This window comes from Anas acuta, chromosome 3 (genome assembly GCF_963932015.1).
Source record: "Anas acuta chromosome 3, bAnaAcu1.1, whole genome shotgun sequence".
NCBI lineage: Eukaryota > Metazoa > Chordata > Aves > Anseriformes > Anatidae > Anas > Anas acuta.
Window position 1 is genome coordinate 62,645,157 of NC_088981.1, and position 144,179 is coordinate 62,789,335.

General features: G+C 41.0%; 4 protein-coding genes across 12 annotated transcripts in view; 3 read left to right on the forward strand and 1 right to left on the reverse strand.

Annotated features, from left to right (window-relative positions):
- THEMIS (thymocyte selection associated) overlaps window positions 1-12,961 on the forward strand; it is a 90,742-nt gene extending 77,781 nt beyond the window's left edge. For 2 of the 3 annotated variants that reach the window (XM_068677491.1, XM_068677490.1), the window contains 2 exons: window positions 5,908-6,064; window positions 10,860-12,961. In XM_068677491.1, the coding sequence (XP_068533592.1) occupies window positions 5,908-6,064; window positions 10,860-10,869 (167 nt within the window). In that variant the 3' untranslated portion in view covers window positions 10,870-12,961. Of the gene's footprint in view, window positions 1-5,907; window positions 6,065-10,859 lie in introns of those variants that run through there. The other variant, XM_068677492.1, reaches the window with a different exon arrangement.
- Window positions 12,962-19,725: 6,764 nt separating this feature from the next.
- On the reverse strand, window positions 19,726-35,033 carry C3H6orf58 (chromosome 3 C6orf58 homolog). The gene is made up of 6 exons (XM_068675111.1): window positions 34,669-35,033; window positions 30,296-30,379; window positions 25,505-25,689; window positions 24,238-24,371; window positions 23,411-23,649; window positions 19,726-20,146 (listed from the first exon to the last, which is right to left on the reverse strand). The coding sequence occupies exons 1-6, from the start codon at window positions 34,994-34,996 to the stop codon at window positions 19,959-19,961; spliced, it is 1,158 nt and encodes a 385-aa protein (XP_068531212.1). The 5' UTR covers window positions 34,997-35,033; the 3' UTR covers window positions 19,726-19,958.
- Window positions 35,034-55,862: 20,829 nt separating this feature from the next.
- On the forward strand, window positions 55,863-95,817 carry MTCL3 (MTCL family member 3). Of its 7 annotated transcripts, XM_068677496.1 has the most exons (10): window positions 55,866-56,501; window positions 58,096-59,084; window positions 59,369-59,593; window positions 63,064-63,222; window positions 83,850-83,921; window positions 84,540-85,715; window positions 87,081-87,416; window positions 91,157-91,251; window positions 94,391-94,506; window positions 95,711-95,817. In XM_068677496.1, the coding sequence occupies exons 2-7, from the start codon at window positions 58,161-58,163 to the stop codon at window positions 87,189-87,191; spliced, it is 2,667 nt and encodes an 888-aa protein (XP_068533597.1). In that variant the 5' UTR covers window positions 55,866-56,501; window positions 58,096-58,160; the 3' UTR covers window positions 87,192-87,416; window positions 91,157-91,251; window positions 94,391-94,506; window positions 95,711-95,817. The 7 variants fall into 7 exon arrangements, with proteins under 7 accessions (XP_068533601.1, XP_068533600.1, XP_068533597.1 ...); XM_068677495.1 differs by lacking the exon at window positions 94,391-94,506; XM_068677497.1 differs by lacking the exon at window positions 91,157-91,251.
- KIAA0408 (KIAA0408 ortholog) lies at window positions 95,679-110,600 on the forward strand. The gene is made up of 6 exons (XM_068677501.1): window positions 95,679-95,817; window positions 99,989-100,186; window positions 102,466-102,807; window positions 103,154-103,233; window positions 104,367-105,726; window positions 107,676-110,600. Exons 2-6 carry the CDS (start codon window positions 100,052-100,054, stop codon window positions 107,847-107,849), a joined length of 2,091 nt encoding a protein of 696 aa, XP_068533602.1. The 5' UTR covers window positions 95,679-95,817; window positions 99,989-100,051; the 3' UTR covers window positions 107,850-110,600.
- The last annotated feature ends 33,579 nt before the right edge of the window (window positions 110,601-144,179 follow it).

Here is a 144,179-nt window from a genome sequence, read left to right on the forward strand (position 1 = left end):
TTTTGCTTTAACCTTGAAATTTATTCTAAGTGGCGTCTTGAAAACATCACCTAATCTTCTTGCATATGCCTTAGGTTTCTGGAGTTGTTACATTCTGCAATAAAAAAAAATAATATTTATGTTGATTTTGTTTATTGATGCCAAGATATTTTAGGGAAGCTATTTATGCTTTTCTGACTTTAGGCACTTGATTTTGGAAGCGAGTGGGCTGGAAAAAAAAAAAGAAAAAGGAATGGGGCTTCTGATTGCAGTTCAGAGTACACATAAAATGTATACTAGCTTTGGCATGAAGATGGTTTAAGAAATTTCTGCCCCTGTGCTGTAGCTTGCTGTTCTATCATTTAGGGCAATACATTTGGTTATGTGGCTATACTTTAAACTGAATAATACAATGAATTGAACTTAATATTTTCAAAAGCTTTAAGCAAAACATAGAATTCTGAATTATTTTGAAAACAAAACAAAATAAAAAACAAAACCTCTTCTTTCTTTCACATTGTCTCAGGAAATCTACAGTAGTGTTCTGAATTGATGTATAAAGATAAGCAATATGAATTAGGAGTTCTATACTGTGTACATGTGTACATGTATGACAATTCCCTCCAGCTTCTGTACTTTAATTCTATATTTGATTAGGGCAAAACTGTTATTACATCCTTTGGCTCCACTATCTTTAGAAAAATAATTGTACTCTTTTCCCTGTTTTTTGAGCCATTATCAAAAAACATATTCATTGCTGATGCATCTTCTGAGATAAGCCAAAAAAAAAAAAAAAAAAAAAGTAAGAAAACGACTTAAAATAAAGAGATTGAATCATTTAATAGGATGGTGAGTACACTTTGGTAGATTATGTATAAAGATTTTCAATCTGTTTTGTTCTTCACTAAAATCTAACATACAACAGGGACAGAAAGTGCTCTGCATCCTTTTGTATTTCCCTCATTTATTAGATCTGACTGATTTTAATTGCAGTAATATGCAGAGGCTCCAGAAGCATGTAGAAGCAGTTAAAAGGAGCTGTTGCAAGATTATATGCCAGGTGACCGGGGGGGGACTTTGCATGAATCACTTCTCCCACTTTCTGCATGTGCCATCCAGTTTTGTGGCATTTCTCCAGCTGCACCAGCCCTGGGAGAAAGCGGCTGTGCAGAGCAGCAGCTGAGAGCGGGTGGGGTGCATGGTGGGGCACTGAGACCTTCTCTGTACCCTCCTGTGCTGAGGTACAATGACACCCAAAACATGCTATTCATTAAAACCTGTGGTAAACATTTCTCATCTGTGAGAGTTCACAGAATCACAGAATTGAAGGGGTTGGAAGGGACCTCGAAAGATCGTCGGGTCCAACCCCCCTGCCAAAGTAGTGTCATTAGAGCAGGCTGCCCAGGTAGGTGTCCAGACAGGTCTTAAATATCTCCAGAGAAGGAGTCTCCCCAATCTCCCTGGGCAGCCTGTCCCATTGCTCCATCACCCTCACCATGAAGAAATGTTTTGCAGGTTGGTGTGGAACTTCCTGTGCTCTATCTTGTGACCATTGCCCCTTGTCCTGTCCCTGCAAACCACTGACAAGAGGTTGGCCAAATCCCTCTGTCTCCCACAACTCAGGTATTTATTGGTAAGATCCCCTCTCAGTCTTTTCTCCAGGCTGAACAGACCCAGGTCTCTCAGCATTTCCTCATAAGAAAGATGCTCCAGGCCCCGTATCATCTTTGTGGCCTTCTGCTGGACTATTTCCAAAAGATCCCTGTCTTTTTTTGTACCAGGGATTCCAGAACTGGACACAGTACTCCAGGTGAGGCCTGACCAGGGCAGAGTAGAGGGGGAGCTTGACCTGCTGGCCACACTCCTTTTAATGCATGCCAGGATCCCATTGGCCCTCTTGGCCACAAGGGCACAGTGCTGGCTCATGGTCAACCTATTGTCCACCAGGACCCCCAGGTCCTTCTCCTCAGAGCTCCTCTCCAGCAGGTTGTCCCCCAGCCTGTACTGATACATGTGGCTGTTCCTTCCCAGGTGCAGGACTCTACACTTGCTCTTATTAAACCTCATTTGGTTTCTTCCTATTCATCTCTCTAGCCTGTCCAGGTCTTATCTATTTATTTATTGATATATTGAGTTATTGATATACTGAGTGTTTATTTTACAAGAAAGAAGCAGTAATGGAATAGTGGACATCAGTGACTGTAAAGACTCAATAAATTCATCAGGGTAGACTAGAGAAGCAGTGGCAAAGAAGAATACTTGGAAATAAAGGACAGTGAAAGAAGTCAACATTTGTATCTTTCTGGAAGTCTATTTTTTATTAAGAAACAAACTTTAAGATTTGTCTTTTCCAAACAATGGCCTATTAAGTTCCAGGCACAGATAAATATTAAATAATAAATATTAAATATAAATTAAATTTTAACCTTACAGTGCATATGAAATATTTTGATTCTTAACAGCTTTTAAAGACATCCTAAATCACCAAATGAAAGAATGACTGATGGATACCAGCCCAGGGAACAGTTCATTACTTTTATTGGCTCTGATTCTGCTATCACTCAATGGCTTTCAGTAGCACTCCCTAAGGAATTAGCTCTCATTAACATCGAGGACCATCGGAACCAGGCCCACAGCAAATAAAGAACTACTGTTCATAAAAACACTTTGGCTTATGCATATGCTCTTCACTTCTGAGCTTTTTCACTTAAGTGATGCTCAGAAATAAGGACATAGCTCCACCTTGTTTAATTCACAGTATTATTGTGTATAATTATTCAGAACTATTGTTTTCAGGTTAGGCATATCTATAAGCATTACATGTTATTAATGTGGCTGAATGTTAATTTATGCAGCATAAATCATGGGCTGAGATATTTACCACAGCTATAAAACTGTGTTATGGTCATAGCAAGGCATATTTAGTTGTGCAGCCTTGTATGAACTTACGTTTTTAGCACTGATTGCATTCTAGCAGTAGGACTGATAGGTTAAGTTACTTCTGTTGCTTGCATTTTGGAAAAGGCCAGAATGGAGAGTTATAACAAATATTTGTGATCTTGAAGTCTGTGAAAGAATTATAATTATATTCAGAGGGGGGTAAAAAAAAATAAAATAAAGAGAGAGAGAGAGAGAGAGAGAAAGAGAAAAAAGAAAAATCAACAAAACAAAACAACTACCCACTTGAAGATATGAGTGAGATAAATGGAAATTATTTGTCTGCAGAGTACTCCCTTTCCACTATAAAGCCAAACATAATTATACAAATTGTTCCAGGAAGAGCAGAGTTAATGAAATTTGCTTTAATAAGGGTTCAGGTCTGTTGTCCCCCACTGCTCCTTTCCCTCATTCCCTGATAATAACCAAAACTCTCCTTATGGCACTCCTATCAAATGAAAAAGAGCAGGTCTGGAGCTATGTCTGTGTTGAGTGGCCAACCAATACGAACATGCTGATTTATCCTGCTGTCTGCTGCCAAGTGGAGTGTGTAACAGATGTGTTCTGCATGCCTTTCTTTCAATAGAGGAACTAATTCAACTCTCTTTGTTATAACCACGTTGTGACTTATGCCCCCTTTTCAAATTTGACTGAAATTGGCAAAAAAAAAAAAAAAAAAAAAAAAAAATTTAAAGTACTGAAAAGATTGATGGATGGATAGACAGCATGATGACATAAACCTTGTTTTCTTAGCAGGCTAAGATGGCGTATCTGATTCAGTAATTCAGTGTTGAGGCTAATAGATTTTTTTCAAGCAGGGAAGCAAATTGCATTGATTTCACTGTTCAGAATCCCGTTGGGATCATTCAGCTTGTTCCATTCATTGCTTAATGCTTTATTGAAGTGTAAATATATACATTTCAGAAGGCATCCTACACTGATTTGGACTGGGGACAGCTGTGATTTAGTCTGGCCTGATGACATTAATTTCCTTTCTCCTTGAGATGTCTTGCTTAGAAGCATATCATTTTGATTGTGTATGTTTGGGAAAGAAGAAAGTCTAGCTATGCCATCCGTGTGCAACCTGTACTTTATATCCGTATTAGCAAGTCTAAGTGCACAAACAATATTTCCCTTGCTGAATCACAAGGATTAGCTTATTCCTTCGGTGCCTGTTTTATTCATTAGTTTACTTTTACTGATATCAAACACAGCCAACCTGCAAATGAACGGCAAACCTGGAAATGTTTATTTATAAGAGAGTGGCCACATGTTTGAGTGAGATCTTCATTAAATTTGCATCACAGGGTGGTGGTTGTTGGTTTTGTTTTTTTCTTCTCCCCCTTTTGATATCAAGATCTGGTAGCAGGGGTTCTTGTGAGTAAACTGGTCCATGGTAAATTGTGTACTTGATGAACTTAATGGTTATTGCTAGACTTCAAATTTCTAAAAGGGAGTGGATCACAACTTCAGAAAGAGGAGTCATCACTCCTGCCCAGTTTTTCAGGGAGAGACACGTCGGCAATGGAGAGTTTTAGGACAAACACAAGTGGGGGCTGGAGATTGCTGAGAGAATGAATATGCAGGTATTTTCTTGGTGAAGGGGAGCACCATAGTCCCAAGAACAAGCTTGGGAGAATTCTTGTTTGAGAAACTCAGTGCCATACAGAAGGATATATTTGATAAACATGGCCTTGCTAAGACGTCAGATAGGCTGTGAGGGCTTGACGCATTTGCAGGTTGTTTCAGGTTATGTTGTAGCAAATTAACCAGACAGAAACAGCTGTTCCAGAAGCAGCCTTTCACATTGTTTTGCCACTTCACACGAAACTTCTTCCTTTTGAAAGAGTGTCCTCCCAGTTCCATTAAATGTGGACAAACCCAAAGTGCGGTCTGTTCTTGTCCTGCCCATCTCTTGTCTTGACCATGTTCTTGTCCATGTTCTTGTCTTGACCCATCTCTTCCCCACCACAGCAAATGCCAAGAGACATGATGGGTCCAGAGAGGGGACATGGGGCACTCAATGACTGATCCTTGTAAGGTCTTCCTCTGTGTGATGAACAGTCCCACATGTCCCGTGCCATTACCTTAAGTTTCAAGGGTGCAATAAGAGCACATGGGCAAGGCAGGAGACCACGGGGCCTTTTGGCAGCAGACTGTCAATCAATGTGAATGATAGCATCAAGCTGCTGCGATGCCACGAATCAGAGCAGAGCACACTCAGGAGCTGGAGCTGCAAACAGGCCTTCTGTGAGGGTCTCCGCCCTAGTGGGAAAAGACCACCACTTTCTGAAAGGTTTGTCCTCAGTATTGCTGTAGGTTGGTCTCAGTGGACACAAAGAAATGTACTTCAAATCTTTTCACTTCAACCTCACACCACTTCCAAGCCTTCATCTCTCTTTGTTTTATTGCCTTCTGAATAAGAAGAAATTAGGGATTTTAGTTCTAGAAAATCCCAAAATAACATCACAGTTTCCTAGCTACAGATTCTTCTCTTCAGGCAAAGAAACACATGAGCACAGAAGCAAGTCTGCAATAGGGTTGGTAGGTGCTGCATGAGATAGGTGGACTACTCATCTCTTTATATGATAAGACAGTTTTATATGTCTGCTTTTACACTCAGTGACTGCGCTTTATAACCATTTTATTAAACCTTAGATTTGTCTGTGGACAGATAGCTATCAGGGAGTGGACAACAGATTATCTGTTTTGTCCACAGATTTTTCAAGCACAAGTATTTTGCAAAATCTGAAAGAGGAATTCTTAGAAGAGTGAAGACAATTTTCTAAAATGCTCATCTGGGTTTCATTCTTGATCTGGTACAAATGTTTGGGAATCTGAGCAAGTCTCTAGATCTCTGTGAAAATGTGAAAAGTGAACACTGCTTCCTTTGTTTTTGACTTTTGTGGTTGAGTGTGTGAATTGTACATTTTTCTGGGCAAGGGCAGTATCTTCCATTTCCTTACAGTTATTTATTTGTTGATTACTCAGGTCTAACAAATAACCCACTTGGAAAGTGGGAGAGTGAAAAGGAACAGGAAGAAGAGCACAACTATGAGTATGTGGATGAAAACGTAATTGAAAACATAAGAAAAGTATTTCAAGACACCACCACTAGGAATAAGGACATACTCTCTGAAGATAGAAGGTGAGTGAGCCTTATGATCATATATGGATGCAAACAAATGCATTCAGAGTGATTTTCAGACTTACCAGTAGCCATCATACTTCACAATGAGGAAACGTTTTCCATGGGAGCCACCACCATTGCCACATATATTCTGTAAACAGTGTGCACCTCGGAGGTAGACACAACTATTGGTGACCCACTGTTGCTCTTAGCAATGTCGCCTTTTGTCAAAGTTAGACCTGTGGTTGTTCTGGTGATATAAGTGCACAGGCATGATCAGGTTTGCAGGTGGAGAAAAAACCTTAATTAGATCAACGTTTATAGTTGGAAAAAAAAAAAAAAAAAAAAAAAAAAAAAAAAAAAAAAAAAAAAAAAAAGCTTGTCATTTTTTCTGATTTGTGTCAGTTTGGTGCAGCAAATACTGATACAAATACAATCTTTCAAAACTTCCAGGAAATTATTTCTGTTTCCACTAAGTTCTTGTTTTTCTGCTCTGTCAGTTTGCAGAAGACTTAAAGTGCTAGTGAAGAGGACTTTGTCTTCTAAAAAACTTCCAGAATCATTTCCAGCCAAACACAATTCCCCCAAAAAGTTTGAAATTTGTTTTAATGATTTAGAAAAACATTTTATTATCTTTTGGTTTTGTTTTATTTCAAAATATACTTCATTTTTATTTTAAAATGGCCTGCAACATTTCTATTGCATTTGAGTTGGGCAGTATACTGAATCTGAAATAAGATTTTATTTTATTTTATTTTATTTTGTTTTGTTTTGTTTTATTTTATTTTATGGGAAGTTCAAAACCCCCAGAGCATGACAGAAAGCATATATAATCAAGTGGAATTGTCTTGAAATATGACACAAAAGCAAATAGAAACCCTCAATTTCCCCATCCAGTATTTCCCAAAGAAGGTTTCTTACATTTTTTCTCAGTTATCCCACTGGTTCCTCACCCTCCCCCACAAAGATTGTCCTCTAAACTCGGCACAAAGAGTGGCTTTTAATGAGGACTTGAGGCAGTGGAGGTTCTCCCAGGCTCTGCATGCATCAGTAGGAAGGAGGGTGAGCAGGAGATGTCTGCCCCCTCCTCCAGCACTGGCAGTGGTACATTGCAGCTTCTTGTGATTTACCCAGTAACTTTCATGCCTTCCAGGGCAATTACCTTATTTGTGTGGCCAATTCTTCTCCTGCTCACGGCCAAAGAAGTTGAAAAGTTACAGGAAAGACTGAAAAATGAAACAAAGTAGGGTGCTTCACGTACTTCCTCAGTCCACATACCACTGAGCATGTGAGCTTTGTCTGTAGTACAGAGAAAGAGAGAATGAAAGTTTTTGTCTAAAATAGTCCTATTGACTATAGAATGTCAGGACTTTTGCATGAAAGCAGAAGTACAGTTTCAAGAAGCAATGCCAGCCTATAAAATCAGCCTGTAATTATTCTACTTACTCTTGTTAAATCAGCTCCTTTAAGTCTTTATCCATCTGCCCTTTAAACTCACTATCAAGAGAGATGAGGCTTCACTTTATTAGTTGCTTTATTTGAGGGCTCTAGCAAAACATGAAAGAAAGGACCTTTGCTGCCTACGGGAGAGATCACTATCTGTCTTAAATTATGAAGCAGTCCCTTAAATTGTCGTCCTCAGTGGATGACAGAACTATCTACCTTCTGAAATCATTAGCTAGCCAAGAAGCACATAGCATCTCCAGCCTGCTGGTCTCCCACTGACCATCAGAAATCTTCCATTATGGCTTCCTCACCTGCACTTGTGAGCATTTTAAGAAATATGGATTTAACATAGGCATGTGAAATTAACATTTAGTGTGGGCAAAAGACTATAAAACTTCTAGCCAGGTAAAATGATTGATGGACATTAAAAATCAGCTTTTGAGCTGTGTGCTACACAGCTCTAAGTAGGGTGTAATTAAAAAGATTACTATGGGACTCACAGACAAATAATACAAAAAACTTAGTTGTGTCTGGCATCTCTGCCAAATGCCTAATATTTGAGCATGTTAGTTCTACTTCAAGAACTGAGCAGTAAGCCATTTCCCACCCATGGTTTCATTCTCTATCAGGACATTTATGCTATTTATTAATATCTTCTTTTAATGATTTGGATATATGAGGTAACAAAATGAAATCTAGTGATCCAAATTACTACAGTATATAGTTATTAAGAAACAAACAAACAAACAAACAAAAAAGTGTTTTAATGAAATTCAAAAGCAATCTTCAACAGTCGGTAATTCTGTGAGAAAATCAGTATTTTTTATTTGTAGTGTTTCATCAGTGCCAGAAAAAAATTCTTCCACAGTCAGGGCCAAAGAATGCCAGAGTGGTACTAGTTAGAGCTAGTCCTCACCCTAAGCAAGAAGGAGGAAGAAAGAACAAGGATTTGCCTTGGGTCATTTCTATGTTAATTTTGATAGAATAAATGTGCCCAGAGGGTCAATGATGTTAACATGACCTCATCACTCCAGAGCAATTAGCAATTAAGCAAGAGACTTGAGTACAGATGCCTTAGCTTGCTATAGCAACAGCCACCATTAACATATTTTGCCCTCTCATTAAAGATACAAGAGAAAGTAGGAAAACCCCAAAAAGAATTTTAAATGTGTGGCTTTATTTTTAAGGACACAACAAGTTTTTTCCTTTTACTGCCATGGGTTTTTTGTTTGTTTGTTTGGTTTGGTTTTAATAAGGAAACTCCTTGGTTTGGCAGTCTTTTAGAAGGCATTAAAAATGTTAATAGCTGTTTTTGTTGGGTGTGAGAAAAAGAGAGAGAGAAGGTTCATTGAACTGAGCTGGAATAGCGCTGATGCTGCTATAATGTCTCATCCCATGTTCTTGGAAACAAAATCAGATGGAGGCATGGAGTAATGTAAAAGAATAGCAAAAAAAAGTGAAGGGAGCTTCTGCCTCCAGTGCTGATAGCTGCATGTAGTCTCGTGGCTGGGAAAGGAGAGAAACAACACAGTCCAGCCACCTGGAGAGCTGAAAATGTACACTGGCATCGGGCTATTTTGGGATGTTGCTTTCTGGACTTGAACATCACACGAGTGCTGCAAAAGGAATAGTCTCAGTTGACTAAGCCTGGGTGCATTTTAAATGGGAGACAAAAAGTAGAAAAGAGAGAAATGCAGCAGGGAATGAAAAATCTACACAGCTGTGTTTTTCTTCTGCCACAAGCTGAACATTTAGGTGGCTTTGTTTAAACAAAGCTTCTTTATTATTATTTTAAATTTGGACTTACTTTATTTTTAAGCAGTTGTATGAAACAGATTGAGGTGGAACTTTTTTCTGCACTGATTATGATAAGATGAAGGTTCCTGTATGGCAGAAGGTTAGAGTCAGTGCTAGAAATTAAAACCAACCTTTCTGACCCACTGCATCTTCATTAATCCTTTGGTACTGACTTTCTCTGACATGTATTTGGACTTTTCAAACCAGTGTTCCGCCAAGATAGCTGTTCCTTTCCTAGCATCCCTTGCTCTTAGCTGAGTGGCTGAGGCAAACTTTGCAGCACTGGGGACATTGAAATTTTAGGATGACAAATCCATAACTGGAGTAGTATGTTCTCAACACTTTTGAAAGTACTCCTACTCCTAAGTGATTTTCAATGCAGATTTAGGAGCATCACCTACTTTGACAGTTTTTGTTTTTTGGTAATTTCTCTCTGCTTGGTGTTTTCAGTTTTTCTTAATGTGTGAACCAAAGATTATTTTCCATGGCACAATCAATGCTGATTGCAGAAGAAAGAAGGAGTTGACAGGGAACAAACAGGGTGCTGCTCTGAGAGCTGCAATTCAAAGACAGCAGGACTTCAAGAAGCCCATCTCAAAGCAGTTGTAGGTTTAAAGACCCTAAGGGCAGGGGAGACCTAGCCACCTACCATGATTATCTAGATGTTTATCTAACACACACTGACCTTGCTATTCCTCCAGAGGACAGATTAAAATGTGCATTTTTGTGGTGTGGGAGAGCTGGGAATGCAGCCCACTGATGAAGCCTTAGCCCATTGGCATATTGCTGTTAAATGTTAACAATGGGTGTTAAATATTAACAGCAAAGTGATGAGGCCCTTGCACAGGTTGCCCAGAGAAGCTGTGGATGCCCCGTCCTTGGAGGTGTTCAAGGCCAGGCTGGATGGGGCTTTGGGCAACCTGGTCTGCTGGAAGGTGTCCCTGCCCATGGCAGGCGGTTGCAATTAGATGGTCTTTTAAGGTCCATTCCAACCCAAACCATTCTGTGATTCTGTGATTATACATGTATGATTCTGTGATGAAGTTTTTAATTAACTTCCCTCCAGAGCTGTGGCTATGTTACCCCAGCCCAGAGCACAGCCTCTGGAGTCCTCACCAAGATGGTGGTGTCTCTACTCCAATGTCTCTTAAACCAGCAACACCACATGGACACATTGAACATAGTCACATTGGAGACACACTGAAAAAAAATCTTTGCTGGAGTCCCAGCTTGTATTGACTAAATGAGCTATTTTACCCATATAGGTCAAATATTTCCCTAAATTGCATAAACTATGCTAGTAAAAGAAAAATTTACTGGTTTGAGTTTTGCACACTTAGGCTAAGTTGCTGGCATAGCTGTGTTAGAGTCATATATTAACTTTATTTTTGCTGCAGTCTTGGGATTACTGGTATAATTGCACTGACAAACCATTTTATGGCACAGATGAGCCCTAACTCACAGCCACTAATTTGACTCAAGAGCTCATTCACCTGCACTCCCTGTGTAATTTTTAAACCCAAATGTAAAGGTTTCCTGTTTCACCCTGTCATTTTGTTTTGTTTTTCAGAGACATCTGAAGTAAAATAATTCTGAAATTATCTGGAGACAAATAGGAAGCTGCATCCTTCACATAATAAAATCAACCGTGACTGTATGAAAAAGCTGCTCATGAAAGCGTCCTTGTCTCATGAAGAGCATATGAGGCTATAATTTAACTATAATAATCCCCTGAGAAACTAAACTGCTTACTCATCCTAAATAAGAAGTCAAACCAGATAATGTCTCATGACCCTTTGAAGGGACAAAGTTCTTCTTGTACATATTTATTCATGAATTTGGGTAATGATGCCAAGTCCAATCCTTCATTCTTATTGCACCTGAAATACCAGTTGATTTTCTGAACTACTGTAGGGCATATGCAAAAGGAAAATTCCTTATTGAAACAGCTGCACAGTTGTTTCGTTGTTTCCTTTTTAGGTAGAAAAGGGAATGAAGGGTTGTCTAAGGTGAATTTAAATTTCTTTAGGTGGTCACATATGCTGCATGTTAAGGCTCAAAACTACAAAAGGCAAGATTCTTCCACTCTTTCAGATGATGAGCAATCCTTTATTGCACAAGTAGTAATGTAACACAAGTAATTCGCCCTGGAAAGCAACGCCAATCCTCCCAGGGGGGAAATGTTACTCAGTAGGACTGGTACTCCCTAAACTAGGCAATACCACCATCTCCATGGCTCCTTGCACAGCCATAGTTCTCTAGAATCACACTAGATCTGTAGATTTTGCTATTATGTTCAGCAATTTGCTGAAAACCTGGCCAGGAAGGAAGAACAGAAGCTGACACTGAAGGAGTAGTGTCCATGCCAGTGCTTGTAACCAAGAAAAAGGAAGACTCTACCCTCTGAGAGGTCAGGGAAAAGCAATGCTGAAGAGCTTCTCCTGCTCCTTCTGGAATCTTGCATTCCCACAGAAGTACCTGGAAGCACCTGGAAGAAGAGGCTTTGCTTTCAGGAAAGCATTTTCTTTCAGCTTATACTTCTGAAAATAAAAACAAGAGCCAAATGCTTACATGGTATCTGTAAAAAAACTCTTGAGCCCATAAGGAGGGAGCTTCCTGTGAGCCCCTTCCCCTCCCTGCGAATGCTGAGCAGCAGCAGTGAGTCTGCTTACATGGATGAGTATCTCTGTGCACTTGGCAGAGAGCACATAACCAGTGCTAGTATTAGAGATGTCATATTCCTGTCTGAGATCCCTGTGTGCAATCACCCCAAAGCTGCATGGGTACAGCATTAACATTTTTGTGTGGCATTGGACCTAATCCTCATGTTCTGGCAGAGAACAGGAGTGTAGTTGCCTGTAGACTGAATCTGATGCCCACCACCTATGGCATATAAAAGAAGAACAGGGCAGCACATGCATAGTGAGTGCTGTGTATCCGGATGTGTTAGATCTGGGGCAAACATATACACCTCTGGCAACGCTTTAACTCTCAAGGGAAAAAATTACTGAGAACTGATGTGTAAATACACAGTTGATGTGCCAAGAATTTCCAGACTCACAGCAGCTTAATCAGAGTGGCATATCCAGAAATGCCAGACAGCTGCACAGAATAGTCAAACTTCCCAGACAGTTTTAGGGTGGAGATTGGGAACATGTTTAGAAAGCCTAGACATACCATATTTTTCATCCCACTGATAAGTTAAAAAGCAAATGCTCACAAAAAAAAAGCCTTAATATGCTTTAAAGAAGTCTTTTCAAGCAGAGAGTACGGTATCTTCAGAATTTCCTATTAAAATTCTACTGAATGAATCATTTTCACTAATGCAAATTAATTTAGGATTTCTCAATATTGTCTTACATTAATTTATTCAAGATAAATGCTTGTGCTCATTAAAATCTGTTGCAATTTAAGTATTAATATCTCAGAGTGCTTTGATTCTATGCATATGTAGCATACAGCATTTTGAATATCACTTGCTATTATGGGGGCTTGCAGTTTTGTACAGATCTTGTAACTGGCTGACATATCAGTTGTGGGTTTTTGAAATACTTTTGAAGAATTTTGCACAAAAATCCATATTTCTTATTGTAGCAGCTCAAAACAGCCATTTTTTATATTTAATACCAGCAAACATAGTCTGGTATGTGAATAAAAAGCATTTATTGTGTACTTTACTGTGTTTTTTTTCTTTTTTTTTTTTTCTTTCTTTCTTTTTTCTCTTCTGAATGTGATGTCTTCTGTTGGATTTCTGAAAGATGTAATATATTACCATCACAATTTTCTTTCCCTTAAATATCAGAAGCCTGAGTTTTGTAGCTAGAAATGAAGAGGGAAAAGCCAACAGCCCCCTGGGCTGTACTAGGCATTGTGTCACCAACAAGTTGAAGAAGGTGATCCTTCCCCTCTGTTGAGCACCGGTGAGACACCTGGAGTACTGGGTCCACTTCTGAGCTTCCCAGCACAAGAGAGACATGGGCACACAGGAGGGAGTCCAGCAAAAGACCATGAGTGTGATCAGGGGCTTGGATCACCTGACATACAAGAAAAGGCTGAGAGAGCCTAGGGAAAACAAACAAAAAACCTCTCATTAGTTTTCCTAGGTGTTGGGATGGGTATGAATAAGGGGAGATGCAGGTACTTTACTGACGAACCGAAGATCTTTCAGACATTCTTTAACAGCATTTGGGACGTAGTTTGTGAAAACAAACCAACAACAAACCAAACCAAACCACAAACCAACAAAACGAAACCCACAACTAATACATATCAGCCCTTTTTTTGCAGCTTCTTTCTTTTAAAATGCTTCCAAATAAATGATTTCTTTTCTTTGCATAGATTCTGTCACATAAGGAGTCTCATCCTGCCACCCCTGTCACGTGCAACAATCCTGTCTTGCACATTCAACCTCATTGAGCTCAACGAGTATTGTTCATGTGAGTTAAGGCGGTGGATTTCATGAACCTTGTAAATACGTTAGTAGCAGAGATGTATCCAGTATCTCTTCCTCAGGCATATCAGTCAACTTCGTATCTTATCACAGGAAAGAGAACAGGCCTGGCTGTTCCGTTCCCATAACACAGAGGGGCAGTGGCACTTGCATGAAGTTAGTGGTGTGGAAGAGAGGCTGTGGTGCTGTGCTGCGGGTAGAGGACACACTGTCTTGCTGGGCAAAATGCAGGGGAGGGAGGAGGCACAAGGCAAGACTGTCGTAGAAGGCTTGCATTCAATGCAACTTGGTAAGTGTTGAGATTCCCTTATGCTGTACAGATGACCGCAGTGATTTCATGTTGTTTGCTATTACGTGTTTGACAAAGCTGTAATGTCACCGTGATCCTTGAGGGACCTGGTTATCACTCCCAGACATTGCTGCTCAGGAAGACTGCGTTGAAGAGGGAAAAGCCATTTTCAGCTGAACACAGACCGTGTTCGCTATACCTGAAGAGAATACAAGTATATTTAAATAATAAGATATTTGCTTTGCAAAAGATTGGCATAAGCTTCTGCACAGACCTGTTAGCTTAAGGGCTTATCTCTTTTAATACTAAGGAGTATTTCCACTGTGCTCTCACTGAAGGCCTACTCAGGAACAGCTGCTTCTGCAGCACTCCGTGTGTTCATAAGCCCTTAGTGAGATGGTATTTTCTGTTTGGATGATCAACATGCACACTTTTTATGTATCCAGCCTTTGTGTCTGTTAAGATAAGAAGAATCTTCCCTCAGCATTCTCCTTTAAATGCCAAAAACCCTTTTGTTTAAATACAATGTGTCAAACAAATGCTTATCTACGACACTCTTCCCAATAAGCCGCTATATATTGTTGCTATCTCTTCACTTAACATATCTGGTACTTTTCCTACCTCTCCTAAGTCTACTCAAGTGTTTTCCTAACATTTTTCACCTTGGTGCCCCTGTACTGTGCTAATTTACAGCTTCTTGATGCCATATTAAAACTAGTAGTTCCAGAAGAGAAAAGAGTTTTCTCTTTTCTGCTTCACCTATTTGTGGCAGGTGGTTGCTTTCCTTGGGTTTCTGTATGCCCTAGGACACCCTTTGCAGATCAAGCTGAGGAATCAGGAGGGGCTGATGCTCATGCTGGCTGGCAGCTGCTGGAGGCTGCACAGGAGGGAGGATTGCTCATGATTTCCCTTTCTTTATCACTCTGCTCCAAATCCACTGTTACCATACCAGATAGGCCTTAGGTCTGTTACTACCTGGGGACCTAATGTTGCACAAAATGAGAGGTAGAAGCAGAATTTCTTTCTGAAATGAAGCTTTTCTCCAGTTGCCAAGACTGGCTTATACAGCCATTATCTGTCCAGCTGTACCTGATGCAGTCTTTTCCTGCAAACATTCACACAAATAGCTCCTGCAATTCTTCCACAGTCACAAATGGTTTGCAGATGGAAGGAGGAGACATCAAAGTTTTGCTTTCCTTGCAGTTTCAACCTGAAGACATTGGCTAGTGATGAATTACAGAAAAAAAAAAAAAAAGAAAAAAAAAGTTTTATTTTTTCTAGGTGAACATATTACAGAAATTCAGTCATTTTAAGTAGGTATAAATACCTTATGACCTTATGACTAATTTTGACATGGTTCTACCTTCTCTCCTTGCCCTCTGCACCCCATTTTGAGTGGCTGCCTGTGCTTCCCAGCTGGAGCATCCCCCTTTGCCAGTGCAGTGGGACAGCTCTGCAGCCCTTAGACTCTCCCAGGCATCCTCACCAGCCCAGCCCTCACACACAGAGTGAGTCATTCTCCAAACACCTCATGGCCCATTTCGTCTCCTCTGTAGTACGGAAGAAAAGATTCATGAGTCCAGGTTCAGATCTACAAGCATATTCACACTGTGAAATCATATTGAAAACATCCTGTTGAGTAAGAGGAGCCAGTCCATGCCTTTGTGGATATGGACTGTAAGCACTGCAGACTTAAATAGAACAAAGCCCAGCAAGTGCTCTGATGGCGAGCATTACTGCAAAAATGAAATGGCAGTGGGAGAGGTGGTATCAAGCCAGGATTTTTCTTTGTAAATTAAACTGAAGTAGATTTCAGAACTTTTACAGGTACCTGCACTTTGCACTTCATATATGAAAGCTCAACATGAGATCAAAAAAAGGCAACATGTCATTCCTGGAGCCGGTGAGGCTAAGGTGAGAGAAATGTTGTAAAAATAGTGTATCGCCTTCAATTTCACCCCCTTTGGCAGCAGGAACTGAAGGTCCACAGCTGGCAATACCTTTGTAATGGGAGGAGTCAACACATCCTTGTTTGAAAAAGTAACTGAACAGTTTGCTTTGGGGAAATGCAGATCTTTATGTTGTGCACCAGCAGTCAGAGTATTTATACTAGGGTTCAGTTCTGTATTCTGTATGTCCGGGTCCAAATCGACCTCCTCTGCCTCCCAGCAGAGCCCAGTAGCCGCCAGGTTAAAGGCTGCTCTGAGCAAGAACATTTTTGCTCTCACCACTCCATACCTAGCAAACAGAGGAGAGAGATTTCTCCCACTAGCAAAAAGCACTTAATTATGCATTAGCAAGCATAGGCTGGAAAGGAAGAGAGCCCAAATCATTCTGCACAGATTAGGGATCACAGGGAAAGGCAAAATCAAGAATCCAGTTCCTGCTTGAAAGAAAAAATGTTTTTCTACATTTTTGCTTATGACTTCTTTGCACGTGAGCCCTGTAAGCTCTATGCCCTAATGACTAAGAAAGCTAAAGTGCCTGCTGGTGCCTGCTCACAGCTCTGTGAAGACAGAAGTACCTATCCTAAATAATGAGAAGAGCCTTTCCCTTCATGAAATAAAAAAGGAGATCGTTGAAGAGGTCATCTCTTATATATGTCCATTATGTGATGACTCGGGACACTATTTCTTAAAGCTCAGGTCTATTACGTGGCTGGATTAATTGCACCAGCTGTATTCCCAATTGCAACCACCTAGGTAAGGACAACAGCCTCATCTCTGACCTTCCCTCAGACATGCGGTCAGCCCTGTAAGAAAGGCAGTGGAAATGTCACGTACCTGGGAAATACAGAACTGATCTGCCTAATGTGAGCCTGCATAGTGCAAGTGAGCAAAGCAGACTCCAGAGGAAAGTTTCCCACTAGCCCCGTGCAGCTGTGGGAGGGCAGGAGGGTTCAGCACCACTGACCAGGCTTTGAGAATGACAAGGCTCTTTCCTGGTGGATTTTTTTTCCCTAAGTTCTTTCTTTAGCAGATATCCATTTCTAGCCTTTCCCTCCCTGCCTCCCAAACATTTTTTGTTTCAGTCCCCCGAGGCTCGTTATTTGCAAGTGTGTAAAGGAGCTGAACTTCCTGGCTTTCTGGAGCTGCAGCCAGATGTGTTTGCAGTTTTTTCTATTAGCACCTCTCTGAAACAGGGACTGGCCCTGCTTAATGCCAAGCAGCCCTCAGCAAATAGATTACATATGTGAAAAGCATGAGAATAGGGCTGAAAATGCCAGGCTAATGCTGAGCAAGAACACCTAAGCTTTGCTAGTCTGCCTTGCTGGGCAAACCCCTGTTTGTTTGTTTGTTTGTTTGTTTTCTTTTTCTTTTTTTCTTGTTATTATTATTATTTTGGCAAACCCTGTCAGCCTTTGCCAGCCATAAAGAGTGAGCAGACTCTTCCAGTCCTCTCCTGTCCTCTTCCAGAGACATCCTACCACATCTGTACTTCCTTCTCTTGTTTTTCTCTCTCCCTACTTTCTGACACCTGTATGTTTTCTTGCTAGGGTGCATCTGTTCTGTTTCAAGCTATCTGGATCTGCTCTCCTTGTAGAAACCCACTAACCTGTGCTTTGTCTAAACTTTTATGTGTGCTTCCATCTCTGAAACCCAGTTGCTGCCCAATTCCTAAGGACTTTACCTGACTGGTAGGCACAAAGTGTTTGAAATACATAAATGCCTGATGTTTCATTAAGTTGGTTCTTTTTCAAAACACTAAAATATTTCCCAGTGTTGTCATGAATTTAGGTAGTAAAATATTAGCTCTTTAAACACGTGTTTTACCAATATCCCCTCAAGTGCAGCAGTTAGCAAGTTTGCAAGTTTGTGAGTTTCTTTTCTCTATTTGTATTAATGGCTATTTTTGTTTTCTTAACAGTCACCTGAGGTTAAATCTAAGTTAACCACAGAAAAGATTGAAAATTGTTTTCAAACTTTTCTGGAGCACAATTAACCTAATATTTTAACAGCTGGCAGCTGCAGTAATTACTTTAAGATTATACCTAAAGTCTGTTGAAATCTAATTACTCTGATCTATGAACCAGGTAATTAAGGTAAAAACTCCTGCATTTTCTTAGACCTCATTAATTTATTTCCTTTGAAAATTGTTAGCTAATGATGGTACATTAAGAGTTTATCCATAAAATGACAATGAATAATTGAAACCTTTATCCTGGGACATTAAAGGACAGAACAGTGTTTAACCACTCAATGTCTTGATGATTATTTCTTAATTTACAGTGCAAATATCATGCAAGTTTGGGGAGAAAGAACTGATCAAACTGGGAAAGTGGCCTAGAAAGACACAAATATTTTCTTTCTCATTGACCCGGTATCCAGCAAATAATCCAGGACTGCCACTGTGGTGCAGAGACTCCCAGGAAATACCACAACCTGCTGTTTCTCAGGTGTTCTGGAGCTGCAGCGCAGGTGCAAAGAGACACTCGGGCTTGTGCCTGGAGGGAGCAGGGCGGGTGCCCATTTGGTATGGAAATGCTGCGGTTTTAGTGTTGCTTCCAGGCTGCCTGGCACAGCTCCTGCAGCATGGGGACACGCTGCAGCAGGAGCCCTGGGGGCTGCTTCCCCATCCCAGAGATGCTTGCAAGCTCTGAGATGTCGTGTGCTGTGGCTCCACCTGCAGCATCCTCCTCTCTCCCCAGCGTACAGCTTGCGTCTCAGGTAAAGGATGAGCTTTTCTCTTTCCTGAGATCCGTGGAAAACTTCTGATTGCTGTGCCTGTGTCAGGAAGCTAAAGAGAGGGTGCTACGTGCATTTCTCACCCCAAGTCAGGGTGTATTGAGAGGCCAGTGGGACACAGTTACTAACCAAGATGCTAGGTACTACCAAAAGAGTAAGGGCAGACCTAAATGGTGGCAAAGCAAAGCTGCTTTCCATTATTTTGACATGATTCTAAGGCTCGTGTTATTTTGAACTATAATATAGTTCAAGCTGTAATCTGAAAGGATGCAGCTGGCAGTGGCTGTGCCACCATCCTGTGCCCTCCGTCATTGAAAGGGATCTCCAGCTATGCCTGTTCTTCTGATGAAGTTTCCTCAACCTCTGACACTAAGTTTTTATAATTATTTTTTCTTATTCTGTTATCACCCAGAAGACTGGGAAAGCATCTGGGTCTGAGTGTGCTAGATATCAGGACAATGCATACTGCAAACTCAGTCCTTTTTTCTCAATAATCGCATCTAATGTACAAATGGAAAAGCAACCTGTGGCTATAGAAAGACTACATAATTACATAAATTGGTAGATAGATTGATGTTTTCTCGTGGTAAGTGTAACAAATCTAATAACAGAAATCTTTATTGGTCATGTAAGAACTTCTGCAGAATAAGCTATTGAATTCAGGACTTCTCAGGACTGGCTACTGAGTACCAGGTAAGGCACTTATTTGTTACATAGCATCATAGCAAGGAAATCCACTTGCATTCAAGTGTTTAATCTGAAAAGCCTGATAGGTTCGAAGTTATTTGCAGCTGGTCTGTAAAATAACTTTGGTGAGAAACTGTCAAGGCATTGATCATAACTTCGAAGAAAAGTTTTGGGTGATCATCTGTTAGACCACAAAGGGCTTGAGTAATTACATATCTGGTGAGATCCCTGTATATGGGGAAAAATAATACTGCTAATAATAATAATAAAAAATAAAAAAATAAAAACAACAGTCAAACAGAAAGTAATTTGCCTTTATTTATTCTTTTTCTCCAATAATGATACATTATTTCCGAAGTCAAAAAAAGTAATAAAGTCAGTTATTCTGTGAGGCATTTTATTTATAAGGAAACAAGTTAAGCAAATGAGCAAATTAGGAAAATTAAGGATAAAAATATTGATTCAATATGAGAGAGATCAGCACATGGCTACTCAGGAAATCCTGCTTTAAGAATATCAAGACCAGTTTACCAGATACATAGCTGCTAAAAGATTAAATCAATCAATGTTGAAACTGCTTTTTCTCAGGAAACTGCGTGCTGTCAAATCAACTCTTTTCAAATCATTATATATTCCCACTGGGTCATAATTCTGGCCAGAAGCCAAGTCTTCAATCAGTTTTCGGCCTATTTTTCTTCCTGCTTCAGTAGACATAGCCTTTTTCCAGAACTTCAACAGCAGTCCTCCTTGGAAAGAAACACGACATTGTCAAATTAACATGGAGCACACGCAGCTCACGGCACACAAGGGATGACGTGCCTGTCTGGCAACAAACACCTACCACTCTCCTGTGGATAGTGAAATGTAGACAAAGCTGGAACACGCCAATGGGGTAATAATTGCCTACAGCTATGTAGGGAGACACAGGCCATTCATTCAGCTCAGGTTCCTTTGTATTGATAGACAACTTGTCTTGTTCCCTTGTCACCAGTGTTGCAAGTCAAAATGATTGAAGATGCATGTTAGGGTCTTGTTCTGCAATTGCACATAGCTTCATAGCTTACGAAACAATGGCCTGGTGGTTACAACCATGCTCATCACTGTTTTCACTCTAAATCTACCAAGATTTTGCCCTTCTGCCCAGCTAAGCCTCAAGCTAAAGAAGCAAATGACCCCAATATTTTCGTCCAGGGAACAACCAGTTGTTCTCCATGAAGTGTGCCTGACCCATCCAGCATTAGCAGCAGTATCTTTATGATGGAAACAGGGGCCAGAGGGGAAATCTAAGAGAAGGAAGAAAAAAAAAAAGTCTACAAGAAAACCATGAGGAGTTTAATTATTCTCCTTATTCACCTGCAAAACATGAAGAATTGGATTCCCACCATATTTTATCAGGGAAGTGGTGAAGTAAGAAGAGAAGGAAGCAACCTGTCTGTCCTCTTGCCTGTCCTGGCAGCCATGGAGATCCTGCCATACTCCAGGTAGTCTTGTGAGGAGAGCAGGAGAGGTCTCAGCTAACATGGCTGCTGCCCATCTGTCTTCAGATACCCGTGAGGGGCAGAGCACGAACGGTAAAGCTTCTTCTGACTGTCTATTAGTGGATAAACTTAACAGGCAGTTGTTCTGGGTTTACATGGCAAGGCTGGGGGGGGGGGGATGGAGCAGAAGGGTTGTCCTCTGAGAGCAGAGCCCAGCAGCTACCCCATGTTAGCTCAGAGCCAGCTCCAGACAGCTTGAAAAGGGACCTGCTGCTGTCCAGGCAGTGACACTTGTTGCATGTCAAGTAGAGCAGATTTAAGAAAGTGGAAACCTGCTGTGTAACAGCAGCTGGGAGAGAGGAGTTGGAAAATGTGAGAGAGTCAGCCCTGCAGACACCAAATGAGGAAGGAGGGCAGGAGGAGCTCCAGGCACCACATCAGCAGTTCCCCTGCCGTCCGTGGGGGACCCATGCTAGAGCAGTTTGCTCCAGCAGAGAGTGACTGTGAAGGAGCAGAGGAGACGAAGTGTCAGGGACTGACCGCAGCCCCCATTACCTTGTGCTGTTTGGGAGGAAGTAACAGAAGAGGGAGGTGGATGGAGATGGAAGTATTTTTAGTTTGCTTTTGGTTTGTCACTGCTCTAGTCTGTTATCAGTAGTCAATAAATTCCATTAATCTTCCTACTCTGAGTCTGTTTTACCTGTGACAATAATTGTTGAGTGATCTGCCTGTCCTTATCTCAACTTATGAGCTTTTTTTTTCATCATATTTTCTCCTCCTATCCTTTTGAGGAGGTGGAATGAGAAAGCAGCATGGTGGTGCTGAGCTGCCAATTCATATGAAATCACCATAGCAGCGTCACACTGTTTCCATATGGCTCCCTGCTAAACTGGGAGAGGCAGCTAAAGGGAAATAAAGGGTAACCAGACTGAATCAAGAAATCAAAACTCACTGTGTGCTGGACAGGGTCCTATCCTATGAATTACTGAAACCTTCTCTCTTGTGCTGAAGTTTGCAGCACCACAAAAGTACTCCACTTCTCACAGAACATATTTAAAAGTTTGAAGAATCTGTCTCTACAAAAACAACAGTATGTCACTTTTTGTCATCTGGGTGCTGTAGCAACAAGGTCTAGCTTTTCAGATCCCCTCTGAGACTGTGGATCCAGACCCACGTATAGTTAAATATAGTTTAGAGCTCCACTTCTGATCTGCAAAGCTATCACCAGGTTGAGATAGCTTGCATTTAACTCTCAGATGAATCCAAAGCCCATTCCTTCAAGACAGTCAGGGAAATCTCCAGCCTGCACAGCCAGTAACTCCAGATACTTTCCAGTTTATAGCTGCACCCACATAAAATGTCTTCATCCCTCTCTTTCCTTCTCCCTACTGCCTTCAGCATCCATGCTTTTTATCCTCTCTCCCTCCAGTTCTGCCCTCATCTGCTCCACTGCCCTGGTTCTCTGCTCCCTGCTTCCTGCCCTGTTGGTCCTGCTTTTACTTTCTGTGCTTTCCTCCCCTCCCACTGCGGGGACATGACCTAGAGATAGGTAAAGAAACCCCGAACTGACATAAGCTACGAGGCACAGGACAGAGCTGTAAAGTTCCTTATTCAAACTACGAGGCAACCCTCACATTAAATGCAAGGCAAAACTCTGGCATGCTCTTTTGTAACACTGAATAGCTTCATCAAACAGCCTTTTCCAGCTAAAAATACAGAGAGAGAGAAAATTTTCACTGAAGTGTGTAGACAAAAGATCTCAAAAAAGTGCTATGGCTCTGGATACAAGCTTTACATAATATTTTTATATGCCGTTTTCCTTTAAAGATTCAAAATAGCTTTCCTTCATAAAGGCCAAAAACCAAAACCAACCAACCAAACAACAAAACAAAACGAAACCGTTCAGCCCAGCCGTCTCTACGAATGAATTGAAACCTCGGAAGAGTGTAATTCTATGTCTCACCGCTGGATGGTGATGCAGAATTTATTTTAGATGAAGCGATTGTCTAAGAATAACTGTTTTACTGGGGGAGGTATCTTCTGTTAGACAAAAGATTGAGAGGAAAAGCAAAATAAAACAAATAACAACAACAAAACAACAGAACGCTTGCTGACACAAAACGTTGTTTGTGCTATTTTCTCCATTTTTTGTAATGACTTCAACTGATCTAGTAAGTTCATTTACATTTTTAATGGTTCCAAATTTAAATGATGAAATGCAAGCTAGTGTTTGTTTGTAAACTTCATGTGCAAATTAGAGAGAAAAAAAAGTAAGGTCATCTGCTCCAATATATGATGCCTTTGTCTCATGTGAAATCCTTACCACATACCATCAGTGTTATCCCATTGATGCATTTATTCTCTGGTGCATTGTTTACTTGTGGCTGTATTTTTAGCTGTACTGCTTTATCTCCAGGAAGTGACTATATTATACAGAAAATCACTGCATTCATGTGGAGGAAACTATTGAAACAAAGAATAAGACAAAGTGCATATGGACTACAGACACCGTGCGAGAGGTGGGGCTCTTACCTGTTAATTGATTTGATTTGTGGAGTGCTCTCATTGAGAGCAGGACTCTGTTTTGCTGTGGACTGAAGCCACTGATGGATGGCAAGACATCCCCTTCAACAAGCATCCTCTGAGGCAAGAAAAGCTGGAAGTTGTTTGTGGTTTGTAAATCTGTACAGAAATGTGTGGCTGCAATGAAATCTACAGCATTAGCCCAGTCTTCACCAAAATTTGCTTCTGGATCAGGGAGATATCTTAAGCTGAAATAAATCAAAATAAAAATGTAACAGATAATTGAAATCCACCATAGAACACTGTTGTTTATCATTTATCCCAAATGTGTTTTGTTCATTATAAAATCCTGAGTGGTCTTGGTGTCACAGTGACTTAAAGTCTCTTTCAGAACTTTACACCTAATTTCTCTTGGCATCACTGCCTCTGGTCAGGTTAGACACTGCTTCTGGCTCAGGTCCTGGCTCCCAGAGAGGAATCACCACCTTTTTGTTAGCCCATAGCCTGCCTGCCCTTTGCAGCTTGAGGCACAGGGGCTTCATGTCTCACTGGATATCCCATACTCCTACAGAGTGGATGAGCAGAGCCTAAAGGGCATCATCTCTCACCCATTATCTTGCACACCAAGGGCATGGAAGGGTAGAGCCTAAAGAGTGTAGTGTTAGGTTAGAGGTTGGACTCGATGATCTTGAGGTCTCTTCCAACCTAGAAATTCTGTGATTCTGTGATTCTGTGAGTGGAAGCCCAAAACCTCATACAGTCTTTGTTCAGACATTATCCTTACAAATAATCATGGGGGTGGGAAGGTCCCCTGGCCAGCTCTCTGATTCCCATACCTGTCCTGGAACTTGGGCAGCGCGTAGGCAATGGAGGCAACGTGCGCCTTCCACATGTAATGGAGAGCGTCATCCAGTATGAAAGAGGAGAACGTTTCAGGGCCCATGGCTTTTTGCTCTGTAAACTGAAGATACTACAACAGCAGGGAGGGAAAAAGGCAGAGAAATGAGAAGGTGATTCAAACCCAATAAATTTTTCAGATTTATGTACAGATCACACAAAAGAGTAAGTTTGCAACATAAAGAAAACTGTTTTTGAGTAGTTAGCATGTGTTGTTTTTACTTTGTATGTAACTGTAATATCTGACCTAGGAAAAAAAGGATGATTAATATAGATTTATAAAGTGAATTAATGTTCCCACTGAAGTTAAAGGGATTTGCCATTCTTCAACTTCAATAGAGCGTTTTTCCCACATAATATAGGCATTCTGTCAGAATTCAGTGGACTTGTGTATCTGAGTCTATCTGACTTGTGTATCTGAAGCTTCCATGCTAAAATACTGGATTCCTTGAAAAATTGTTTGTACTCTTTCAGCTGCAACTGCTGCAGGTTTTCAAAAAAATAAGAAGATGAGTATTAATGGTTATCATTATGGCTATTTGAGAAGTAGATTGTTTATAACGACCTCATAAACATACTGTTTACAATAAAGAATCTGAAGAAAACAAATCCAGTCTTGCTCTGAAAACCTCTCCCTCTGCTCACAGCTGTCAAGAGGAACTTACAGTTCTAATTTTCTGATTGTTATCTACTACTTGACTACTAACAAAGACATTGAATAAAGAAGTCTATCTTTAAAAATAATTATTAAATCTATGAAATAAGAAATACTGATATCTTTGGGATTAGAGAGCAACTGAATAAGGAGGAAAGAGAGTATGTACTTGCATAAATAAATACCCTTCTCAGTGAAGTTTCAGAACTTCAAGTTGTTTAGTTGTTCAGAAGAATAAATGATCCTTACAAAACCAACACGAGGCCATTTCTCAAGGGTAATGTTCTATCTTGAATGCTAATGTTAGCAATTTAACATGCTAATATTAAGACTACAAGTATAACTGTTAATGAAACAGTCTCTGAGGACAGACACCAAAATAATTGTGTCACTCTATGTCATGCTTTTCCACTTTTCTATTTCTTACTTTTTTATCAAGCTGTTATTGAAAGCAAATCAAGCTCCCTAAATCTTAATAATAATACTTTTAAAGTAATATTCTGATATCATCTCTTACAAAACATGAAAAGTAAAAAAGTAAAATTGTTTACTTCAAAATAGGCCTTCCACTTATCCATTAGTTCAGGAATGCGAGAACGGCAGTCGGCAACACTATAGCAGAAATCATCTCTTCGCTCCTCTGGTGGCAGTAATTCTATCTCATATGGCACCTCTCGAAAGAGGCCAGCTTCCACTGCCCCCAGAAAGGGTATGACGGCCAAGTAGTAATTCATACCTGTAATGATAATTAAAAATGCAGAGGCACTACCCACTAGCAATGAAAAGTTCCCACACAGAGAAATGGAATCTCTCCAACACCAAATGTGGTCATTTCAAATTGCCATTGCTATGTTCAGCAGTGAGATAGAAGTTTGTGCTGAAATGCACTAGTGATAATATCTGTATTGATTCTGATATGATTTGCAATATTGATTTATATATTGCCCATTTATAGTCTTGCATGAGCTGACAGTGTGCTATACTTTGCAGAAATTGAAAAACTAAAGGTAAAATTAGATCTTTATAGGTTACCATGGATAGAACATTAAAAGCCTTTGAAATGCTAGTTGCAAACTGAGCAGAGAAAATGATGATCAGGGTGAAAGATGAAGAGATCCTCCAACATGGCATCACAAGTATTGCTTTCATAAAAAAAAAAACTCTGTATACATCCTAAGAATATAAGAAAGGAAAAGGCAAGTCCTAGTAATATTTTCCTGGAAACTGATTTTATTTTTAAAAGAGACATTTCATTCATTGAAAACTTATTAGAAATGACCTCAGTTGATTTGATATGATTTATTTTAGGATGATGGCTTCCTGTGGTCTGATCTATAAGTTAGAGCAGTCAGTTCCAGTATGTAGAAAACCCAGATTCAGTTCCTTCCTGTGCTGGACCACATCTCCTGTGAGAGTGCCCATACAGATATTTGATGTCCTTCATTTAGGAAGAAATTTTTAAATTCTTGCCTTAATTGCGTCCTTCTCTGTAGAAATAAATTTTAATGACTTTCAGTGAAGAACAGGCTAAAGCCTGGATATCTTCCCTCCTGGGTGGGTAGCTCTGAGCCATTGAGCTGAGAAGTCATTTGCTCATGCTTAAGTAGCAGTGTGACAAGGACAGTCTCACACACCTTGGGGCATATTAAATATAAATTTCTGGTTTAAGCTCATTCCTGGCTTGGTATGACTATGCATGCCAGACAGGGTCACCCTGAAGGCCTACCAAAAACACGTACATCCTCAGAGCAGTAAGAGGCATTTCTGTGCAGTCTGAAACACTTATTGTGTGTTGCTGATGCAATATGGTAAATCAAGACTAAGTTTATACATTTTCTGGAGGCAAAAAAAGTGGTATCATGCAGAATTGCAGTGTTTAGAAGTAAGTTAAGCGCAGGAATGTGATTTTTGTTCCAGGAAGGTCCTCCACTTGTACAGGGCTATACCATGACCCTTCATACTTGTCACTGTGTGGGACACCTTCCACCAGAGTACCTAGTCTGCCTCAGAGATGAGAAATTGAACTTAGCAGTTGGATTGAGTATCACAGTGAGCTTTGATTTTAGTCTAAATTTATGTTTTACATTTACTCTGTGCTCATACTTTTGATCACATGAAGATATGTACATTTAATTGCTGGTTCACCAACAGAAGCTTCATTCAAAGAGCCTCTACAATAAAGCACTGGCATGGAGGGAAGGGACAGAGCCCTTCACTGCAGCTTGCCTGCAGGTTTTGTGGAAAGGGGGACTTGTGGCAGGACAGCAGGAAAGCAGAGGGAGCAATGGACAGAAGTGATGGAGAGAAAATGTGTGAGATGAAAAGGAGGGGACAGCCTTCCCTTTCTAATGAAGGGAAAGAATATTCAAACTAGAAGCCTTTTTTTTTTACATATTTTTTTTTTTACATAATTTTATTACATTTATTTATAAGTACTGATTGTAAGCTATAGGTCAGGCTTTTTCTTTTTTTCCTTCTGTCCTACCTGCCAGTTCCATTTCTGAAAAAAAAAAAAAAAAAAAAAAAAAAAAAAGTAGGTAATCTTTCCAAGAGTCAGAGTTCCAGTCTTAGAAAAACAGAAACAAAAAAAAACAACACATGAACAAAAAAAAAAAAAGAGAGAGATTTTAAAATTATTGTCTTTGACTCAGATCAGATAAAAAGGAAATTTTATTATTTAAAATTATTAAAGAATGTGTTAATTCAGCTTTTCTATAATGGAAATAAAACCATCATTCTATTCAGACCATTTGGAATATATTAGATTGGATGCAGGCAAGTTATTTAAATATTTCTGTTTTATCAAATGAGAAAATGTAATTGTTATTTATGTTGTTTTTTGTTTTTTTATGGGCTCATAAAAAACTACCTTTTAAGTCCAACTCTGTGAAAATCTGTGAATGCATTTTTTGAGAACTCTATTTCCACATAGCACACTGGCTGTAAATAGAGCAGAGTGGAATAATAACACATGCGGCCTCTTCTTGCAGATAACCAGTGATAGAACAAAAGAGAATGGCCTCGAGTTGTACCAGGGGAGATTTAGGTTGGAAATTAGGAGAAATTTCTTCTCAGAAAGAGTAGTCAGGCATTGAAATGGGTTGCCCAAGGAGGTGGTGGAGTCACCGTCCCTGAGGTTGTTTTAAGGAAAGGTTGAACGTGATACTTAGGGACATGGTGTAGTGGGTGATGTTGGTAATAAGAGGATGGTTGGACCACATGATCTCGAAGGTGTTTTCCAACGTTAATGATTCTATGTGTACTTAGAATCATAGAATGTTTTGCATTGGAAAAGACCTTAAACATGATCTAGCTCCAACCCCGCTAGCATGGGGCAGGAACACCTCCCACCAGACCAGGTTGCTCAGAGTCTCATCCAATCTGGCCTTGAACATTTCCAGGGATGGGGCATCCACAGCTTCTCTGGGCAACCTGTTCCAGTGCCTCACCACCCTCTGAGGGAAGAATATCTACCTAATATCTAAGCTAAATCTTCCCTCTTTTGCTTTAAAACCTTTACTCCTTGTCTTATCACCATGCTCAGTGACAAAGAGTCCCTCCCCAGCTTTCCTGTAGGCCCCCTTTAGGCACAGGAAGGCCACCATAAGGTCTTCCTGGAACCTTTTCTTCTCCAAGACAAACAACCCCAACTCCCTCAGCCTGTTTTCATTAAAGAGATGCTCCAGCCCCTTGATCATCTTCACGGCCCTCCTCTGAACTTGCCCTAATAAGTCCATTTCCTTCTTGTGCTGGGGGACCCAGGGCTGAATGTACTGCTCCAGGCAGGGTCTCACAAGAGCAGAGTAGAGGGGGAGAATCACCTCCCTTGGCCTGCTGGCCATGCTTCAGTTGACACAGCCCAGGGAATGGTTGGCTTTCTGGGCTGTAAGCACACATTACTGGCTCATACTGAGCTTCTCATCCACCAACACACCCAGATCCTTTTCCTCAGGGCTGCTCTCAATACTTGCACTTGAGACAAAGAGCATTGTAGTATTGGAGTCTTTTCTATTGATGCTTAAAGTGTTACTCATTGGGCTGTCCTACAGAACAATAAATGGTTACCTTTGACTTACATGACACATTCCAGATCACATTCTTTTCTGTTCTGCAAAGTTCTTAGCTAGACATGAATACAACTATTCTTTCATTTCTATTTAAATACCTGGTTACAGTTTGCTGTGCCACACATCATAATTTCTCCCATGATGCTTTCAGAGGATGCAGTATACCTACCTTTACATCCCACATAAAAGTAAGGTGCTCTGCCACAACTACCAATAGAGGTGCCAATACCACTGATTTAGTGAGCACTTTGGCTGAGTTAGCTCACAGCTATTCCTTCAGTAACATTTGTTGCTTTGTTTTTTTATTGGCATTGCCTTACGCAAAGGTGTTTCCAAATATAATTTGATCTCACCATCACTGCTTCCTACTATGTCCAATATTTTCTTAGGTGCAATGGAAAGACCCATTTTTAGTTACACCTATGACAGATATTTTTACAAATCAAATTCTTGTGTGTCTCATGCTAAGAAAAAACCCTCAGACTATCAAAAACAATTACTTGATCTCCTCAGTTCAACCTATGAATTGACAGGGGCAACTTATGAATTAACAGAATTATCAGAACAACCCTGGGATTTTGGATGTTTTTTTTTTTTTTAATCTAGATGTGCATTTTCAGACATGTTGAGGAAAACATTGAGAGTGTCAGTGACATTGATGTTGGAAATTCAGATCTTTACATTTTCTCTCTCTGTCTTCAATTTGTTTCTACTTACTGGAATAACAAAATAATAATAATAATAATAATAATAATAATAATACAATTTCAGCCTACTAGAAGTCCAAAGCCAATATTAAAGTGAATAGAAATTATCCTGCAGCTTATGTATGCCACATCAAAGTGATAACTGGTTTTGCTGGATATTTGAGGGTCCACTGGAAAAAATGTTGTCACTGTGATGAAGATAGCAAAGTTATCTGGACACTGTGGACAAAAAATCTCCCTTTCTTTTATTCTCTGTAGGCTACCGAACCACAAAGATTCCTGGTTGGAATTCTCACACTAAGATTTAGTTTGAAGAATTAGCATTTAAACTGAATAAATCTGCTCAGGATTGATTGAAAAAGGTAATTTCTACAAGTGCCTACAAATACAGATACCCATCATGGTGTTTCCCACATTTTCACTCATATTTTGCTGCAAGTTTTCATTGAAGAACTGTGTAACACTGCAATCACTTTGTAGTAGAGAAGTCCAAGAGGAAGAAAGACTCTGAATTGCCTTCTAGGACACTAATCATATTTTGAGTAACAGTGTAATAGCATATACTTACAGGACCACCAGCTTCTTACAGATATGCACAGGTCTCCATCTTCATGGCCACAGGAAGTCACACTGGAAGGATCTGCTAGTCTGCCTGAATAAAATGAAAGAATGCACCAAATATTTCTCATCCTTTTTTACATGAGAAATCCCACTGAGAGGGAAAAAAAATGTACCAGTAAAGCGTGCAAAATTTTGCTCAGAGAGGCAGAACAATTACTGTTGTTCTGCTTTTTAAAATACTGTTGGTACAGTATTTGAATTTCTCAGTCAATATTTCACAGAATGCCTAGTAATTTGACTATGTTTTACATTTCACATTGTAAAATTCACTGTAAATGTATTCTGAGAGTTTATGGAGCTGTCTGAAACTAGGACATCACAATGATTTTTTATAGAGATATAAATATGAATGTGCATACGGACATAAACACACGCATAGCTGATGCATCATTTTCAGTAGCTGCAAGGCTGCTAGTGCAGAAGAGCTGTTTAATGAGGAGAATAGCACAAATTAAAAGTGCTAGTAATTGTGTCACCTAATTGGGTTGTGTGATACAGAATTCCTTCCAGTTTAATGATGCATACAAACATTGCCTTCCTGTTAAGCTAAGCATGCATTGTTGTGTCTGATTAGCAGAGTTTTCAAGCATCTGTGCTATAACAAACATGCAAGACATTTCACAATTTTCTGTGACAGCACGTAAGGTGTATTTTACTTTGAGCACATGACATAGAGGAATTCCTTAAAACACTTGGATATGTACTTCATGTGCTGAGTAGTCAGATAGGGAGTCAGGAAAATTGCTTTAAGTACATGATGTGAACTTGCCATGGTCAGCCTCAATGACATGAGCAATTCCAGAAACTCTCAACCCCTATTCTGCAAAGCACTTACTTTCTGACAAGTCAGCTGAATACAGACATTGTCACTTCTGTCAGATCAGAAGTGAAGTTCATCGTATTCTTTAAAAGACAAAACAAATTTTCTTTTAGGTACCTGATGTATTTTGCTCAAAGAGAAAATGGAATCATGAACCAGCTGTATTAAGATTATCCTAATTATCCTTTCCATCTGACTGGACAGAGGATGTGTGTTGGGGCACACTAGCAACTGAAGCCCATGCCTTTCAGTAGCAGAACATCAAGAGCAAGCAGGAACTTGCAATGGAGAAGAATGCAGTTCAATGTGATTTTTTTTTTTTTTTTAAGAGTTACAGAAAGACTTGATCTTTTGTTTCTTTATTTCTTTTGGGTGGGGCCATATTTCCACACAGGCAATCACTAGGCATCAGTAGTTCACTAGTGTGCAAAGAAGTTGAATGGAGAAAGACAAAGGTAAAGGAAAAAAATGTTTCAGAAGAATTATACATGAAATTTACCAAAGATCATTAATTAACCTGGGTATTTTGGGACAAAAATCCTGGAAAGTCCTGGAAAGTATTGGTGATAATTATGGGATATGTCTGAATTGTTTGCATCTTGAAGCACTAACTACACTTCCAGGTCTATACTCCAGGTTTGTCCTCTCCGTTCCCCCTTATTTCTTGTGTTTAACATGATTATTTCAGTCTTCATGTATATCCAAGCTATCCCAATCTTTTTTTGTATATTGACAGTGCCTCCCAGCTGTACATCATTAGCAAGTTTGTGCATGATTTCTCATTAGCAAGATTTCCTTGCTATTTTTTTGTAACAAGATTGTTAACAGAAAAAAATAAAGGAGAAGTTGTTCTCAAGAACGATAACTGAAGAACTCTGAATGTATCCTTCACTTTGCTGTAAACGTCCCTTAGCAACACTCATCATTAAACTCTCCTTTAGGTGTTCCATTGTCAGATTTACAATTTCCTTTTTCTGTTTTATTTTGGAGAGTGTTACGAACAACTTTCATTCAATGTTTTGATTCTATAGAGGAAGGAAATGCATTTCTAGACTTGGGTGAAACATCAATTATATCATAAAAGAAAATACCCTGTTAGTCTAGAAGAATCCATTTTAGATTAGCATAAACTAATCTATCCATTTTTATATTTAGCTCCATGTCTTTTTAAAATTATTTTCTCTATGCTTATTCCAATGTCTTACCTACTGTTAAGGTAAGAATAAGAATATTTGTGCTGTTTTTCCTTCTTCTTCAGTACAGGTAGTATTTTTCCCGCTCTTCAGACATTTTAGAACCTGAAACTTTCTTAAAATCCTTGCTCCTGGATTTGTACTTCAGTATGACAATTCGTTCAAGTGGGAGTACCCAATTTCCTCAGTTTGTGTAGGCAGGACTCTTTCAGTTTATCTCCATCTCCAAAGTAATGATTTCTGTCTCCATAGTCTCATTCTTATCAGCTATTTTGGCTTGCCCATCAAGACATCCTGCCTTGCCAACACTGCGTCTCCCATAAACTTGGGCAAATTAACGATTTCATTTTATGCCCATGTATGGTCATTACAAATATTTGTACCACTCTTACTAAAGTAGTAGCTTCACTTGTTCTTTATGGATTATATAGAACCATATCCATAAAAAATGTTTTCTCAGCCATATAACCTTCATGACCAGGCAGAATTGTTAATGCAACATATTTTAGTGGCTCTTGCGGAAATCTGTTCTCCCGCACCATGAATTTATTTCCTCCTTTTGATTGCCCAAGCTTGTTATGTTGATATACAAATCCTTCAGTCATTCTTCACTAATCTCACCCAGCTGCCTATCTGGATTAGGCTTAAATATTTGGTAACTTTACTACTACACACACCAAAATTTAAACCTTTAATCTCCCCTAATCCATCTATACTTCTTACATTTCTTTCCATAAACCACTTTCTAGTTGTGTAATATTTCTCCTACTATTTTTTCCCTCCTTTTGTTCATGTAATTTCAAAAATTTATCTCCTTGTCTATGGACCAATTGTATGACAGCAAGTCTTTACCTGTCTGTGTAACCAGGTGCAAATCTTCCTCTCTCCCACCCTGTCCCTCATCTCTATTTGGGAACTGTCACTGCAACCAGGCACAGCTTCACTTTGCAGATGAGGCCACACTACATAACTAGATTGTTTCCAGCAGTTCCCCATTCAAGTGTCGCTTCTGCATCCAGGCACCTTTGTCTCTGCCACTCATTGGATCAACTCTCCTGCTGCATCAGCCATCCTCTTCATCTTCTCTCTTTCTTTTTCTGCTTAAAATCCAACCAAATTCTCCTTGCTGCTCTCTGTTTTCCAGCTAGTTACCTGCTCAGATTTTGCTTGCTCTACCTCTTTTTCCTCATTTTGACTTAGTAGATAATTTTCCATTAAGTGCAATTAAATGCTGGCAGCCTTTCTTCACCACCAGCTACAATGCCTCTGTTTTCTTCCAGGTGAACATACACCTTCAGTAAAACCAAGACCTCAAGAAACTATAGAGCACAACCCATAAAACAAAAAAAAAAGTCAGGCATTTGCTTACACATGGCAAGAAAGAATTTACCACCAGGCACCAGTTTCTACAAACAACACTGCCTAGTATTCCCTTCTTCCTGCCTTTCCTAGTTGCTAGAACAAAACAAGCCAACATCGGCTTTGTGTGGAAGGTTTCGGTGCATGCTGACTGCCTGTGAAGCAACGTGGGAGAACAAGTTCATTAACAAAGCCTTTGATAATATATTGCAGCTTAAGCCTCAAAGGACCTTTTACACATGTTTCTATCTCTGCTTTCCCAGCATGGACAACTAGAGAACAAGAATGACTGCCCCAAAAATCAACCTGCTTAAAATAAATAAATAAATAAATAAATAAATAAATAAATTACTTTTTGTAAAAAATATTTATTTTAAAATGTATCAAGGCTACTTCTAATCTGATCGAATAAGGCAAAGAGGGAGAAAAAATCTTGGTGGGAGAGGCAGGCTTTCAACAGTATGTATTAGATATTAAACTCAAACCACCAGCAAAAGATCATAACATTAGCAGCCAAAGAAAGCCTATCAGTTAACAATGTATGAAGAGTACTGCAGAGCACGGACCTGAATATCTACCTGAAACAAGCTTGAAAGACTAGGAATATGTTTTCAAAGATTTCTGGATACCTGAGGTACTGCCCTCTTCATTTGAGATATTAGTGTTTCTAAACCACAGTCCCTCTGGATTCTGATCAGTTCTATGTTTAATAATATCTTTTCTTATTAGAAAATCCAATAGATATTACTCAAGAAAGAAAAGGGTTGCTTTCTTTGAGAATTTCTCCTTCAAACCACCAGATTAGCACTGTAGTAAGTATGTAAAAATTTACAGTATGATGCTACAGGAGGCTTGCAAGGTAGAAACCTTGGGAAAAAACAACCCCCTCCCCAAAGTGGGTCTGGTAAATAGTTAGCTGTTCTAGCCACTTAAGGACACAGTTCATACCTGTACGGAATTGCCACCCATGCTGCAATGGTAGTCCCCAGAGAATATTGCCAAAATTTTGGGATCCAAAGTTGGTAAAATATTTGGCTGAAGAATTTAGCAAGCTCTTATACACTCCCAGTCGTTCCCGATAGTTCCAAGGATCAATGACAATTTTGTTGCCCTTAACTTGGAAATTCAGCAAGTTTTCAGGGACAATGTCCCACAGCGGGGGATAGACCTGTTCTCCAGTGGCATCTTTGTCATTCTGTGCTGCTGCAGCAGTTGCTGGATTCAGGGTAACAGTTGCTATGAGAAGAAGAGCACATATGCCACCATAGGTCCGCATTGTGGAGGTTTGTGACCCAGGTGTTTGTGGCCGCAGGGCTTTTATCATGAAAGGTGAGGGCTGGGCAAAAAGGATGACTCAGACTGCAGAGGTCTCCTGTCTCCCTTCCTTCTTTCCTGTGACCCTGACCTGGCATTTCCAGGTGAGCAAGCTGTGAGAAATGCTTCTGCCTCTGTCCTCTTGCTGAGGTGTGGGGTGCAAGAGCAGACGTTTAAGGGGGATCAGCCTGACAAGAAATGTATGCCCACAATTTATACCCACCCTTCTGAAAGACAGCCATGCTGCAGTACTGCTTTGCACAGTAGTATTATGAAACTTTCTGTCCCTGTGATTTTTGCTAATTGCCATCTTCCCCTTTCTCTGCCTAGTTCCTCCAGATGAAGATCAGGCAGCAGTATCAAAGAGCTCACCCCTAAATCAGACATAGGGTTGAGTGACTCCAAATGAGGTGCTTTGAGGAGGGTCTGGGTGCCCACCAAGGAGCAGCAGTGGCATAAGCCAGATGCTGCCTTTGATATCTTTATATTTTGGTCTTGGGACAACTTTCCACGGCCGATGTGAAATGTTGTAATTTCCTAGCTGATGTCTAGCAACTGGCTACCTGTATTTTTAGTGTCAGTTCGTTTTGTGTGAAAACGATCACCATAAAGACCTGAAGTCTCCTGTTAAATCTCTATGGTCTTGCAGACTCCAAATGCAATACAAAGGCTACCCCTCCACCGATAAAATTGGTATTTGAATTAGTTACACTTCAACATAAATGAAATTGTCAAGCTACCTTCACCTCATCTACTTCTAGGATTGTATAATATTCAGCTGCTTTTTCTCAGATAAGGAACTGTTGCAAAACAGTAGTCAGCAAACAAATGTATTTCTTATCTCTGTAGCCATACTTTCACATGAGAAAAATCGCAAATGCTTACTTTCTTTGAAGCAGTTCTGTGATTTGGTCAGTCATTGTGTGCTTAAAGTACCCTAAACACACAACATGGATGAGAGCAAGATAAAATTGTCTGCAAATTTGAACAGTAGACTTGAAAGAAATGTATAAGTTCAGTTCAAACATTTTCCATCTTTTCTATGTATTAAGGAGACTTCCTAGAAAACAGGGTAATTTTTTTCAATGGTCGATTTTTATTTGTGGCTCTACTAATGAAAAAAAACAACAACAACAAATGAAAAATGACGTGTTCAACCAAACAGAGATCAGCATAAACTTGAGAACACTTTGCCTAATCATGGTCCCTTATAGAGATTTTAAATAACCAACTTTTCCTTTCATTAAATTCAAATGAATTGAATTTATCTCAGCTAATTGTGAACATTTCAGGATTAATCTAACTATGCAGACTTCTTTGATGGCCAAAGCAGAGAATCAGGCATGTCCAGAACATTACTCATTTAAAATACATCACCGAGAGATGTATTATTCTTGGCTGACTGTAGAAGGAGTTGAAATTTAGGCTTAGCTTCAGACATAAACAAATATATTAAATTAAATTGATACTGTTGTTACTTAATTTTCTGTAATAATTTCAGAATTGTTTTCAAATTTAGTTGTTTTTCTTGAAAAAAAGGCATTCTATAAAATAATCTTGAAGGTAAATGCCAAGAACTGCACTATATATATATATGTATGGCTTTGACTGAGGTAATGAGCAGTGAATCTCACCTGAAAAGCAAGGATGCTGAAAGGCATTATCTGAAGTGCAAGATATATAAAGGAAACCTATGATTCTATGAAATAAAGGGTGTAAAGGCTATAATCATGCTAGGATAGAAATTTTGATTGGGAATATGAAAGGCTGGTTAATGGTGGGGATTATTTTTACCATCACTACAAAAGTGCCTTATTTGGGAGTCTAAATTCTTTATGCCTTTATACAATCAAAGTAGAGAATTTGAGTTCTCCTAGTGAGAACTACACAAGTGATTTCAGTTTCATTGCTTATGGTAAAGAGATGTGAAAAAATGCCTTCAGTTTTCACAGAAATTCCATATATATATATATCCTGATGGCAGATTTGCATGTAGCAAATTGACTTGTTCCATATTTGTATGGACATTTACTGTGGCACAAAGCCTGTCCTCCACTCTGTTATCTAGAAAGGCAGTCCCTGTTAACAGTATTCAGGGCAGAAATACAAATATGAATTAATCTGGATGCAAAGACTTTAAGTTCTCAAAAGACTTAATATAGTAATGAAGAATTATATAAATAATAAATAATTAAGGTAAATCAATGACGTAAATGCCTGCCTTATGGCAATTTTAGAACTAACATATAAAGATTTGTGTTATAGACTACATGATATAAGTTGTAAAATACAAATATGTCTAGTAACTTCTGCTGAATTCCTTCATCTTTTAAAGTCCGAACCTTTTGTCTTTTGCTAACAGGACTTCAACAATCCAATTGACCTTTAATGAGTTCAATTTAAAGAAAAAAAAATCCTGCAAAATATTACAATTAATTTTATAGATCTTGCACTATTTTCCCACTTACTATCATGGGCAAATAAGTTGCAATGGTTTTTGTAATACCTTAAGGGCAACCGCTTGCCTTTGAGAAGTCTCCACACCGGCATTTCAAGCTTGGAATCCAGTCATGTTTGTTTACTGCCTTGAGCAGAGGAGAGGATTCACGTGGTGTCAACAGGACCTGAGTGGTGCCAGTGGCAGGTCTTGAGTCATAACCATTACTTTGGGTATGTCAGCATTTTAAATGAGTGGAATATTAAGGAAGACTATTGGTAATGTCGGCATCACTGTTTTATTCACCATTGTTTTAATAACCACTCCACTAGTTACTCGGTATGGCTGTGCCCTTACAGACACTGCAATAGGAGAAAGACCTGGAAAATCTTGTGGATAGTGGTATGCTGAACTGATGTGTAGTTGTTAGCAGATTTTCAAGAGAAAACAACATACTTTTCAGCTGGAATGAAGAGTTTTCTTCAAGATAACTGCAGAACTGCTGATAAGCATCAATACTAAAATAGATTACTTGAGGTGATGTATTTACTGCACTATTTCTGTGTCAATGGAGAAAACCAAGCTGTTGAAAAGAAGCTTATAAAACAAGATACCATCATTTATGGTGGTATTTATCTTATCCTAATGTTAGTCACATAACAGCTAAGCATCATGTCTAAGTTGTATAGGTTCCTTGTATAGTCAATGCAGAGAGACAAACACTTCCAGTAGGTAATGTATCCCATTTTGTTAAAGGTTCCTGAGATGTAACAAGAATCTCTTTCTGGATATGTCAACCTCTTTGCATTCACTGCAGATAAAGTTTAAACAGTTACGTCTTTTTTTTTTTTATAATTATTTTATTTTATTTTTACAAACAGTTAAAGTTAAGCAAATTGTCTCTTACTCTTAAAGAGTATGCTATTTGGACTATAACAGTACTTGGTGTGTGTATGTATGTTTGTGTTTGTGTGTCAAACAGAAAAAAAACATGCATATGAAGGCTGTAAAATATCAAAATATCTTCAGTAAGTGCAAAGTAGAACAGTCAGCAGGATTTTTGTCCAGCAGCCTTTCTTCTGGGTATCTTCCAATGAAGTGGACTATAAGAAGAAATTATGGTCCATGTTTGGTCCCAATCCTTACTCCTGATGGGACACTGGGAAAGAAACTTGCAAGCCAGTAAAGAAGAGGCATCATTACCCTCATTCAAATGAACTCAGAACTGATGCAGAGCTTTGCAGGTGAGAAAATCTTCAGGTGAGCTGGGGATGTCACCATTCTTTAGTCACAGAAATAAGCACTGAAAGGTAGGGTTAACTTACTCTCATTTAGGGCAAATATCCTAAGGGGAAGATGAATGAGTTTTATTCTAGGTGGAATATCAGTAGGGAAAAGGCTTGCAGTCACCTGGCACACTTTGCCATGGCACTTACACTAGCACCAGTGGTTATGAGTGCTTCCAAGGAAAAGAAGACCACACTTTAGTTGAAGTTATTCTTCATATATTTTATCGGGTAAACCTGTAGCAGTAAATATATTTAGTCTGTTTACCAGTCTCACCAGTCTCTGTTGCTATAGTCTGCAGTTACAGCTTTGAACAGATATTCTATTTCCTTTTGTCACACACTTTTAATATTTAGCAAGGAGGATGTCTCTAGCTTCAGTGTCCTCCAGCAAAACCCCATGACAGGGCTAAAAAAAAGGGATTTTTAAATTGCTACTTCACTTCTCTTGGGTGTGGCTGCCAGGAAAGATTATCAGCCAAAGCCCATGGCCACATGGGTGGACTCCACCACTAATGCAGCAATACAAGTTGTGCTAAGAGTACCAGGAATCCCAGGGGAAGCTGCATCGTATGTGTGGTGGAGCAAACAGTAGGTGCTGTGCCTTCATATCATGGCTCCTCCATAAATCCTCCTTTGGAAAACATCATTCTTATGTTATCTATTTCTCCTGTTCTACCATCTGCAAAAGTCTTTTCATCTTACCTGCTGATCCTAGTTCAACAGAAGAATTAACCTGTACTGCAGATCCTGACAATTCAGGCTTTAAGTTGCGCTGATAATCTCTGCTGACGAAGTACTGGCATAATAAAATAATCACTTTTTTTTTTTTTTAAAAGGAGATATCTACTGAATTGATCACACAGTAACACACAAATACACAAATTAAAATTAAGTGAAAATAAACTTATAATGAATAATGTTCCCAATCTAAGCCAAACACTTCAATTCTGAAAATATATATACGTACCAGATTCATAGCTATGGTGGGATATGTGCCATACATAGTTCGTCTTTTCCTGATGAAACTGTCATTTTTCCATGAGGCTGGCTAGGTAAACAGCTGGCTGGGTAGGTGTTTGCAAAAAATAGTGTAAATGAAACATTTCCAGAGTTCTAATTGCTAATTTTAAAAGAAAGCGTAGTTCCAGCAAAGTAAAAATAACGATATGGGATCAAGCCTACATACAAGGCCTGCTTTCAGGACCAATGTTAATATACATACATACATACATACATATATACATACACATATAACAACAAACAAACAGGAAAAGAGGAAATTTTGAATTAAGCTTCCTACTAACTTCAGGGTGAATTTAAAGGCAATATAATATATATCTACGTTGTCCAGAGAGAGTTACTCAAATGCAGAGCTAAATCTGCTTATAAACTCAAGGAAATCTTTTGGCTGTTTGTTTGTATATCACTAGGGAAAAAGCAAACTGCAGAAAAAGTAACAGAATTACATTCTGAATTGGCTTTATTTCAATCTTTCATTAATTATGCATCCATTTATAAGACAAATTAACTGAATCCTCACTTATATTTTTAGTATGGCATTTTAATTAGATGAAAATGAGAATAAGTGGGAATAACTAATTAGAAAAAATCAGCATAATGGCAAAGATTCATTAAAAGAAAGGCACAAACATCCAAAGCAGTAAATCTTTAGCTAAATGTTAGCACCCAGACTATCTGATGTGAAGTATGCAAAATGACAGAATCAATTAGAAACTTGGACCAAAGCCGGTTTTTATCTTTTTGCCAGTTGGAAGGAGTAAACAATTAATTCAGAAATTTAAATCAGGAGATATTTTCACCTCTTGAAACTCAAAGACTGCAGAGAAAATTCACAGAGGACTGTGATTCATCTTCTTCCAGCTGCAGCCATTTTCCTTAGGAAAAAAAAAATGGAGGGGGAGGGGAGAAGCTTTCTTGCAAGAAAGGAAAGTAGAGCTAGCAAAAACATTTCTCAAAGAAATAAATTAGGTTTTACTGTGTAAGCAGGAAAAATAAATTTTGGTACAAGACAATTCTAAAGAAATGTAGTAAAATAACAGACATGATGTATAAATCATCCTTACTTTATTGCCTAATTCTACTTGTCTCATGTGAAAGAATAACGCTCTTGTTGTTTCTAATTGATATTCTGTGTTGGTATAGAACACAGTAATTTGGCTCTGCTGTTTCATTTGCAATGACAGAGGAAATAAGGGTGATTTTCAAGAAAAATAGATTTTAGACTTGTTCAGAGAAGCGTGAATAACTCACTAGAAACAAATTTGAAATCTGTTTAAATTAAGATGTGTATTTAATATAAACTTCCTACATCAAATCAGTAATTTCTGAAACATTCTCATGTTATTATAATACCTAGAAAAGATGTGTAAAGAGCAAACATATACATGGACAGATATTAAAAGTGAGAAATTATAGGGTATGGAAAGATATTTGCACAACAGTACTAGTATTATCCTGAGATGAGACAAAATGGTAGTATATAGAGTGATGTCACATCACCTAGTTGAAAGATGAGAGAACACACAATTTTAGAACCAGATGTTTTTCTGGAAAATATTATAATTATTTCTTTTCTCCATTCTTTTCATGCTTTTTTTTTCACTTAAGTTCACTTTCATTTCTTTTTCGATCACTTCCCAAACTCCAATACCTGGATGCTCCCAAGAACTCTGCTTCTGAGATTCTACATATGTCATGATTTCATATACACTGATATCAATTCCATAAAGCAGGTGTCTAGTGCTTAAAGATTCCTGTGAAATATAGGTAATATACTCATGTCTATGCTAGGTACCTGATACACATACCGCCCTGTGAGAACTAATGCCATGATATTTACTGTAGCTGGCTAGTACTGTTTATATTACACGGGAAACATAAATGTAAGTGCCACAGAAGTCCCCATGCTTGGAACAATAATGAAAATGAATAAAAACACTGTGGAACACACATGGGCAACTGTTGTAGGACATGACTTTCTAATCCGCTGGCCCATATTTTGCCCAAGACCCCAAAATTGGGCCTTGGATTTTCTAAGCAACACAAGAGGAACAGATGTTGTGTTTTAAATTGATTTGAAAAGAATTAATTTTAGTCTCCAGAAAGTGCTATCAAACTAGAACCTCTGCAGACTTGCTCACTTCACAGGGAAAAGTGCCGAGCTTCCAAAATATCCTTGGCGTCCCCTTAGAGCCATTTCCTGAAACAAGCGTGACACATGAACTTATTCAACTGGAGTCATATTTAATTGTCATGTTTAGTTGTCATAATCTTTGTTAAAATAAAAGATTTGGCTCTCCTTCAGCCTTGCATACAGCTCTCTGTCCTCCTGCCACTGTGACTTGTGGTCCCAGCTGAGTTTGTCCTCTCCCTGCCTGCACCGTGGCCTTTGTGAGGAGCTACATGGAGCTTCCCCACAGTGAGTACCAGGCTGAGGGAAACCATCCGGCAGCATCATACAGGAAGCCATGAGCCAAATTCCTCATTCCATCCAGGTGGTGAAGGGAGCTGCTGATCTCCTCAGCGACAGAGGCTGTGGCTCCTGGGGAATGACAATACCAGGCAGAGATGGCAAGGAGTGTCACTGACATAGCCATCAGGCCCAACGTGACCTCAATAGCCTAACTATCCTGCACCCTGGTGTATGTCTCACATCGTACCAAGATTTAAATGACAGACCAGGGCACTAGTTTTGGCCTTGGTATTTACCTCACTACAGACTAACATGGATGGACATACTAACATAGCACACAGAAGACAGTTGCAGAGCAGTGAATATAAAAAGTCTGCAACTCTTTCCTGGATTTATGTGGCTTTTTCTTCTAATTAATCTAATTGCAAAATCTCAGCCTTGGAGCCAGAAAACTTTCATTCCTCTCCTGGTTCTGTACCTTTAAACAAATAATTCAATAATATTTTATATTATGTTGTCAAAGCCAAGTGAGTACATTAGAATGAATATAGGCCCTGATCATGGGCTTTTACCATCCTTACACTAAAACCCCACACCAAAATTCTTTGGCTTAAGCTCATTTGCCAAACAAACAAAAAATTTGTTGCACCCCCTTGCAACAAGGTGTTTGATATCCTTGTTCTACAACTGTGAATGGTAACAATGTGAGCATGACACAGCTTCTAGCCTAATACTATATTTTTTTTCTTACAGGCTGACAGCTGCAAATAATGAATTTAACTTACGTTTTCCTTTGTAGTTAGTATTGATGCCAGATATTTTGAGTGAGTGATAGTGGAATTGCAAGCTCCTGTACATTTACACATGTCCACTAGATGATGCTATATAACTTTTCCATCTCCATTACTTTCAGAAGTAACTGGAAAAAAAAAAAAAAAAAAAAAAAAAAAAAAAAGACTGAAATAGAACTTGGTTTTAATACACGGGTAAACATGCACATAAGCAAAATCTTAGCATTTGAGTAAAAAATATCCTCATTCCACTCCCAGTTAGCATTTGTTAACAGATGGATGCGATGAGAGGGTGCATCTGATTTTAGGGATCCTTGTGCCAGATCAGAAATATTGTAGCAATGTGATACATAACAATTTCTAACAAACATTTGACAGCAAAAGTTCTTTCAAAAATGTTAAAAAATTAAGTTTTCTCAGCATTTTTTTTTCCCCCCTCTGGATCAGGTGTGTTATTTGCTCCTGCAGTCAGGAAAAAAAAAATCCTTAAACTGGCATAAACATCGCATGCTTCAACTAAGTCAGCTTGCTTTAGTCCAGATGAAAATTATACTAGCAGGGGTAATATGGTGGTGTACAGGATCGGTATTAATAAATATTCTATTATTGCCAGAAAGGGACTAATGGCCAAATTCACGCTGCAACTTTTCTGTACTCTTGTCCTAAAGTGTGTCCCAAAGGCTCTATGCAACCACTGGTCTACAGCATTATTTGCACTTCCAGTTGAGCGCAGCAGTGTATGTAAAATATACAAATTTAAATATAAATATATTATAATATATATATAATATGCATTATATAATATATATTATATACATTATATACATTGTATATAGTATATTTATAAAATATTATATATAAAATATATATTTTTATGTAATATATAGACAGAAATATAAATGTAAATATACATTTCTTTATAAATCAAGATAGGAGGATTTTGGCTACAGGAGAAGAGGACAGAGAAACACTGCAGGGTAGACGGTATGTGTGGTGTCTTTCACACATTCCACATCTTTGCATCACCATTTAAGCACTATCCAGCTACTGAATCTGAGTCTCAGGATGGTTATAGATAGAGATACAGACAAGTTCCTCTCCACCTGAGTCTTTCAGCATTTTCAGAAATGCTGAAAGGAACAATCCCCAATTTTGCTGTCTGGGAACTGGACTAGCAGCTGTCCCTGCCTCAGGGAGGTATTGATCTATGCAATTTCCAGAAATCCCTGCTCAGGGGACATTGCCTGTGTACTAATGTGTTCATCAGGCAGTCATAAAAATTACTCTGCCGTCATAGATGGACTCATTTCACATGACTGGTGAAGGTCTCCATTATCTGAATGTCCTGAATCAGACTAACTGAAAGGTTAATTGATGAGGGCACATGGACTTGAGCTATGATTTAGACTTGCTGGAAAAATATTTTGATTATTCTCCGATGCTTTGGTAGTTATTACAAGACATAGCTTTAAAAGGTTCTTCACCAAGATTTGCAAAATGCTTCCAAAAGACTTGGTGTCTGACCACATTATTTATTTATTTATTTGTTTGTTTGTTTGTTTGTGTGAGCGCTACAGAAAGACAGTCTCATTTGCCTTCTAGACTTTTACAAGCCACTGCTCAAAAAAACTCTTTCCACTACATGGATGTACAACAAATTCATCATTTTCAGGAATGTGACTGAGCCAAACTTTATAAAGAACTTACTGAGTATTAGAGGTCTTGGGTGACCTTATTTGAGGTGACCTGCTCCATCATGTGTAAATATTTTTAGCCAATCTGCTCATTTGCTTAAGGTTGAAAAACACTAATGCACTTGGATTACAGTTCCTTTGCTTGCATAATTTACCCAGTGACTGTTCTCAAATGACACCAAAAAACATGTCAAGGATAGCAGCATCCTTACACCCTGCTTGTCATGTGCTGTTTCCAGGATTACCTGCTCCATCTTCCTTCTCCTGCTCCTTGCAGACCACTCCTCAAAGGAGACAGGAGTGAGTCTGCTCCTGCCCAGATCCCTCTGCCTCTGTTCAGTGCTGCCCCTTTGTGACAAAGATGACAATCTCCATAATACCTCCTTTTTCCTTTGCTGTTTTTACCCCAGCCAGGAACAGAGGGAGGTTGAAGAAGAATTCAGCTTCTAAATCCCCCAGCAAGAACTGAAGAAAACACACCTGGAGCAGGCAAGAGCTGTGCTGGGCTTTGCCAGCCCTTCTGCAAGGCTTGCATTTCTTTTCCTGTGCTCAGGCAGGCTCATCACCATGGCTCCAACATTGCTGTGTAAGGTTTGTCCACCAAGGTGTTGGAGAGCTGGGTGACAATGGCTAGCCCTTGATTGGCAGAGCAAGGATGGATGGAGCAAATAACACAAGAGCCCTCCACTTCTAAATAAAAATGGCATCCGACAGATGGCTTCATTCTTCTCTTGCTGTACCAAAGAAAACAATCATGCATTAATACTAATAACTAAAATATAATATTAATAAAAGTATTTGTTAACATAACTGATATTTTACAGTTAAATGACAGAAAGTGTTTCCAATGTTTAGTCATTAAAACAGCAATATCTATATGCATTTTTCTGTTGCTTTACACGTAAGAAAATAGTTGTGCCAGTACAAGAAATACTTTGCATATGATGAAAGTCTTATGGTATGTCATTAATTCAAGACCTAGTAATCACAGTGTTCTTTCACAGTTTTATGTTAGGTCTGATATGAGGAAATCAAAATATTCCGTATTTTTAACCAGACTCTAGCACCCTGTTCTGTCACACAAGCATCAGCCTATGGTGAATAGCTGCTGCTGTACATTCGTTACAAGAGCCCACAGAAATTCTTTTATCGTCCTCATACAAAGAGTGTGCTTGTTCTTCCAGGATATCCAGGGAGAAAAGAGGAATTGTATGAGCTACTGATCTCTTTGGAAGTGGATTTGATATTGATTTAAGATGGTACTTGCTTGATTGTACACCAGACAGAACTTCTCATAGGCACTGCTGCTGTCAAATTTTTCGCAAACATGAAAACATATATTTTGTTCTCATCAACTTTCCAACTCTGCTGGTTCTTGCTGTCTATCTTCCTTTTCCACATCATGAATCTACAAATGCTGGCTCTGCTGTTTCCTCTTTTTGTTTGGGCCAGAGGAAGGTTTCTCTGTGGGGCTCCTTGCTCAGGTTTTCCACGATCACCTGGATACCTGCTCAGCTTTTTTTTTTTTTTTTTTTTTTTGTGTGTGTGTGAACTTCTTGACTTTTAACAACTTTTGAGAAATTTCTCTTTTGCTTACCTGAGGTCATCATGGTTGCTAACTACTTCTAATGTGTTTAGTCACAAAATATGTAATGTATTTAATTCAGGTGTGCATGTTTTTTGTATGTATAGAAGTGAAAAATAAATAAATAAATAAAGGAAAGTGAACAAATGAGTTGTAAGCCTTAATCCTGAACTAAAATCAAGACAGAGATGAAATAAAGTAAATATTTTTAGTGTCTAAAAACCAATACGGGGTAGAGTTCAGCAGAACATAATGGAGCAATCTTGTTTGAGGCAATCACTTCAAAAGAAAAGATGCACGTTCTGAGATTAGATACAGCAGAGCAGCTGGGAAGGATGCTGCTGTTGTTGTAAAGAGAAGAGGGATCTGTAGCAATAAGAGTACTTGAATTTTAGCTTTATCACTCCTAAAGCACAGGGTTTTGTAATGCTCTCCTTGAGCATGAGAGCAATACTGATCTCTGTCAATTGAACCTGATCATAAATAAGATTATAAGAGTGTAGCAGAGGAACAGAAGCTGTTACCTGTTGTGCATAGTGGAGAAGTTCTGATGTACGATGCCCTCGCTGTCAGCAAGACTTTTTTACCTGTGGTGTATTAAACTCACATTCTCATCAAGACTATTTTAATATACAGATGAACTTTTGCACTTAATCCCTCTACGCACCTTCAGCTTCCCATGACAGGAAATACAGCTTCCCTGAACTTATGGCCATCATATTCTCTTTCTTCAGCATTACTTCAATAGCAGTACACACCTGCCTTAGAGTTTTCTTTGTGTGCATTGAAGTGCTTTATGGAGAGATCAACACCCTCCTTTGTGCATGTGGGGAAACTATTAGATTTTGCCAGTATGCCAAGAATGATGCTAGCAGGAACTTTCCTTACTCTGTGAAGTCATAAAATGAGACTGCTCCATAACTCCTCAATTTCTCTTTTTTTAACCGGAGTGCAACATTGTTTTTGATATATCTCTGTTGCCTTAGACAGAGAGTACCCTATGTGCAAACAAATATAACTGCTTTATTATAGTTATGAAATGCTCACATATGCCCTAGAAAATGCAGACGAAAGTCTATAAAAATAAATGTAATCAAATTAGATTCATGCTTCAGTGCTCAGACTCCCAATGGCTCACAAAACATCCTACAATGAGAGAGACCATCGCTGTAGTGGTAGCTGAAGAAGCCAATTATCCTTGCTGAAAGAGGGAGATTCTGGGTTCAAGAGAAGTTTCCATGTGTCTTTTTTTTTTTTTTTTTTTTTTGGGGGGGGAGGGGTCTTTAATTATAGTGAAGCTTTCAGCACTAGAGTTTTCAGTATTTCAAGCTATTAAAAGTATGATAAACCGAAAGACAGTATTGTGCTTTGACTCAGGTGGCTTTTTTTTGTTGTTGGTATTATGGATTGGTGGGAAGTATATGTAAAAGAAAAGTATGTAAAAATACTTTTAAAAACTTAAACAAACAAGCAAAAAACTCAATTTAGTCTGAGAGCAAGGAATTAACTTCCCTAAATTAACCTGTTTTTCATAGCTCTTTCAAGGATTAGATCTCAAGGGTAGGAAAGGAAGGGATGGTAACAAATATTATGATGACTTTAGGAGCCTGTGACACTCAAAGTTGTGTCGCACACCCAGCAGGAGAGTAGAAGGCCTTTCTCTGCTCTGTGCAAAAGCCTCAGCAGTCCCAAGTGAGTATGGAGGCCTCTTGTATCCAGTAGCTATAGTATTTCATCTCTAAAGAAAAGCTTCATAATAAAATTTGGAACATCTGCTTTACCATGTTAAGTGAGTTTTATTTTGCTTTTTTTTTTTTCTTTTACTGTCATACAAAAATTTGTTACATGCAAATATAGCAAAGACAATTGCTGCTTTAATAAAGTTTGTTTCTAAACATATTTTGGGAATTTATAGTACAATTAATTACTATGATTTGTAGAGTTTCCTAGGTTATATGAAGCATTTCAAGTAAACAGAATATTGTTTGTGTTTTTTTTTTAGTCATGGGAGAAATAATCAGTGACATGAAAAGATGTATTAACTTTATGGCAGCTTATTTAGAAAAAAAATATATATATATATAAATAAAATCTTTTAATATTCAAATCATTGTGAACAAACCTGTGCCAGCTAACCAGAGACCTTAAGTAAAATGGCCAATGAAACCTAATGTCTTGGCCTGGCCTTTTTAATGACAGTGTGAGATTTGCTATTGACCTCAGTGGACCCAGAATTTAATCCCAGAGGATTTTAAGGGAACGTCGAAGATCCTTGTAATACAAGGTTTGGTTGCTTCCTACACATGCCTCTTTTACAATTACAAGGTAAACTGGAACATGGGGCTAGAGGGTGTGTTTGGAAAGAGCGCATTATAGGATCTGAGCAAGCATGAGTTTGCAGAAGTGTAGGTTTCTGTGCTTTCCTTGGACATCAGCAATGGACCTTGGAGTTATTAACAGCTAAATTAATAATAAAACAAAATAAATTAATATTAATTAATTAATAACTTGTAGTTATTACTGGCTTTGTTAAGACAGATACCAACCTAAACCCCCCAGTTAAGGCTTGGAGATGGGGAGAGAAAGGTCCCCTCAGCATCCTTTTCAACCCATTGCCCAAGCATTGCCTTATCCTTAAGGGTATACATGTACTTTAATCATGGTCTCCAGTACCTTGGATCAATAAACGATTATCTCAGATCTGTCCCACAGTGCTGTGACTCCCTGTGGGCAGCTGTGCAGATTTAGGCACCGCTGTGCCAATGTGACACAGAGCCTCGTGGCTAGGCGCCGATCTCAGCTGCCCTTCCCCTATGCCACTGAACCGGGTTGCTAATTCTCCACTAAAAGAATTACACCAGAGTAAATGCGCTGCATTGAGTAACATCACCCTCTTGGGACTCAGAATAATAAATATCAGGCTACCGGTGCCTTGTCTCTCTGCACTTCTGCTACAGGGGGTAAAAGTGGAGAAGAAAAGCAGACCCCTGCAGCTTGTCCCATAGTGACAAGCTCCCTCATTCCCATTTCCAGATCATCTGAGACTATCAAAGCACCTGCAAAGGTAATGCACTGACTGTGATTTCCCTGGCTGCTCTTTGGAAAGGCTCCTTCCTCGCTTCCTCCTCCTCTCCCTACCCCCACATGGGCGCGATCGCACTGAAAACACGCCAAAGGCTGTGGAAGAGGGGCTGCTGGATGGGTGACAAGCGGGTGAAGTCACCATAGAAACCGTGACTCTGGCCTCATTCACACACGAAACTGCTCTCTGGCAGCCCAGAGAGAGAGCAGAAGCCATTGTAGGCATGATCTATCCCTAGTTCAAAGCCTTGTGAAGCAATATTAGTGTACACAAGGAAGGATATTTGGGTCAAATTGTTTTCTCAATAGCCATTCTCACATGCAGTCCTTGAATCAAAAGTCATGCACCAATCTTCTTATATGTGCTTGTCGAAACACCCGCAGAGCTTTTCCTATGCAGGCAGTGTTTATGTGTACCAGGTGGAGAACCTGATATCCTGATTTTACTGTTTTGATGTGTGCCAGCAGTTGTTCCATTTCTCAACAACCAACAGGGCATTATGTAAGAAGCTTGGATATGATCCAGGATGTAAATAACAACATAATACTCATGATAGAAGGTCCAATAAATTGGTAAACAAAGGAACTGATTCACTATTGACTTATTAATTTTTAGCTTGTGTAAGTACAGTGATTTTTCCCTAGTCTTTGCAAGTATAATTTAACTAATAAACTCTCCAGCTCTATTCATCATATTCCAAAGCCGTTAAGACATAGGAATCAAAAACTTATTTTCAAAACAACTTATGCTAAACTCTTAAAGGCATTTAGGAGCATAAAGAACACAAATAAATTTGCCAACATTTTTCAAAAGTTCTAGTCCAAGAGTTATCTCCAAAAATGGCATTAAGCTCAAAAATGTCTTAGATACATGCAAAAAGCTATTGATCCTGAAATACAAGTTATAGTGAATAATTACCAGAGAGAATAAAGATGAAAGAAAAGACAGATTATCAGTCATAAGATGACAATAAGGCAGAGAGCAATTCGGGAGGCACCAAAGGTGGAAGGGAAACAATCGTCTAAGACCAGATCTTGGTAAAACTGTGTCCAGTTTTGCACCTGGAAGCTTACATGTGTAGTAATGCTATGCCACCTGGAAGTCAAAATACCAAGATACAATTCCAGCTTGAATAATTATACACAATCATATGTAATCAAAATGAGCATTCTGAATAAACAAAATGGAGATAAAAAATAGATTAACATTAAGTGAGGAATAAATACAAAACAAAGCACAAACAAAATAACAAAATGCAGGCTGTTTCATCACCTGTTCCCTCACTTCAGCCTCTGTCTTCTCAAGGTCGGGGTCTAAGTCCCCTCATACTCGTAGGGAATTGGGCACCACAGCACCTTTAAGGTTGTGCAGCTTCATTTTACACCTACTTGACTGATGCAATGACTAACTACTGGAACGTAACAAAATGATGAAGAAAAATCACCCACCCACAGCACAATCCTGCTTCTTCCAAACTCTCTTTAGGCATAGAAGAAGGAGCCTGTAAATGCTCCTGGGTGCAGTAACTGTTGTGGTTACTTTAAGCTGTAGAGCGTGATGGGGTAAGAAGCTGTGCAACCTGTTGGAGCACGTCATGATGAGGACCTTAGGCATTAGGATGAGTAACAAAACCCCAACACTGAACATGGACCAGCTCTACACGATGCACCCATTGTGGCTGGGTGTGCACAAGCAGGCAGACAGGTCCACACTGCCTCCCTCAGGGGATGAAGTGGGCAGACCCCAGAGAACAGTCTGCTCATGAGTTACTACTCTGTAACTGTAAACAGATGAGTACTCATCTGTTTAGCTCTAGAGAACAGCTCTGAGGTTGTCTTCAGTCATTTGCCTTTATATTTGAAAGCTCTCTCTAGAAATGGCTACTTGAGCCTACAGGTAATATGTTTTAAAAAAAAAAGTTTTTCTCTCTAGCAGTCACTGAGCATTTTATATATAATGCAATAAGACAAGGTACAAGACTGATTAACTCAAAGAAATTCCATATTTTGTCTTTCATTCCTACAGTTTTAGCTATAACATCTTCTGTACAGTTCCTCTCCTAGTAGCCTCATTAAGTAATCATTGAGTTATAGATAGGAATGTAATATATAGCCTATACAGATGCATGCATACATGGTAGGATTTATGTAAGTTTGGGATAATCCTAGCCTCTGAATGTGAAAAAAACAAACAAACAAACAAACAAACAAACAAAAGACTCATAGGAAAGTAACAGGAAACAGTGATACAGAAAGACAGTTATGTGTTTTGTTGTTGTTTGTTTGTTTTTTTTCCAGTATAAATAATATCTTAAGTTCCAAATTCACAAATTATTTTTCAAAAAAAAATCATTCTGGTAGTAGAAAGTATAGCAAGTCCAGGAAAGGCAGAGGGAGCCTGCAAGAGGTCATTTTTTCATTAGGAATGGTTGAGATGCCCTGGCCTTTTTCAAGGCATGCTCAGTTCTGTCATTATTTCCGAACAATAGGCACAATTGATTTCTGTAAGAATAAAGGGCAGGACATAAGATTTCCTGTGGCCTTCAGAAAGCCTGAATGAAATGTTGGAGAACAAAAATAGAACCGAGCCTTTATTTTATGACTACAACTATTGAGTTCTAATAAGCAACAGACCTAATTTTACCCAGTTTTATTCCCCAGTGGCAAAGCCAAAGAATCCTCTAATCTTAATTTCATTTTTTGTACCCGGTCACCCCTATGAGGCTAAGAAACTGCCCAGGTGTTCTGAAGAATCCTCTAATCTTAATTTCCTTTTCTGTACCTGGTCACCCCTGTGAGGCTGAGAAACTGCCCAGGTGTTTAAAGGCAAGGACTGAACAGACCAAGACCTCTATGACACAGCACATGACAAGCAGACTCCCTGACCTGGGAAATTAGACATCCATTAGAATTGTGAAGGCTGAAGGCAGTGGATCAGATCCAAGAGTTTCCTTTACATAGTGGCAAAAGCAGAACAACCTCCTTTTCTCATTGTGGTGAAGTGTTGGGGAGGTGCAGATGGCATCACTGTCCCCGTGTTGGGCTCTGTGGGTATGAGGATGTCAACGAACAGAAGGTACAGCCTCAATGTGCCATGCTGTAGCAGCCTCTGGCTGAGCAGCGGTCACTACAGAGGAGGAAAAAAGAAGAGAGATGTAAAAACCAGGATCACCATTATCTTACAGAATAATATAACCAATAGTGTATGCCAAAATAAATAACCCAGTTCAAACAAACTAGTTGGTGCTGCCATCACATTCCTATTTCATGAGAAGTATGAAGTAGTATGAACTTAAATGTTATTTGTTTTTTAGTTTTACTTTTTTTCCCCAGTGTTATTCCTCTTTAACACAAAGCTTTTTATTATTTTTTTCCAGTATCATGATTTTATGCTGTGCAATTCTGCTATGCAATATATCTGGAAAGCTTTTCCATTTCCAAATAAATAGGAAAAGAGACCAGTGATAAAGTATTAATTGTTTATTCTCAAATTACTACTCGATACAATAGACATCAGGGCCATTTAGTCAACATATTAGACATTGGTGAATTGAAGTCTCAAACCTTCAATTTTCCATGGAAAGAGAAAAAAGACTGTGGTCTGATGTATAATTAGTCATGTCCAGCACATCTCCTTGGGCAGGGAGACAAGCTGACAGCTGGGGCAGTGCCAGCACCATGCAGCTTGCACAGCACACTCCAGTAGCTCCTCTTTCTGCCCCCACATAGCCCAGGAGCTTCCCAAGAGAGCAGATGAGGTGAGTAAGTGATGTGGCCATAGTACAGCAGCCGAGTGCCACCCAGGGAGCCTCCTGGAAAAACATCCTCTCCAGTCAGCTTCTGAAATCTGCTGGTAAAGTATTCTTTACTGAAAGATTGGAGGTCACGCTTTTAGGGTGTTATGTAAGGTGATTCTCATCTTCACCTTAGAAAAAAAAAAAAAACAAAACACTTATATTGCTTAGATTGAAACTCTGCTTGGAGGAGAAATTCTGCGTCTCCTTTCTCCCTCTTCCCTTTTCAATCCAGTGCCTCTCTGTATGTGAACAAGCAGTAATGAAAACTAGAAAATAAGGTATTCACAGCTTTAATTTGGGGTCAAAATACTTTTAGCCATTAAAGGCAAAAAAAAAAAAAAAGTATTTAAAAAGTCATACATTTGTTCTACAAGGGTGCAGCAGATTACCAATGCTCTGCATGACAAGAAATCTGAGGCAGAATAGTGAAAAATAAATGAAGAAAATAACAGAAGAATGAAAAGAGAGAAGCAAAAGTAGAGAGTGATATATCTATACATAACAGTTTAATAATTTTCTTATGGAGTCAAACCAAAGACCTATTTAGCTCACTGATAGGTGTCTGTCTGCGGCTGACAGTGAATGCTAGAGATGAACACAAAACAAGATAATGTTATCACTCCCAGACAGTTTCCCAAATCAGAAAAGTGGCATTGCAGAGGTTTTATTGAACTGTGTTTTGCCTTAGTTGCCTTCAGTTGATTTTCCTTCCTTGCCTTTGTTCGATCACTTTCCAAAGCCATGTAGACCATTAAATTCACATCACACCAGGGCAGGGAGTTCCAGAGCTTAACCACAAGAACCATCTTCTTTATTATTTTGGAACTCATCATCTGCTTGTTTCTTTCATTTGGATTTGCGTCTCATCCTTTATGGGAAGAGACTGTGAATAGCACAAAAAATAACACAAAATGAAGTAACGCTTTTTAGCCTCCTTACTAAGGGTTGCAGGGACCTGAGTCATATTTCTCCTCAGTCACCCCTCTTCTAGCCTGAAGTCATTCATTGCACAGAGCCACTTCAGAACCTGGTTGCCACTCTCTGCACCTTCTACCATGGCTGTGATGAGCTGGGGGACCAGAACGACACTTGAAAATCAGAATGTATCTGTATCCTGGAATTATGACAGAGCAATAAAGATGCTTCCTGTTTTGTTCTGTCTCTTCCTAAACAATTTCTAATATTTGACTTTCAGTGTTTTGCCTGACACTGACATTTGTACTAATGTATTTCACCTCATGACACTGTTTCATTTCTGAAAGGTAGTAGTCACCTGAAAGCCTCTTGTTTTCTATGTAAAATTTAGATCTTTCTTTCTGTGTATTATTTCCATCCACAAGTCTTTAGAGAACCTGAAAAAAAATATATATATAAATTTAATTTTTATTGTATTAGCGTTTCTGTAATAGTTTTTTCCAAGCTAGACTTATCCTTGAAAAGGACCTGCTGGTCATGTAAAAGGCCTACAGGATCTAGCAGCAAATTTTCTAATGGAAATACAGCTTTTATAAGCAAAAGTGTGTATTGCATGGATTACACCTGTGCTCCCCTTTCCCTTCCTCTCCCACCCAAATAAATTATATGAACAGAATCATTTTTGTACCCATGTCAATTTTGATAACTGTGTCAGCACTGAGGTTTCAGCTAGAATAGAAATTTTGAGAAGAAAGTCAACAATCCCAAATGAAACAGAGATAGGCAAGTTTTTTTCTACCATAAGTAGTAGTACTTTATCTTTACTATCAGATGTATGGCCTGACAATACAGGTGAAGATAACCTGATGACCTGCTTTTCAATTGGACACTAACATGAGACAATAAGGATCTCTATCTTTCCAACAGCACAATGCAACTTGTAGTAGGCAGCATGGGATGTTATAACCCCCCATTTTTGTTTTAATACAGAAAGTCTATCCAGACAATACAGAGGGAACAGAAAGGATGCTAAAGGATGTTCAGTGCTTAAAGGTAGGAATTGCTATGCTTTCCCTTATTGTGATGGCTTTATTGCCTTAATTCTGTATATTCGGGAGACAAGGAGTCCACAACCAATCTTCTACCAGAATCTATCCACCACTTCCTTAGGAAAACTACAACACATTGGGTGTATTTCTCAGTTCCAATTACAGAAATATTTTGTATTTTTATTCCTCATGTTTCAACCAATCACTCTGTTTAGTTGGTATGACTGCAGTCAATATTTAGAATGAGTTTCAAAACCCATATCCTTCAGCATTAATCTTTCATTTCTCATTTTCTGATTGTCCTCAACTCATCACATTTTCCTATGTCCACTTCATGCAGCTCAGGACTGGAGGACATGCAGACAGGGGCAGTATCTTCCCTCATCCATACATATGTACATATATATACATATATATACACACAGGCATATATTTATATTGAGACACATGTGCCATACATGTGCATATGCACAAACATTTATGTACATATGTATGTGTAATGTCGTTGTGTATATATACTGTGCATCACGACATATGGATATATGAAAAAGCACACGGGTGGGGCCGTGGGGTGGAAACACGCCCTGAGCGCCCGCGCTGCCCTGCTCGGAGGCAGGGGAAAGGAGGGAAAACCCCTTTGAAAGCCCCTTTTTGTCATCGGGAAAGGTTTTCAGCTCGACAAGCCACCTAAGGTGCCCCAGAGCCAAGCCAAATTCAGCTGACGGTGCACCAAGCAGGTGGAGCTCCCCCAGGGTAATCAGGTGGCTGCCTCCGGGTTTTGCCCACGCCATGAATAAAGAGTCACTGGTAGGTTAGTCCAATATTCACGCGAAGAAATAACGCCCGGGGGTTATCTTCAATAGACCACCGTGCTCTGCCTTTGTTTCCACCTTTCCCGGCTCGTAGCAGGCTTTTGTCAAAGGGACGCGGTGCGGATCCGCTGCCCTGCGAGCGCAGATAAAGGCGGCGAACAAAGGAAAGCCTCTGTCTTATCGCCCTGCTGCTGATGCACAAGGCACCCGGCATCCCGCCCGCTCGAAGCCGGCTCCCCTGGAGGAGCCGCTAAATAATTGATCAGGATCGATCGCCGGGGTGGATCGGGAAGGGAAGCCGGGCGCATCCTTCCCCCATTTGCGCCGTAATCCGGTGGCACCATGTGCAGATAGATAAGGAAGGGGACGCAACTCAGCCTTCAGGCCTGGGCGGGGTCCTCGCCGTCTCATCTTTTCTTTTCTCTTCCCTCCGCTGCTCTCCTCCCTCTCCCCGGCCCTGGTGAGGTCAGCTCATGAATATTGCTTCATTTTCCTGAGCGGCTCCGGCAGCGCTGGGGACCTCGTGTGTGGTGCCCGGTTCCCCGTGCATGCATTTCGCCAGCCGGGCAGCAGGCAGGGCGGTGGTGAGTAACCCAGCTGCTTTACCCTCAAGCCTTTCTTCCTTTTTCTTTTTTTTTTCTTCTTTTTTTTTTTTTTTCTTATTAAAGGTGGGGGTGGAGGGGGATGTTACTCCAGATTCAGATTCAACAAAAGCGCCGGGCGTGGAGGGGGAGCTGCGAGAAGCCTCCCACGCCTCTAAAACCCGGACAAAAGGCAGGCGTGCCGCGCCAGCTGCCACCCCCGGGAGGGACAGGGGTCGGGGGACAAGGGCCAGGGGCTGGGGACATCCCCACGCTGCCGGGTGGAGCCGCTGGACTCTCCCCTTTTGTTGCCGGCGGGTGTTCCTGCGCTTTTTCCACCTGCAGAGACGCAGCGTCCTGGCGCCACGTGGGCTTGCCACTGGAGGGGAGATGGGGTCGCGGAGTTTTGTGAGGGTTTTCGGAGGTTTCGGACCCGGGCTCAAATGAGGCTTGCTTTGTGGGGAACAAAATAAATCAGAAAAACAGTAGGGAAGAGTCGGAGTTAAGAGGAAGATGCAAGATCTAGGCTGAGCCCTGACTTCCTGCAGGTTTTTTTTTTAGGTTTGGGTTTAAAGAGTGGTATTTTGGACCTGTCCAGCTCTGAAAAGCAGCAGTTTGGGAATTGTATTTATGATTGCGAGAGAAGCAAAGCAAATCGGTGTTGTGGTGCAAGTATAAGTTTTGGTAGGCTTACACTCCCTTACATACTCCCTTTTTGCTTATTAATGCCTGGGAAAATCCTGCCAAATTATGTTCTTTTGAGCATTAATTTTCAATGGATTGGTTAAAATCAGGGTGATAATGACAGTGCATTTGAGAGGAAACCTTGTACCCCTGCCAGTGAGTGCAGAGTAAACACAGTGTCATTGTCTGGTGTGTTGCAAGGAATAAACCAATTGTCAGGGCAGGGCATAATGTCTACATTGACTTTGACCAGTTGGCTTTCTTACTCTGTACTTTGCGGTGGGACAGTTGGGAATCACAAGGCCACGTTAGGAATGCTGTCATTTCAATTTTGGCCCACATTTTCCCTTTAAGGGTGGCTGAATAAAGGCTATGCGAAAACAGTTTATGGATCATAGCTATTATTTTTAGAATGCCTTACGGCACATCTTTGCAGCACGGTATGGCACCTAGCAGCCTATTTCAGTCATCTGCTGTGACCACAAAAACTCTACTAGGGTCAGGCCCTAGGGGGAAAATCGCCACCTGAGCACCCGCAGGTGAGTGCAGTGCCACATCTAGTGCTGGGCCAGGCTCCTGCCTTAATCCCTACGTTTTGGAAATGCGCTGGAGGGATTTTGCCCCGGTGCTGCTTCAGTGTAACGGGTAACAAGCCTGAATCGCTCCTTAGGTCTTGACAATGCTTCTGGGAGACAAACTGATGCAAAGATGGGTGTAGAAGTTGTTTCAGTGTCCCTTTTGCTCTTGATTTGTGCCTTGGAGGCCTCCCTTGACGAGGCCCTGTCAAGCCTGAAGGGGGAGGCCCCGGGGGAGGCAGGTGCAGCAGCAGCGGGCACACGGCGGGGCAGGGCCGGGGCCTCCTCCCGGTCTCCCCCTGCCCCCCCGACCGTCCTCCCCGCTTCTCCTCCCGCAGCCGGCCGGCCGGAGGAGGCGGAGGACGCCGCCGGCGATGGACTCTGCCCGCAGATAGCCGCCGCCATGAGCCAGCCGCCCGCAGGGGGCGCCGCCGCCGAGCCTCGCCTGCACCCGGAGGGCAGCAGCGGCAGGAAGCAGCCGCGAGCCTCCTCCCCGGCCAGGGCCCGCGACGCCCCTCCACGACCCCCGCCCGCCGCCGCCCGCGCCCCGCCAGCCGCCGCCGCCGCCGCCGCGGCCGCCGCCTCCTCCTCCAAGGCCGGCTCCGGGGCCCCGCGGCCGCCGCCGGGACAGGCGCCGAGGGGCGGCCGGGGCCGCGCCGCCGAGCGGCCGGGGCGAGGCGCGGCGCCGCCGGGCGCTGTCCAGCCCGGAGCCGGTGCTGAAGCGCCGCCCGCCGCCGAGCCCGGCGAGGAGGCGCCCCCTGCGGGCGGCGGCGGGGGGGAGCGGGAGCGGGAGCGGGAGCGGGAGGGGGCGGCGGCGCCGCAGCCGCAGCCGCCGCCGCCGCCGCCGCCCAGGCAGTGGCGGGGGAAAGCGGGGCGGTCCCCGCTGAAGGGCGCGGGGGAGGCGGCCCCGGCGCCTCCATCTTCGTCGGGCGCCGCCAAGGGCCGCGGGGCGGCGGGCGGCGGCGGCGGGTTCTGGAGGGAGGGATGCCTGCAAAGTGAGCTCATCCAGTTCCACCTCAGGAAGGGGCTGGCGGCGGCCGCCCAGATGCAAACCAAGGGCAGCAACCACGGCAGCGGCGGCCCCGGCCCCGGCGCCGCCTCCGCCTCCGCCTCCCCGGCGGCCGCCGCCTCGGCCGAGCCTCCCCCGGCATCCTCCGCCTCCTCGCCCTCTGCCATGGCGGCGGCGGCCGGGGCCGAGGGGCTGCGGCAGGGCGAGGCGGGCGGCGGCGGCCGGAGCGGCACCCCCGAGGGCTCCCTGAGCCCGCAGCTGCAGGACGAGATGCAGGAGGAGATGGAGAAGCTGCGGGAGGAGAACGAGAGCCTCAAGGTGAGGGGCCGGGGGCTGCGGGCTGGGAGGTGGCGGGGGGTGGGAGGTGGGAGCTTCCCTGCCGCCCTGCTCCTGGTGGGGTCGCTGAGACCCCGGTGGGCTCGCAGCCGCGCTTCCCTGCTTCGTTGTGGTGCTCCTGATGAGCTCGGCAGCACTTAGGCGGTGTCCCCGCAGGGATGAAGGCCGGTCCCCACGCTCCGTGTTGGCCGGCTCCCCCGTGCTTGCTGGCATTTGTGTTTTTGACCCACTTGTTGCGTCCCCACCCCTTCTTGCCCCGGTGCCAGAACGAGATAGATGAGCTGAGGACCGAGATGGACGAGATGAGGGACAGCTTCTTCGAGGAGGACGCTTGTCAGCTTCAAGAGATGCGCCACGAGCTGGAGCGAGCCAACAAGAACTGCCGGATCCTCCAGTACCGGCTGCGCAAGGCCGAGCGCAAGAGGCTCCGCTACGCGCAGACCGGCGAGATCGATGGCGAGCTCCTGCGCAGCATGGAGCAGGACCTCAAGGTACGGGCGTGAGCAGGTGTCGAGGAGAGGGAGCGCCAGGGACGGAGACACGGACGTGCTCTCAGTCCTCATGACTCAGGCGTTTCCATCCCTTCTGTTGTACAACGCGCACCCTACACGGCACGTAGGATTGCAGCGGCCAAGCCTCCTGTAGTAATGTAAGCCCTTCAGTGAGTGGCCCAGTGGTGAGGCTTTGTGGGTAGGCTGTTCGCAGCTTTGGTCCAATCGTTTTTCGTGAAGGTAATGTGCCTCAAATACAAATTGGGATCTAGACTTTTGGATCTTTTTATGATGAACATAAACTGTGTCCTACCACTGCAGAATTAAACCAACCTCACTGGACGGTCCCACTGACTTTTAGGGGATTGCAGTACTCCTTAAAGATTTCAGAGGACTGTTATATCAAATACATGAAATCCTGACAGTGGGTGTCAGTGGGTGTCAGTGGAAAAACTCTTTATCTTCAGCAAAGCCTGGATTTTCCACATCCACCTGAAACCGTAGATGCAGCCCATCAAATTTCAGTGTGTCATCAGCTGTATTTAATCCATAGCATCTGAATGAACCACAGCCCATTGCAGAGGACAAGTTTCAGCCTTTGTTTAAAGACTGACATTAGTAAATAATGCATCATCTCCATTCTAGATTTCTCCAATTACAGGGAAAAAAAGTGTCTTGTGCTAGTTGGAATTTGTTTTATATTTGCTTCCATACTGTAGATTTTGTTAAGGCTATTACTGAATCATACTTCTAAACCTTCTTCAGTTGATGGGTCTCTCAGTTATTTCTCATGGAAATGCAGACCTCTGCTATAGCAAATTGGACCTTGTTGACCACACTGCTGCCTGGGACTAGTCACCTATGTTGAATTCTGTGGACTGCAGTTGGAAATAATAATTTAATACATGGTCATGAACAGGTCAATTTCAAACTTCTTTCTGATAAACACAATGGATTGAGAGTCTGTTATTCCCAGCCCTGTTTTTAGGAGTTGGATCATCTTTTCTGAAAAGTTTCCAGCTTATCATCATTCTTACTAAAACGTAGATACCAGGCCAAGGCACGTTCCAGTAATTTTCTTGCTCATGCCATTAATAATGCTAATATCCTTCTTGGTATTTCTATTTAATAATCCTTTTCCGTGCACATTAAAAAAATGCATCTGCTGTTTTGGCCATGACAGTTCTGTAAGTAGCTGCTCACGTGGCTATATACAAACTTCTGCCTTCCTGGTCAGAAACAAAACTAGTGAAATGTTTTTTTGATGCACCCTACTCAGGGCTTAGGTAGAACAAAACAAGGGGCATTTTGCATGCTCAAAATGATGTGAACAGTTGTGCTACACACCTTGCAGGCAGAATTTGAATGGGAACCTTCCTGCCCCTAGTGAACGTTGTGATTCCAGCTTCTAGAGTTGATTTATTTGTTGGCTCAATGCTACTTTGTATTAGCAAAGTAGCTTTGTTATAGCAAGTGATTTAAACAGAGGGTTGGGAGGGAAGTTGACTCTGTAGTTAGGTGCTCACCTGCCACATGGGAGGTACCAGCTAAGGCCTCAGGTTGAAGAAAGGACTCTCTTCAGTTACGACTTCTCTTGTGTCTTTCCTAATAACCATGCAACTTACTACTTGGGAAAGAATAATGATTTTATGGAGCCTTCCCACATGATTGTGTCCTGCTTTGGGGTAGGGATGTTTGTCAAGTTCCATATTTCTGCCAAACTGAATTTCTGGTTCTTGCTAGCCATAGTTGTAACTCCTGTGAAGTTCTTTGTAGTGATCCCAAATCTGCTTCTGAAGAATTTCTATCCAAAATAACGTTCTCCATTTTACAAGGGTGATACAAGAGGGGACATGGTTCTTCACAGGTATGGTCTTGCATACAGCTGTGTTAAAATGCATCTTGAATAAGTAAGCCCCTATTCCCAGGTGATCTTGAATACTCTGTAGGATTTACCTGCATTAATTACCTCTCCACTAAATTTTGTTACAAAACATCACTACCAGTAAGGATTTTGTTATTTCATTGTATTTACTGATTCAGAGTGTAACTGCGGGCTGCAGACAGATTCTGATAGGTTGCTGTTAAAAATATGTCCCCAATGATTTTCCATTTACTTTGGTTGGACAACTAGATGAGCAGTTTAATACTGACTATGGGAAAATCTATCAAAATACAGCCCTTTGGTGTGATTCTCAGCTCATTCTGCAGTCTCTTTGGAGTATGCTTATAATTGAAATTCCCCTCCACCCTCTCTTTCTGTTGGGCATTATGTGTCTTGAGTGTGTGTGCAGTGGGGGAGGTTATTGAATAGTCTTGTGCTACACTGCAGTGTTGTATCAGTAATTCACACACACTGTGTTTCTTGTCAGGGGAGGCTGACTCACTAGCTGCTGCTGTTTTCTGGTAGATCGGATTCTTCTAGACTGCTTGCTTACAATTATTATTTTTTCTTTAGAGCTTTAGTATGTCAAATAGAGTTCTTTGACATACCGTAGTGAATAACCCTGACGCGAGCTCTCTGAGCTCCCCTAAATAGTGTTAGGAAAGGTAAATTTTACTTTCTGATGTTTTAAAAAAGCTTGAATTTGCTTTTTCAAATTATATGTCTAAATCACCATCATAGCAGGAATTAGTGTACATTTAAATATTTTTCGTGTATGGTTATAATTTCTTCTGGTTTCATCAAATACAATGCAAATAGCTTGAATGGCAACATTCTTTTTACCTTACCTGAGGAAAAGGAATTAGATATTGTCATATTCCTTTTAGCTCTTCCTGTGAAAATGCAGTTTAGAAACAAACAAAAACAACTACAAAAAAACACCTCATGTTTATTTCAATTTAAAAATATTGGATTACATTTGGATAAATACAAGGTCAGTAAGAATGATGCTTTTTCATATTTTACTCTTTAAATTAACCAGTAGCGCTAAATGCCAAATAGTTAGATTATCTGTCCGTGAAGGAGAGAGAAACTAAAAGGGTAGAAATAAAGGTTCATCCATTTGTGGTTCTATGCAATGGACAGGTACAGTAGGCCTGGAGAAGGTGGGCTCTGCTTTTAAACTGATGCTTCCACATGTCAAGTGTTTGAAGGGCATATCCCTTAGTGCATTGAAAAGCAGGGGGCTGGCAGTGGTAGAAAGAAAACAGATACCGAGCTATCCAGGAATAATGAAGATACTGTTTCGTTTTGATGTAACAGAACCTAAGAAATAGTTACCAGTGGCTCCAGTGAAGTCCATAGGAAGAACATGCCAGTTTTTTGTAGGAATTGTCTTGAATTTTGAATCGTTTAAAATTCTATCTGTGTATGCCGTTGTCTACACGTTTCCTTACATGCTGTTTCCATAAAAGCATCAGAACTGACCTGTAAATGGTTGCTTAGACACTAAGCACTTCAGCACTAATTCTTTTGTAATTCTAATTTTTTTTTCTTCTTCTTTTTGAAATACCACTTCATTTAGGTTGCAAAAGATGTATCAGTGAGACTTCATCATGAGTTAGAAAATGTGGAAGAAAAACGTACAATAACAGAAGATGAAAATGAAAAATTAAGGCAGCAGCTTATAGAAGTTGAAACTGCAAAACAAGCACTACAGAATGAACTGGAAAAAATGAAAGAGGTTAGTGTTGCTATTTACTTCTACACAATGTACTTGAAGTTCTCAAATTCTTACTGTTAAACTTATTTTTCTTCCTGTAACTTGTTTTGGGGGCAAAAAATATGACAGATAAAAGTTGGAAGTAGCAAAGAGTGCTGAGATACAGATTGGTGACTGGCAAGCAGAGAATGAACTAAAATATTCAGTGATTTCTAGAAGAAATGGAAAGCAAACTGTGGCTTTGTTTTTCCCAGACTGGGAGGGAAATGTAGAACATAGCTGTAACTATGTAGATATAATAAATGTAGAACATAGATGTAACAGAGTTCAGAAGCTTTGAGACTTTGTACTTAAGTTAAGACGTGTGGATAGAATGTTGAAAGGAGTCAGAGGCATCTGACTTTGCGAATGATGTTCCCCCCACATTGTTACAAAGACCAGTATTTTCCCTTTGCAAGGGACTGGCAGGCACCCTAAGACAGGGAATCGAGACACATCTCCATGTTGTTCAGGCATGCTCTTCTGGAGTTCTGGAGAGTGGGGGACTCCACCTGGCCTTTCAGTCTTAGCATAATTTTATTTTACATATAATTCATCTACAAAATTACTCCATTTGCCATTATATAGATGCAAGATACCATCCCATTAAGTAAGCAGAAAATTGTATTACAGCGGTAATAGCCTGGCTGACAGAGATAATAAAGCATGTGGTAAAAGGAGAAACTGTTGAATAAGAATGAATTCTTGGAACAGATTTTAGAAACAATTCTCATGTTCAATGTTTAAAATTCAATGAATGACACCGATTTTCACATTTAGTAATATTCCCTAACAGAAATGCCAATATCTACTTTGATCTTACATGAAGCAGAAGAGAGATGTATTTAAGTTGTTAAGAAAGACAGGAGATTCTCAGTTATATGATAAGTTACAGTATTTTTAAGAATTGCAAATGCTTACTCTAAGTGATGTAGTATTAAAAATATTCATATGTTTCCTTTACAGGAACTGAATTTCAACCATGTTAGTAGAGGATAAACAGGTGGTTATTTTTTGTCACCTTCTGCTGCTTTTCCAGATAATTGCAGATTTGAAAAGGGCATGAAATCTGAGCCTTATTTAGCTTCCTCTCCTCTCTGAGATTTCCTTTTTCTGTTTTCACTCTGGTCTATGCCGTCAAATACCACTCAGTTTCTGGGACCATCTTCTTTATGACAGCGTGGACTTTCTGTAATTGTCCTTACAACTTGTTGTTAAGCTTGACTTTACTCCAAGTTTTCGATGTTTGTTGTCCTTCAGACTCTACTTTCCTGTATATTCCTATTGCTGAATCCTTTCCTCCTGCCCTGTGATGGGTTGTTCCACAGGTGGCTAGTTTGCTTTTTCCTTGTTTCTACTTATGGGTCTTTGCACTACAGTGAAACGTAGTGGCAATTTAATACCTTGCATTCTTTGGGAGCTGTGTAGCTGCAGGATATTAACCCAATAATTAGGCTTTCTCATCTCTTTCATCAGTGGTCTTTTTCTCCTTATCCTGTCTCTTCCCTCTGGCCCACTAGGCTGAACTGTGGCTCTTCTGTTCTCATATTCCACTTCTTTTTTAGCTTAGGTATTTGCGTCTTTATGTCTTTGCCCTTGGAAGCCTTCAATGGAAGGATACTTCAGGCTCTAGAACAAAAAATGTATTTAAGTTAGGGGCTCTTCTACATGATACTATTTTCCTGAAGCTGAAGCAGATGAATGATTCCCTTTGGCACAGAATGGGGGCACTGAGCCAGAGCTGAGAAATCCATTAAGACTCTACACCAGAGTAGAGATGGGGCTGATGAAGAGTCAGAAATACATCCTTATACTGAGCTGGGGAGAGCTGCCATGCCCAGTTATTATGTGTGTCATCAGAATTAGGCAGGAGTTTTCATTTATGTATTTCACACAGACTGCTGAGTTTCAGTGAGCAGAGGAGGCTACTTGTCGGGCTAAGACTTCCAGCACAGGGTGGGAGATACTGGAGAACGGTTGAGGAGATGCAAGTCAGAGAAAAGCAAGTTTGAAGCAAAGGCAAATTATTATGCACTTTGCAAATATGCCATGTCTTTGGGAGCCAACGGAAGAAGGCTGATGAAGAACACTAATGCTTACAAATTTGAAATTTAGAATCTGTGAAAAAACTATGAAAATGTTAACATGAAACAACTGTGAGGACAGTCCATAGTAGTCCAAAGTGAATTAGATTTTTTTCTGTGACAAAAGCTTTTTCTTATTAGATTTTTTTCTGTGACAAAAGCTTTTTCTTATTCTTCAGCAACTGGAGCTTTTGTATGTCACTGTCAGATAGTCATAACATTAATCTGTTTGCATGTGAGTTACTTCCTGTGGTTTCACAGTATTACAACCCACTCTTATTTCAGTACACCTATTATAACCAATGGAAGCTCGTCAAGTAAGTTCTAATCAGCATAAATAGGAATGCAGAGTCAAGGCCTTTTGTCTGGATTGTGTTCTTCACTTTACTGTGCTTTGAATTAATGACAGAAGTAACTCTAAAGTCAATGAAGCTTTTTGATTTTACAGCATAGTAGTAGTGCTCAGAGTAAATATATCTGATTTCTATACTTTTATGTTACCTAGTGTACAGCAGAAACACAGACCTAATTTTGTGCACTAGCTGATAAAGCTTCCCAGTCTTCTCAAAATCTATTTATTTATAACTGCCATGGGAAATTTGTTCTCCTTTTATGATGAATGGTGTGAGGTAGCAAAGAAAGGTTAAAAGACTTAATAGAAAATGTTGGAGGCAGAAACAGCGTTTTTTGTCGGTTGGTCTCCAGAGTGTGACCAGAGCCAAAGCTTCCTGTGTAGATTCTATATTGTTTTAATACACAAGACTTGACCACAAACATGTCTATAATATAAATGCTAGCAGATGTGTTTGTGTAGACAAAGCTAGAGTGTAGAGACAGATCCAGAGTTCTCCACTGAACATTTTGGGGTGAATATAGACTTGTGAATGTATTTGTACAGAGAGATAGGAAATAGTTGCAATTTCCTTTCCTGGTTTGGAGCTTCTGGAAATATATATATATATATATGCATATAATATATATATATCATGAAAAACAGAAGTTGTTTATGATTGCAGCAGAAGCTTGCAAGCATCCAAGGTTTGGAAGGTGCTCCAGCAAGGCATATGTTTTCTATCAGTTACTCTTACTTGCAGTCCCCCAGCCTGCAGGTATTTCATTTTGCAGCGTTATTCCTGCATGCATCCACATGGAAACACAAGATTTTTAATCTAGGTTGTCAATTTTCATAATTTATTTCTGGGAACTGCTGTTGATTTCCTCTTTGTTGTTTGATATTAATAATTCTAATGCTTTTTTTTTTTTTTTTTTTTTGAAGCTAAGAACAAACTAGAGACATAAAATGTTTCCTGAAATAAAGAGAAAGCAACTGTAGCTAGATGCAATTTTTAAACGTAAAAAAAAAAAAAAAAAAAAGCTAATGACTTGCATTCCTTAGCATATTCATTAATTTGTTTTTAATTCTTACACTCATTTTAGATATGCAGTAAGAAAAGTAAGTAGTATTCAAATTGGCAACGATACTCCTACTGACAGAAGCTTAATAATTCAAATTATGGTAAGCATTTGTTGAAGCCTAATTAACACTTACAGACCTTTTAATGATGAAATATGAACACAAAATAAGAATTCGTTCCTTTGCTATAGCTTTATAGGAAATGCCCAGTTAGCCATGTTTTAGAAGGTTTGTCATGAGAGAAACGAAGTAGGGGGAGAGTATGACAGATGTACTGGACCCTGGGCTTCATAAATCCTCATTGCAATGCAGATATGTAATTGCAGAAGGCACAGTGTTTTTTTCAGAGACATATGTCTTTATGGATAGAAATAGATTGTTCTGCTAATGCTCCAAGCTGGGCAGATGCAAGATAGCTCAGTTCTTACAGCCACGTTACAGTAATGTCATCAAGCTGACATTTTCTTCTTCTGAGCTCTGGTTATTAGCTCAGGTAGCAAGCTTGTGATAACCATTGCTACGTGGCATGAACCAGAGACATCTTGTGCCCAGTCAATTCAGAATGCAGGCAGAGGAGTTTGCATCTCTCTGCATGGATCTGTGTTTTCCTGGAGCGGTGCCTGTCTTGTCAGTCTGTTTCGTATGTTGCATGAAGATGGAAGACAGCAGCATGATCTAGGGAGCTGGGTACAGGGCTTGCAAGGAGGAATTTGAATTCTGTTCCTGATTTTGATACAAACCGGCTGTGGGACCACAGGAAAGTAGTTATACCTTTCTGCTTACTCTTGCAACATTTGTTCTGCCCTGTTTATGTAACCTGTGGGCACAGATTAGATCTCCATACATCACTGAGTGCTCAGGCTGAGCAGAAATCAGGACAGTAGCTGGAAATTTCACAACAAAAGCTGCTGTCAATGAAAGAAAGAAGGGAAAAACAAACAAATAAACAAACAAACAACAACCCACCACTACAAAAAAAAACAAAAACAAACAAACAAACAAAAAAAAACCCACAAAACTGGAGAGCTGTGAATAGAACTGGTAAGGGATATTCTCGTCCCAGTACCCTTGATCACTAATTTCAGCCACTATGTCTCCTTGATAAAAATCTCATTTTTTTTCTCTAAGTCTCTTCTTCTGTCATCTAACCACAACCACGGATTTCTCTTAACTCTTCACTTTTGCATCTGGATTGAGGGCAGCAGAAGATCATTCACTCTACTGTGAAACACAACTATATCAATTATATCAGCAACTATGAGCACAAGAGAAAATGTTTCTGGTTGTAATGCCTGACTTCAGCCTTTCTTAGACCAATATGGAGCAATAGTAGCAGGAGTAACAGGCATTGTCTTCTGGAGTTGGAACATAATCTGTCAGTTTGAGTAAATTTACAGATTGACAGCTGGGGGGGAGAGTATGTGATAGTTTATAAATACAGATTTTTCTGCAGTTTAAACTGGTAAACTCCAAGAAATAATTACCTAGTGATCTATGGGAATGGAATATTTTAGAAGGGATACTATTGGGTCAGTCATGATTGGATGAATTGCAAAAGCACAAAGTATATATTATATATTGACACAAAAACATTCCAGAACAGAGGCATACAGGAACCCCTCAAAAGAACAGTTGCTAGAATAATTTAATACAAGCAAACCAGGATATTCTGTTCTTGGAGAGAGAATCACTTTGCTGAAGTGTTCTAAAATATTACCAGTGTTAATGTCTTCAACACATTGCAGGAATCTCGTCTTCTAGTTTTGTAAAAAAAGCTTTCATCTATTTCATCTTATTCATCAGATGGTCTGTAGGAGATACGCAAAAAGATGTTACCCATGCTTCTCTGTCCTTTGATCCTTACCCATAGCTTGTAGCTAGCCCATCACCCATAACAGTGCAATGCATTTGAACTTTGCATAAAGTAGAACCTTTTTCCCTCACCATTCAAGATCATGTCAATCTATGGCAGCACTCCAGGCATGTGAGCTATCCTGTCCTGTCTCCCATGTTATCTGAGCAAGGTCATAGCTCTGTAACCGGGTGTGGATTTCTAGCTTGTGTTTCTTTCCCATGCTGCATGCATACAAGTCACAGGAGATAGTAACCTGGTTGTGCTGCTTTGACAGGGAATGATTGAGTATTCTGTATCATGTTGCCCTCCAGTAACTTCCTAATTGCACCCCCCATGCTTCCATTTCAAGTTTGATGTCTTTTCAAGCTACAATGGAGGGAGCAGGGACAAGGTAGAGAGAGAGAGATGAGATGAGATGTTATTACACCTGCTGACGGAGCTGATCAGCTGCATAGGATCAGCGTAGTAAGCCAGTATTCTTCAAAGAGTAATTTACTTGCTCCTGGCACCAGATGGCAGCAGGGTAGGATTTAATAAGTCTTTCACAAGCCCAGTTCCTCCCTAGGTTTTTTGGAGGACCCAAATGTCAGGTCTCGGCAGCACTGCTACTAGAGGTCCCTTTAAAGCAGAGTGCTTTAGTGATCTGGAATCTGTTTGTTGCCTCATGAAAATTCAAGTTGCTTTGGTGAACAGCAGCACAATTGTGAGACTTCTTTAAAAAAAAAATAAATAAATAAATAAAAGATTAGAAACAAATCTCTGCCTTGGTTTATGCATGAAAAAGCAAACAAAATCCCATGTCTCCAAACCTGGCTCAGTTATTCTCTTAAGTGTCACAATCCCTGCAGATGCAGAATCCCTGTCTACTTTTGTCAGACTTGCTTATGTGGAATTCTATTACATTTGGTATCCTGCCTAAATATTTGTTCCTTTACAAACTGTACTCAGCAGGGAATGCTATTCATAATCTGTGAGGGTGTGATTCTGACTTCTTTGCTCAGAGCACACTGTAATCAGTTCCACTGATTTCACAGTGAGCAGGATAAGCAGAGTTTACTTCAGTTTAGTTTTCTGAGCATGTGAAAAGAATAATAATGAAGAAATACATTAATTTCTGTTACAAAATCTGTATTAATAATTCTCTGAAAATGTCATGCCATAAGGGGAAAAAAAATATATTTGCAAAGCAGTTTACACTAAGACCTCATAAAATTACATTTTAATTATGTGCTAGCCATCAGCAATTCATGAGATGTGTGCTTCAAGCAGAGTTTATCAGAACTGAAAATAAGCAGCCTGATTGTCAATAATAATAAACTTCAAAACATATATAATAAATAGTGGAAGATTTCAAAAGAATAAAGCTGGAAAGATATCTCATTGTGAAGAGGTTTTGTGAGGAAAGATGCCTAGAAGGGTGTTTTTTTTGGAGAGTCATTGAAGCTAATGTGCTGCTTTATGGATTCTTATTAAATCAGCATAAAGCTTGCAAGGACATGCAAAAGGAGTGGGTGATTTGCTTGCTAATGGGAAAACATTAATAAAAGTGGCATCTGTAGTCAAAAAGAATATATATGGCATATGTATAAAACAGAAAAGAATTTAGCCATCACAAAATGAAGTTAAGTTTGAGCAACATTTTTGAATCTGTAAACATGCTACTATTGCTCTGCCTTCATGGAGGCAAGGGAGTTCCATCCTTTTGGCAAGATATTACTTCATTTGCCTTTTTTCCCTGTGATGGATATGAGCAGCCTTAGATTTGCAAGTTCTCCAGTCAAAAATGCTATTATTGATGTTACAGGTAAAATCAGTGTCCCTCTTTATTAAGCTCTAAAATAAAATAAAATAAAATAAAATAAAATAAAATAGGTAATAAATGCGTGGTGACTGTGGCTTGGGTAACTGGTTATCAGAGAAAATGGTTTGTGAGCGTGAACTCACAAAGGTGAAGGCTGGAAAAGATACATCTCTGTTACTTACAGACCTTAGGGCACGACTTTCTTGAGATCTGAAGGGGAGGAAAGGGCTTTTTTTATCTCTACCTCAGTAGGCAATGTTGCTAATGACTTTAGAAAGGTCCTCAAAGTACCATACTATGTTAACAAATGAAGGAAGGTTTGGGAAATCCAGTATTACTTGGTTTACCTTCAGTCATCTTGTAATCTCATGCTGGCACTGTGCTGCTTGTAAGCTTGAGAAGTTTACTTATTTTCTAGGAAAAGACATAAAGTTTTATGGGACTTTGCAATGGTCCTCAATTACAAATGACAAGTTTTTAGTTTTGCATTTCCCAGTTTATTTTTTTTCTTTATTTTTTTTTTTTACTCAGATGGACAATTAAATGTCCAAATATATAATTTAAACATAGAGGTAGCAACTTGACTGCTCGAATGAAAGATGCTAGATAACTTAAAGTCCAAGTGTAAAAATGAGCTCCCTGCTCTAGCTGGCATGTCAATAACTGTCATACTACCTTCCACAGTTGTATCCATAGTTGTGTGCACAGACAGTACATAATTCATGCTGGTTCTTTTGTTGTTAATTGCTTATTTTTTAAAAAGGTTATTATGCTTTTTAAATTCCAAATGCAATTTTTATTTTTATCTATTGTCTTTTTGGCAGGTGTCTGGATTTATTTATTTATTTTTAATTGTAAGACACTATGTGTGATTTGCTCAGTTTATTAAGGAAAGAGATTGGGTAATAGAGAGGCCAAATTCAACCTCTTTATAATGCTACAGAAGCATGTAGGGGACTATAGAGGTAGACCAGGATTCTCTAGATTAGGAGGAAATCCAGATGACTTTGCAAAAGTACTTTCTATCAGCTGGAATGGAAGCAGAACAGAGACATTTTTGAGTGCCAAACCAGAGGTCTAGAGGCATGTTATAGTACAGAATCAATATACACCAAGTATCATAGTCTTACTGGAAGTCTCACCAAAGCTTTGATGAATAACAGTAATAAATAATTTCTGCCTTTTATACCACTGTGTTCAGTCCACTGCTTAAGTGCACTAGTTCCTTCAAGAAACACCTGGTAAAACAGAGCATTTGCACTGTGTTAATAAAGGCCAAAGCTGAGGTTGCTTCAGACTGAAGGGAATATTACAATGTCTCTGTTTTTGTTCAACACATGTACTCGCTGCTGTCTTCAGGACTTTTTTTCCTCATGGTCTTAAATTGAGTTCTTCAGCCACCCCACATTAAACAATTTTTCGTGTTACTTTTTTTGGTGCCAATGGCAAGTCATTTCTCCCTGCCTTAGGAAAGTAAGCAGAAAGTAGCACTGTGGAGGTAAGCACTGCTCTGTGTTTTGGCTGAACTGAGCTGCCAGAGTGAGGAATAAGAACCTTGTCATGTCATAATACAGATGGCTGTTGTGAAGCATGTCATGGGCCCTCAGGGGGTAATATCAGTGCAGTTTCCAGTGTAAAAACAGGTGAAGGAGACTGGCAAGCCCTCAAATGGGAAAATGGACAAAAGAGCCATATGCAGCAAAACTCTCACAGGTACTGCAGAATTTACTATTCAATATGTTGCTCATTACTTTTTCAGAATGGTGGTTCTGTGGTGGTTCAAATGTCACTTCTGTCTTCTAGAAGGACAAGAAGTCCTTCTAGTCCTTTCCCATGTGGGGAAATACAGTCTGACCAGCCTCACACGGATCCCTGGGAAAGCAATGGAGAAATAATTCTGGAAGCTATTTCCAGACATACTAAATGCAAGAAGGTGACTGGGAATAGTCAGCATGGATTTACAAAGAGGGAATCATGCTTGACAAAACTGATAGCTATCTATGAAGAGATGACTGGCTCAGTGGATGAGGGTAGAGCACTGAATGCTGTTTATCTGAAATTCAGTAAGGCTTTCAACAATCTTTCATTATGTTCTAGACAAGCTGATGAAGCATGAGCTAGATAACTGGACAGTGAGGTTGATTGCAAACTGGCTGATGAACTACTAGGCTCAAACAGTTGTAATCAGCACCTCAAAGTCCATCTGGAAGCTGGTGCATAGTGGCATACCTCTAACAGCAAGGGCCAACTGCTCTCAATGACTGGGAGCCAGGAAACAAATGCAATAACACAGCTGGCAGGGCAGGAGCCCCACCGCCCAGTGACCTCTTCAACAGTGCCTGAGCATGGAGAGCAGAACAGGCCTGAGGAAAGCAGCTGTCATCAGCTGAGGCCAGAACATCTGTCAAGTTTGTGGTGACAAGGAAAGTCAGAAATTAGTTGGGGAAGTCAATCCACACGTTGGCATCAGGTCCAGTGATGAAGAAGGAGCAAGGTCAACCTAGAAATTCAGGCCACAGGTCAGGGTTAAGATCGACAGGGTCTGTAACTGAGCAGAGTGACAAAGCTGCAGATGAGTACAGCTATCATATAGCTCAGGCAGGGTTGTGAGGCACAGGTCTGAGCTTAGGTGGAGCTCCTGGACCCATGCGGTGTGGATGGAAGCCCCATGTGAAGCTCATCAGGGTAATCAAGGGTTATTAACATGCTCAGGCCTCTTAGCAGTACCCCAGGGGACTGGATCAATAGGATCCGTGGCTGGGCACAACTGTGGTGAGCTGGAAGCCAGTGCTCCTCTGACACTGCTCAAGAAGGGACTGAAGCCCCTGGGCTGAACTGAAATGAAATGGGGCCCATGGGCAGAGGGCATGAGTGAAGGTGGCCAGAGCCACTAAGGCAGACCTTTGGGTGCCATGAGGGCCCTGGATGGAGAAGAATAATGGGGTGTGTGCATGCATATGAATCATATCAATATATATAAATATCTAACGGGAGGGTAGGAAAAAAGTGGAGTCAGATTCATTTCTTTGGTGCCCAGTGACAGGCAATAGGCACAAATTGCAGTGCTGGCAATTCTGTTTAAGCATAAGAAAACATTTTTGCTGTGAAGGTGATCAAACACTAGAACATGTTGGTTGCAGAGGAAGGAGTCTTCATTCTTCAAGATATGCAAGACCCCACAGGACATGGCATTGGGACGCCTGCTTTATTTGACTCTGCTCTGAGCACGGGGATTAGATTAGATCTCCAGAAGTTGATTTCAACCTTAACTATTTTGTGATTCTTTGATTTTTTTTCTCACTTCTGTTGTCTGTAATTGGCAATAACAAGCATAATCTAACATCTCATTTTGCAGCAGAGCATACAGGGGTAGAAAAGGTCAGTTCTGGAAGAGAGGAGAGGAAATGGTTTCCAGGTTACTTCTGTTAAACAGGGAGACTTGGGAGTCTGTAAAATTGTTTTCTCAGGCAGAACACAGCCAGTGAACAGGAGATCAGATGCAGGTACATCAAGCAGGGCATTTTCCCTGCTGCTCTGATGTGCACACAGAGCAACTAGTTTGTTCTGTGCAATATAGCACTGTGTGTGTGTTTGCAGAGTATTAAACCTTCCGTCAGACAGATACCTCACATGCATTAAGGGGAGTGATGTATGACAAATGAAGTATAACAAAGAAAGTACCTGCTACAGTAGTGGGGAATACTGCCCAATGAATAGCTTCTGTGGCTGGGCTGTACAACAGTAAAGACTGTGATTGTGCAATGTGATTCTTCATTGATTACCAGTGTGCTAGTTGTGCTCTGTCTCTTAACAGTCCTGTAAATGTACTACAGTTAGAAGAGCAGAACAGCATGTTTTGAGCCACCTTCTATTAGGCTCTTACATTTGCATATGTTTATAGCAATGGTTTGTGGTGTATAGAGGTGAGTCACTTAACAGGAAGAGCATCCAGGTATAGGGTGTGCTGGGCGCTGTGATCTGCCACACTGCCCTTCTGAAGTGTACTAGACAGGAACAAGAACACCAAGCTTATGATATTTGTTCACTGCAACCTGGAGGTTTATTCTTACTGCAGTGTTTGTAAGATCAAGAAATGCAACCCTCTGGCATTTTAAGATCCAGGTCTTGGTAATGCTCCACAGTTATGATTTGCAAACATTGCATTTATTAATCTGAAGTAAAGGGCAGTGGATTAAGCTTTGATAGGTGCAGGTAATTTTTTTGAAGTGTTTGTTTCTGCTGAGATGTTTTGGCATATTATATGTTTTTTCTTCCTATTGCTCATATTAACAATAGCACATTGAGATGTGTAGAGTGAGTGGATATCAATTCTGTTTTGCTTTGTCTGATCCTAGTTGTATGATTGTGTTAATTGAATTTGACTGTCTCAGCCATGAGTTCAGGTTAGGATAATAACCAAGCTCTTTGCTTAGGTCACAGATGAATACTTGCACTTACAGTATATTTGCCATGCATCTGTTTCCATCAGTGTTGTGTATAATGAGAGGCTTCTATGTCCCTGTAAAGCATGACTGATGATGACATCAAAGTGGCCTAATTACCAAGAGTGTTTTATATTACAGGCTTGGCTGAATTATTTCAATTTTTACAGATGCTTGCAGTTTAGAGCTTTGATTAAGTGACTAATTAGAAGCACCAGTAACAGTGCCCCTGAAAGAGTTTTGAACTGGAATGTTGCCTTGATGATACACAGACACAAATACACTCAGAAGGTTCATTTTCCTTGTGGCGTGCTTCTCCAAGTAGTGTTGCTGTGTTCCCAGACTTTGGTAGAGTTTCTTACAGTCGGCAGTTGAGGCCAGAACTGTGTAATATGATCAGCCAGTCTGGCCTCTTGAATACCATGGGTCATAGAATATCCCAAGACATTTTATTTAAACAATACCTACTTTTCAGAAAAAGTTGCTGGTCTTCTGTGAATGTTGACAGCTACAAACAGCCTACCACAACTCTTCCTGAACTGTTCTAATAATGGGTCAAATTTTGCACCTCTCTTCTCATCTGAACTAGCTGAAGGCCAGTTACCAGCCTGCTACTGTGCTAAATTCCAGCATGAGAATGATGAGTCTAGCATCAATGCTGTGTTTGTTCATTTTAATCTGCATGCTTAGGGTTGATATCATTTAGGCATCTAAAAATAAAGCTGTTAACCCTCCATCAAAGAAGAAAGATGGGCACTGCTTGAAAGTGGTTCATTGCACTGGTCTGAGGGTGGCACGACTGTGGAAAGAAACATCTGTCTCTAGAGACTTCACAGGGAACCTCAGTTTTGACATCTACTTCCTAGGACTAATTAAGCCATTTGGTCACCATGGTGGTTTCACTGCCCTCTCACACTCCCTCAAAAGAACAGGAGGAGAAAACATGATGAAAAAGGCTCATGGGTTGAGATAAGGACAGGGAGATCACTCACCAGTTACTGTCACAGGCAAAATAAAACTCGGCATAATGGAATTAATGTAATTTATTGCCTGTTGATAACAGACTAGAGCAGTGAGAAATAAAAACACCTCCCCCCATCCACCCTCTTCCACCTCCTCTTGCCCCAAGCGGCCCAGGGAACAGGGAATGGGGGCTGTGGTCAGTCCCTAATGCTTCATCTCTGCTGCTCCTTCGTGGTCCCTCTCTGCCCCTGCTCCCCATGGGGTCCCTCCCACAGGATGCCATCCTGCCTGAACTGAGCCTGCAGGGGCTGCCCAAAGGCAGCAGCTCCTCAAGCACTGCTCCCACATGGCTCTGTACCATGGGGTCCATCCCCCAGGAGCAAACTGCTCCAGCATGGGCCCCCCACGGGTGGGCGGCAGCTCCCCCCAAACCCTCTGCTCCTTCGTGGGCTCCTCTCTACAGGCTGCAATGTGGAGATCTGCTCCACGTGGGACCCGTGGGCTGCAGGGGCACAGCCTGCTCCAGCAGGGGCTCCTCCACAGGCCGCTGGTGTGGTGCCTGGAGCACCTCCTGCCCTCTTGCTGCACTCACCTTGGGCTCTGCAGGGCTGCTTCTCTCACGTTTTTCTCGCTGCTTTCTCCCAGCTGCTGTTGCACAGCCTTTTTATTTTTATTTTTATTTTTATTTTTATTTTTATTTTTATTTTTATTTTTATTTTTATTTTTATTTTTATTTTTATTTTATTTTTTCCCCTTCCTTAAATCTGCTCTTCCAGAGGCCCACCCAGTGACACTCCCTGGCTCAGCTCTGGCCAGCAGCAGGTCCCTTTTGGATTCGTCTGGATCTGGCTCTGATCTGACATGGGGCAACTGCTAGACTCTGCTCTCAGAGGCCACCCAGCAGCCCCCCTGCTACAAAAACCTTGATTTATAAGCTTTATACAGTCACAAAAGTACACTTGAACATCACTTCAGCTGATTATCCTCTTTGACCCTCTAGTCTTTTTCAGAGATGTAGCTTTTCAGGTTCCTTCTGTATTGTCTAGGCTGTTTTCCTATTGTCTTAGCATAGCTTTCACTCTGTTTTTATATGTGTATTATCACACTTAGTCATATTTAAACATAAGTTATTTCATTGCACCTAGGTAGTATGAGTGACTCTCCTTTTTAACATTTTTCCAACCTTCATCTGCAGTTTAAATCCACTATTATTTTATGTTTTTCCCAGGCAGGAGTGAAAAATGTTAATTAGCGTAGGACCAAGAATTGATTCCTGTGAGACCCCATTAGGACTGCTGTGGTGTTAATTTGCAGGTGATTTGCTGGCTCAGTGACATTTATGATAAATGCAGAAGAGTGGATGTTTGCTCATGACAGCTAGTTAAAAATGCATCCCAGGGATCAAATATTTATAATGAGCTGAAGACTTCATTTTAGAATAAAATTTCCTCATTCCTAGCAAAGGGAGCCTTTCAATAAGAATCTTACAGCACATCTACATGCAGATTTTAAGTCAGCCTATGATCTACAGCCCCTTCCCTTTCTGGGAATGAGCATCTCCTTTAAAAATTTGAAGCAAGTCACTGGTCCCCTGCTCTAGCCAATGCTGCAGTAATCTATTTCCCCTCATCTCCATCTTCGTCTGGTAGAAATACTGGGAAAAGCACTGGGTGCAGGCTTGTAAGTGTAATATACCGAACAGAGAGCATAAGATACGAGATAGAGTGAGAAAGGTGGGTGAGGGGATGTCCAAACTGCAAAAATGTCTTCCCTCCATTTTAAACTCTAGACTCCTTGGTTCATTTTTGTGATGTGTGTTCTTGACATGAGTTGCTCAACAAAACGTAGATTTAATTTGTGGCAGTGACACACTGGCATAACTTCAGAGCACTGCAGTCCGGTCCTCAGTTTTCAATCATCTAAATTCCCAAACACCTTTAAAACTTCCCCTCATGTCATATTATAGAAAATATTTCTCAGCCAATTTGCAGAATGTTAGCTTTACAATAGAACTTCCCCAAGGAAATAAAGACGAAAAAGAGATGAAGAGAAAAAGAAGACCCCTCTTTCTAGTGAGAAGATAGAGTGGTGATTGCTGACATGTGAGAAATGGATTTCTTTCCCGTTAACAGAAAATCTCCTTCTCACTGTGAAGACCTCTAGACCAAGTGTAGATTTCAGAATTTTTCCTAACTGAATCCATCTCAAATTTTTGCATCCTCTCAAATGTAATTTTTTTTTTTTTTTTTTTTTTTTTTTTGTGAGTGAGTTGTTCCTGTGACCAGCCAGAAGTGCTGTCTCTGGGGCACAGACTTGTAGGGAGAGCTGCAAAGCTCCTTTCTCTGTTGTGTGCCTAGAAACCTAAATGTATTCATGTGCCTGTGCATGTTGTTGATGCCACCATTCCTTGTGAATTCAGCTGAGTGACTTTAAGAGCTGACTGTGCATGCTCAGTATAAAATGAACTTGAAACCACTGTGCACCTGTGGTCAGCCCCCAGCTTTGCAGAGCTAGCTTCTGTATACATTTCTAATGAGCAATGTATGTAAAACTTTATTTTGATTTGGTAAAATCTAAGATGTATTTTACTGATAACTTCCATGTCCATGTCCGTGATTTATGATTATTGCTGTTGTTGTATGGTGGTGTTTTGAGCTGTGTTGGTATACTGTCTGTCATACTGGCAGTCCCAGATAACAGCTGGGGTGCATCGTACTGGGCACTGTGCAAACCCTGACAAGAAGACTGACTCTTTTCTCGCAGAAAACATAAATAATGAAGCTGACAAATAAGCAGCAATTTAGACAAGCACTAGTAAACAGATTTAACTAACATCACTCTGCAACAAAATACCTTATTCCAGCATTTTCACTTCAGAGGATTCATGTTCTGAGATTTACTCTTGCATTTCAGGATTAGGGAGCTGAGTGTTAGCTGACTCTGATTTCTGCATCCATAATGAAGCCTAGTTGGATAGTGCTGGGGAACTAAGCATGTCTAGCTCATTCATCATTTAAAAGGTTCAAGTGGCAGGAGGCATCTTCCTCTTCAGGAATTTTCTTTCACTCTTTTCAGATACACTGGTAGATGAGAGAGTGTGCGATCACAGAAAATGAAGTATCAGAATCGGTTAGCTATTTGACCTGGTCATATGGAGAGCTTTGAAAAGGCAGCTTTCATCTTCTACTGCTCAGGATTTTTTTCAAATAGGAAAACAGAGGAAGCAGGTGTCATGGAATCAAATGTGCTGCTTTGTTTTATTCATTGCAAAGAATGTTTTTATCTGGTTGCATCACAGAGTTATCATTATTATAGGAAGAAGTTTTAGTATAATTGTATTATAATATGATTACATTATAGGAAGAAGTTCTTTATTATGAGTGTGGTGAGGCCCTGGCACAGGTTGCCCAGAGAAGCTGTGGATGCCAAATCCCTAGAGGTGTTCAAGGCCAGGCTGGATGGGGCTTTGGGCAACCTGGTCTGGTGGGAGGTGTCCCTGCCCATGGCAGCAGGGTTGTAATTAGATGGTCTTTAAGGTCCCTTCCAATCCAAACCATACTATTATTCTATGATTATTTACTTTAGAGGATGTAGAGGGTGTGTGTGATTCTACATACTGGTGCCAATGACAGACAAAGCCAGTGTCTTGAGTTTGTTACTGGTAAACAGCCACCAAAGTGGCTGGCATTTTAAGGAGTCCATATGTGAAAAAGGTTGGTAGAGTTGCAGAATAAGGGAGACATTTTAAAAAACAAAGATTGCTTTCAGGAGACAGCGTATTTTCAGTTTGACAGCATGTAGAGTGTCCAGTTATTTTTTACTACATAATCTGATATGCTGAATTAGACTCAGTGGCAGTAAACTGAAAAATCTGTCTTGTGTCTGCTTTGATCCAGATCCATGAGCTAACCGACCATACTTGCCTAAAGGGAAAGTACAGTGAGAGTCTTAGGGCAAATTTCCATTTCCCTGATCACGGTCACTCAGTACCAGAGGCAAGTTTGTGCTGCCCCAAAGTTGTTCAATATTCAGTGACTTTTCATAGAATCACAGAATGATTTGGGTTGGAAGGGACCTTAAAGACCATCCAGTTCCAACCCCTGCCATGGGCAGGGACACCTCCTACCAGACCAGGCAGCTCAAGGGCTGTAAAGATGTTGCTTCAGGACTATAAAGACCGTGTTAGGTTTGCTCTGATTTTTGAAAGCTCTGTTGATCTGTCACAGCAGTTAGGAGGCAGCTAACTGTGAGTGTGTACAGTGCAACTGTGTGGGAATGAGAAAGGCCAGTTGCAGCTGTGGAGGTTCAGATGCTGCCCATCCTTTGCCTTGTCCTGCTCTGTGAGGAGGGATAAGGGCTGGTTGGGGAGCCCTGTGCACCCATATAACCCTTTATGTGTTGGGAATTCCTCCTGTGGTTGTATGTATTGATTTTTAGATCATTTACCCTCGGATCGGGCTTGAAATAATCAACCTAAGTGTCTTGAAATCTTGATATGTTTTATTCAGGGCTTCTTTATAAATTGCAGGGAGATTTACTGTAGTCTAGAGTCAGGTAGTGAGAACTGAGTTCATTTTACAGCTTTGCTACTCAGAGTGTGATGCTGTTATTTCATTGCATTGTGTTTTTATAGAGTAGATTTCAGGTCTTTTTGTATCCGTGAAGCACTCAGCATCGCAGGTGGTTAGGATTGCACATTTGGATTGCAGCTTAAGGCTGGCAAGAGAAGGATTTTGCCATCTGGTCTTGAGAAGTGCTTAGCATCTCCAGCAAGACATTGGAATAACTCCAGTGAGGGGTCACTGGAGAACTGGTGCTGCTGAACATCGCAACAGAATTGCCCATTGCATGTGATCCAGTGTGCATATAATGCAGACATTGTCTGTGGGCTTATCTAGGCTGTGGAAATTTCTCAGCGTTGCCAGGACACTGATGCAACCTTGTGTGTGCTCACAACAGCAAATGCTGGGATAGTCAGCTCAAACCTGGGTATACCTTCTTCCTCCAGAGGTAAGCAGAGCTTGTACAATACAGGGATATATGTCCTACTTGCCGCTGTTATTATCCCTAGCACTGTTGAAATATTTCAATACTACTTGAGCAGTTTAGCAAACTCCCCATTGTAGAAACAGTATGATAGGCATTTTTTGCTTATTCTTTTCTCCTGCAGATGGGTAGCTTGGTTCGAGGTTATTAAAACCATAAAGCTGTCTGGCTAGCATACTGATCAGATAGTACAAAGGCAGTCTTGTGTTTGTTACTTTTATTTTTCTCTTTTTAAAATTCATCATCATTAAATAGACTGAACTGAATGTAATTTTAAAAAATATGGAAGAAAAAATTTCTGAGCCCTGAAATTACCCTTTGCAACAAATTCTCAAAACCAGTTCTAAAATTTGAGGGGCTTTTTTTTTTTTTTTTTTTGCTTTAGTTGAGAAACAGTAGAGGTGGCCTCTAGGGGTAATTACAATATGCTTTGCGGTACACTGTGACATGGGAAAAGGCTCAGCAAGTGGAGAGTTATATTAAAAGAGGATCAAACACAAAGCTTTTTGAACAAACAAATTTTGAACTCTGAATAAATCTCTCAAAATTGATTATTTATAGCAGGATATACTGCTTGATATGTGGCATTCTTCATTCAGTATGGGTATTGCCTCAGTGTCCTAACATGATGTTTATGGGGCACTGTGATTTTGAAGATGCCATCTGTCAGCTGCGGTGTGTAAATGAGATCTTAACCTCTGGTGATCAGAAATTGTGTCCTGGTGTTTTTCACAAGAAAAGAGATTATATAAATTCCTGCTGGGTCTAACCTACTTACCCAAATCATCCTGCCCATTGAATTGTGTATGTTCTTCATTGCTTTCTGCTATGAAATTATGTTAATACACACCATAATTTCATTGGTGAATATTATAAGCTCTGTGCATGGTTTGTTGTAATTCAAGTAGAGTAGAGTAGAAAGTCATGCCTAGTCATTAAATAGCCACAACTATTGTTGTAGTTAAAATGGAACTATCCTGACTATATAAAAAGGGACTTTAACATAAAACAAAATAACAAAATAACAACAACAACAACAAAAAGCACATAAAAGAGAGAAAGGAGAAACACAAGTTTTTAGTTTTATGTCAAGTCCATAAAAATACTTTTGGCCTCTAGGATTGGTTTTTTTTTTTGGTCATCTGAAACTTTTGAAACTTTTTCATATATCTCATATCTTCTGAAAAGTTGTAGGGTACACAAGAAGATGTAGTTCAGCATTTCAGAACCTCATTATGTGTGGAGAGATGCTGAGCTTGGCAAGAAGGAATTTATGTAATCAAGGAGAAATATAGCTTAACTATCCCTTCGTTACTTTATCAGTGGGTGGCATTGGCAAGAATCTGGTGCAAGCCAAATTTGCAGTGATAACTGTTCTGGAAAGAGGCTTTTTATAGTGGTATAACTAATGGTAATGCACAGGAGGAAGATGTATCTCTGAAAGTTTTAACTCTTTATAGATTTGCAATTCAGAAAGAAAAACAAAAAAAAAGCCTTCCACATGCACATATCAGTTCTGTAATAGGATAACTACTGGGTGACCCTGGAGAAGAATAATTTGTAGACCCAATCCCTAAGTAGTTAGCTTTATCTTGAAAGGAAGGGGTGAATTAATTTAACTATTCTCGTGTCTTTTCTAGATTCTTCTAGAATCCTGTGATTAGTATCTCAGCTAGATACCTATGCATCATCTTTGGCTTTATTTGTCTTATCTACTGAGAGCACTCAGCATTTCTTCAAGAGACTAAAAAATTTTGATTCTGATTCTTAGTGAATCCACCTGTGAGTTTTAGTTCTAAATCTGAGCTTATTTTAATTCTTGCATAACTCTATAGGGATTTTGAGCAAAAAGCCTTATAAGAAACTACCTCTTAAGTTTGCTTAGATTTACATTTGAGTCACTTCTATGGCATTGACTTTTCCTTTGGAGTGAGCAGTCCATGGAGCTTAACATTCATTAGGAAGGTGATCTGTAGAAGAAGGAGAAAAATTGGTACCAACAGGCGAATACAGCAAAGGATTGTAATGTACAGCATACTTGCCCATTGTACTCTGTTCCTTGAGGATTATGAACAGATTTCAATTCCCACCATATAGAACTGAATGGCTTTTAGACACAGCTGCTTTCTCCCTGGCTGGTGCAGGGAAATGCATGTTTCTCGATTCCCCGTGGCACAAAGGGTCCTTTTACCAGAGAATAATCTCGGAGGGAGTTGGTGACAGTTGTATTCCTGTCCTGCTGCAGGGCCTACATTTTACCTGGGGAGCATAAAAACTGGGAACAGCTGCAAGTGGGATGTTATGTATTAACATATTTTCTCAGGCACTTTCCTCTCTCCTGCTGTTTTCTTGATGATCTGTATTGAGTGTTGACAGTGGGATGGTTGCAGTTGTTTTCCACTGCTACCGCTTGCCTGCTAATGAACTTTTTATTGTTAGCAATTATGAGATTTTTTTCCAGTAGGTTTTGAACCCAGTGCATCCTGTTCTAAAAGCAGGAATTTCTTTCCTGTTCACTTTGGCTACGTAGTACAGGTGAAGATACCATAGGAACATGTTCATGTGGTGGTACACAGATGTGTTTGTGTGGTGCTGGTCACAAGCTAATTCACTTTGTGTAAGACTTGGTAGTCTGAGCAGCTTTAAGTCACATTTATTGAATACGTTCAGGGAACAGAACAACCCCAGTGACCAGATCTATGTGTTTGTCTGCACAGAGTTTGTCTACAGTGTATGCCTGTGAGATGAGTGATGGTAGTCCACTGCAAGCTTGAAGCCTGTGGGTGGGACACAGAGAAAGATGTGCTTGTAGATACATGCCCAGGTCAGCTGGTGGGATGTCACTGACATTGATTATGTGGTTTGGCTGTGTGGTTTGCATTGTCTCAAGGATTAAAAGAAATTACTGCTTTTATGTTTGCATTTGTCTCACTGTTTAAAAAGAATGACTAAATTATATACATCTTCAGTGAAATATTCAGTGCCTCTCGTTTTGTTGTTGCAGCAATCACTGAAAAGAAGAGGGAGCAAAGACCTACAAAAATCAGAAAAAAAGTCACAGCAGACACCAACAGAGGTATGTTAGAATATCAGTACTCTGGATCCTCATAGGCTTCAGGGACACTCTAGAAATGATGTATATGATGTATAAGCACTTCAGCTGCTTGCTTTCTCTGGTGTTTTCTTTATATATATATATGCTGCCAAATGGCGAACTCTTACCCCATACCTACAGTCATCTGGCATGGTGTCAGGGACCACCTAAATGAACCGCTGGTGCTGCAACAGAACCCACCAGTTTACATGTGCTCTGTATACTTTAGGCAAAATAAGTAAACGGACCACCATTGGAACAAGATTATAGGCTCTTTGTACACAGAGTTCAGGATTTTTGAGTGGTGTAAAGTCTGTTGCAGCATTGCAAGTCTCAAAAATACAAGGTGCCCCCAGTTGTATTTTCTGCAGACTTTCATTGCAAGTAAAATAGGCTTTCTCCCTCTTTTAAATTTAAATATTTATTTCTCCTTCTTTTGCCAAATCAATGAAAAACAATGATCATGGGAAATCCATTGTTTATAAAGCCATGTACCTGTGATTGGTGATCTTGTAATTTAAGACCATCCACTGGAGGTCTCCTCTTTTACATCAAATTTCTTCAAATATTTTTTTTTCCTTTTTTTTTTTTTTTCCTAAGGAGGACAATGAAGACCTGAAATGCCAGCTACAGTTTGTCAAAGAAGAAGCAGCTTTGATGAGGAAGAAAATGGCCAAGATTGATAAGGAGAAGGACAGATTTGAACATGAGCTGCAGAAATATAGATCATTTTATGGGGATTTGGACAGTCCCTTGCCAAAAGGTGAAGCAGGTGGGCCACCTACCACAAGAGAAGCTGAACTTAAGCTTCGATTGAGACTTGTGGAAGAGGAAGCTAACATTCTTGGGAGGAAAATAGTAGAGCTAGAAGTAGAAAATAGAGGACTGAAAGCAGAGCTTGATGATTTAAGAGGAGACGATTTCTCAGGGACCTCTAATCCGCTCCTGGGAGAACAGAGTGAATCTCTGTCAGAATTACGACAGCATTTGCAGCTAGTAGAAGATGAAACAGAATTGCTGAGGAGAAATTTAGCTGATGTGGAAGAACAAAACAAGCGCATAACAGCTGAGTTGAACAAATACAAGTACAAGTCTGGGGCCCATGAGAGCTCCAGGCACCATGATAATGCCAAGACAGAAGCACTGCAGGAGGAGCTAAAAGCTGCACGAATGCAGATCAATGAGCTGAGTGGCAAAGTCATGCAACTCCAGTATGAGAACAGAGTTCTCATGTCCAACATGCAGCGCTATGATTTAGCCTCTCATCTTGGCATCCGTGGCAGCCCCAGAGACAGTGATGCAGAAAGTGATGCAGGAAAAAAGGAGAGTGATGACGATTCCCGCCCCCCTCACCGCAAAAGGGAAGGGCCCATTGGTGGGGAAAGTGACTCTGAAGAGGTACGAAACATCCGATGCCTGACACCCACGAGGTCTTTTTATCCAACACCATCTGGATGGCAGAAAAGCTTCACTGATAGGCAGCAGATGAAGGACATTCGCTGTGAAGCTGAGCGACTGGGCAAGACAATAGATCGCTTAATTTCTGACACAAGCACCATCATAACAGAGGCAAGAATTTATGTAGCTAATGGGGACCTGTTTGGACTGATGGATGAGGAAGACGATGGCAGCAGAATACGTGAGCATGAGCTTCTCTACCGGATCAATGCGCAGATGAAGGCGTTCAGGAAAGAGCTCCAGACTTTCATCGACAGACTTGAAGTTCCAAAGTCTTCAGATGATCGAAGTGCAGACGAACCTTTGTCAGTGAGTCAGGTAGACTTTTACTTATTACGGCCTACAGGTAAAAAGGCTTGGCCAAATGAATTAAGCCTAAAATTTGATGTATGGCATATTAAAATTCTTACACTAAATTGTGGACAAAAGTCTTTATTTCTTAAATTACTTAAAATCCTCATTTGGCCATATGAAACCTTGTTCTACCAAGGGGCCTACTCATGAACAGTGAATAAATCATGTCTGCATGAATTTAAAAGAATTATACTCTAGGTATAATAGAGAATATATTGTACTGTAGGAGGTGAAAGATTTTACTCCTTCTTCTGGCTTTGCAGCTGCATTTGCCAGAGTCGTGCCTTCTAAAGCAGTGTATGATAGCATTTTTGGCACATAAATGAGCATGGTTATTTTCTTGGTGGTTGGGTCCCTGTTAAATTAATAAAAAAAAAAATGTATTAATTTTAAACAGGAGGAAGCATACAGTTTCCAAAATTATAAAGAATATGACAAACCATATAGAAAAATAAACCATGAAAAATTATAAAGTCACAGAGCCACACAGTAGCGTATAAATATTGGAATTGCTGTAACTGGTTGTATCTTTTGTTGAAAGGCTGTGGGTCACTGCTTACATGCAACAGTGACTAGCATCTTTTCTGCAGTTCTTTTTTATTCTTCTCTCATCCTCTAAGGAAAGAGCCAACAACGAGCATCCTGCATGTGACGTGCAGAGTTGTTCCAAAGAGGTTTTGGGGGGCAAATTCCTTGCTGACTCAAGATCTTCTGCCATGAAAAATGAAAATTACCTACCCTTATCTTATATTGCAATCCTATAGTTGGCAAATGCTGTTATTGCTCACGGTATTATCCAGATGTTTTAGTAAGTCTCTTGCTATGTTAATTTACTTGTGTTGTCCTGCTAGTTTACAGTCAAAGTAGTTACCAGGTGAAGCTGAAAGCTATTATTTCTTATCCCTATGCTGACTAATTAGTCTCTTGTTTCCTTGTATCAGAAAGTCACAGACGCAGTGAGTTTGAAGCTAATCATTTACTATACATGTACTGCATGAAATCAAACAGAAAAGACATTTGGCATGCTCACTTTCTGATCTAGCAATACCTCTGAGCTTGTAGAGCTCCCATTAACTTAGAGGCAGAGCACTGCATGGGCTCATACAAATTTAAAGCAATCTAATTGGTATTTTCTCTGAAAAAATAACAGTAATAATTAAATTTGGCATTTCAACATTAGACCATGCAGAACTCCTACTGATGTCAATGGGAGATGGGCACTTGGTCCCTCCACAAGCATAGTCTGATTCACTATTTATTTTGTTAAAACTTTGGACTTGCTATTCCATTAATTGACTGTTCTCTTTGTCTTTGTATTTACTTTCCCAGATGTTCCAGCCTATCATTTTACTTATTCTCATCCTTGTATTATTTTCATCCCTTTCATACACAACAATATTTAAACTTGTCTTCCTTTTTACACTGTTTTTTGTACTGTAAGCCATTCATCATTTACTGTTCATTGTAGTATTATTTTCAGTTTGTTTATTTTGTCCACCCTCCAAGATAAGACGTGCAAGAGACATAGTTTCTGTAATAGCCACTGCTGTAAAAACACTGAAGACTACTTGTTTGCCAAACCTAAACCAAACCCCCAAAAAACTGAAAAAAGCACCCTGAAAATCATCCAGTTGAATAGAAAGACTGCTCATCACAGTGTTCCAGGTAAGCAAACATAAAAAGAATATTTTTCACTTTGCCTACTTTTTATCATTTTTGAATAAAATATTCTTGAGTGTCTGGAACCAATTTAATATTCATTAATTTGTACCAAATCAGAAGCAAAATAGAAATATGCAGAGTGGGCGTGAAGAGTCTGTTCCTTTTGTCTTCCCACTCAGAAAAAGAATTTGTATTCTAGCCACCTATGAATAGTGAAACCACATTTGATGTGTATTCTGAAATTGTATTTTACAGTCTGTATATATTTTGCCTGGTTTTAATGTTAATACTTTTCAGCACCGTATTAAGTGTATTAGACACCATGGAGGGACAAAATGAGAATGGAGATAGGACACTGATGTGGAAATGTGACAAGGAGCTGGAACCCTGAGAATGAGATACAAAAGGAGGTATCAGAGCAGGCAAGGATTCTTCTGAGAGATGTAGGCTGGCTGCGTTCTCTGCTCTAGAAAGGTGGTCACAATACAGTCTGAACTAAAGACAGTGAAGTCACCTTCCCTGACGCCAATTATCTTTTCTTAGCAACCTACTGCATTAGATAACATTTTCTTGTGTGCTCTGTAGCTACTAGGTCTCGGGGTTCTCTCCCTCCAGTTTGGGAATGAAGGAACATGGTAACTCTTGGCCTGCTGAGTGACCCTTGTTTAACCACGTGGATGGTGGTGAGCAATCATAGATCAGGGAGGCTTGTGTGCATCATCAGCCACTGAATATTTCTGTCTTGCCTACAAGAGGCTGCATAGAGAGCAGAGGCCACACATGATCTTCCTATAACACTGAACATAGGCAGTTACTACAAACACAAGATCTTCCACTGTGAAAACCTCATTTGAAGTGCCCCAATGGAGCTCAGTTTTATTTATTTTTTTCAACCTGTGTTGAAACCAGAGTCACACAAACTTGAATTCTCCAAAATTGATCATTTACAAGTGAGTGTATTAATGAAAGTCTCGTGCAGATGCCATGATAAAGGATCTAGTGAATAAAGCAGCTGCTTTTACAGCTGACAATAAGGACTTCCTTTCCATACCAGCACTCTGTTCACTTAATGTGTTCCTGTGTGAGAAGAGTTCACCTCCGTGCCTCTCTCCAACTAATCAGAATCCTGCCAAGGGCTGTATCCCACTACCTGAAATAGCAGAGACAATGTCTTTAGAGAAACCCCTTATAGGTAAGCTGAGGTTGGACAATAGAATTTATTTTAGAAGAACAAAAAAGATAGTAAACTTACTACTTTCAGTATTAAACAGAACTCTTAGTGTTCTCCGTATTTGTCTAGCTCTACTGTGTACTCTATGCATGTGTAGTAACACTGATCAGTTAAATCACTTAACCTTAATTTAATACAAATACTCCTATCAGGGGATATTGTTGTTTGTATTTATTTTGTAGTTATCAAGATATGGGTAAAAGAAATGATAGTCAACATATAAGTAGAGATTAATTGATAACCTCATCTGGTGTCCTGTTTAAAGAGAAAGTCAGGCCCAGGAGAGTTTGAAACTTTGAAGAGTTTCTAAAATGCTCTAATTTATGCTCAGTTGCTTAAAAGTTAAGTTACATATATTAGAAACTATTACAAGATATGGTCAGTCACAACTTACCTTCACAGTGAATTTCTGTAACCTTAAAGATAGTTCTCAAATCACTGAGCAAGGGCCTTTTTGCCGCTTTTGTCACAGTCAGATTTTGCAGCAACTGTTTGAAAAATTCTGTGGTGTTTTTTTTTTTTTTTTTTTTTCCTCATGGCTTTGCCATTTGGATATTAAAATATAATAGTTCTAGGCTTCAACTTGTCATATTAAATCTTAGAGCAAGACTGACTTTTTGAGTTTCTTTTTGTTTTACTGTTGCCCTTGGAAGAAGAAAAGATTAATTTTTTTCTTAAATGTTAGAGGCTCAGTCCCATAAAGGATGACAAATCATGCTCAAACCTGATCTGAAGTTCTAGGCTTTCAGGTTTTAACCTACACTTGTTTATGCCTTTCTCAGCCTTATATGTAGTCAAGATGATTAGAGAGAGTTTGCTTTACACTGAGTGGATCAGTAAGGATACTACTGTAAAATAGTAGGAAAGGTTAATACACTGAATTTATACATTGGATATGTCTTGGAAATAACTTGGAAAAGATTTGTGTCTTTCTAGGAAATCAGAAAAGTAACCATAAACCTATTGAGTCAAGAGGCCAAGAAGTCCTCTGCACAGAACTGGCAATTATATCTCCACTGATTAGTCATGGTGATTTTTTTTTCATGTAGTTTTAGATTTCCTTTATGTGAGTTGGACTCCTCATCCTAATTATGTCAAGCATCAAGAAAGCCAGTCAACGTTGAGACTTCTGGGGGCATTTAGGGATCTGTTGTAGAGGCTACAATCTGAAATTAAAGGATCCTGAAGCATCCAAAATCATTTTAGAAGGTCCCCACAGTCTTTGAATCTGTGATGAGCAAGAACAGTGAGGACCTCCGCAAACCTCAGTGCAGAGAAGGAACTACAGAGAAGGAGCTGGGGTTATTTAGCCTAGAGAAAAGAAGGCTCAAGGAGACCTTATCCTGCTCTACGACTACCTCAGACAAGGTTGTATTGGGGTGGACATTAGTCTCCCTTCCAAAGCAGCAAGTGATAGGGCAAGACGAAATGGCCTTAAGTTGTGCCAGGGGAGGTTTAGGTTGGATATTAGGAAAAAAAAAGTCCACTGGAAGGGTTATGGAACAGGCAGCCCAGGGAAGTGGTTGTGTTACCATCCCTGGAGATTTTCAAAAGACATGTAAGATGTGTTGCTTAGGGACATGGTTTAATGGTAGACTTGTCAGTGCTAGGTCTTTGGAGGTCTTTTCCAACCCAAATTATTCTATAATTCTATGAAATAAAAGGCATTCTTCATGTGCTGCATTCAGCTTGAAGGGAGTGATCAGAGCTGCTTAACTTTCACACTGGGTATTGCAGAGAATTTCACAGACCTCCATTTTTCACTATTTCAGAAGCCTCTGAGAAAGCTGATAAAATGAGTACAGACCCATAGCCAGAAGATAACATCTAGCCAATAAAATAAGAGTTCTGTGTTTTGCTAAATGGAAATAGCTTGGTCTCACAAAGAAATGTGACAGTTATACTTGCCAAGAAAGGCTGCAGATTTTCTCCTCTCAATTACTGGCCTGGTGGGCAAAGTTCACCTCAGAGGTGAGCGGATAAATGCAGCTGAACACGTTTGCATCCTCTAGCAGGAGTGCGTGGGAGTCAGACAGAGAAGAGCCAGACAGCACACTGCTGATTCATTAACTTGTCTGCCGCACAGCATCTCATTCTGAAGAGCAGTAATAAGAAGAATATAAGATTTCGCTTTTATGTGGCAACAAGCCAGATATGCCACATTACCTATCAGTTCAAATCTGTTATACCTATAGAGATTCACAAATCCCCTTCTGTAAGCAAAGTGCTTCTTAGAACGTGCTGCAATAGCAGAACATGGTGGGTATCACAGACTAAAGAAATGTTTATTGTTGCTCTCTAAAACCCATGATGAGAGAAGGTTAAATTAACCCAAATTTATACGTTTCTTCAAGTGAAAGGAAGGTGCTTCCACAATAAAAGGCACAGATTCTCCATAAGTAGGATTAATATTTTGAAGTCTTCTTTTATAGCATAAAACTCAAATGTTAAGGAAGTGAACGTGCATCATAAAGCTAACCAACCTTTTTATGAAGTATGTTTCCTCTCACAGATCACCACTGCAGTTACCCTGTGCAAGTCACCCCAAGTTATTTCATCAGCTGATGAAATGCAGTTCCTCTGAAGCACAACGTAGGAGTTGCACAAGTATGCAGTCCTATAAAACTGTGAGATACAATATCTACTGCTGCTAATAGGGCTATTAAAACAAATTTGGTAACACATTATGCTAGGGTGTAAATGTTGGAAATCTGATTTAAAAGTGCACGAAGAAGCTGTACAACATTTTACTGAAGGGGATGAAATTAAGCAACATGTTTTAAATGGGCACAGGAGTTTTATTCTGAGGATAGAACTAATGCGAAGCTGAATTTTGGCTGGATTCTGGGATTAATATTCTATTCTTGCAAAACACTTTACTAAATTTCAGCCTAAGGATCGCCTTATTTCTGCATTTCTCTGAAATATTAAATTTCTGTATCCTGCATTCCCAGGGAATTCATTCCACATTCTTTCAGAAAGAAGAGATCTTGCATATGTAGATCTAATTCTGATATTTTAACATTTGTATAAATTGGAAGTAAATCAGATGACTTTCTGTGTCACTTAGAATATAGATGCATTTTTTACTTCACTGCAAACAGAAAAATACAATTAATTTTCTTTCCTATTTAGAGTCAGCTCTGAACACCCTGAGAAAATACCTCTATAAATATTTTCTTTATTCTTACTGAAGAATTCCCATGATACTAGAAAGATCGTCTTCTCCAGGATCAGTGATATTTCTTTCAACCAAAAATATCTGTGCCTGAAGCTCCAGTTAGAGAGAGAATAAGTGTCTGCTGACACATGTCACCAGTGCTTCAGAATCAAAACCAGAAGAGAGCAGGTGCTATAGTGCAGAAATATGCCTGGCAGTCGGAAAAAAAGAAAATTGCCAAAAACATGGCTGTCTAAATATGTGTTATAAAAAGAGATGAACTGCACATGAACTTTGGGTGTTGTTTACAAAAACAAGCAGAGCTTTAGGATATTAGATGTCTTTCCCCTTAATCACCCCAGAATTTGATAGGTGAGTAGGAGACTTCTAAAGGCATCAGTATCAGGGGCCCAGTTCTCATTGGCTTACATTTCTGTCTCTGATTTAATGCCGAGGGAAGTGATATTCAAACCCAACTTTTGCCATTACACATGCGGTTGCCTATGGGGAAAATTACAGTGGCTCTATTTAAAGTAAACATCTAAAGTATCTGCCACCGATTTCCAATGTACCCTTGGAGAACTGGCATGACATAACACTTTGTTGGCTCTGTTTCTCCGTTAAGACAGATGCGAATGCAGAAGCGCACAATGGTTAGAGGAGGCAGAATTTGTGCTGCTTTCTGCCCGTTTCCTGAGATATATCCACAGCTGAGATGTATTTGCCAAAATTATTGAGGTGTAAATTGTAGTGTTCCAGGGATCTGGTGTAGTGATTGGGTTGACTGCAGTGACAGCAGTGCTGTTCTTCCCTTCTCTTACCCACTTGATGCTGACAGAACAACATGGGTGCGCTGTCACCAAGCTAGTACTAAAGGTGCTCTGAAATGGTCTTGGGCACAGGCTGTTATCCACAGCACACACTACCCGAGTATGTAATCAGATTATAGCCCATGCTGAAACTTGCACTCCTTTGTCTTCAGCCTTGTACAATGAAGAGAAATTTAGCAGAGGAGCTGATTAAAATGCCCTTGCACTTGTTCTGTTGAAGTGCTAACTTCTAACACAAGCTGAGCTGATACTAGGCATGGGCAAAGTGCACTTTGCCTATGGAAGGGATGTGTCAGAATTAATCAACCTACAATTTCCTTCCTGCTTATTTTGCCTGTACCAGATCCCAGAAAGCCACATTTGCCACTTTTTCTGGTGATATTGAAGGATGGACAGTTTGTGTTGGATGACTTTTCCCCCAGAGCAAAAGCCAAAGCCATTACTGCTACACTTAGGGTTGTGAGGAGCGCTGAGCCCAGGTTTTAATAGCTCACTTTTTTTTTTTTTTTTTTTTTTTATCCCAACTTTGCTCTTCTTTTCCCATATTGGAAGTTTAACATAGCCATTTGACCCATGCACAGAAACATTTAGTTTTCCCTAGCCAGCCTCGAGCTGTTTCTGAATTGTCCTTCCAGTGTGATGTGTAGGTCAGGAAATTTTCTTTCTCCAAATGTCATCCTGCAAAATAGTGTGAGTGAAACAGAGTTTGTGGCTATCCAGGACAACAGTAATGTCTGGCTTCCATGGGGGTTTAACTTCAGGGAGCCCAGGATATGAGGGAGCAGAGCTCCTTCATGGTCCTCATGAATGAAGCCCTCTGTCTCCTTAGTGAAAGCCAAGCACCTACACCTTCATGCAGATCCCCCCATCTCAGCAAAGGTTGGATGTGAAGCTGCAGTGTCACCTGGAGAGCCCCACTCAACTGAGTGGGGTCCAGCTCTACATGAGCCTCTCAGTCTCACACATTTCTAATTCCTCTCACTGTCAGAAATGCAGGATTTTGCCTGAGTGAAAACTCGAGGCTGTGATTTAGTCCATTGTTTCCTTTGCTTTTGCTGTGCTGTATTTCCAGGACTTGTCATAGCAAGATAAGGGACGTTGAGTTAGCAATATTAAATACACAAGGATAATAGCCAATACTGATGGGAAACGTATAAGAAAGAAAAGAAAAAAAAAAAAAAGGAAAAAAATACTGCTTCGTATTGTCTCCATTTGCAGGGGTGCAGCTGTGCTGGCTGCAGGGAGGAGCAGCACTGTGGCACCCAGCCTCCAGCTGCGTGCTCCGTTCTGCCCCCAGGCATTCGGCGTTGCTGCCAGCCATGGCAGCTGGCCTGCTTGGAAGTAACCTCCCCAAACAAGTCACACTTTTGCTTTATGACCGGGAAAACTGCAATTCCTCAGTAGTTGGAGGCTGAGGATTTTCTTCAGGAACATTCAGTCTCATACTTGGGGATCTTTGTTTGGTTTTAGATTGTCTGTAAAATTTTCACAAATGGCCCAAGTCCCATTATTTATGTTACATGGGGACAGAATAAGCACCCAAGTAATGTGTTTGCTGAGACTTACAGCTAGACCATATAAGGAGACAAAATGTGTTTTCACTGAAACCTGCTTTGGTATTTACTCTAAAATGTACCCAGAGCTAAAATCTGTGTGTTGTGTGTAGATTTTATCACACGTGCATCTTATTGTCCTGAGGAGGAGGGTGCTGACTAAGCAAGGAGGTGAGAATCATATCATGTCCTCTGTCTCCCAGATCCTCCTGTCATCAGCTGCCCTGCCCACAAAAATGTATATCACCCCTGCTTGGTGCATTTGAAGACAAACATCTGATGGGTCAATTTGCCCAGAGTTTTATGCTCCCTTAGTCAGGTACGTGGTGGCACCTCTCAGGGCCCACATGGGAACAAATGGTCCCTGAAATATGAGTTTTCTGGCTGTGGCTGTTCCCAATCACTGCCCACAGACACGAGTACCTGGTGTGTCAGCAGTACGTGTGCACAGCCCTGCCTGGGGTCTCCCTGGCTGTGCTGCAGGAGAGCAGTGTGACACACACATCGTGTGGCACAGCCTCGCTACCTGCACGAGGTGTGGTTAGCAGAGATGCAAGGAGGCAGCCAGAGCTCCTCGTGCTCAGAGTGGCTTCAGGGTCTCCTGCAAACTCTCACTTGCTGGGTCATTTCTGTCACACTCCCCTTCCCCTTCCCATGTCCCTTCCTGTGCTGACGATTGCTGTGGGCACTCCCAGTGCTTTACGTCCAGACTGAGGTGCTTTTGGACCTTCCTTGCTAGCCTTATGCCAGGGATGAATTTCCCTGTGCAAAGGAGATTCCGTTGGCTTTCAAGCACTTTGCTGAAACAAAAAGTATCCTAACAGACCAGAGAATCTGATCCAGAAAGCTTATAAAGTAGCAGGAATATTTGGGCATATCCCAAAGAAACCATTGTCACCATTCCCAGAATGCGGGACAGTAGGATTACACAATGCCCAGTAATTCTGCACTTTGTAAGTGATAGTATATGAATGCAGAAAAAGATTTTAGGGAGGAGTCTTGCTTTTAGCTCTTTAAGATAGCTATTAGCCAACTAAACTGCTTCTTTAAACAAACTCCCTTTACAAAGCATTTTATGAGGGTCAAGTTGCAAAGCTCAAAATGATTGCACTAAAAAATATAACCCTGGAAACTGGGTCTGGGAGACAGAAGAATCTTCCTTCACAACATGGACGCTAATAAAAGAAACCTAAAATTGCCTATTGTCATAGCTGTAATGTTAGCACTGGCTGCTTTGGCAAGCTTTAAAGACTGGACTGCACTATAAAACCTAAAAATGTCCTGGACTTGGAGTTGTTTACACAAAATATGAGGAGATATAAAGTTACAGAGCTGGGGGTTGGAAGAGATGGCTTTAAAGCCATCCTCCGTGCGCTGACGTCACGTGGAAGCCAGCTGCTGGGATGATGCTGAGCGGAACTGTTTTTCAGTTTGCAAAAGTTGTGGAGTTATTCAAAGAGAGTTGCAAATGCTGCCCCAAGTGAAAGGTTGTGCTTTGCTTAGCTTTCTTGTTTCTTTTCAAGATCAAGATCTGCAGAACTGGATCTCAGCTAGCTACGCGCTTCATTGCTTTCACTGCTGTTTAGAAATGGACTGAAAAACTTCTGAAGGATTTCTTATTCCATGAAAGGTATGGTTATGGTTTATTTGAAATCAGTAGGTTTGAACGGCTTTGAACAGTTAATATAATTTTAAAAAATGCAAATTGCTAATGTAACAAACAGTTATTTAAACATCTCCCTGATGTTTCTATTTATGTGTTATATGGTGTTTTATGTATAGTGCACATGTTTTTTATTCTTAGATAAAGACTCGGCATTAGTTTAGTCGGTTTCTTTAGTGCAAACACAGATATTTCAACAGAACAGGGATGACAGGTATCATACGAGCACTGGAGTTTCTGTTTCCTTCTTTCTCTTTTTCTCACTTTCTCTGTTTTCTTATTTTCTCTCTCCTCCTTCCTTCCCCCTCCCCTTATCCCTTTCTCCCTCTCTCTCTTTCTCTCTTTCAAATGTTGTTTCTTTCCAAGTATAAAGTGCACAGTATCATGGCACCTGACTCGCTTTTATAATTGAACAAATAAATTACTTTATAGTTTCTTTAGTCATCCAAAATATCAAAATATAGTACCTTGTAGGAAATATCTTTTTTTTTTTTTTTTTTTTTTTGTAAAATCAGTGGAAGTTTTGTATATCTAAATGGTCATGCACATCCAGTCTAATTAATCTCTGTTGAAAAATAACGTCTCCTCAGCTGATGTCACTGCAGATTATTTTAAGAAGTTAGTAAAATTTGATTTCAAACTGTTGTGCATCTTTAACTGGTAGATAAAAAAGACACAGATAGTAACGGTAATGCCAAATAATAACTTAAAACATTTTTGTTTGTTTGTTTGAAAGGAGGGAGGGCTAAAGGAAAAGTTAAGAGAAAACACAAATGATGCAGACAAAATTGATTATTTGTTTGAAGCTGATTGCTGCAATGAGCTTCTGACCTTGTCTAGGACATGCAGAATGTGCCAATACTGCAACAGCACAGATACTACTCTGATCCACACAGCAGATGAAAAAGTGTAATTTTTCATCCCTTTATGTTGCTTAAGCCATATGCAATATCCCTCGGGACATCTGGGTACACCATACAGAGAGAGGGTATACTACCTGAACTACACATGGGTTTCTATTGCTAGTAAGGAGTAAAACAAACAAACAAACAAACAAAACAAAACAAACAAACAAACAAACAAAAACACAATAAAGACCAAGGAAAAAAAAAAAAAAAAAAAAAACAGGAATAGAGCCACAGAAACAGGAGTTAAAACTCTCAGAGGAAATTACAATAGCAGTACAATAGCAGTTTTTTTCTCAGAGTTTATGTCAAGAGGATATCAGAGAAACATAAGCAATACAAGGTTTTTGTGGATCTTAGAGCTACAAGTAACTATCTGTAACTTTTGTTACTAGCCTTTTCACCTCTTCCAAGACTTGACTGCATTTTGATCATCTCAGGTTCTTTTTGTAATTACAGTCTCATATGAAACAGCTTGTAAATTGTTAAGATGAATGCAAACATAACAAAAGTAGTTCCCAGCACAAAGAAACCACCAGGGGCTTTTTTGATGATATATGCATGCTTGAAAGTGGTACATATCTTTTCTTTTATATATATATAAAATATATATATACATGTATGATGTATATATATATATGCATCATATATATATATATATATATATATATATATGATGTATAGTCTTGTGTTTCTTACTACTAATATGCTGCCAATTGAAGCATGGCCATTGCTACTTACAGTACACTGACAAAATCACCACTTCTGCAAGTTATAGACAGATTCTTTCTGCCTCTAGTTCATGACTTTACAGTGCTTGCACATTTCTGTTTCTTCCTGACACATATTTAACAGACTCCAGCGGAGCAGAATAAGTAGAGAGGTGACTTTTGTTTATTTCTCTGAGGTGTCTTGAGAAATAAAGGCATAAATGTAGCAAAATAAATAAATAAATAAAATCTACTAAAAATTATGACCTTTGAATTAACGAAGTGAGGAAGAACTGAAACAGTTGTAAAGTTATTTAGCAATAAGTGCCTAGATTGCAACAGATCTTAAGTTTTTTTTTGTAAGTTGTTTTATTTTTTTTTTTTTGTTGCTTTGTTATTGTAAGTTTTTTTTTGTAAATTGTTTTTGGTCAACACTTAGTGAAGTTTGGCACAAAGCTTTGGCCTGGAGAGCTGCAGTCTCTACAGCCTGGCCACCTTCCCTAAGGAGCCACAACCAAGCCAGTGCTTGACCTCTTTCATGATGAGAATGCTGTGTAGTCTTTGAGCAGCTCTTAATTTCAGGAAGTTTTATGTGTTTGTAAAACTGCCCCACACATTTTTAGGCAGGTGGAAGAAGAAGGGCCTGAAATCTGTTCATAAATAGTTGAGGGACAGATTGCCATGTCAGAGCTCGTAGGTAGGGGTGGGCCAAAGACTGAAAGAGTAAGCTCCAGTACCAGGTTATGTGCTGGCATGGTTACACTGCTACGAAACAGGCTAGCAGAGACGTTTGGAGAATAGCTAGCTTACTCTCTCAGTCCTCAGTCCCAACCTGTTTGAGGATTAATGGTTCTATAACCCCGGGGTTAGGTTTGGGACCAAGATGGCCTGGTCTGGTGGAAGATGCTGTAGGAGGCCTTCCTGTGACACAAACACATGGGGCTCAGTGGAGCTCTCTGCTCACTTGCTAATGAAAGAAGCTGACTCCAAGTTTGGCATCAGCTTACCAGTCAGTTGAAATAATGCAGACACTGGTAAGCACTGATTATATAGTAGCCACAGCTGAATCAACAAGACTTGCCCAATAAAATATGGGATGAAGAAGAACTGTGTGAAGCTCGAGGGCGAATTTTCACTACATCAAAGAAAATGTGGGTGGTAAAATGGGCTGTTCCTGTGAGCTGAGAGTCACTGACTGTCAGTCAGGGAAATGAACAAATTCCAGTAACATAAACTGGGGCTTACCTCTAGTTAACTCTCTGATAAGCCATTTGCCTGCCTGTACACTTGGTTTCTGGCGGGAGACCAAGGCAATGCACAGGCATTTTGTGATTAGAAGTCACAAAAAATTCCAGGTCCACCTAAATAACACAACAGCATGCCTTGAGAGCCAAAGTTAACAACTGAAGCATCAACGTGCATGTACTAGCCATTACACCACAGAATTCATTGTAACTGAATGAATGAGCATTACTTCTTACTTTGGCCTAGCTGGCATAGTAAGTGTGCTGACAGTAGTGGAGTTTCTACTGTAAGACTAACAAAGCACAAGGAATATCAGGCTCAGAAAATCTGTAACTGTTTTGCTCCAATGTCAAATGAGAAGATCCAAAATATTTCCTTTAAAATATGTGTTTGGTAGTTCTATTAATATTTTTTCATTCACACATACAAGGAAACCAAAGAGTTCTGAAGAGGATTGAGAAACTGAAGCACAAATGAGTGAAATATTCTGAGCAAGGTTTTGAAATAAATTTGAGTTAGTGCTCTTAGAGAACAATTTCCAGTTTTCTTTGTGCTAGTCCTAAAACTAACATTTATAGATGTAGATTTGTGAATCCAAAATACGTGAAATCTTTATAGATTAATGCTTTATGCCATGTGTGTTTGTTACCTGCTACTTGCTTTTCTCTTGACTTTTTCTTTCTAAAGCATTCATATAGCCATGAGAACTTTCTTCTTATGTCTCGTTTACAGCCTTAACTGCTAAAAGAATGTCATAGTCTTTTCCATGCTAAATGCGTGTGTGAAAGGAGTGTGACAGCAAACATGATACCTTCACACCTGCAGTTGTCTTTTGAACAAATGTAAATATAGCTTTCACCCTCAAGGGCAGACCTCACAGGATCCCAAGGTCCTGAAGTGCCATTCAGTATCACATAGACTCAAATTTCTTTGAAAGCATGTTTACAGTGAGTAGTAACATCAAAGATGTGAATTGGCCATGGTACACAGCCTGTTGTGGCAGACACTGGTGAATCCTGTGATGCTGGCTGTGCATCCCTCCTCTTCTCAGACTGGGCCCGTCTACCCCTAGGTTAGTGTCCTGTAACACTGTTTTTCATCTTCCAGTCATACTGCAGATATATATCATGCAATCTTGTACTGCTCTCTCTTGCAAGCTCATTTACATTAATTATTTGGTTGTGGTATTTTAGCTCTTTTTTTTTTTTTCTTTTTTTTTTTTTTTTTTCTGGAAGCTAGATTCAAAGACAAATAAGACTTATTCTGATAAACTTTCAGGAAACATTCAGGGAAGAAAGAAAAAAGCAGAGCTATCTTGTTGCTGTTACACAGACTGTAACCATGGACCTGCGTAAACAACTGGAGAATACAGAGAGGAACTGGAATAAGGAGAAGATGGAGCTGCTGGAGAGATTTGACAATGAAAGGAAAGAATGGGAATGTCAGTGGAAGGTCATGCAGAAAAAAATTGAAGAGGTACTTCTAAACAAAACTCTGAACACGGACATTTTTTCTTGAGTCTTTTCAGTGACTGGAGGTCACTTTGATTTATTTTTCTCTGAGTTATATCCTATCTTCTATCTGTCACTGGGATTTTGTTATAGCTGATGGTAGGATACAGAGCCTGGTGTTAATCAGCATTTGCCATTTTTCATTTAATATTCACAAATACGATGTAGGAGGTTAAATGTAACTCTGTCAAGTTTGCTGTATTGTTGGCTATATATACCGCTGCCAGTTCTTCTGGCCATGAGCCACAGTGCTCATTTTATACATGTTCAGACACGCTGAACAGATCTGCACGTATGCGGTTTAGGAAAATGCATATTTAGTAACAAAAAAATCTAGGTATTGTAATTCTCTGGAAAAAAAAAAAAAGGGGGGGGGGGAAGGGAGTTACATGGCACAAGTGTGTTAGAACAAATGGTAATGTTAAAAAAGTAAGCCATACATCAAACGCTGTATGATGCAGAACTTTTCTGGCTAGAACCTGCTCCATTTATGGACAGCATTTAGTAGAGAAAACGGCTACAATAAATAGTATGAAAGCCCTGACACCACTTGTGTTTACACATACTAACAAATACTCACTCTGTGCCATTTGTAAGGCATCTCCTTCCAGAAATAGTTTAGGTAATTTTTTGTTACTCTTTTATCTCCAAATTGTCACTTCAACAGAACCCTCTGACACTGAAATGCATAAATGGAATCTGCTTTAGCAACATACAGAGACAAGCTTTTTCATCACTGAGCTTTCCACATTTTTCATGCTAATATACGCATGGAGTAGTTTTGCTTGCTCTCTGCCAACACCTCCCTGTGGCTGAGCAGCACAGGAATGTATGGCAGAGACTGCTTACAAGGAAGTACGAGAAGGAAAACGAATTGCAGCCATATACTGCCCTCAGCATACAACATAACTCCATAATGTCAGCTCTCCCATATATTACCTACAGTTTTTACAGACTTTGGTGTGACAGTCTCCGCTGCATTTTGTCCTTTGTGTTAAGACATTTCTTTGCTGTCTTACCTAATTTTACCACCAAAGTGAGGGGGCTTCAAAAGTTAGTTGTGTATATTGAAAATAAGCTTGTTAGGTTTATGAGCGGTTTTCAAATGACAATAATGTGTTGTGAAAAGGTATTCTGATTATTAGTAGTTCTGACAATGTCAGTGAAGGCCATGTTTGTTCAATGTTTTTTATTAGCATATGGATTATAAAAGTATGACAGAGAAAAAAAGATAGAGAATGGAATGGAGCTGAAGGGAATGGATGAGGCAAATAGCTGAGTATTGCAGGACCAGACAAAACTAGAGATGATACCCCAAGTTTATTGGTATCCTAAGGTCCCTTCTTAAGCTATGTCTGTAACTAGCTACCCTTGATTTCAGTTGCCTGATGTTTCTTCACTAAAAGCCACAAGGGTGGAGAAGAGGGGAGATGCCTTTTAAATGCCATCATCTGTAGAGGGTTTTCCTCAACAAAACTTGTGCTACCTTATCAACTTGTAATTTCATTTGGTAGTTTTCTCTACCCCAGTAAATACTAACTTGGTTCATGGATTCCTCCAGGAAGACCTACGTGATTTAGGAGATGATATTGCTAAGTTACGAGGTAGTATCCTTCCTTCTTATTGCTGTGCTGAACCCATATGGAGCCCTCATTTCCTCATTTCTAGGAAATTACAAAGTTTAGTCCTCAGGTTTCATGAGCAGCTGGGCTTTGTGAGTGAATTTGAGAGTTTAGGATGAGGTCAAGTGTCAAGTCTCTGAACATGAGAATACTTCAGATCCACAGCACTACCCATGAAATGTCCACATGTTCTTCACGTTGTCATTCTTTTTCACCATCTTTCCAAAAGCCGTTGGGTTGGCCTTATACACTGTGAAAGAGCAGGCAGATGGCTGTCTAGAGGTGCTTGCTTTGTGCTTTCTTCATAAAAGCAAGTTAAGAATGAATGTTTATAAAGAGCCATGGGATACTTGGCACAAGAAGTGATACTGTAAGCAGAAGAGGTTTTTATGATGTTGCTATTTTTTCTACTTTATAATTTGTCAAAGTTCCCTGGTTTTGATGTGCTGGGTAACAGGAACTAACACCTTTTCATTTACTAATAAAGCTACTGGGTCTTAGCAGACAGTGTGAAAGAAAATAAAGGGGTGACAGCTTTTGCCAAATATGCCATTCTGGACTTATCACTGAGTCATAGAGAAGAGCTCTGTGATTTAATAGAAAGTTGTATTGTTTTTTTCAGCTTTACCAGGAGGTAAAACTTAGAAGGGAGAACAACATGAACGTCCATGATAATAAGGCCATTCAGAGCAAGATGCCGCAGCTGTCCATGCATTCCCCTACTTCAGAAGAGAGTGACACAGTGGAGCTGAACTATCAACACAATGTGGTAAATGACAGGATGGAAAAAGGGAGTTTGCTCAGTAAAACAGGACCTGAAGGTAAAGAAGCCAGAGCCAAGAGCAAAAACAATATTCTGCTAATGGACAATTTGGCCTTTGAGAACCATGAGGAACCTGAAGACAGTATCAGCATCAGAACTTCCAAGAAAAATGCCAAGAATTATATTGGTGATCTCAATGTAGTAAGTAAAGTCTACCATGTTTCAATTATAAGGGTGAGGAAAATACTGAGAGCTTTGGCCTGCCAGGGTTAACCTGAAGAACTGATCTTCCATATTTTATTTTTGCGGACATTTTATTTCCTCTACTTCCTACTCAGTTTGCCATTGTTGTGTGTCTTACCACTGTTTAAATGTGCTAACAGCATGCACTTTACATCAGTTCCTAACTGGGGGGCATTTTAATATCTTTCACTTTGCTAATTCCCTTTGCTGTGAATCTTAAATTCAAATCACCACAAGTTTCAAAATAATTCTGGAGATACCATTTAAAGGCTTATATTAAAAGACTATTCTTATATTTACAAAGGCTCTTAAAGAACTTGCCAGAGTTAGTGAAGAATTATGCAGCTATCAAGAGGAAATTCGAAAGAAGTCTAACCACAGAAGGTAAAAACATACTTGGACTCTTTATCTTAGAGGAAGAAAATTAATAATGAAGTTGTGTTCCTGTTCACTTTGAAGGGAGGTTTGCTCTTGAATTTATTAGCAGCTGAGCAGTTTCTATCCTCTCAGTCTTTCAGTGCATAAAACTTTCAAATTAAATTTGCTGAAATATAATAAAAGGCCATGTTTTACTAGAAGAATTTAGTTTATCTGTAGATCCTACAAAACGAGATAAGTACTTGTATGAGATGGCATTGTACGTGTTTTTCTAATGGATTTATAGAGGTTTGGGAAAGTGAACAGATATTTCTCTTTGCCCTGGTGCTGTTTCCATGCAATTCTGTACAATGTTGTATGGGTATGGTTGGGAGGTTTCTTAAACCCAGATTTAGCCTTAAATATTGGAGATATGTCAGGGAATTATAATCCAAGACTGCGAAGAAAGCAAGAGAAGGAAGAACGATCATACATTTGTATGAATGGAAAGATAGTAAACCACACCCTGAAAAGTACAGTAAATGAATATTCCATCATCTGTTAAAAATTCAATGCTCATGGTCTCTTTTAGCAAGCTAAACACCAGACTTTCTCTTGAGTAGTGCATAAATGCTCAGAAGGTAAGACTGTACCCATGATCTGACATGGTGTGACACATCATGAAAGAGATGGAGATGGGCTATGTCTAATCTATGATTAATCTATGACTGCTGAGCTCCCTAGGAAATCTGCACATAGCAAGCTCACATGCACCCAAAGATGAGAGGGACTCCTTACACTCCCCTATGCAACCATACAGTCAATGTGCTGCCTGTCACTAAGTTTTTATTGCCACTATCCTTGCTATTGGACAGTTAAGGAAACAACTAGTCATCTGACTATCTATCACTAAAAACTCTGAAAAATAATTTTAGTGTCAAGAGAAAGGAACACAAAATTCCCTGGGTTGAGCTTTCTTCAAATTCTTCATGTATTTTTCAAATATGTTGTATGTATCAGCTGCAGCAAAACCACTCCCAAATCCTTTTAAGTAGCCAGCATTAAAACACCTGCTCTCAGAAAGAATGGATCCATGCTGAGGTCCCCTGGGGGAAAACCCTTATTGCTCATCCCTAAAATACCTCTTCTTTTATGTCCAGAATGAAGTCACTTCCTTTCCTGGGGGAATTTGAAGAAACCCAAAACACAGTTATTCTGCCTGAGATGAACCATGTGGCCAGCAGTGAATCACAGACTTCAGCTGCTTTTGAAACAGAGGAGCATAATAATAGGAAGAATCTGATGAGCTCCAGCAAGGGTTTGAAGGACATGTCCTATGGTGGTCTTATTGGTGACGGAGGAGCAGACTTCAGACCTTGGCAAAAGAAAGAAGCTCCACCAGTTCCTCCACGGAGCACTTCTCGACACCTAGCAAATTCACTTTCTGCAGTAGTACAGCTTTCTGAAGCACCCATGAGAGATCCGGGCATCAAAAGCACTTGCAAAGTTCAGGACTGTAGAAGTGGAAGGAAACTGTTGAATCCATTGCCTATAAATCAAAATGAAACCGCAGTGACAAATGAAGGGCAGACTGTGAAAGGTCCTGTGGTGGTAACTGCTGCAATACCTGTAACCAAAAATGAGTGCAATGTACCAACAAGTTTCTGCCACAACACGTGGGCATATGATGCTGGCAAAGACAGTAAAAGTGAGTCCTCCCCACTGTCATCCCAGAAAAGTTGCTCAGATGGAAATATGGCCCAAAGCAACAAGATGCACCAGAAACAAAATCCCAAGTCTCATAGCAGTCTTTTTTACAGTAATGACTTTTATGCCCCTGCTACCCTGCACAGTGATCTTTTGGGAGACTGTAGGTATACTTTGGGAAAGACCCCAAGAAATGAAACTTTAGCAGCAAAGATTGATGAGTTTAACCGGACTGTATTTCACACAGATAAACGTAGCAATGCTTTGCAAGAAAACATGGTGATTCGAACAGCATCAGAAGATCACAAACCCTGCAGCCCACCTTGTGACTCTGCTATTAGCAGGACAGAAACTGTAGATACATCTTGTGTTTCAAATCCTGAATTGTCTGCACAAAAGGAAAAAGAAACCAGCAACCCCAGCAAAGCTGTCAGATCAGCAGGGCAACAAAAGCAAGTAAATGGACTTCCAAGTACTAGCAGTTATAGACACATGCTTCATGAGCATGACTGGAGACCAAGTAATTTATCCGGTCGCCCGCGTTCAGCTGACTCAAGGTCAAACTATGGTGTTGTTGAAAAGCTTTTGAAAAACTATGAAAAATCCACAGTGACTTCTCCATGTAATGAAAAACACTGCAAAGATAAGTGGACACGGGCAAACACTGAATCCACCGATGGGGGTTGTGAGATGTTGAGTCAGTATTTAGAAATGCTTCAGATTGAGCAAGGAAAGCAAGAATTTCCGAGGAATTCAGCCAGGCATATTGGGCAGCAACTCAAGCAAGGAAAGGAGAGACAGAAGTTACCAGAGGTAAGGTTCATAAGAATGGCAAGAGCAAAATAGTTCAGTTTCGTACCGAGCTTCAGATTCTAATGTGAGGCAAGCTAACCTGACAGTGTAAATAATTACATAAAAATAGATTATTTAGGCCAGGATCTGGATGAATGAGGAGGATTTTCATTGAAGATAATAGAGTTTTAGGCAGAAGCATGTAAGTAAGCATGACCAGTGAAGATGTGTGCCAGATTCTCCTCTCTGCTGCTGCTGCGTAAAACTAGATTTTAACTGCAGTACAGTTATTCAAGGACTGAACTAATGAAAATTGCAATCAGATTTTAACTCACTCCCCTCTTCCTTTAGCTGGCTAGATATTTCATAAGACTTTCCAGAAGTCTTAAGCACACTGTCATGTCAAAATCCTAGAGGAGACATGATTCTTCAGTCCTGGGTGCTGCTTGTTTCAGGATTTTCTTGGAACTGCCTTTGAAAATGGGTGCTGTAGCTTCCTTAAAGCTTCCAGTATTAAAATGACCTCCTCTTACTCATGTCTCAGTTCCAGGCTTGTCCTATATATTCAAGAATAGGCTCACAGGAACAGAAGAGTATGGCATAACTAATTAATTTATATTTGGCAGAAATGTATTTGCAAAAGTTTAGAAGTATTGCCTTTGCCAACATTCTTTCTTAATGAGAAAAGAAACAGATGTGTTTGTGTTGTTTTTTTTGTTTTTTTGTTTTTTTCAAATATACTATAAGTTACAGGTTTTATGAAAGGCCACAAAGAAAGAAAAATCAGTTTTTCTGAAGAGCTCCTTGGCCAAAGAACACAAATAGACATGCCCCTTAGCATCTCAGAAAAGAGAAGGCAAATGTGTTCAGAGCCGAGAAACTTAAATGGGTTTAGACTGTCAGCTGGTATGCCTTAAACTGTCACAAATTCACAGACTTCAGTGGAGCCATGTGAATTTAAACAGCTGAGAATCTGACCATATAGATTTTCTACTGCTTGTCTTTATGTCAGCCTCTTGCAGCATCTTGTTTAGCAGAAATACCTTTGCTACAGCATAGAGGAAAACCTCTGATTTCTTTTTTATCCAGTGAGAGTTTGATAGGAAAATGAAATTTCATCAATAAGTATGTAGGGAAGAAATAATGATCAGATAATGGCTGAATTTATGTTGATATCAGCCAAGAATAACTTTTCTAAGCCAATTGGATCATTTTATCCACTCACTTTACGTTGCTCACACTTTATATAGCTGTTTATGTTGTATAAAGTGTGGGATACTGCCTGATTAGGGGGTACCATTCTAAGTCCAGCAGCATTCATGTCACAGAGGTGTAAGGAACTACACGTGGCATGAGGCATGGAGGAATTTGGTTTATTTTCATTATTTCAGATTTACATCACTGTAGCTAATATCAAAGTCTGTTGTTTTTCTGGTGTATATAAGGCTCTGCGTGCAGACATGACACTGCATTAATAAATAATCATTCTGAATTATTTACCAAGAGTAAACAGCTTCATGCTGTGCTAATGGAAAAAGAGTTCTCAGCAAGATGTGACTGCTGAAAAAGGATTTATCAGAAAGTGCTTGAAAGTCCATAGACCACACTCCAGTAATGTAAGATGGCATTCTGACTTCTATGTGTAGAACAGTATACAGAGTTCATTCACAAATCTTCCAAAAAGGAAAATAAATAAACAGGGAATGTTCAGTTCTGTCTTGCATTAACATTTTGTCCCTTTCCTTGCATCTGACACTTGTCTCCACATTTTTTAAACTGCCATTGATGCGAGAAGCCCTATACATAGAAGTAGCTGTTCTTTTCCATTCTGTTAATTGCTGCGTTCCTTTAATAGCTTCAGACCACCTGCTCTGTGGTCATCCTAAATGTCTTCCTACATTCCTATTGCATTCCACAAAAGACTTTTGTGCCCTAATGTGTTAAAGCAAGGAGCTGCCTTTGTGTTCCAGATATCTGTGCCAGCTAAATGTTCAAGTGGGAAGGGTTTCTCCCGACCAGCCCGACCAGCAAATCGACGTTTACCTTCCAGATGGGCATCGAGATCACCGTCAGCACCGCCTGCTATGAGAAGGACGGCATACAACTGCTCTGTCTCCTTTCGTTCAGAGACTTCAGTAGTCTGAACCCAGAGATGGGTTGGGTGGTGTTGCAAAAGCTCTGCACCTCATTGTAACTGTGTTTGACATGTTACAGTGACCAGTTCTACCCTATCCTATCTTGTCCAAGAATGACCCCATCACATGCCGGACAAAACATTTCGAATCTTAGGTCGTCATCATGGTCTTCAGTGTTTTTATTAAGATGGAACAACTATATCCCTGGTTTTCTCCTTTTTTTTTTCTTTTTTTTTTTTAGTACTAGCTCACAAAGAGTTTATTTGGAGTGGCATCTTCCTTAATTTGCCAATCAATTTTGAGTTGGAACAATGTATAGTGCTGTATATTCTGACTCTTCTGCAAACAGCAGAACGTAAAGCTGTATGCATGATCATGTGTTTGTAGGTGCATGTGTTGGACTAGGAAGTATACAGGTCTGTATTTAGAAGAGAAAAACTGTGCTAGTGTTGACATTGAAACTACAACCTATATGCCGACATATATATATATATACTTTGTGTTATTTTAAAAAGTTTGAAATATACAGTCCTGATGACATTTATATTTTGTATATCTTTTACATAGGTTCACAGGTGTAGTATTTAATGTACAAAAACTAAATATGCATTTTTGTGACTGATTGCAGCGATAATGCCTTGCACAATATGTATCTGAAGCAGACTAGCTCGACTGATTTGTCAGTCATGGCATCCTTGTTCAGTTTCCTAACCCTTATGATACTAGGTCAAAATACCCAGACATATTTTTTCTGAATTAAAATATTATATGATTTGTAATACATTAACCTTTTTCAGCACCAGAGACATTCCTGAAATGACCGAATCCCTCTAAAAAGCTTAAATGCGCCATTATATATATAGCATACAGTAAACACTTCGGTAGTTTCAACTAGCGTAACATACAATTTATGAAGGGAAGATAAGGGTTGTATATGCTCAATTCTGTGAAACTTATTTTTCCTTCTAGCGCTATACTTTGAGGTTTGGCAAAGTCAGAGAACAATGGACTTGTTTACTCTCACTCAAGGCAGGAGAACAAGGACCGTTGTTGTTCCCAGTGCTGCAGGCACACTCCTTTTTTACTCTCCTCCTAGACTAGAGTGCCTGAGCCACTTGCTAATGTACCGCTCCCTGACTGACTCGTGGCAGTCAGTTACGAAGTTTACGTGCACTCTGGCAACAAGCTGCATCTAGTACGGAAATACTGCATCAAGATATCATCACAGTGGTGCCAGAAATCCCAGGCAAATGGCATTGGAAGTGTGTTTTTGCTATCACCTGACTCGGCATTATGGGCCATTGCGATGATGTGTACAGAGCCTGGCTTGTTCCTCCCCACAGTGTGAAAGAAACACAGATACTACCCAGACTCTTGCTGAAAAGACGGTGTCCCTCATCCTGGAATTTTTGCACCCTTTTCAAAGCTGTTGCTGGATGCGTAGTGTGGTAAAGATGATATATGTCGCCTTTAAACAACATGTCTAGGTTAAAAGGAGTAAAGAGGTGCTTCAACATCAGCCTAATCTTGTCTTGCAACTTTTCTTCTTCTCCTGGAGAAACACAGTGTGTTCAAAGGAATTTCAGAAATCATCCCAGGATCCATTAATGTGCACATTTCATATGTGAATGTAAAAAGGATTTCAGAGAGGGTATAGGCTTTTGTCCTAGTGAATTGTTTGTGTGGCAATATAGGGAAAATTAGTTGTGCTTAATTTGATAGTGATATATTGTCTTACTCCAATCATGATAAGAATCCACACCTTTTTGCTTCCTTTTAGGGCCTTATTCTTCTTTCCTCTGCATGACTATAGTTTTGCAGAGAGAGAAAGCAGAAGACAGCTTGTTCTGAGCAATATACCCTCCAAGGTAGTATCAATAACTTTTTGGGCAAGCCAGTGTTGGATTGAGCAAGTATTAGAGCCATAAATCCAACCTTAGCCACGCTGTCATGGCTGCCTGATTGGCAAAAGCATGCTCAGAATAATTTGCCCAGTCTTAACTTCCTGGTACTTTCTATGTGTGAGTGGCAGGAAACCCCATAACAATTTATGAAGGCTTCAAATGGATCTACAATTCATCAAAATTCACTTGGACATTATTGCAAAGTAATTACTGGAAATTGTATAAGGACAGAGAATCTTGAAGAAAATATACAATTTGGACAGAGGCAAAAATCCGTGTGCTCAAGTGAAAAATCAAGAGTATTATAAATGTTCTTGTTTGACCTAATTTAGAGATTGCACTCCATTAGCTTCCTTAGAACTAGAAAAATTACAAATGATTTATAGTGAATTGGGAACATTGCTTAAAAGTTTATCTAACTGTGGAAACCGGCAAACTGAAATGCCTTGCAAATTGACCTTTTAAATGCCTAAGTAGCTGAGCAGCTTTAAATGCCTAAAGCTGAGGAAAGGGTAATGTGAGAGAACTGTAAAATTATGGTTCTTAATTTCAGAATGCTGACTGCAATCAAACTTCCTTCAGTTACCTTTATGGTAATGTTAAGCAGTTTTGTTCTAAAAAATGGTGGTGCACTTTTGTTTGACGAATGTAACTACGAAAGAGTTTCCCTTAATTAATCAGTGAAGGTGTTTCTTTAGCTCACTTAATTTTATTTATTTATTTTTTGGTTGCTTTGGACATATATCACATTGTTGAATAACAGAGAAAGGATCAAATACTTACAACATTCCCTGATGTATGTAAGTTTAATGAACAGAAGGTTTTTGAAATAAAGAATAAGTCCATTTTGTCAAGATTTTCTGTGTCCATCTAATTATAGACATGATTCTGATGCCTGAAATTATCAAAACTGGTGATTTAGGTCTGTAGGTGGCTAGATGAATATACCAATTTTAGAAACTTGCTGCTGAAGCTATTTAAATATCCTTTTCAGTCATACCCATGACAGGGCCAGTGCAGTGCACTGCTGTGAGTTTTTTAGTTCCCAGAACTGTGATTACTGAACCATAGTACTGGCTTCATTGCACTTGCTGTAGGAGGAAAGAGCTCCAGGTTCCCCCATATGACGGGAAAATGTAGTTATCTTGGAAGCTCTTGGGCAAAAGAGGCTCTATACACATGCACACAGATACACTAGTAAAAGAACCATAAATAGCCTAGGTAGAATCAACTCTACTTATTACATAATGCTGGTGTCGCCTACAGAAGCTGATTGTTTTCTAAGCCATTTTTTAAAATAAGTTTTTATTATTCTTCTATACGCCATCTCAAGTCTTAACGTTGATACAGAGTCTTCTTACCTGTGCTTTGAACGAGTCTGGGATCTTGTGAGTGTATGCTTAGGGGCACTGAAATAAATGCAGCAGGGAATTTTCAAAGTGTAAAAACCTTAAACCAAGTAATAGGGCAGGCACATTAAAGGGCACCCTCTTGCACACGAGAAATCAGCTGCCCACTGAAATATTTATAAGCTGATGGAGACATCATCTTTCCCTCAAACTCTTTTAGGGAGGACCACGGTGTGGAGGAAACACACAGGGAAGAGTGGGTCAGGCCTTGGCTCCATATACAACATAGCAGGCCACCCGAGTGCTGCAAAACCTCTGGATATTGTTCCTCAAAGACAGAATATATTTCCCCTAAATGTTTTATCTTTACAGTTTTAGTGATAGACTTCTTATATATCTTTAAAACGTTGCTGAAGGGATGAACTTTGCTTGTTCTCCATCAACAATGCAATTCTCTTTGACTGTTACTGTAAAGGAGTTAACTGTTATGTATAGCAAAGAACTGGCAATCAATGTAATATAACTCTCCAGAGCACTCAGAGCACCAGTTTATTGCTCCAGTTGTCTACTTAAGAACTTGTACCTGTAAATAAGAATTTTCTATCCAAATGTCTTCAACAGCATTTTAGCGAGCTCCACAGCAGCCCAGCAGGTAGGCCATTTCCCTCAGAGTTTTGTTGTTTCTGGACCGAGCCTAAATTTCCTAGCATGAGAGAACTTATGCAATTCTCACAGTCCTGCTATGCAAAGAATTCCTTTGGCTTTGAGACCTGCAGCGTACAGCTGTAGCAATTATACTGCTGATATTCTCTATTGAATGGATCTGTTGTGGACTCTTTGATTGTGTACATGCTTTTTAAACTGGAAGGCAGAATGCATTTCATCTTGGTGCACTAAATCAAAGCCCCTTGTTGACTCTGGCCTTTCCATCCCTCCTTGATTCCTGGTGGATGTATATTTTTAGGTTGTTTATTGCCACTGCTCTTTATGTATATGCCATACCACAGGACTTCCTATTTGTACCACCAACAAAATATTTTTTGACAGCCTGTTCTTAAAAATGCTGATAGAATTATTGCCATTCACAAATATATTAGAACTTGTTGGTTCGCTTTACTGAAAATGCAATTTCTTCATCAACTGTTAATGGCATCAGTATATAAAACCTGTTGCTCTTGCTTTCTGAAACGATGATTGATCTGCTTGTGAGGCTTGCTTCTACCCCTTAACCAACATTTCTTTTCTGTTTTGCAAAGTGCTTGTGTCAGCAGATATGTGTTCCTGACGTGTACGGTTCGTTCATTGGCTGTGTGGCTATGGGAGCTCATACCTAAGGGTGCCTTGCAAACTGTGTTACTCTACAGAGAACTGTATTGGCTTTTCGGGAGTGTAAGGAGACTTGAACCCTCAATAAGATCAAAGTGAACGTGTGCAAATAAAAGCCAGAAAGGAAACAGATCAATCAAATAGGAGGCTGTAACACTTGTAATGATTGCTGTGGCTAGTTCTTTGCTTCTGATGGAAGATGTCTGTGTGCTGCCTGCTTCATACCGCCTGGAACTTCCCGTAATGTGCTGTCTTCTCTCAATTAGCATCCTTGTATGTACCCTTTTCCCATTTTGTGAGCCGATAATAGCAAGAGATACTGAAATGGATGTCAGATTAATACCAATCCTTCCTTTTCCCATATCTGATGGTGTGGTGGTTATTGAGGAATGCCTTTTTCATTTGTTAATCCTTTCATTAGCAGCAGTTGGTTTTACCACCAGGAACATGATAGTGCTCATGGCATGAACATTACTGAATGCACAGCAGATTGTATCTTCTACCCACGCAGGATTCCCAACAAGGGGACACTCTGTCACACTGTTGAAATGTGGAGATTCCTGAAACATAAATGTAAATCAGCTTTTTGCCTTAGTACAACAAGAACCGGGCTGTACCTCAGCTCTGTGGGTCATGCCAGGCAGCCTGACAAGAGTACAAGCAACGTCAGTCCTCTGTACAGGATGTTTTTCACCAGACTGGGACAAAAATTATAGTCTTACGGTCTTTTCTGTGGGGATGCCCTTCTCTAAGGACATCTGGGGATTGAAGGAGAAGTAGCATCTGTCCTGGGATGGAGCATCTCATGAATTTGGATCAGATCCATTTCATGTAGTCTTAAATCTCTTACTACTCCCTGGGTAAAAGAGCAGTGAAAAAAATATGCAACTACTAGTTAGTGTTTATTCTTATAGGAACTAATTTTCCTGTACCTATCCAGAGGCTGCTGATTTAAGCCTTTTCTTCAGTTATCTCAGTCTACAGTGCTTCTGTTGGAACTTCCAGAGACTGATTCCTCCCAGTGATGCATGTCTGTGTGGGTCAACAATCACCATGGCCAATAATCACTGAAAAAATGACATCGTAGGGAAAAATCCCTGTATCTTACTTTTATGTCATTTCATCTAATGTGTGAGCCCTAAATATCTGGGCTGTGTTGCATGAGATAACGTTTCCCTTTACTAGGGAGTAGATGTGATACCAATATGAAATGGAGGGAAGAGCGCAAGCACTGCACAGCTGTGTAATACAGGTAAGCAAGTTTAATGGCTGATAATAACGAGTGAGCTCAAGCCTCTTGACGAGTCACCCCAGTAATGGCGAAGTTTCTTTAATATTTGGACTCCGTGGATGCATGGACTTCTAACTTGGTAGCATGTCACAGGTATGTAGTAGATGTGCCTGCATAGTCTTTTGTCAATGCCCCTTGGATTTCCCTAAAGTAGTTTACTGCAACTGGAAGAACTTGTAGCATCAAGAAATCATGCTTGTGAAGAGAGAAAAGAACTAAAGAAAAGGACTTTAAAGAAAATTGCACTCATACATGTATGTGTACTTTGAATGGTGACACAGAAAATCATCCTGGGTTTTGCTTCTACATCATGAGATATCTGCAGCTGCTCAACAATTCTGGAACCATATATGTTGTAGGGCTGCTTAAGATAATGTCGAGGGAGGTGATTGTCCCGCTCTACTCTGCGCTGGTGAGGCCTCACCTCAAGTACTGTGTGCAGTTCTGGGCACCACAGTATAAAAAGGACATGAAACTGTTGGAGAGTGTCCAGAGGAGGGCTACGAAGATGGTGAAAGGCCTGGAGGGGAAGACGTACGAGGAACGGCTGAGGGCACTGGGCCTGTTCAGCCTGGAGAAGAGGAGGCTGAGGGGAGACCTCATCGCAGTCTACAACTTCCTCGTAAGGGGGTGTCGAGAGGCAGGAGACCTTTTCTCCATTAACACCAGCGACAGGACCCGCGGGAACGGGGTTAAGCTGAGGCAGGGGAAGTTTAGGCTTGACATCAGGAGGGGGTTCTTCACAGAGAGAGTGGTTGCACACTGGAACAGGCTCTCCAGGGAAGTGGTCACTGCACCGAGCCTGACTGAATTTAAGAAGAGATTGGACTGTGCACTTAGTCACATGGTCTGAACTTTTGGGTAGACCTGTGCGGTGTCAAGAGTTGGACTTGATGATCCTTAAGGGTCCCTTCCAACTCAGGATATTCTATGATTCTATGATTCTATGATATTATTGATGGAAATGCACCACAGACAAATACATGTGTACATATGGACTGCTTGTTTCTTTGCAGAATCCTTGTAGTTTCCATAAAGGCATGCTGACTGGGAGTTTAAGACTCATTTTTCAAAATCACCCGAAGGCAGATGAACTACCTGAGCTACTCCTGGTAAGAAGTCCCATGGGGAATTCTTCTGAAACCACAATGCCTGCTCAGAGAAGTAGCCTGCTAGCAAAGGAGGTAAGATGATCACAAGCTGGCTCTTACACTGTCACATCTCCTGTGTATATATATGTCACAGTGCTTGATCTTCTGGGTCAGATGATATTTTCCAAACTGACATGTTAATAATTTTCCCTCCGGAAAGTCTGACAGTGTCCAACGTAGTTGTTTTGGCTCTAGGATGCCATTTTGTGTATAGATGGGTACCATGGTCAGACTCATATTAAACATTGGCAAATTATCTCCAATATTGTAAGTAAACGGACTCCTCCCAAAAAATGGTACTGAAATGCTTTACATATTAAAACCATCATGCCAGTTAATGGGATCCAGCCATTTCTGAAAGCTCATTTTCTTTTAAGTAAGTAAATGCAGTCAAATCTTTTAATGAGAAAAATGTGCTTATACATACCACCTTTTCCTTCCAAATACTGTAAGCCTACTGTACAAGCTCTGATCCTAATTTTGCCTCTTTTACTGGTGGGTGGGGGTAGGAGGTGGAGGATGAGTGGTAATAGAGAGAGTTAGAAAAATCCTCTAGCTTAGGCACTGCAAAATGACATTGCATGGGTTGGAGACTTTTGTAGTGTTTTGGCAGTTTAAGATTAAACAAATAAAGTCACATTCTTGTCCATGCAGAGAAGCTGAACCTCCATTTCTCCCCTCCATAGTTTTACTCCTTCCCTGCCTCTCCTTCCATTGGGAGGTAAAGATTCAACCACCCAAGCTGAAGAAAAAAGGGTTTGGTAAAAATAGCTACCTATGAGCTTCTCCTAACCTTTCAGCTCCTCTTCTGCAGGTCTCAAGACCTGCAAAATACAAGAGGTTTCCATGGCCTGTATCTGAGAAGCCAGAGAAAGGTGCCATTTGTGGTCCTCCTGCAACAAGCTCTAAAGCAGCTAGTTTGGGGCTGAATTTTGTTGGTGGTGGTGGTAGTGGTTGGTTGTTTTTTTTTTGTACTGGGGAGAAAGCTTTTGTTTTCTGCTCTTCTGTCTCTCTCAACCACCTCTTGGATGGGTTTCTGCAATTTTAATTCTTTTTATAGCAAAACTTTACAGCAGTTTGGACTGAAAGTGAAGAATTCCTCATTCTCTATTGAAAGGTAGCCAAAAACTGAACTAGATGTATAAAGGGCCAAGAAGAATTTAAAACTGTTTAAAAACCTCCAGCCAGTGATCTGCTGCCAGCCCACCAAGGTTTTTAGAATTAACTTGTCCCTTTACTCTTGTCTCTGGGAAATAAACCAACTTGTTTCTGTCATAATGAGTGGAAAGTGGACAATGAGAGTAATTTGCAATATTCGGGAATGAAGATAACAGTGGTCTTGTGATTTAAGCATCACTATGCTGCCTGTACAACCTCCTAAGAGTAGTTATGTGTTAGACATTGTGCTTTTCCTAGGAGGTGCCATTCAGTGCCAGACCATATGTCTTATGGTCTTGGCTGTTGTGTTTCATAGGAGCTATACATTTAAATATGTTTGGGAGAAGCAGGATGATGTAATGCTGGAGACACAACCTCTGTGGCTCTGTAGTGTTTGAGAAAAATCAAAGCTCACCAGTTCTGAGTGCTTGCTTCGCTTTTATGTGTATACACATACACATGTGTACACAGAACACGTACACAACATGTGCATATACACACTGATCTATTTTTTATTGCTTCTTCCTTGCTTTGCTTTTAGCTCACTGTATGGAAACAGCAACAGTGGGGCCCATACACAGTTAGAATCAGTGTTAGCTAAACTGAAACAAGGCGTTGCACTGGACTGGGGATCCCAACCAACACCCCAGTGAAAGGAAATGTTGAGACATTTTAGGGTAGGGAGTTGGACCAAGCCATATATTACTCATTTCAGCTAAAGCAGTCCTAATCCTTTCTCAAGATATCTTGTTCAAACACTATAGGTTTGCTGCTATATCTATAGGGCCAGTTTGAGTAAGCTTATATTTTTCCCAACCTACATTTTCCTGTGATTTGGAGAAAGGCTGTAGAAAAAAGACTTGGAATAAAATTGAAGATTTCCCCAATTCAGGATGATTTGGGGAAATTCTCTTCATTCACTTGGCACACAGAGGTCAAATGTAAACTGTGTCCAAACTGAACCCTGGTTTAGTCCAATTTGTTCAGTTTGTCATGTTTTTTTTTGTTTGTTTGTTTGTTTGTTTGTTTGTTTGTTTTCCTAGACTAGTTTAATTTGCATAGTGTAGTGATGGTGTCATTGATGTCATCTCACACCTAGCTGGTTTTGCATTCAGAAGAGTGCTCCAGTCCGACAATGTTATTGTGCCATTATGAATATATGAACTAGGTCAGAGCTATGTTATATTAACTATAGATCTCACTGAAGACTGAGGAGGTAGCATTTGTTCTGCTCAGACTCCGTTCACAGAGAGTAACTCATTGGGTACAGCCTTTACATGCTTTCACAGATTAGCAAGGTATGATGAGTTATTTAGAAATTTGATCACTATCTCAAGTAATCTGATAACTGTCAAGTTTATTCTAGCCAGTGAGCTGTGTAACATTGGGTAAGTTATTCTGTAAATCTATATTTATACTTTGAAGAGTCCCTTTTTAAAATGTACGTGCATTCTGCAGAACATCATCCTTGTACTTACATTTTAGGACTAATCACTGAATGTTTACTATTAGTTTTCTGGTTTTGTTCATCTTAATCCAGAACAGAAACAGCATCAAGACAGAGTATGGGACTGGGACTGTGGGGATCTATGCTCAGGTTTCTTGTACCAACAGAAAATTTGTCTAATCTCATTCAAACCACTGGGTCAGGTTACCAAAGAGGGACCCAGTGCTCATTTCTGCAGGAGTGAGTGAGGCAGTTGCATAGTTTTGCAGGTCTGGACTTTCATTCCCCTTCTGCAAAATAATGGTTATAATAATACTTTCTTTGGCTGACTTGTCTGTTTAGATTATGTTAGTCACTCTGCAGACATAGCAGAGACAACAGGAACTCCCTATTTCAGGGTAAAACAAAGAGCAACAAATCCAAAATCCACTGAAATCATTAGAAGTCTTTTCTGTCTTGAATCATGCCCAGTATGTTTAAGATCAGTTTTCACCTAATATTTCCTATCCTTGAATTTGTGAGAGTAATCTGGAAAGGAGCCATGGAAGAAAGACGTGAAAAGATGCAAAGAGAATTCCTTTCTTCGATTAACATGTATCTCCACATTACACTTCGGCAAAATTTGCTGAGTTTTGGTCCTAGTTCTGGAAAATTGTTGTGGGCATCCCTAAGACCAGCGGACAAGTCTCACAGAGTGTCATCAGAGTAACTTCCTATTATCAACCTAGTGGATAAAATTATTAAAATGTTGCTGAATCTTCCATATAAGGCATATTGGATTCAAAACCGAGCTGGTCTGTGCCTGTCAGTGTTAACAGATTCCAGGCAGTATGCTCCAAGTCTGCAATACTTTATTCTCCTGCCCCTGATTAAGGTCTTGGATCCATACAGCTCTCACATTTAATTGCACTCTTGTCAGTTAAAAGCACATCTTTAATCAAGCAGTGGGCAGCTGCAGTTAGCACAATCAGATGTCCTAATGAAAGAAAGAAGCTGTAGGTATTGCCAGCAGAGCTCACACAAACCATGCTGAAAAGAAAGGCAAGCTGATGGCTGGAAAAGTTTCTGTCTTTTCTCTTCTCTTTAGCCACCCCTCCCCTCTCCTGCTGACATTTTCTAACTCAGTAGAAGCTGCCAAATTGCAGATGGTTGCGGGGCCTGCATGAACCAGAATAAAGCACGGAAGCCAGTATCTGCAGGAGAGGTTGGAACAGGAACAAATGTGACTGACCCGATTATTCAAGCATGGCCAGATATAATGCCAAAGTCCATCTTCTGATATTTGTTATGTGCTTTATATACCAATTCTGTGTAGAATGCAGTCAAAAAGTGCTGCATAGCTGTTTTTCTTCCTCTCGTGTAGTTGTAGTGGCGGTGGGGTACTTTGAAGCTGCTGCCTTCCAAACTTTGCTGTATCATACACCTCAAACGCAGGTTCCTGGGGGCAGCAATACCAAATCCAAAAAAAAAACACAAACTTTTGCCCAAACAGTAATAAGTGCAGATATTTTGTTACCAAGATGTTTAATCCCTATGCAGCTAATATTCTGTTTCAATGAAGATGTGGTATTGCATGCTGGGTCTTGTAGTTTCAGCACAGTACCTGTGTATGGAAGAGGAGTAAAGGTTCATCCCAGAGTTGCCAGCAGTTGGTTCCAAGGTTCATGCTGAGTTCGCTTTTGCTTTTCATCACCTTCATTGATGCTTTGTCATCAAAGGTGCATGCTGGAGCAAAGGCATGGATACAACCTCAGTCACTGAAAACTTAAGGCAGAAAGGGGAGAGGGACGCTGAGTCACAGGCAGGACTCATCAAGCACTGCTATTGCTCTCCTGGCTCTGTGGCATCAGAATATCCCCCTCCAGGAGCAGGACCACTGCTGCCATACTAGCCTAGCCTGACCTCCTCAGAGGTCAGCAATATCGTGTACTTTGGGACAAGGAGAAAAAAGCAAACAAGCAAAAAATCCCACAGAATTAGGAATATTAATTAATTCTGAAGATAATGCTTCTCATATCCCTGATCCCAGGAATATGGATCTGTGCACTTCTTAAGCCTTGACAAATTGTCCCTTCTGTGTTTTTTGGATGGAGTGCAACGCCATTGTTTGCACTCTGTAGCTGGAGAGCAGAGGCACAGAGACCCATGTTTTAAAGGCACTGACATGTGTTGTTCTCATGGGACTTTGGTTTCCAAACCACGTTTAAGCATCTGGCCCTCTATTGTCTTTCCTTCCTCCCCACCAAACTGAGATTGCAGGGTAGGGAAGGAAATTGAACCCATACCTCTCACAGTCGCCATTACAGCCACATCCAAGACCATCCCCACCAGCTAAGATTAGGATTTGGACCCTGCAGACTAGTACTGTTATAGCTCTTGAAATTGCTTTCAGCTGTAAGCAAACCTAACCTGCCTTTCTGTCCTTAAGGGGTGCCTGCTTTAATGAGAGCACAGGCTGTCTATGCACACGGTGAAAATGTACATTTTTTAACTGCTTTTCTTTCATTCCTCCCCATGCTCTTATGAAAGAAAGAATAAATGTAACTTCCTCATTCACTTTATTGATTGGGTCATTTTATATGCTTTTAGTCTTGTTCCTTTTTACAAAACCTTTTTTGACTCAGTCGACAGAAACTGTCCCAAACTTCTCAAGCATCCTTTATGGGGAATTTTGCCATGCCTCTAATTATGCTTCGGATTTGCCTCTAATGCCATCCAGTCCTCACAAAATAGGCAGGAGCAAACTGTGTTTTGAGTAAGAAACTCTCCCTGTATTATCACATGACAGTATTTCATACCGTTTTCCACCCCCCTTCTTTTTGCATTCTGACATACATTACTTATTTTCACCACTACTGCAAAGCAGGCAGAGGATTTCTGTGGCTGTCTATGCCAACACCAAGTTAATTCCTAACAGGGATGCCCCGGAGCATGTCCACACAACAACAGTGGAGCTGGGGCAAGCACTGACCTGAGAGCTGCTAAGCCACTGAATGTTACTTAGTGGTTATCTCTGAGTCGCTAAGTAGTGCTTGTATATGTAATTAGCAGCAGGGTCACAGCTAACGAGACCTGCAGGTTCACTTGGTGGCTCTGAAAAATGATCTTCTAGAAGCTTCAGACATTCACATGCAGGCAATGAAATTACCATGACTATTTATTACTCATGTCGTTAGAAAACACGCATACGGAAGACTCATCTTTCTTTTTAGAAACTGGTCATTTTGTTTTGTATAGCAGTGGGCAGCAAATGCTAATGAAAGACCAAAAACCATCACACAGACTAAATGACATGTCTCTTTCTGCAGCCAAATTTAACTTGCATTGAAGTCCACGGGAGTTTTGCCAATGACTAGTAGAAATACTAGACGTTCCTCGGGGGACAGACAAGCAGTAAAACTGTGTAGGGAAAAATCCAACTGAAAGCTGCACTTCAAATATATATGTAAAAAATTAGTCCTGCTCACGAGAAATTCACAGGCTGCCACCTGCCATGGGGCGAGTGATAGTTAAAAGGAGCCTAAGCTCAGGCTGTCTGCACAAGTAGGGATGCAAGTTCAACACAGGTACAAAGCGGATTAGCCCCCACTTTGGAACATGATGTTATGAAATCTTTGCGATACAGTCTCACTCAAAGCCACTAGTTTTCTCATTTGGTAAAACACAGGCCTTTCCTCCTTTAAAGAACACGGTAACTTAGCTAATACATGTAAATGCAGTGCACAAAGACCTGTTGCTTAGCACTGTCCAGTGCTCATGAACCCTGGCTTGATTTAAAAAGTGTTTAAATAGATAATTTTGTTTCAGTAAAAATGAACCATTCTCTTAGACTGCAAGAGAGTGCTTAGTGTTCAGCCAAATCCGGGTTCTGAAAAAGATGTCCTTTAAAGTAGGGTAGACACAATAAAGCAGGGGGTGATGATATACTGGAAAATTGTGTAAAAACATCATCATAATAATAGACGTGTTTTAATGTGGAAAAAAACAAATCTAGTGGTGTACCTTTTAGAGGCAACAGGCCTTGATAGTGCCAGACACATACAAACACATTGATCAGAACTCATGGGCATGAATAATATACAACAAATACGAGAGATGGAGGGACCAAAAAAAAAACAACAAAGTGTCCTTGTGCTGAAAGTTCATGCTGTAGGCAGAATCAGATGGAAACTATCTCTGGAAATGTTATAGGCAAAATATGTGTTACAATTGCATCTCCAAATACTCTAGTCTAATTTACCACATCAAGAGGTATCCTAAACCCCACATTTCTTATAAATGTGCAGACAAATATTAAGAGATGCTTTACTGCAGAATGAGATAAATCTTCCAAATGAGCCCACAGGCTCAACAAGTTTCAAGAGATCAACAGTAACTCATTTCTGAGTGCCTAGGTCATGGCAGAGGTACTAACTATAGCCTGGTATTGAAAGTATCGAGCATGACCTCCTCCTAACATTGTGTGTGTCTACATATTTACCCTGGTGATGCTATTTACACGGCTGTGGTCATTTGGTCCCTATGGGCCTCAGTACTGCCTGTGAAACTGGATAGTGTTGCCAATAACAGAGGAGGAGGATGTCACCAACTGACCATGGTAACTTAGCACACGTGATGCTTATGCGGCATGTTAGATCCCTGGAGCCTTGGGAAGTAGTGAGTTGGCAACATAAATTCACGTTTTGTGTCAGAATAACCATCGGACATCCCTAGTACAAGTGAGACATGGTACCTGTGCTACTTGAGTGCTATTGAGACTTTCCAAATTGGGGGAGAAATGACATTTTGCTTATCAATAATTGATGGATAAGAATGTCCATCCCAATAATGTACAGTTTCTTTGGAAGTCAGGATGCTGACATTAGCAGCTCCCAAGGACACCGTCACATCCTATAGCCTCAAAAGTTCAGAGGTGTAGACTAACAGAAAGTAAACTTCATATTTCTCAAAGTCAAAGCTATTTTGGGATCTAGCCTTCCAATGATGTTCTAATAGATGTTTTCAGTCCTGGCTTCCAACTTTTGTAACTCACTGACAGCAGTGGGTTTCCTCTCTCTAGATCATAACAGCTTCTGAGAGACAAATAAATCTGGTTTATCTTTGACACCACCATGTATGTTGGTCTTTATTGCTACCTATTTCTGTCTCTTTCCATTTTTCTGTCCTTGCCTGGCAGCTGAAAAAAAAAAAAAAAAAAAAAAAAGCACAAGAAATGTCTTCAGATTTGCCACTTTAAGGAGACAGAAATGAGCTTTATAGTATCAGTTGCCATTGGCAACCTCCGCACAGATACAAATGCTCTACTGTGTGTCTGCCTCCCTGCTTTTCAGCTCCCAAGTCATCTTCACAAGATGTCAGAAAGTATTAAGTAGGAACGTAATTGCTGCTGTGTAAAATAGATATATGAAATTGTAATAATTACCTTTGTACTTGCTGTCATAATGCAGTATGTGATCGAAGGTTTTTCCTACAGCATTAGCCAAGCTTTAAATCTGGTCAGTTCTCACAGAAGCCTCCCATGGAGCATGCCTGCTAACAAACCTTGTCACATATACCCAATACACAAAGAAAGATAAAACATGCCACTTTTCTCACTGCTAAGTATTTCCATCACTTTCTTTTTTATGAGGGAAAATGGCTGAAAGTTGAAGTTATGTGCTTGTCATAGGCTCAGTTCTCATTAGGTGTTACCACACTTAATGAGTATTCAGATTTAATTTACCTGTGTTCTAAGCATTTGAAGTCTGCAGGTTGATCATGTTCAAGTGAAGCATTTCCTCAGGCTCATATGGGCACGTGAGGTCTCTGCCATGTGAACTGTTGACTGACTGCCATGTGTCAGCTAAGACTTGGGTACCACAGACTTCTGCTGTGTTCCCACGTCTAGTCTGCCATATGTAGGTGCAAGGTAAGGCAAGAGAGCTCAGACCTATGTGAAAAAAAAATGATGTCTAGAGGACTGCAGTTAGATCTAATAATGCAGAAGTTACGAGATGTGGTATTTTTCCTCTCTGTGGCACTCATCTGCTGTGCAACTTTGGGCAGATTGCTTTGGCCTGTCACGTTCCTCTCTTTCCTTGTACTTTTTCCTCTCTCCTGTTCACTGTTGTTACAAAATTTTGAAGGATCATATGCACTTGGGGTCTGTAGATTTCCCTATACAAAGAGTTCTTACATCTCTTGGGGTTTGCATCCAGCAAGGACATGAATCATATGGTTCAACAAGCTTAGAGAGCGCCCTTGTGAAGACAACCATGTGTACAGGTAGTGTAAGCTCAGAGAAAGGACATCCATGTTGACTGAAACAAACCTGTGAACTAGACAGTGGCTGAGTGAAGGAAACAATGGCCATTAGTCTGAAATATTCCTAATTGAATCTGACTCCTAACTAAAACACTGCTGTGAGTCACACCAGTGCTTCAGTGTAAATACTTCTCTCAATCAGACACAATAAAATATAATTGGAGTCAGCCTGTTGTTATTGATTAGAACATAATGTGTTAGAGACCATCCTCTTTTAATACACTCTATTTATAGTGTCTGCATCATGGAACAGTCATTAAAGCTTTTCCATCCTTATTGCTCAATCATGAACAAAGCACTTAACACGCATTCCTGTTAGCACACTAATTCATGCCTGTATAAAATGACAGGGACTAAAGCCAGCTTGAGAATGTAGCATTTAAGGAGCATTTCTGTGAGAATCTGTCCAAGCAGAGTGAAATCCAGAGGAAGAGGGGTGTGATTTATCAAGGGATGTTAATTTTCTCTATGTGGGAAGTGCTACACACTGGGGACATGGTATGTATGTTTGCACTGCCAAAAGCATTTACAGGGCAGATGGCACTACATGAGTCTTCTCTCCCTGCAAAAGTGGCTCTGTGCCTGGCTCTGTAGCTTTCCCTCTAGTCGCTCCATGAACCTGCAGTCCCAGGAGAAGCCTCTCTCGAATGGGCTTGCAGTGGAAAACAAAGTTTGTGTTCTGCCAGATTCACTTTACCTTAAGCTGTAGTGCAAAAATAGAGAAGCAGATGTCTATTGAATGAAGTATATATTAATGGGCACGTGAGCAGGAAAGTGCCTTCAGGCTGATGCAGCGCAAGTCCACACACAATTAAAGAGAAACTCGTGTGCCGACAGCATACTCTTCCTACCCCTCGCTGTGAATGCCATGGAGGGTTTAATTTTGTGTCCGCTGTCTCCAGTGCTGTTGCTGCAAGGTGGTGACAGTGCAGTGTCACACGAAACCGCTGATTTAGAGTCTGCTTTCTGCAGAGGACGCACAAGGTTGCCCTCTCAAGAATGAGGCACACATTGGCCAAGACAGACAGTGATGGCACCGTGTGTTCCCAGGGGAAGCAGCAACTTGCAATGTTCTTGAACAAGTCTGTTTGGGCCAGTGTTTGAAGTAACCTCACAGGGCCTGAGGTGAGGTCTGCAGATGGACTCTCCTTAAAAATATGAAGCAGGTAGTTAATAACAGGGCCAAAATTCAGCAAAGCACATAAGCCACGATTAACTGCTTGAAGCTGAACATGTGCTCAAATGTTTCACTGAACTGGAGCCAAAGGTGAAAAGAAAAAAAGAAAAAAAAAAAAAAAAGAAATGGCGATAGCAAAGGAACATCTGAAAATGGGAAAAAAAAATATATATAGTACTGGGAACACTCGTGACAATTCTTTTAGTTTGCTATGTGCAGATATATTCTTCTTTATTTTTCCCCTGTTTGTACCCTAGCGTAGCTATACAGAGCTAAGCTGGAGACATTCACCTTGAAGGGGTCTGCATTTCAGTGGAGATTAGGAGCGTGGTTTATTCTGACAATTAGTAGTAATCTACTTTTCTGGCAGGGAAAGTGAGTAGCATTTAAAAGTGAGAGGCAAACAGCAGTGGAAGACCTACAGCAAAACTCTGTTATTACTAGCCATGGGCAAATACATCTTGCTCCAGATTGTGCATCCGTCTGCTACAGCAGTCCCCAGACCTCAGAGCACCACGAAGTAATGCACACCTGCTATAAATAGTCACCGAGGGCTGTTTGAGAGTGTTCTGTAGGTACTAAATATTTTTTGCAAGACTAGGCCCTTCATTTGTCCTTCATGGTATGACACAACATGAAATTATATCGATATGATACATTAACTGGGATATATTGGGGCCTGGCTCTCAATTACAGCAGAATAGGCAGTAAAGACACCAAATGACTTGATACAGACTTTGCTTCAAGGGCTTTTACACTTCCTGCACTGTGTGAAAGGCCCACGGTGCCAGTGAACCAGTCTCCTGGTGCCAAAGGCAGACACACTCTGCGATGTGCTTGAACTCCTCTTTGCTGCCTGCAGCCGCAGTGGTGCCCGTGGGCAGGACCACAGGACAGGGTTCCTGCCTCTTCTCTGCAGGAGCCTCCGAGGCCCATGGTTCACCTGACTGTTAAAGTGTCTCTGGGGTGAAAGCAGAGTATATAACCAGAGGACAGAAAGCATGCCATTCCCAGTGCAGAGGTCAAAGTGCAGGAGGGAGTGTGCAGGAGGGGAAGGGCCCAGCTGGATCATTTCATGTCAGGCTCCTGTGGATCCCAGGAGAGCACGTGATGTGGTCCCACTCCTTGCTACATGTGGTCTGTGAGGTTGTGCTGTGCAGACTGACGTGAGAGAATAGCACCTTTCTTAAGCCTCCCCAGGGAACATATTGATGCTAACAGTATCTTGAGGTCTGTGAAAAGTTAGGCCACATCCTTTGGTCCACATGGTGTGGGATACCAGCTTGATCTTACACACTATGTGGCATAAAGAGGTGGCTGATAGCAGCTTGAGAGAGTGCTGGAGAGCACACCAAACTGTTGTATAGCTAGGGTAGGATCGGTATAAATGTGCAAACTTTCACATGGACACAAGCCAAAGGACGTATATCATCTGCAAGGGGCAACAGGAGATCTCATTGTTTCTTACAGGCCGGATCTGGGCTGACTGCATGGCTGTTAACTCAGACAAGCCAAAGCTGTCAAGCCCAGGAGCTCCTGCTGGCCCAGTGCTCGACGGAGAGGACACTGTCCAGCAGGAGCCGAACTGCTCACAGGCTGCTCCTCGTGAGCCTTCCTGTAGTGCCCATACTGATGCGGGAAGGGCAGGTACATGCTTGGAGGATTTCTGTCCTGCTGCTGCTTCCCTGGCACCTGGCAGACCGACAGGCCTTGGAGCATGCAGCAGTTGAACAAAAGAGAAGGTCACCACAGAAGGAAGCCAAAAGATCAGGCGTTGTTCCAGGCACTGCTGCTGATGTATAAAATATAATCCAATTGGCATGCAGACCCCTCTAGCTGCCAAACATATCCCAAGAAGAGCTCGGGGTGGTCTCTAGGGCTGGACCACTGAGAGGAAAAAATGTACTAATGGCAGCAAGATGGGGAAGCCTTGCCAAGTCAGGACAAAAATCATGTGTGTACCAGTTTCCATGCCTGTGAAGAAAACTCTGCTATGTCTGTGAGAAAGGATCTACACATGGACATGGTCACGCACGCATATGTGCACGCTGAGCTCAGCACACGTGGCCAGGATGGCTCGCAGCAGCATCGCTCTGCCCTGACCCGGCGGGCAAGATCTGGGGAGACATCCAGCTGCAAACAGGCCCAGGGGAAAAATAAAATCTGACGTCCAGACTGAGACATTCCCTGACTCATTTTGCCATTTGTCCCCACCTTAGTGCTAGGGAGGCTTTGGGAGTGTGCAGCAGGCCAGTCGTGTCCTTTTGGATGACGGTGTGAAATTGTATCTGTTTAATTGCACACAAAAACCCGGTCTGGTTCACGCAGGTCAGACCTAGAGGAGAATTTGAGGGTTTGTTTCAAGGAGACTGCTCATTATCTAAACTGTCCTTTTAGACTAAAATAGAAATGAGCATTAGACCTGAAGAATTGTATCCCCCTAGGTATGTACATGGATTTAGGCTGGTGAAAGACCAATTGCTGGCTGGCCCAACATCTCTCTTTTTTTTCCTTCCCCTTCCCAGCTATGTCTGTCCCCTTGTTGCAATGGCTCTGGGTCTGTTGAACCACATGCTGAGCAGTTCAGCACATTAAAACTTCAGCTAATTAACCCATCAAAGGAAAATGAAGTATCTTCTGTCAGACTGGGGCACTGACATGCCTTTTGTGCAGGGTCTGACAATCATCAGAAAGCAGTGGAAGCAAGGGGGTAAGAGCAGTGACTGTGACACTCTGCAGATAAATCTGTAGAGGCTCCTACCCCGGGACAGCAGCCTCAAAAGACAGCAGACTCACTTTCTGGCCTGAAATCATTTATTTCCTGACAGGTTTTGTGAATATAGTGAAGGACAAGTTTAATTCTGGCTTGTGATCTTTCTAGTGTTTTGCAGTTTCTTTGGAGGGAAAAAATTGCAATTTAAAAATGCAATGGATTTGATTCCTTGGCTTTCTTTCTGTCAGTACCCAGCAGACATTGAAATAAGAGAAGTCTTGTCCAGCTGCAACAGTGCATTGATATTCAGGATCACTTTCACTGGGAGAAATAACCAATTACATGAATCAAGTGTCCTTCAGTGTAATTGTACTTGACCCACAAGCACAAAGCCTTGATTTCCCAAGGACTATTGGAAGGAACAGGCATTTCCCATGCTCAGCATCCCCCAGTCTGCCACACCAGTGAGCTCTGTGCCCGTGAAGCCTGATTTCTGTTGCTCCTCAGAAGTCCATGATGTTTTTTCTTTGGTTTTAGCTGTCAACATACTGCCTTTAGCTCATGTGCTCATCCCAGGCTTGTGACCTGGAAAAGTTCAGCACCACAACGTGCTGTGCAGCCTTCACTGGTTCTTCTCTTGTTTTGATGAAGTTTTGCTAACAGCAGCTGGTGGCTGCTCCCATTGAGTCAGGAGAAGGGCGCAACACATCTCTGGTTTGGTAGGCATGTCTCTTGTGCCATAATGCCACTTTCAAAGGCAACATAGTCTTATTTTAGGACAGGAAAAAATGTCATAGGCCATCAGGACCAGTGCACTTGAAGATCCATCTTCAAGATGTTGCTGGCCCTGTATCTTTTCCCTGCATTAGCATCTCATGGTGGGAGAGGGAACAGCCCTGAGCTCTTTCCCTCTCACCTTCAGGGAGGACATTCACTCTAATGCAACAAACTCACCCATGGTCTACATGTGGCTTGGACCTGCAAGTATCTCCCTGGGTGATGCTGAAGTAGACCCATCAGTTTGCCTCTGATTCAAACTGGACTGCTTACCCAGTTCCTGGGAGCACTTCTGAACTGCAGTGAAATGCTGAGCGCTGGCCTGAAAGGTCAGTGTGTGCAGGCTGGAAATGGCAGGTATTGGGCATTCAGTGGCCAAAGAACCTCCCTGAAACTCAAACTGACTTTGATCTTAACAATTATTTGACAATAAATAATATCACAAAATAAAATAACATTTAATACTAAGCTGGACTATCTTTCTGGTACTGAATGGATGTGACAATGAAGGTGCCAAGTGGCACTGGAAACACTAGGTCAGCATGCCCAATATGGATGCTTGTGTGAGAGAACAAGAACAATATTTATCTGCTCACAGTGTTCTGACACCTCATTAATTAACATTTGTGTCACTCTCTGACATTCTCAGCTGGGAGGTAGGGCTGTGCGGTTACCCTCACGGTGGTAGCAGCAGTGGTTTTAGCCCCGAAAGCAGGACTGCTCTGGTGGCTGGATGCAATGCTGTGCCTTCTGCTGGTGTGCCAAGAACACAAGAGTTCAAAGGTATTTCATGGGTCACGTTACTTTGGCCACTTCTCCCCTTCTAATGCTGAAATCCAATGTGTATTTTGGAAGAGGCAGCTTCCCCTAATCCAACAGGATTGTTTTCATTAAAAACAAGCCTCTTGGAGCCAGAGCAGCACAGAGGTGGAGAGAGCCTGCCAATGCCTGCAGCCACCTGACCCGGCTCTGGCATGGCCACAGCCCCCCTGCACACCCTGAGCCCCAGCTTCAGCTGACATGGAAGCACAGCCAGCTGGGGACATGGCTCTGGGGGTGAGCGAGGGACCCAGGAGAGAGGAGGGGGGACAGAGGCAACAGAGGGGGGCAGAGGGAAGGGGAGATGGGCACTGGGAAAGGATGTGGGGCTAGGCTGGGGAAAAGGTACAGGAAATCATGGAAAGGAGAAAGGTGGTGAGACAGGAAATCATGGAAAAGAGGGCAAGGAGGGAAAATGAGGAGAGAGGGTGGTTTCAAGCTCCTGGGAGGGAATTGAGCTATGGGGAAATGAAGGGAAATCTTCATGGCTGCAGAGGGACACATATTGCATTGCAGCATCAGGGATGGCATGAGGGCTGGTGGGAAAGCTGTGGGCAGAAGAGGGATTGAGCCAGAGAAAACATAATGGGGAGAGGTGAAGGGAGGCTGGGCTTGGGGAAAAAGAATCAGGAGGAAAAAAGAGGGAATGAAAACATGCAAGAGGTTAATGTAACAGAGAACAATGAAGAATGAAAATGGAGAGTCAAGGACGTGCCCATAACTGTTAGAGATTTCAGTTCATTCAGGCTTGCTTCAGCCCAGTTTTTAAGGTTGACTCCTAGGATAGGCTTAGGAGCCTGTGTTAAACACACTGCATTTTGGAAATTTCCTTCCAATAACAATGAAGCAAGATGCCTGAAAACTGGCATGCTTCCTGTAGCAAGGAGGAGATGTAAGGAAAGAAAAATAATAGACTTGTTCATAAAGAAAGTAATTACAACCATGTGTTCACACAGTAGATCTATTTTTAGAGTATCATAGTATTTTTATTTATTTATTTATTGCTTATTAACTGTCACTGGGGATGAAAAGGGATGTAGAATAACAAGGAATTAACTAACCTGTGCTTGCAGCACTGCCTGCTGCTGGATAGCTGTGCTTGTACCCCCCCAAATATATGCCTATGCTGTACATCATGTAGCAGCAGGTGGGGAGCTGAGGTGCGGTCTCAGCCCTGGTTTCAGCTGGCCTGCTGAGCCTGTCTCTGCCTTTGCAAGGGCATCAGCATGCATCCAGCTGAGCCTTAGGTCTGTGTGTGCATCGGACAGGGTGCTGAACCTGGTCTTTGTGTGACCTTGTGTTCTTCAGTGCGAAGCAGGGCTGTACAGCAGGTGCCCCCACCAAGCAGCCCCAGGGCAACACGAGTGAGATGCCACCACAGCTGAGGTGGTTTGGGGCCTGGTGGCCTGGGGCTGGAGCAACCCATGCTGTTATGCTGAAGTCACTGCAAGTTTCATGTCACTTCACCTGGCAGCGTGCTGACAACCGCACAAACTGCCACGCACTTCTGGTGCTACTATGAATGATGGAAAAAAACAAAAAAAAAACAAAAAAAAACACCACAAGCTGAAGCAACAAGGAACGTAAAACTGCCAACTCTGTGCCATGCCTCGACAGAGTTTCAGTCACAGCTGTGGTGACTTGCAGTCCAGCCCTGTCAGACTTCTCTGGTGTTGGCTGAGGCATCCCCACGTTGTATGTACTGCTCACGGGTTTCTGGTCAGTGATTCCTCCTGTCTTCTCCCTGTAAGGATGAAGAGGGGCTCTGCTGCCAAAGCAGCAGCCAAGGAGCAGGATGTGCCTGGTGGGAATGATGCCCCACCTCTGGGTCCAGGTGGAGATCAGTAACGAGTGGTTTTCTTCAGGGGTCAGTATTGGGACTGATGCTGTTTAACATCTATGTTGGTGACATGGACAGTAGGATTGAGTGCACCCTCAGCAAGTTTGCCAGTGACATCAAGACAAGTTGTGTGGTGCAGTCAACACACTAGAGGGAAGGGGTGCCATCCAGAGGGACTTGGACAGGCTTGAGAAGTGGGCCTGTGGGACACTCATGAGGGACCCACAAGGCTAAGTGCAGGGCCCCGAACCTGGGTCAGGGCAATCCCAAGCACAAATACAGACTGGGTGGAGAATGGATTGAGAGCAGCCCTGAGGAGAAGGACCTGTGAGTGTTGGATGATGAGAAGCTCAACACGAGCCATCAATGAGTATTCTCAGCCCAGAAAGCCAACTGTGTCCTGAGCTGCGTCAACTGAAGCATGGCCAGCAGGCCAAGGGAAGCAATTCTGTCCCTCTACCCTGCTCTTGTGAGACCCCACCTGGAGCATTGTGTTCAGCACTGGGGCCCCCAGCACAAGAAAGACATGGACATATTAGAACAAGTCCAGAGCAAGGCCATGAGAATGATCAAGGGGCTGGAACACCTCTCCTATGAAGACAGGCTGAGGGAGTTGGGGTTGTTCAGCTTGGAGAAGAGGAGGCTCCAGGGAGACCTCATAGAGGCCTTCCAGTGCCTAAAGGGGGCCTACAGGAAAGCTGGGGAGGAACTCTTTGTTAGGAAGTGTGGTAACAGGACAAGGGGTAATGACTTTAAAGTAAAAGAGAGTAGATTAGATACTCTAATAGTAGATTAGACTGCCCATACTCAGTGGGTGGTGAGGCCCTGGCACGGGTTGTCCAGAGAAGCTGTGGATGCCCCATCCCTGGAGGTGTCCAAGGCCAGGCGGGATGGGGCTTTGGGCAACCTGGTCTAGTGGGAGGTGTCCCTGCCCATGGCAAGGGGTTGGGACTGGGTGGTCTTTAAGGTCCCTTCCAACCCAAACCATTCCGTGATTCTATACATTCACTGAGAACAGAGTGCAGCAGAAGCTTTCCCTGCATTGCCCCACCAACTTGATTCAGTGCCATTCCTCCGAGCTGTGCCAGTACTGCTCTCCTGGTGGCCCCAAAGATGCCCACTGCTAACAAAGTGTCTGTGTGCTACCACCTGGGGTGCAAGTTGGTGAGGATGCCCAGGGCTAAGGAGCACAGTACATGGCATGGGCAGGCACCATGCACTGCAGCTCTCCTGCTTGGGAATTTGTCTATGCTAAAGTGTGTTGAAAGCTTTAAGAATACATTAGCAAATAAAGCAGTTAAGTACACACCAGCATTTTAAATATCTTGTTTCCACGTGTTACATCAGAGAACAACGTTTTAATATCATGTTCAAAGTGGTATCTAAGGGACTGTGCACCAAAATAATTGCTGTGCATTAGTGCTGCAAACTTACTGGAGGGTTGTTTTAGAAGCCTGCCTGCAACACTAAGTGGGGAGGCATTGCCAATAGCAGCAGCTCCATTAAAGAGAGCAATAAAGCAGAATTCTGTAAAAGTCAGACATGCCTGAGCAGCAAGCTCTTTTGGAAAATGGCTTTTGTTCCATGAAGATGTAATGAGAATCACTTAAAGACATAAAAACAGAACATGTATTAGATGAACTCCACAGACAAGAAAAAATAGTATGAATACCTGGCACTAAGAATAGAAATACTTCTCTTCCATATAATCTCAGTGTATCTGTCTCTTCAAAATCTCGGCTTACAGATGTGAAAAAAAGCTTTATTTACTTTATAGCTTTCTAGGCTATAATATCTTAAAAGAAACCTCCTGAGAGCATCATCCAGTTTTATAGGTCTTTCCTTAGTGATTTAGGTGTTCCTGGGAAATGGTCTGGGTTATGGCATCTCATTAGAAACAGAACTCTATTGACTGAAACAGACTGTAAATAAACCTGAGCACCAGCAGGCTGGTTTTTGTCACAGCCCACATCCCGCCGCTGCACTCATACATGCGCCTGTTAGGACCTTGTTTTGCAGAGATGCTGACACGTGCTATTCCTTCTCATGTCAGGAACACTTGTGGGTGTACTAACATTTCAAAAATCAGGTCAAAAGGATTTTTATGCTTTGCTGGCCCCAATTCCACATTTCAAGAGCACCTTGCTGGTGTGGTACGGGAAACGGGAACCTGCTCCCTGTGTGCCTGCTCTGCACTCCATGACAACAAATTGCTACTTGTTACTGTCATTATATTGATTGATTATTTTTAATTGGGTAGTGAATTGCCATGAAAATCACCGACCTTCCAGTACTCCACCCGTCCATTCCTTCCCCTTCTGCACCTTTGTATTTCCAACTAGCTCATAAATTTATTCTGAGCAAGCTGTCTCCCATAGCAGTACCTGTGGCCAATGGTGTGCACGGACTGTACCTTGAGGAGTTTTTGGAAGAAAAAGCAGGAAAAGAAAAGCGAGAAGAGAGGTCTGCTTCTCCCCTGGGAACTGCCTGGTGTTCTGAAAACAAAGAGAGGTGGAAAGCACTGGGCTAGCTTAGCTTGTCTTCAGCAAGGGCTGCCTGCATGTTTACAGCCTTATGGTTTTGCCAGAGTAAGCTATAGGGCTACCACTGTTGTTTCTCATCCTCCTCTCAACACACACACCTTCTATTTATTTATGTATTTATATATATATATATATATATATATATATATATATATATATATATATATATATATATATATAAACTATATGGCCAGAGATAGATGATATAGCCATTAGCTATATTTCGTATGGATTATCTTTCTCTGGCTGATGCAGGAGACCACCTACTAACACAGGAATTCTCAGAGAATTACACGCATCTGAACTTAACATCTTAACATCTTATGTGCATCTGCACATAAGAAAATGGCACTAAAAACTATTAGCACCTGGAATAGCCTGGGAGACTCCAGGATGCCCAGAGGTTTAATAAAATAAAAGTTATATTTTTGCGATGTAAGATCTAATATTGAGAAACGCTTCACTGGTCAGGCTAGTTTAATCCCAGGAAAAAGTAGTTGCCTTATGGTATAGTTCAAAAAATGGTGAGAAAGAGAGATGGAAGTAGCTTCAGGACACCTCTCAAATACCAAGGAAAGATCAGCCAGACTTGAAGTCCCTGAGAGAGCTCCCTTCCTGTGCCTTGCTATCCCTGCCATTGGAGAGCTTTGTCCAAAAGCTAAACAGGATTTCCAATGCTGCTCTTAATTTGAAACCCTTCTTTCTTCTCTTACCCACCATTGCTGTGGGGAATTGGTTTCCCCTTTCTCCTTTCAGCTTTTGCTTTCTTGTCCCCCAGATCTTCACACAGATCCTATTCCAGGGCAGTCCTATCCATGCTGCTGTTCCCTCTGTGTCTAAACACTGCCAGAAAATGGTTTCCCAAAGGCTCCCTGCTGTAAAGAGGCTGAACATGGTCCTGCACAAGCATTAGACCAGACCTTTGCTCAAGCTTATGTACTGCATTTAAGCTGGCAATGCTATCAGGACACAAACAGGGCCAGAGGGATGTGGAAAACTATCTGCATATCCCCCTAGCACACTGCGGCTCCTCTACCAAACCTTCAAATATTTTTGTTGGCTTTTGGCTTCTTTGCATAAAGATTGTAAAGTGAATTTCATGGGTTAGGGAAATGGGGGGAGTGAGCGTATAGAACCAGGTACAGTGGAGGCTTATTCTCTTGGGTTGTCATGAAATGGTGCTCTTAAGTATTTTAACTGTGATAAATGCATCAGGATATATGAAACAGATGGGAATAATTTAAAATTTAACTCAGTCCCAGCCAGACCAGCTTGCAACACACATATTGCTTCCTATTCTCAAAATGTGATTGGGTGCTTTATTTTATTTGTGGGAAAGGGCTGAGTATACATCTTGAATGGATTAATTTCACTTCTTACATAAACCTACAAAGCTGTCCATAGAGCTAATCTATACAAAAATTATTCTCTTGGCCCTAAATCCTATCTTTTTTTTTTTTTTTTCTTTACACTCTAAAAAGCCATCTTTACAATACAACCAAGCTGTGTGGTTTTGCAATTTTATTTTTCCTTTTATGTACAACTAGGTTTTCAGGACTCAGAAAATGACAATGTGTATGAGCCCTCATTCTGCAACATTTGAGTAATGATATTAGTCCCAGAGCTCTGCTGCCATCAGGGAAGACAAAATGCTTTTTATGCACAGACATAACAAGCTTTCAAACACCAGAGTTCCCAAAGGGGCAGTGGGAGGCTCGATCTGTTGAGAGTTTTCATCCCTCACCTGAAGCCAGTCCAACAGCAATACACTCTGCCAGCTCCCACACGTTCAACAAACCCTGATGCTTTTATCAGCTTTGTGACGCTGTTTTAACTTCATACCACATCAGGTATCGTTTGTTCTCCTGCTGCTTGTGGACAGCTTCAGGTTGCCGCTGACAGCTGCTGTGGACTTGGGTTGATTTGGGGGGAATGAGGTGGTTTGATCTCATTTGTCCTGTTAGGCCAGGCAGTGCTCAGGTCTGGTACCAATTGTCATGAAGCCACAGCCCTGAGAGAAGGCGCGGCAAGTGACTGGACAGCAAGATTATTAAAAGAGAGACTGAAAGTGTAAAATAGAGGTGGGGGAAAAAATGATAACCTTCAGGGAATACGTAAAAGAGGAACAATGATAAACTCCAAATATAATGATTTGGGGATAAGTAGCCAAAACTGGCATGGTAAGGATAAGGCCCAGTATTTTGGTGAAGCCTTCATCCAAAGCACTTCCTAGTCATTGCTGAGTGACAAAGAGGCCAAAGTGCATAAGATGGGTAATACTACTCCCGTTCTGCTGGCATGGAGGTGATGATGGAGAGAGAGGTGGGGGGCTTGTCTGGCAGCCTGCAAAAAAATGGTGCCTGTGGTGAAGCCAAGGCAGTTCTGCTGAGCCCCAGCAGCAGGGGGAGGCATCAAGTTTGCTAGGGCGAGCACAGTGGAGAGTAAAGGACTGGAGGAACCAAAGACTCCCTGTTTCCTTCTCTGTTGTGAGCACAATTTACAGCAAGTCTTCCCAATGCTCCCACATGCTTTCAGTATCTGATAGCAGAGACAAGCTCTGTGTTGAAGGGTAAACACCCCCATTGGAAAACAAGCATTACATTTAGTAAGCCATGATAACCTCATGCAAAATGTGTTCTGGGAGTGGACTTTAGCTTTCCTTCACATATTTGTGCTCTGTGGAACCTCCCATGGCAGAATTAGAAGTGCAAATCAGTTGCTTGGTCTCTCTTGCAAGCTGCAGAATTCTCCTAAAGGATGTGGCCCCACTGTAAGAGTAGATTTAAGTGCCTGTGAAGCTACTTGCATACTAATGCTTCCCTGCCTTGGTGCTTACTGCCTGTGGATTCTGTAGGCAGGGCTCAGAAGCTGAGACTCGAGCATAAAGTGGGCCAAGGGCAAAAAGAACCACTGAGCACATCTGTAAAATATGAATAGAAATGGCAGCCCCCTGAGAGGGGCAAGGCTCTGAAATCATGCAGCCAGGCTCAGCATTGACTTCAGTTCAGGAAACTGGGAGAGGGAGAGAGGGAGGGAGGGACTCACTCTTCCTGTGCTGCTTCACCATGTCCTGCTGGGGAAGATCCCAATGTGTATCTGGTGAAGGAGGAGCCAGAACAGTAAATATTTGTGTGAAAAGAATCGATTAAGCCCTGTTCATTTTCATTTTCTTAAACTATTATGTAGCAGAAATGGTGAGGCAAATATGAGGGTTTTCTGATTTTTGTGAATCAGTTGCATCCAAAACCTATAAGGAGGAATTTAATAGCCTGAAACCCTACATGCTCCAAACTGTTCCAGAAAAATTCTGGGGTGGGATGCTCTTGGGAGATGACCTCTGAATGTCAAGAAGCTGTTCACAGCATTTGTTTGGAATTTGCCTTTCCTCCTTTAACGTTGTCCCTGTTTGTGAGGTTTTCTCAGAGCTTCATCTTGGTAATACAGCAATTCTGAGAGCAGAGGTGAAGTGATTCATTCCTGCTTCTTTAATGTAGCAGGATATTTAATTGCTATTTCTTTCCTTGGAAATTAGGCACCAAAGTATTTTGGGGATTTGAGACAAACCTCTGTGAAGAGAACTTCTTTTTGCACTTCCAAAATTTCTGTTCAGTCCATCCATGGCTAAGTGCCATAACCTGCCCTGAATCTCACTGTTGTCAGCAGTATGTCCTGTGCTCCTTTGCTGAGCCTGCAGACACAAGCTCTGCCCTAGATGTGAGAGCTGCCATCTGTGAAGTTTGGTACAAATTGCACTGGTGCACGGGTACCAGGGCCTCCCCCTGCTGCCACCAGTGTGGTGGGGTGGAGAAGCAGCTCCGGCACTCGCGGCCCCAGAGCATGAAATGTGCTCAGAGATAAGTTAGGTCAAACCACATTTGAACAGAAGGCAAAAAAAAAAAAAAAAAAGATATCCTCCAATGCAGCTGGGTGCAATTAGTAGGGTGAGCTCTATCCATCCTCTGGTCATGCTGGGTTCTTGCACCACAAGCAGTTGGCAACACAGCTTTTCAGCGACAGAACAAAACTGTCAGCACTATGCTGGCTGGCCTTAAGGCATGTGCCCTCTTGCAGTGCTTCTGGACAGTGGGTTTTGGAAGATGGTTTGGGTTTGACAGTTTCCTCACTTTCTGCTGCAGCCAGCAGCCAGGAAAAGGAGGGTGTGTGGAAGCAGGCTCTGAATTTGCTCTGTCTCCAGGCTGCTAGCTTTTACTGCCTGCCTCTAAACACCATGTTCAACCTTGGGCTTTCACCACTCAGTCATTTCCTGCCCTGATAAACTCTTATTTCAAATGCTCATATCCTCCACTGCGTATTTCCATCAAACCAGACCCCTCCAGCATCACCAGCTCCAAGGGTGTTACTCCCTCTAGTAAGGGACTACAGACGACAGAGATGGAGACTGTCATACCACTCAGTAACTTCTTTATTGTTGTGTTTATATGCGTATACATACATCTGCACGCATACACAGGGGCAGGTACAGATATTTCTGTAATTTCTCAGATGCATCAATTTGGCTTAATTTTTGAAACACTGATTTTGTAACACTATGTCTATACGCTTAGATATATTTTAAACTCTACAGAATTCTTCATGAGCGTGCTGTAACTGTGCCACCTTTTTTCATGATCAGACTCTTTAGGTCACTTTATTTGCTTGTTTCCCAGGATAGTGTCTTTCAGTTTGTTGGTCTGGCTTGTATCTCTTCTTCCCTGACATGATAATTTGCAACTTTTTGTTGAAGCCATTTTCATTGAATAGGTTCAGTTCAACAACTGACAGAGATCGTTACAGTTGACAGTCTTAGCCTGATCTTTATCTGCTTCTTTAGTCTTGCCTCAACCACCAGTTTTAGTAGCAGTGACTTTATGTTTACTTCTTGGTCCCTGACAAAAATGGTGGCTGTTGATAGACTCGAGCCGAGGTTTGCAGAAGCTCCCAAGGTAAATTACTTTTCAGTCATGATTCCTCACTAAAAAAACAATTTTGAGATATGTGGTCACACAGATCTTTTATAGGAGTGAGAGGTAGTACACATTTTTAAAAGAAAAATGTTGTTTCAATACAGATTGTGTTACACAGTTGGATGAGGTTTTAGGTTAAGGTCATATCTCTTTATAGAATTTTTAAAATCATAACAAGTTACATGTGTGCAAGCCACTTCTGTCAACTGAATTCTTCAATGGGTGAAATCAGCATTGTCTTACACTAACCATTTTAGTTGGGCATCCTTTGAATGAACTCTGGATAGAAGAAAAATTCAGCAGTTTCTATTTTACTGCTTTCCCATTCTGTTTTTACATATCTTAAAAGAAGAATGTGAAACAAATGTATAACTGTAACTTCCATTTTCTTCTCTCTCCTGCTAACAGGGAAGTATCTCTCCTGAAAACAGGGAAGTTATCTACACGTATTTAGTTATTTATTCAACATGCGTGGGTAACTGCTAGCAAGCAAACCACTCTGTGGATCTATCTTGATTTGCTTGCAGTGCAAGTGCCTTTCTTCCTGTGTGTTTTTTGGTTAAATTCACTCATGAGCTGGTATTATTATAGCTTGTGAAGGGGATAAAAAAGCCATTCACCCTGACACCACTTCTCGCTGTGCTTGCACTCAGAAGTGACGTGATTTTTTCTGGTGTTTGGCTGGCTGGCTCTAGTGCAGGTGAAGGCAGACTTAAAAATCTCACTACAATTTTTTTTTTTTTTTTTTTTTTTTTTTTTTCCTGGGAGAACTGACATAAACAGTAGTGAGGAACTCCAGAAACTATGAAATCATTTCTTTTCCATCCAAACAGACATTATGTGGGACATGTTTCCAAAAGGAAAGGGAGTTCTGCCAGATTTATTGCCTGGGTGCACAGTTTACATTTAATTTTCTCCTCTTGCCACCACACAAGTTTGTTTCCATATCCATAAGGAATAATCTATGATCACAGTGGAACTGGGCATCCAGATCCTTAACATGACTGACTTCTACCACTGAGGCAACTCCTTCTCAAAAGGACTTAAAGCATCTTTTATTCCCATGCAGAGGCACAGCACTGAAACAGCAGATTTTATTGAACAGTAAAGAGGAAGCTGATTTGGACTGGAAGATGAAAAAAAGTCAAAATGCCATATCTGTTCTGGTTAGAGAGATACTTTTGTAGTTAGACAGTCCAGTGTTTTACTAGTTAGACACCCTAAGGCTAGCCTGCTTTGTGCCAGAAGTTACTTTGTCCCCAGGATGCTTCAGCATGATGGATTGGCAATAGAAAGTGCTCCTTGGCAAGCCAGAAGACAGCTTTCATAATAGAGGCTGAACCTCTAGTTAAAAGAACAGGCAAGTCTCATTCTACCAATCTTGTATAAATTGGGCTAAAATCCTCATTTGGCATGTTCAATTTTTGCTTTTAATGGGGCATCAGAGAGCTCCTCTACTAGCTTGTAAATATATGTCCCATACAATCTGACTTTCAGCACAGTTACTGAGGATGAAATCTCTTTTCTGGAATGCTCCTGAAAGAAGAAACATTTTATCATTGAAAATGAACCTTCCAGGACCATGAGAACAGCTGGAGTTTGCTGCTTTTAACTTCCAACAAACAGTCCTTGCTATATTTTGCAGTATTAATTTAGCTTTCTTTACTTCCTGAGGAGAGAAAATGTTGTTTGTCTTCCCGTTCTGGCTGCAGCAGTTTATTCATTTCCTAGGATTGCTAATTCAGTGCCTCTTTTTTTTCTGTTCTTACAGTCAAACCACTCATGTAAAAGTTTGGGATCATCCCAGAATATTTTAAAGCAATTTGCACTTTGTATTTCATTACACTACCTCATTACTCAGCTATCTAAGGGCATCCAAATGACGATGTCACACAAGCATGTCTATATTATGTCAACCCGTAAGCATAACGATGCTTATGCATGTATACATACATTTACAGCAGTTACATTTCATAGGCTGCAAAGCTGATGTGCTAATCTGAAGCAGCAGGTTGTTTTGGCCTCTGCTTCTTTTTTGTAAAATCCACTACCCCACCATCGTACAGATGTGCTCTGGAGCTCCGTGTCAGCAAAAATTGCAGCTCTGCATGCTAGGCAAGCACTGGTGCTTTGAAATGAACCTGAAACATGGCTGGGATTTTCATTTTTCACCAAGGTGCTTAGATATCATTAGAATGATGAAAAGAAAAAAAAAAAAAGGCAAAAACAAAACCCAAATTTTTAAAATGAAAATCATATCCAGTGAGCCTACAGGCACTTTGACTAACCATATTAGTTTTTTGTTTGTTTGTTTGTTTGTTTGTTTGTTTTTTCCTGTGATATTTTACTAAAAAGAGAGGGATTAGTCAGTTGTTGACCTGGACTTTCTGTTAAACTGAGCCCTTATAATCTTCTTTCATTGAACAGATTACTGAAAAATTTAAGCAAAAGCAGTTTGTCCAGGAGCAAAGCTATGAATACTTTTAAAATAGATTGATTTTATATAGGCCAGAATTTGTTTATATATATTTACCCCAATGTGATGTAGAACTTGTCAGTTTGGCCAAGCTAAATAGAGAAACAGAATAGTTTGAAGAGTTTGAGGTTTCCTTGGGTCTTGTCCTTCCTTCTCCTTCCCTCCCTGCCTCACCCAACAGAGGGTATGAAGAGCAAACTCATTTCCCCGCGCAGACCAAATTTTTCATAGGAATGCTGCCCTGTAAATAATGCAGTTCTTCCCCCTTGTGGCATTTCTAGCAAAACCACAAATTGTGATATTTTTGGTAAATATTTCACAGATTTGACAGATGCACAGCCAGTTGTTTTACGTGTCACTGAGGGAGAACTGAGACGTCTGCAGCTACAGGCAGAGAGAGCGAGGAGGAGAGCAGAGGTCTGAAGCAGCATCTGAAAATGTCTCCTGTCCCTTTGGGCATGAATTCAGGGCACAGCAGTGCCATACTTTGAGGTGTAGCATTGGCTGGCCTGCTCTGTTTTCAGGGGTCTTGAGCTCTCCCATTTCACCTCACACTGTCCCAGCAACCACGGGAGTCAGCCAGTGCAGCTTGTCCCAGTGGCAGAGAGGCACCGCTCAGCACTATCTGCTTAACATCGTGTTCTTCTTTGCCCTGATCCCCTGTCATTTGTTCAAATAGATGCTCTGCAGCTCACTGGGGACTTTTGGCATTTGATACGCTGTCAATGAAATGAAGACATGGTTCCTCATAGGAGATCGCTCATCCCTCTGACTTGGAGTGCTGATGGCAGAGGATGCATTATTCATGTGCCATTACAGAGCACAGAGGAAGAAGGAGCATCTTGGAGGAACTACGAGGGAATTCCATACTGTTGTACCATGTCTTATGTTATGAAGTTATCAGGGTATAACTTAGGGGAGGATTTTGCTTGCCACTGCTCTTCCTGTAGTGACTTGATGTAATGGGATGGGATGGGATGGGATGGGATGGGATGGGATGGGATGGGATGGGATGGGATGGGATGGGATGGGATAGCTCAGTTGAAAGGGATCTTCAAAGATCATCCAGTTCAACTGCCTGACCACTTCAGGGCTAACCACAAGTTAAAACATGTTATTGGAGGCATTGTCCAAATGCCTCTCAAACACTGACAGGCATGAGGCATCGATCGCCTCTCTCACAAGCCTATTCCAGTGTGTGACCACTCTCACAGTAAAGACATTTGCCTTAATGCCCAATCTGACCCTCTCTGGAGCAGCCTTGTGCTGTTCCCGCATGTCTCGCCATCAGTTACCATGGAGAAGAGACCAGCACCTCCCTCTGTGCTTCTCCTCCTCGGGAAGCTGTATACATAAATAAATAAATAAATAATCCATATAGCAGATATCTCTGCTTCTCCGCATTATCCTCATTGTTAATGCCAGATCCCTGCATCAATAAACGCCTGAGCTGTTTTAGGTTGGTGGAAAAATAAATCAGACTGCCCGGTGAATGGTGTGCATGCCTTTGTGCCATGCCGCAGCAATTCCTCTGGTCACTGTTTCAGCCCCAGTGCTTCCCTGAGCCCTGATAGCAGTGCTCAGCCTCTCTTAGCCACCTCCTTGTATCTGTGTGCATCTGTCAGAGGAACAACCAGGGGTTATAAGTGAGGCACAGCGGTAGTTTAGCAGCAGAAAAGCACTCACCCCAGTGAGGTCTTTGCAGCACCTTTAACAGAGGCAGAGCTGTGCTTTACTGAGTAGCATCTGCACATCCAACTTCTGTCCCTCCACACTGCAGGCAAGGTGAGAGGTGCACACATCCACTGTAATTCATCCTGCTTGGAGAATCAGCCTTGGGCTGCTTTTGACAAGAACAGTAAAGTTCCCTGGGCACTTTTCAGTCTGGTTCAACAGCCTGTCCCAGAAACTTCCTGTAAATTCACTCTGCTGCAGCAAACCAGCACTCTTATTTTTCATTCTGAGCCCTGAAATAGTAGCAACCTCCTATTTAATTTCCCTGGTAACTGTATGGAAGGGAATAGAGTATTCCCTGGCATAGATATGCAGAGCAATAACTAAGCTTCGCAATGAGCAATTTCAAAATACCATCAGTCTTTGGCACCACAGGATATTTTTTCCTCAGTTCTCCCACAAAAACCTTCCCACAGTCAACTGTTTTTACACTCTCCCATTTGTTCCCACACAGGTTCCCGAATATTTGATTACCACGCTGGCCAGATCCATCGGTCTGCTGCAGCTGTTTTGTAACACCACCAGTGTCCATGAACCTGAAGCTTGCTTTAGAGTTGCTGCATGTTAGCAGGCTTGGGCCGTTAGCTGAGTGTGGCTGTGGACGCAGAGGGATCTAGTCCTGAGGAGGGAGCTTGAAAAAGCTCATCTTACAGTGACAAATAGGTGTGTTCTGCCCACAATGGCAGGAAACTGTCTCTTTGCTCACCTTCCGTGGCCAAATCACTTAGGCCCCATGAGCAACTGGATCAATAAGGAAAAAGAACGAGGCTGGTCTGGAGGTACTTCAGCCTGGTTTGGTGGGACCAGCTGCTCCAACCAGTCACTTTGCAAACCTCTAGCCAAAGCCAGCTTCAACCAGGTCACACAGCGCCCATTTCTCTTCACTGTTGATGAGGCCCATACCATGTTCAGAAAGCAGCTTGTGGCTGTCAGGCTGCTGATTTCTTCACTCAACAGGAATGAGGAACCACCTCCTGAAACACAGTTGAAAGCACATTTAACAGCAAGTGTTGGATTATATCACAGCAAGATGGACACACATCTGTTTCTGCCTGCTGACTGTGTCAAGGCAGTTTTATAATTACCGCGATTCAACTTCTGCTGCCTGTCTCTGACTGCAGGATTGGAGCCAGGGCAGGGGGAGGGCATGATGCTGGGCTGTTGGATTACAGAGGAACAGCTGGCAGCTCCCACCTTGGCAGCTACAGCTGGAGATGGGCTTGGTAGGACAGCCACAACATCTTGTAATTTGTGACACCATTGACTGAAGTTTAGGTTATAACATGATACATGCCCTGCCCACAGTGATATTATTTAAAATGTTTGGTTTTATTCCCAGGGAGCATTTGGCCTTCCGCAACACGCTG

Coding starts and splice junctions, on each gene's coding strand:
- C3H6orf58 (XM_068675111.1), bottom strand. CDS start 34,996: ATGCGGACCTATGGTGGCATATGTGCTCTTCTTCTCATAGCAACTGTT. Junction 23,650..24,237: donor CTGCCCAAGTTCCAGGACAG/GTATGGGAATCA, acceptor GATTTATTTCAG/CTTAAGATATCTCCCTGATC. Junction 20,147..23,410: donor CAAATCAAATCAATTAACAG/GTAAGAGCCCCA, acceptor TTTCTTTCCAAG/GAGGACTGCTGTTGAAGTTC.
- MTCL3 (XM_068677496.1), top strand. CDS start 58,161: ATGAGCCAGCCGCCCGCAGGGGGCGCCGCCGCCGAGCCTCGCCTGCAC. Junction 59,594..63,063: donor GCATGGAGCAGGACCTCAAG/GTACGGGCGTGA, acceptor CACTTCATTTAG/GTTGCAAAAGATGTATCAGT. Junction 63,223..83,849: donor AACTGGAAAAAATGAAAGAG/GTTAGTGTTGCT, acceptor TTGTTGTTGCAG/CAATCACTGAAAAGAAGAGG.
- KIAA0408 (XM_068677501.1), top strand. CDS start 100,052: ATGGACCTGCGTAAACAACTGGAGAATACAGAGAGGAACTGGAATAAG. Junction 102,808..103,153: donor ATATTGGTGATCTCAATGTA/GTAAGTAAAGTC, acceptor ATATTTACAAAG/GCTCTTAAAGAACTTGCCAG. Junction 105,727..107,675: donor AGAGACAGAAGTTACCAGAG/GTAAGGTTCATA, acceptor TTTGTGTTCCAG/ATATCTGTGCCAGCTAAATG.